At 41.3% G+C, this 144,179-nt stretch overlaps 7 protein-coding genes across 9 annotated transcripts in view; 4 read left to right on the forward strand and 3 right to left on the reverse strand.

Moving 5' to 3' along the window:
* The first annotated feature begins 5,560 nt into the window (after positions 1 to 5,560).
* Positions 5,561 to 21,256, forward strand: LOC120567599 (voltage-dependent calcium channel beta subunit-associated regulatory protein-like). Its single transcript, XM_039814505.1, has 11 exons — positions 5,561 to 5,687; positions 5,940 to 6,124; positions 9,080 to 9,151; positions 15,765 to 15,910; positions 16,121 to 16,182; positions 16,288 to 16,450; positions 16,533 to 16,713; positions 16,783 to 16,926; positions 17,668 to 17,866; positions 18,010 to 18,214; positions 18,291 to 21,256. Exons 3-11 carry the CDS (start codon positions 9,104 to 9,106, stop codon positions 20,149 to 20,151), a joined length of 3,009 nt encoding a protein of 1,002 aa, XP_039670439.1. The 5' UTR covers positions 5,561 to 5,687; positions 5,940 to 6,124; positions 9,080 to 9,103; the 3' UTR covers positions 20,152 to 21,256.
* A 461-nt stretch (positions 21,257 to 21,717) lies between these two features.
* stk11 (serine/threonine kinase 11) lies at positions 21,718 to 47,150 on the reverse strand. The gene is made up of 11 exons (XM_039814506.1): positions 46,980 to 47,150; positions 45,132 to 46,105; positions 33,294 to 33,377; positions 32,997 to 33,086; positions 32,545 to 32,677; positions 32,130 to 32,266; positions 31,123 to 31,250; positions 29,483 to 29,540; positions 29,131 to 29,324; positions 24,575 to 24,819; positions 21,718 to 23,777 (listed from the first exon to the last, which is right to left on the reverse strand). The coding sequence occupies exons 2-10, from the start codon at positions 45,413 to 45,415 to the stop codon at positions 24,611 to 24,613; spliced, it is 1,317 nt and encodes a 438-aa protein (XP_039670440.1). The 5' UTR covers positions 45,416 to 46,105; positions 46,980 to 47,150; the 3' UTR covers positions 21,718 to 23,777; positions 24,575 to 24,610.
* Positions 47,151 to 48,179: 1,029 nt separating this feature from the next.
* Positions 48,180 to 56,280, reverse strand: sugp1 (SURP and G patch domain containing 1). 2 transcript variants are annotated; one of them, XM_039814507.1, is made up of 14 exons: positions 56,130 to 56,280; positions 55,271 to 55,439; positions 55,014 to 55,117; positions 54,490 to 54,738; positions 54,221 to 54,344; positions 54,026 to 54,126; positions 53,561 to 53,684; positions 53,124 to 53,452; positions 52,627 to 52,733; positions 52,114 to 52,291; positions 51,862 to 51,968; positions 50,734 to 50,879; positions 48,875 to 49,004; positions 48,180 to 48,697 (listed from the first exon to the last, which is right to left on the reverse strand). In XM_039814507.1, exons 1-14 carry the CDS (start codon positions 56,146 to 56,148, stop codon positions 48,671 to 48,673), a joined length of 1,914 nt encoding a protein of 637 aa, XP_039670441.1. In that variant the 5' UTR covers positions 56,149 to 56,280; the 3' UTR covers positions 48,180 to 48,670. The 2 variants fall into 2 exon arrangements, with proteins under 2 accessions (XP_039670441.1, XP_039670442.1); XM_039814508.1 differs by lacking the exons at positions 48,180 to 48,697; positions 48,875 to 49,004; positions 50,734 to 50,879 and adding an exon at positions 50,900 to 51,471.
* A 1,037-nt stretch (positions 56,281 to 57,317) lies between these two features.
* On the forward strand, positions 57,318 to 66,148 carry LOC120567603 (E3 ubiquitin-protein ligase RNF126-like). Of its 2 annotated transcripts, none has more exons than XM_039814509.1 (9): positions 57,318 to 57,506; positions 61,555 to 61,613; positions 61,706 to 61,769; positions 61,858 to 62,096; positions 63,062 to 63,130; positions 63,216 to 63,285; positions 63,618 to 63,711; positions 64,339 to 64,454; positions 65,085 to 66,148. In XM_039814509.1, the coding sequence occupies exons 1-9, from the start codon at positions 57,348 to 57,350 to the stop codon at positions 65,235 to 65,237; spliced, it is 1,023 nt and encodes a 340-aa protein (XP_039670443.1). In that variant the 5' UTR covers positions 57,318 to 57,347; the 3' UTR covers positions 65,238 to 66,148. The 2 variants fall into 2 exon arrangements, with proteins under 2 accessions (XP_039670443.1, XP_039670444.1); XM_039814510.1 differs by having other exon boundaries at positions 61,709 to 61,769; positions 65,085 to 65,237.
* Positions 66,149 to 69,923: 3,775 nt separating this feature from the next.
* LOC120568791 (potassium/sodium hyperpolarization-activated cyclic nucleotide-gated channel 2-like) lies at positions 69,924 to 105,265 on the forward strand. Its single transcript, XM_039816497.1, has 8 exons — positions 69,924 to 71,125; positions 73,676 to 74,099; positions 76,419 to 76,580; positions 87,096 to 87,314; positions 97,778 to 97,924; positions 98,174 to 98,414; positions 98,505 to 98,669; positions 99,157 to 105,265. The coding sequence occupies exons 1-8, from the start codon at positions 69,924 to 69,926 to the stop codon at positions 100,104 to 100,106; spliced, it is 3,510 nt and encodes a 1,169-aa protein (XP_039672431.1). The 3' UTR covers positions 100,107 to 105,265.
* A 19,783-nt stretch (positions 105,266 to 125,048) lies between these two features.
* On the forward strand, positions 125,049 to 130,178 carry LOC120568413 (spindlin-Z-like). Its single transcript, XM_039815927.1, has 5 exons — positions 125,049 to 125,174; positions 125,846 to 125,887; positions 126,778 to 127,037; positions 127,859 to 128,092; positions 128,581 to 130,178. The coding sequence occupies exons 2-5, from the start codon at positions 125,868 to 125,870 to the stop codon at positions 128,784 to 128,786; spliced, it is 720 nt and encodes a 239-aa protein (XP_039671861.1). The 5' UTR covers positions 125,049 to 125,174; positions 125,846 to 125,867; the 3' UTR covers positions 128,787 to 130,178.
* A 13,220-nt stretch (positions 130,179 to 143,398) lies between these two features.
* The window catches only part of LOC120568414 (fizzy-related protein homolog), an 8,031-nt gene continuing 7,250 nt past the window's right edge, over positions 143,399 to 144,179 (reverse strand). The window contains exon 14 of the mRNA XM_039815928.1: positions 143,399 to 144,179. This exon is cut by the window's right edge and continues 462 nt beyond it. The gene's annotated coding sequence lies outside the window, so the exon portion shown is untranslated.

A 144,179-nucleotide genomic window follows, 5' to 3' on the forward strand; every position in this document is an offset into this window, starting at 1 on the left:
CCACCGAGCGTAAAACACCTCGACACTGTCAGTGCAAGCTCCGCCCATTCGGACACACAGCCAATCAGCGACAGCCCCGAGACCAGTCTGCCTGCACTGTCCAAACGAAAACGCCTGTTTCTCACATGGCTCCACCCTGTTTTGTGCCATACTCACCATTCATAAATGATGCAATCTGCAGAGCACTACAACATTTTGTGCACTACAGAATGTCATCATGTCAAGGTGTTTGTCTTATTTTTCAACCAAAAGAGACAGACTGTTTTGTAATGTAATGTAAAAGATTATTCATATAAGTCACTAAACTTTGCAATAACCTTCATCCTGGATTATATATATGTGCCCATTGCACATACACATATATATATATATATATATATATATATATATATATATATATATATATATATATATATTCTTTGCACATTCTGCACTCAACCCATTCAGCCTCTTTTTCATTTTCTTATGCAACAGTTTTTCTACGTATTTATTGTTTATTTCATATTTATACTTAATATGTTTGTTTATGTTCGCACCATTCACCAAGGCAAATTCCATTTAAGTGTGCTTATTGTGACAATAAACCATTTCTGATTTCTGATTAAAAGCTTCCCAGAGAAGTCACAATATTTCTGTGCTAGTCCTAAAATGACTCATAGTCTCCACCAACAACAAAGCTTTACTTCCTAATGATCACAATAGCCTTATTATTACACCAGGTTTTCCCAGGCTGTGGGACATTATAACATCAACCACTACTCATCTGTATTTGTGCGTCAAATACAGCGCCACTTATTTAAAGTGTGAAACCTGAACTGGATGATCATAAAAAATAGAATAAGCACCTGGAGCTGCTCATCATCCAGGATACAGACAATTGCTCTTTAGGTGAATCAGCTTAAAAAGCCAAAAAGTCTTCTTGATTTCAAGTTATTTTTTAGGTCTTAGGATGCTATATAAATATGCACATTTGTGTAGCTACAACTTATTTGTATAAACTACAATAGTAAAAATAATTCCTGCACATTTTGGGACGTTTTAACAGCTTACAATAAAGAAGAGCTGGTAGTTTTAGCAAATTCTAACTACACAAATAAGCCCAGGTGTGTAATGAAAAGTCAAGTCAAGCAAGTAGCCTACATTTTATTCAAATAGCTTAAAAATCACAAATTTGAATCATAAAAATATATTTTTAATTACAACAAGCTTTTCAAGGATACAGGGGTGCTGAAGCCCTTCCCAGCAGCACTGGGCTATGGGCTAAAGGCAGGGAAACACCCTGACCAGTTCATCACATGCACATCTATGGATGCGGTATAATCTCACTGTTCAGCCAGTGGCAGGAGCCGCTAGACAGCATCCACCCTTTGTCCTCTGCAGTCTTTTTCATCCTCGGCTGTTTAGTATTCTTGTCCCACCTCTGGTCCATAGCAGGGTCTCTGGGCTGCACCTGCCACATGACTCACAGAGAGACGACCGGTTTGGAGTAAAGTGACGTAGGAAGCCGGGATAGGGCAGGATATTGCAGCTAATATGTGTCTCTTCACAGTGGCTAAAAATAGCTACACCCACAACCCCACCCCCTTTATCCAGCCTGCGTCACTCCACCCCCATGCCCCATATCACCTACCTCCCTTCCTCACCCCACCCCCACACTCACTCCTCCTCTAAATGCAGACATGTTTGCTGCCTTTCTGTCTGAAAACCCATGCAGTAGGCCTAAGTGAGAAAAAACTCCAACTATCCATTGTCTCCTTTTCTATTCTGTTTTGCTTTGCATGGCTGTTTTCATCTCTATTTGTTTCTTTCTCTAATGCTTTATCGATTAATCCTGTAGAAACATGAGAGCTAGTGTAGATAGCCTACACATACACACAGTAAATTCACTGAAATTCAAAAGGAATCCTACACGGATCTCTTCTTCGTCTTTTCTCATTTTAAGTGTCTTGATGAACACAGTGTCCCAATGAGATTTTGATGGAGATCTTGTCCTCCCTCCCTGAGCCTACTCCACTCTGATTCCTCCCCAACGTTACTATGGCAGCATGCTATTCCAACGTTTTGCCCAGACGAGTGAGAAGGGAGAGGTTGCTGCTTTACATTCTTCGGGCCTCGCTGAGAACAATTCCACAGGATGTCCTGCTCTCCAGAGCATGCAGAGACGCAGCTCTGACGTCAACCATCCAGCAACACACACACACACACACACACTGCCTTTAACCTCTCCACATTCCTCTTACCCGTACACGGCCTCCCCTGGCATCATTTCCCAGATGTTTCAATCCTCTGGTATGTTACACCTTAGAATCGCTGGAATTTCAAAGATAAAAAAAACATTTGTATGTGAGGAGTCAGTTCTGAATATTTCAACAAGAATCTCATTGATGGACTCAAATTAAATGGCTGTCGTAAATAGAGAAACACAGATGCACTAATGGCTCTTCACTGATCTTAGAATGTATTACTTTATATCCTTATTTGGGATGAAAAATCTGAATGAATTGCTGTAAATTAATTTATAGTCATTGTCTTTAGCTCAGCTATCTGTTTACCCATTCACTGTACTACAAGTATAAAGTATAAACCCTGAGAGGTACCAACACGTTAGGATAGTCTGATTATTTAGCCATTTATGGATGAATTTAGAATTTGCAAATGTAATGAAATGATCAAACTTAACATCTAATTTAGTTTCTTAAGAATATAAAAATTGTGGGATTGCATCCAAAATGTTACCTTTCACGATTATATATCACCTTTAGGAGGCTTGCTTGGTGTAGAAACTGCTTGTGACTAATAACTTAAAGCAACATTATGTCATTTTTTTCAAGAATAAATAATACATCATTCTTACAAATTAAAAGGTGAGCTCATAAGTTATAAAACGCACCCTTTTTCGTCTCAATACACTCAGGGGTTTTGCTGCTACAGCTTTACTTACTCTGGTATGACCAGTAGCATGCTTAATGCTAAGCTTTTAAGTGCTGCAACAGCTGGGTAGAAGCTGATGAAATACTTTCACTGGATACATATATTACAGGATCATTCACATACATCTGAAAACCTGCTGCATGTATGAACTGAAGGGAAGAGGGCTGAGGACAGAACGCTAAAGTCCTGTTTTAGGAAAAATGATTCACGGTTACAAGGTAGGACTACGCACATGTACATGCATAGACATACTTATATGTATATATATATATATATATATATATATACATACTTATATATTTACTATGCTAGAAATTATTTGACCAAAGATATTCTTTTAGTTGAATAAGCGTAAATTTGAAAATGCAAAAATTGCAAAACAACAGCTCGATTACACATGTTGGGAGTGAGACTAACATCTGACAGTATGCTAAAAAAAAAAAGAACAAAGTCTGAAAAACACCTTAAAAGACTGAAATGTTTCTATTTTTGAAGCAATATTTTGTGTGAAGTTGTCATTGAATTGCTTTGAAAAGTACTGCCATCTTTTTAGATCCTGGACAATACTGTGTATTCAGTGGAGAAATCAATTCAAATCAATTTTTGTATATGTGTAGAGTATTACACCTGTAATACATATAATACATGTATTTATATAATTATATGTAGGGGCCTAAAGCTATATCTCAGAGACTGCACCCAATATGGCAATTTGTTTTGCCTGCTAAAGTGTATAAACAAGTCCCAAGTCCTTGAAAACCATATGCTGTGTTTACGTTTCAGATGTTTGAAGTGGCTTTCTGCCCGTAGAGTTAATGAAATCCTAAACGGAAAAGAGACTGAGGAGCTTTAAATGTCCCAAGAATGTACTAATAGAAGACACAGCCAATGAAGACACGAGAGGCCACTAAAGTTGACATGGCATGAGGATGTGTGGTCACATTCCTGAATAAACAACATCTCCTCTGTCCTCTGCATCTATCCAAAAATAGTGACACCTCACTGCTCCAACAGACTTCATTATTTCAGTTAACTCCAGTGAGTAAATACATGTAGGTAAATTTGTTGGCTCTGAACCTCAGTCGAATCAGTTTTCTCTAGTCATGTGTGCTGTTATTTCTGTCACTCAACCAGCTTTTTCAGTTTCAGGCCCATTTGCTAAAGTTTTTTAGTTTTTTACTTTGTGTAGAAATAGATTCTTCAGATGTCTGACCTTCTACCTACCGCTAGACTAGACTACCGCTTTCTGTTATCAAACAGGCGCAGATTAGACTTCCTGCCACTTTGCAGCTGCTGCAATTTCCATTCATGCTACTCCTCTATTTCTACAGCCCACAGGAACGTACACTACAGAGGTGATGATTGCAAGAAGCCTTTTGGGATCAGAGTGTGAGCGCAAAAAGAATAGGACACGTGTGATGCAAAAAACACAGGGGATAGAGGACAATAAAAGAAACACATAATGGGAATAACTTGACTTGAACCAAATAAACACTCTTCCAAAGGTGGGTTATCTTGGTCATATTGAATGCCTTTTAATCACATTTGTTATGAGTCAAATAACTAAGCTCAAATCATCAAATACGGGCCTGAACCCCACCACCAATCCTAAACACCAATCAATCAATCAATCAATCAATCAATCAATCAATCAATCAATCAATCAATCAACCAACCAAACAAACAACCAACCAACCAACCAACCAACAAACCAACCAATCTACCAACCAATCAATCAACCAATCAACCAATCAATCGATCAGTCAATCAATATGTTACATTATGTTATGATTATTCTATATATCAGGACATTGTGATAACATTGTCAAACTAGAGTTGGACTCAGGGTTTTACTTATAAATAGGTTGAAAGATGATGCAATGTGGCAAACAAATTGCAGCAGTTTTATGGCTATTTAACTTTAAGTAACAGAGTTTCCATTTCGCTGTGTGTATTAGTGTATGAGGACTTAATGACCTTATATTAAATAAAAAAAAACAAAATGAATGCATTACGTCATGGAGTGCAGGTTGATGGAACTCATCTGTACTAGCCTATATATAGATAGGGCTACATTTGCCATGAATAATATCCCTCAACAGTGTGCATTTGAGGAGATAACATTGCCGGATCAATGGTGTAAATTCTCTAATTTGGATTGCTTCTATTAACTTAGAATGAATTTAAACGATTCTCTATTTAGCTGTGAGTCTGGACTGGATCTGACCTTTTTTTTTTTTTAAAAGAAGGAAAAGCTGCACGAAGAACTTCCATTTTAGGTAGCCCATATTTAACCAGAAAACAACAGTACAACGCTGCCCCCAGGTGGTGAAACGTGAGATTACGAAAACCTCCACAACACCCATGTGTCTCCCCCTGCATTTTATCGCGCAACAAAGAAACAGTGGCAGACTCAAACACACCAAATGGGAAATATTAAAATATGATTTAGAATGTCTGGATCGGTAAAAAAAAAATTTAAATAAAAAAAAAATCTGTTAGCCAACCTATCAATCGCTCTGTCAGAGCCATTCATGAGCCAGTGCTGTGAATGAGGTTTTCTCCTCCATCATACATCATCACCACCACCATCATCATCAGAGGCGGTCACGCGGTGCGTAGGGAGCGGGCGGTGGGTGTGTCTAATCGCGTGTGGTTTCATTCATAACTACAGTCTTCATTTGAAGCCCAAATTAAAGTATGCAGACGGGGCAGGCTGCCTGTGGACCGTCGCTTCAAACGGAGTCTACAGCCGGGTGAGTCCGATCTTTGTCCCGCTCACATCAGCACCAGGCATTGGACCTACAGGCGTGCTCGCGGTGTAATGTGCTACTATTTCATTATGCAAGACGTGGGACAGGTGACAACAGCCGGCTCTAGATAATCGCAGTGATTTAGTGAGAGATGTTTGAAGCGCGGGGAGCACGGCGGAGCCCCCCACCCGCCCCCCCCGTGTCCGGCACATGAGGGCTCCTGTGTTACTAATCGTGATTTCCACCTCCCCGCAGGCTGAGAGCAGACGACGCAGAGATGTGGGACAGTCCTGATCGGCGGGTTTTCGAAGGAGAGAGGAAGATGCTGCTGATGCTGATGCTGAGGCTGCTGCTGCTGAGCGCCGCCGCCGGCTGCAGCGGCTCGCTGTAGTCAGTCTGCACAGCGGAGGGAAGCTGCTCCAACACCGCCTGCATAGACCGTAAGATAGCCTACAGCACATGGAGACCACCGTCATCCAGTCACACGTCAGGGTGATATGCAGTGACCCCGCTCCCCTCCTCCCTCCATACTGATGGTGCTTATAAGGGTGTAAACACCACAAGCATCATGCCACTAATGGAATGGAATGAAATGTGTGTGTGTGTGTGTGTGTGTGTGTGTGTGTGTGTGTGTGTGTGTGTGTGTGTGTGTGTGTGTCGGAGCCGCCTCGTCCATCTGTCTGCCTATGGTTAAAGCGAGAGATGATGTGAAGACATAACATGTCATGAGACCCTGGAAACACACACACACACACACACACACACACACACACACACACACACACACACACACACACACACACACACACACACACACACACACACACACACTCACTCACTCACAGTAGCCCCCCCCCCTAAAAAAAAAAAAATATATATATACATAGCCTATTTAATTATAATAGCCTATTCATAATAATGTAACAATCCTAGACAATTCTACATCGATGCAGTGAGAGACCATAATCGATTAATTGCCCACTGATGTTACTTGTTGATTTTCCGGTTTTCCGGTCGCTGCTTTTTTTTTTTTTTTGCCTTTTGTCTGTTGTCTGCTGTCAAACTCCGCTCTATTCAGGAAGTGTCTTTTTTTTAAAAAGCAGATAGAATAAAAAAGGGAGTTCTTAGAGGCTATATGTCTGACTGCTTGAATGTGTTGATGAAAACCATGTGTAGCAATATAAAATAATATTGAGGAGGTAACGCATAGTGATGCATTGGGGATATCAAATCGATTTGAATGATTTGAATTCGTGAGACCAGTTACGATTCACACCCCTACAACCCATAAGGGGATTTTGGAGCCATTATTTCAAAATTAGGCATAATGATGATTTAAAAAACCTTCCCTCCTTTTATTTCACCTTAGCTTTACATTTTCTTATCTTATTCCACACTGGTTGACAGCAAAACACATAGGCCTATATTGTGTACCTTTTGCAGTTATATGTTTACAATGACTGAAATATTCAAGACTATGTTTTAATGGCTACACCATCTAGATGTGTTGTCCCCAAAATTCAGACTAATATATAGTGTACGTATTCCTTGGAAACTTGAGGACCTCAACTAGAATTTCAAATAACGTTCTATGTGGGTTTAAAAACTGTTTGGCTTCACAGCAAAAGTTTGTCATGACTGAGACACCGTGGATCAACATGACAATCAACGTTTCTATATATTATACTACATATTTCATTACAGCATTGCATGCATGATATGCATAAAGGAAACTGCTATGGCTGAGTTTGAATTGGCAGTATTAATTAAAGGTTAATTGCTGTAACAGGTCAGTTAATGTGAAATTAGTTAAATGGGCTTCTGCTGAGACAAGCCTTTTAAAAGCGCCTTCTCCAAGTGTGAGTTTAGTGGTTTTATTAAGTTGTAATAAGAAAGAAAAGGAAAATGTGACTGCCAGCGAGGACATTTTTAAGACCTTGGACAATATAATTCATAAGACCATTTAATTATTCTGCAAGAGAGCTTTACACCATTTTAACTGTTTGTTATTCCAGGCAGCAAACTGTGATCATGTCAAAATAATAAAAAACATTTCGCAGAATCTTGTAAAGGCTGCGGCTGTCTGAAATCAGTGTTTTCTTTTCTTTCATTAAAATTCAGCCAACACTTAACTTTATGTTTATATACTGTTTAGACATGCTAAATAATGGGGGTTAAAATGTAACATAATCTGTGTGTGGTTCTCTAATGTTGGTGTGTTCCTGCTGTTCAGAGCTTCGTCCTCGTCATAGTTACCTTGAGCTGTTGGTATGTATGAGATATTACATAAAATACCACGGAGAGGGAATGTGCTGCAGATGGCAGTGTTACTAGTAGTCTATGTGTAAGGAATGCAATCATGGACTGTTACACAAGCTGTGCTCGGTGTAAATAATGACATACTGTCAGGTCTTCTCCATCTCTTACCACACCTCTCATTTTACAGACAGTGGACTGTGAGACCGAGATGAACGATTTTCTGAGACATTCTTGGTTATTGTGCCGTAATTGTCCATCTTCAGGAGATATCAGCAGATCTTTAGACACATTAGGGTTTAGTGCACAGCATTCAATCCAGACAAGTTAGGTTTGTGTCACTTGGGTATGTTAAAGGGCCATTACACCAATTATAAACAAGAGGATCCGTTTCCTTACCTGACGAGTACTGTTCAGTGTGTGAAAACAGTTGTGTGATGTTTGTGTTGCTATAGTGATGTCATCAGGGGTATCTTTGCTATTTTTTGGGATGACGTTAGAATTGTAACAGAAAGGCGTCATTACAAACTGGGATTGTAGAGTTTGAAAGACGTAGGTAGCCTACTTACCATGTACCATAAATTAAATGGATTTAGCAGCAGGGATGCCACCCATTGGTTTGCGGACTGCTGTTTTGAGGACTCGAGTTTCAATTTGGCCATCGCCATCTTGGTTTTTTGAAGCCAGAGGGGACAATTTTGAGACAAGAGGGTGGAGTGGTATAATTAAGGACATTCCGCTTTGAGTGACAGGTGGGCTGCTGTCACAGGGGGCGGTTTGACCACAAATATGTCTTCCTCTGGCAAAGGAGTTGTGTGGGCATACCTTTACTGTATATGAGATGTGATGGCTCGTTATCACACACTGTCCATGTCATTATTACACTAAAAGGAAAGCATTAAATCAATGCACATTTCAGTTTTTAAAACTGGTTGATTTCCCAAAACAGCTGGGCACTGTAGTTTTTAGCAAACGTTACTCACACAGGGAGAAATAGTGTGTTTATTGAGGTCCATTTCCAGCTGTGGATGTATACAATTATGGTGCTTATTTATGGCAGCATGAGAAACAGAAATTTTATTATTGTCTAGAAAGAAGCAGTTGTGTCTGACTCCACTTTCTCTACCTATCCTCTGCAGGGTTCACACACGCTGACCTGGACCATGAGCAATGATTTGCCTGTTCTGACAAGTCTGACTGAGAACTCCACTGTGAGTACCACTACGTCCGCCACCTCCTTCCACTCTGTCCGACACCATCAACCCATACTCTGCACACCTTCACATCAGCTGGTGTCTGGTGAACGACAACTCTTCCACTTTTAGGGATCACACTGGACCACAGCCAATAGGATAGCCTGATCTGTATACAAAGAGGATTTGAATCTAAAAAAACAGGACTGATTGTGCTGCTGGCTTTGTGTGCCACATACTGTAGCCTCTGGAGGCTGGGAGGGGGTGGTATATCGGAGCCAGCGACAGTGATTATCGGAGAGTTAAAGCTGTCTGTAGGGAAGGATAATTGACTGTTGTTTGCCTCGACAGTGTGTGTTAGAAACATGGTCTAAAGACTGGCAAGAGGCTTCGCTGCTCCCGCTGATTGATTACGTTGTTCTTCCTGTTTGGCTGAGCTTGTAAAAACAGCAGATTTCATTAAGCTACAGACACTCTGACTGACACACACACACACACACACACGTTGCTATCATGCTGTGATGGAGCTGTTATTTTTATATAGGCACACACAAATAATACATACAGTTAGTAACACAGTATAGGCTACAGTATCTCCCCGTAGGCTTCAGCTGAATGTAGGCCACTACAGCATCTAATGTAAAAATATACTGTGTGTGTGTGTGTGTGTTTTAACGTGACAGGACTTATTTTTATGTTCAGCCTTGAAGCAGGTTTAAGGTTGAATGAAAGGGGGGAAATAAATGACAGCTTCTTCCATTCAGCAGCACCTTCTCCTCCGTACAGCGACACACTTTCTGATGGATTGAGCTTGTGGTTGAGGTTGACACAGATGGATTGATGCATTAGCGTACAGAAGTTCTTTTTACAGTAAAAGCAGTCACCATAAAACCAGCTGATTTTGCTCTTTAACGTACACACACAAGCTGATTGACAGAAAATGTATCTTTTATTTCATTTTTCAACCAAAAATGTCAAATATTCTCTGTTTGCTGCTTCTCCAGTTGTGAGGATTCGCTGTTGTAAACTGCATATTTGGGGCAGACAAATTGTCAGACAAAACAATTTGGAGACTATATAACTTGAAAAACCTTTTTTATTATTTTACTATTTTCAGCTTCTCCGGGAACCATCACCTTATCGTGGTGGAGAGGTTTGTGTGTCTCTATGAACCTGAGGGCTGTGTTGTCTGGAGCTTTGTGCTCCTGGTAGGGTCTCCCAAGGCAAAGTGGTCTCAGGTGAGGGGCCAGACAAAGAATGGTTCAAAAACCCTATGAAACAACGAGGAAGAGGTGAAGTGACCCTGCCCGGAGGAATCCCGAGGCTCCTGTCTGGAGCCAGGCCCAGATGGCGGGCTCGTCAGCGAGCGTCTGGTGGCCGGGTTTGCCACGGAGCCCGGTCGGGCACAGCCCGAAAAAGCTACGTGGCCCACATCTCTCCAGCCCATGGGCCCACCACCTGTGGGAGGAACCACTGGGGTCGGGTGCGCTGCCACACGGGGGGCAGTGAAGGTCAGGGGCCTCGACGGACCAGACCCGGGCAGCAGACGCTGGCTCTCTGGGGCGAGGGAACGTCACCTCTCTGTGGGGGAAGGAGCCGGACCTGGTGCGGGAGGTGGAGCGCTACCGGTTAGATCTGGTGGGGCTTACCTCTACGCACAGTCTCGGTTCTGGAACCATACTCCTGGATAGGGGTTGGACTCTTTTCTTCTCTGGAGTTGCCCAGGGTGTGAGGCGCTGGGCGGGTGTGGGGATACTCACAAGCCCCAGGCTGAGCGCCGCTACGTTGGAGTTTACCCCGGTGGACAAGAGGGTCGCCTCCCTACGCCTGCGGGTGGTGGGGGGGAAAACTCTAACTGTTGTCTGTGCATATGCACCAAACAGGACTTCGGAGTATTCGGCCTTCTTGGAGACCTTGAGTGGAGTCCTGCATGGGGCTCCAGTGGGGGACTCCATTGTTCTGCTGGGGGACTTCAACGCGCACGTGGGCAATGATGGAGACACATGGAGAGGCGTGATTGGGAGGAACGGCCTCCCTGATCTAAACCAGATTGGTTGTTTGTTGTTGGACTTCTGTGCTAGTCATGGATTGTCTATAACAAACACCATGTTCAACAGACTTTCAACTCACACCTCCGGCGGAGCTTTTCGTGCATCCCTGTGGAAGCTGGGGGCATTGAACCCGATTGGACAATGTTCAAAGTTTCCATTGCTGAAGCTGCGGCGAGGAGCTGTGGTCTTAGGGTCTTAGGTGCCTCAAGGGGCGGTAACCCACGAACACCATAGTGGACACCGGTGGTCAGGGAAGCCGTCCAACTGAAGAAGGAGTCTTTCCGGGATATGTTATCCCAGAGGACACCAGAGGCAGTTGCAGGGTACCGAAGGGCTGCAGCCTCTGCCGTGAAAGAGGCAAAGCAGCGGGTGTGGGAGAAGTTTGGAGAAGACATGGAGAAGGACTTTCGGTCGGCACCAAAGTGCTTCTGGAAAACTGTTCGCCACCTCAGGAGGGGGAAGCGGGGAACCATCCAAGCTGTGTACAGTAAGGAGGGGACACTGTTGACCTCAACTGAGGAGGTAATAGGGCGGTGGAAGGAGCACTTTGAGGAACTCCTGAATCCGACTAATACGCCCTCTATGTTAGAGGCAGAGCTGGAGGATGATGGGGGATTGACGTCAATTTCCCAGGCGGAAGTCACTGATGTAGTCAAACAACTCCACAGTGGCAAAGCCCTGGGGATTGATGAGATCCGTCCAGAAATGCTCAAGGCTCTGGGTGTGGAGGGGCTGTCCTGGTTGACACGTCTCTTCAACATTGCGTGGAAGTCTGGGACAGTGCCAAAGGAGTGGCAGACTGGGGTGGTGGTTCCCCTTTTTAAAAAGGGGGACCAGAGGGTGTGTGCCAATTACAGGGGTATCACACTTCTCAGCCTCCCTGGTAAAGTCTACTCCAAGGTGCTGGAAAGGAGGGTTCGGCCGATAGTCAAACCTCAGATTGAAGAGGAACAATGCGGATTCCGTCCTGGTCATGGAACAACGGACCAGCTCTTTACTCTCGCAAGGATCCTGGAGGGAGCCTGGGAGTATGCCCAACCAGTCTACATGTGTTTTGTGGATCTGGAGAAGGTGTATGACCGGGTCCCCCGGGAGATACTGTGGGAGGTGCTGCGGGAGTATGGGGTGAGGGGGTCTCTTCTCAGGGCCATCCAATCTCTGTACGACCAAAGTGAGAGCAGTGTCCGGGTTCTCGGCAGTAAGTCAGACTCGTTTCAGGTGAGGGTTGGCCTCCGCCAGGGCTGCGCTTTGTCACCAATCCTGTTTGTAATATTTATGGACAGGATATCAAACCGTAGTCAGGGTGGGGAGGGGTTGCAGTTCGGTGGGCTGGGGATCTCTTCGCTGCTCTTTGCAGATGACGTGGTCCTGATGACATCATCGGCCTGTGACCTTCAGCACTCACTGGATCGGTTCGCAGCCGAGTGTGAAGCGGCTGGGATGAGGATCAGCACCTCTAAATCTGAGGCCATGGTTCTCAGCAGGAAACCGATGGAGTGCCTACTCCAGGTAGGGAATGAGTCCTTACCCCAAGTGGAGTTCAAGTACCTTGGGGTTTTGTTCGCGAGTGAGGGGACAATGGAGCGGGAGATTGGTCGGAGAATCGGCGCAGCGGGTGCGGTATTACATTCAATTCAATTTATCACACCGTTGTGACAAAAAGAGAGCTGAGCCAGAAGGCAAAGCTCTCGATCTACCGGTCAGTTTTCATTCCTACCCTCACCTATGGTCATGAAGGCTGGGTCATGACCGAAAGAACGAGATCCAGGGTACAAGCGGCCGAAATGGCTTTCCTCAGGAGGGTGGCTGGCGTCTCCCTTAGAGATAGGGTGAGAAGCTCAGTCATCTGTGAGGAGCTCGGAGTAGAGCCGCTGCTCCTTCGCGTCGAAAGGAGCCAGTTGAGGTGGTTAGGGTTAGGGTTAAGGATGGGCTTCTGGTAAGGATGCCCCCTGGGCGCCTCCCTAGGGAGGTTTTCCAGGAACGTCCAGCTGGGAGGAGGCCTCGGGGAAGACCCAGGACTAGGTGGAGGGATTATATCTCCAACCTGGCCTGGGAATGCCTCGGGATCCCCCAATCAGAGCTGGTTAATGTGGCTCGGGAAAGGGAAGTTTGGGGTCCCCTGCTGGAGCTGCTCCCCCCGCAACCCGACACCGGATAAGCGGAAGAAGATGGATGGATGGATGGATGGATGGATGGATATTTTCAGACATTTTATAGACAAAAATTGATTGAAAAAGTAATGGGCAGATCCAGTCAGCAGCAGGCTTTGGGTTGTTGCTGTAACATCCTTGCTGCTGCTCCTGTTAGGGCCATCATCATCTAAAGGTCGGTCTGTGCTCTGTGAGGATCTTCTCCACTCCACGGTTTCCTTTAGATCTGTTCACAATGACAGTCTTTGACATTTTCATATATTACGTAACGCTAAATGTTGCAATAGATGAATATTCCGTTTGTGACGGTGAAAAGAGCCCAGTTATTTTCACTCTCTTTTGTAACTGACATCGGAAGAAGAGCCAGGAAAGTCTGCTGTGGGGATTGCTCATGTGTTTCTGCATCCTCCTCCGATTTCCATTTTTAGCCTGCGCAGGCCTCATTTCCCCCTCATTTGGAAGAGCTGGGAGATTGAATTAAGGGTCTTGCTGATGTTTCAATTAGCATCCCAAAGCTCACTCAGCCAAGACTGAGTATTAATCAGTGAGAGAAAGCATTGTATCTGTGTGTGTGTGTGTGTACGCAGGCAGGATGTATATGAGTGTGTGTGTGTGGATAAGAATCACTGCAAGGAGGCAGGGACTTAAGAAAGTCTTTCAGTGTTAATTACACTCCTTATTCAATATTATGGCGCTTAGCTGGCAGCATAATGCGACAAAAAGATTCCTCATTGCTGGGAAGCTCAAAGGGAAAAAAATCAATGACTGTCCCAGCAGGACTAACACAGCCAGCGAGCTCACAACAACTAAACATGACAACAGAGATATGTAAGTTCTGCCGTTTCGTGCTATTAAATGAATGAGTTACGAGCTCCAGCAATTCAATCTGAATACAAGCAATGGGGATTAAATTGATGTTGTGCAACAGTGACAGAGTACAGAGAGTACCAGGTGTTGACCCATATTGCTTTTGAATGCTGATATTTTGAGTGACACATCAGATTTTATGTCAATATTTGATTTGGATTCCTGTCAGCAAGGAATTGTTGAGTTCTATTTTGAACTTTTAAGGTAAATTCTTTAGTCATCTTTCAGGATATACCGTTTCTTTGTTGAGCTAAGAGTTAGGATTGGAAAACTGGTATAAGGGGTGAAAGTAACAAAACTTATTTGATAAAAATAGAGATAAAAATGCATGTGAATTGAAAAACAGAGCGGGGAAAAAATGGGCATGAATAGTAAGAGTGATAAGTTATCAAGTGATTTGATTAATTTAAAGCTGATTTAGGCTAATTGAAACAGTCGTGATATGATAAAAACAGAGCTATAGTTCATCATGTTCCCGTCTTACATTCATCGTTCACAAATGTATTATTGAAGCATAGTGGCCTCAAGGGTAGAAACACAAATAATTGAAAAAGACTGAAGTGATCTGCATTTAAATTGTGGTTTTTGATTGACATTTTGGGCTGAAAGAATTGCTGATGAATGATAAATGTCAGGTGTTGTGAATGATGAATGGTACACAGCCCAGTTGATTATCAGATGAACACTTCCAAGTTTGTCAAATCACTTGATAATGTATCACTCCATTACTCTATTCACATACATTTTCATCACGTCAGGTTTTTTTTTTTTCTCCAATTATTTTTTGTTACTTCCACCCTTGAGGCCACTTTCCTTAAATGACAAATGGCAAATTTGTGTTGTGATTGATGAAAGTCAAAGACAGGGAAAATGATAAAACATGACTTTTTTTGTAATCATATCATGACTGTTTAATCAAATCAGCTATACATTAATCAAATCACTTGATCTTTCTTTTTCAATTCGCATGCATTTTCATCTACTCCATTTCTATCAATTCATTTCTGTTACTTCCACCCATCATAAACTGGTTGGTGTGTAGGTTTTTAATCTCATATATACACTGCAAATGTGCTGAGCAAAAGACATACATTGTCCAGTACATGACAGATAAACTGAACTCTGGGATCCAGTGGTGAAAGAAGTACTCAAAGTGAAAGTAACAATATACAAAGAAAATGCAAACAGAAGTCCATACAAGTAAAAGTCCTGTATTCAAAATGTTGCTTAAAGCTGCAATGATAAATATTTTTTATTTAATAATGAGTCAAATGACTGTGTCATGTGAAAAGGAGTCGCTCATTTTCACTGCTTTAGTTCATTCAGACATTACATAATGTAGGTTTTAATATGTGCATCTAATTGTCACTGATATATATTCCCACCATATTTTATGTAATTATATATTTGGTATGTAAAATGTACTGGAGTGAAAAGGGCAATATTTCCATCTGAAATGTAGAATGTGAAATGTAAATGTAAAACGGAAATACTAAATAGTAAAGTACAAGTGCCTCAAACCTGCATTGTTTTTGACCTCTTCTCTTGGCTGCTCCGGATCAGGATGTGCCTGTGTCGGCGGGCCAGGTGGACAACTATGTGCTGCTGTTGGTGCTGCTGAGTGTTTTTGCCGGGGGGACGCTGGTCCTGCTCTCCCTGCTGCTCCTCTTCTGCCACCGCTGCTGCATGGGTGGACGACGCTACTCCAGGTGGGTGCGCCCTGCCGACGGACACACTGTGGGACAAGCAGACCTGCTTCTTCTGCAAACACACAGGAGTTACAGGAGCCAACGTGATTGGGACAGCAGTGGATCAAAGCTGCGTTATGTGTCAAATTGAAAGCTGTGATGTGATAAGTTTTTGTGTTTTCTGTGAAAGAGCACAAAGAGTGAAACCATATATTTTCCCCCCCTTTTCAGAGCGAGCGATGACCCTGAGAAGACAAACACCACTTATGCTGAGGATTCTCAGCCCACCCAAGGTCCGAGCTCTGTATTTCCATACATCCATCACGTCTCCTGGGTCCACCGTCGTCGCTAACGCTATTTCTCTCCCTCGGTTCGTCCTTGTTCTCTTTGTCACTCAGAGATCACCATTCATCTGGATGAATCAGACGCTCTCTCAGCTGCGAGCTGTCACGATGGAGAGACAGAACGATTTGTCTCCACTGGGTCTACGGGCCGCAGAGTCTCCTTCAATGAATCTGCACTTTACGAACTGGAGAAGACGACCCAGGACAAAGGACGCAGGTACAGTTCGACAAGGTCATTTTGGCATTATTATTATTTTGGATGAGCTGGAACTAGGTTTGATGATTCGTCGTCTTCTCAGGTACACCCTGACTGAGGGGGACTTCCACCACCTGAAAAAGGCCCGGCTGACCCACCTTCACCTGCCTCCGGCCCCCTGTGACCTGAAGATCCTCACCATCATGGAGTGTGACTCAACAGAGAGCAGCACCGTCAACATCAATGAGACAACAGCTCCCAAACTGCCCCTCACCATCTACCAGGTAACTCTACACTGGGTGGGATTTATCTCACCAAATCAGATTTTAACCTGCATTTGATTTTCCCTCCAGCTCCCTGAGAGAAGAGTCCCCGACTGGGTGGGACAGAGCCTCAGTGGAGGTCTTCCTGGGGACCCGCACCACTCCACCATCCTGGACCAGGGCACCAGACAGACATCGTCAGCCATGAAAGTACAGCGCACACGGTCCCAGACAGTGAGTTTCCCCTTTTGTGTTAACGGTTATAAGATGGTCAATACATAACGCAGGTCAATACATGTTTTAGCCACGCTGGCAGCATGACTCTTTAGAGGGCAACGTTGGTCTGTCGGTTGGTCGGGTCGACCACTTTGGTCCGGACTCCAGACCAGCTCAAAGTGATGCTGTTCCTAAGTACAGCCCCGCGCTAGTGTAGCTGTAGAGTCTTGTTTTATCACTTCCTCAACGTGGGATGAGATGCGCAGTGGTTTCATTGAGATCTTTTGTTCTCAGGCAAAACCTCTGTTTTCATCCTGGGTTCTTGTCGCCAGTGCGCGTCAACATTTCAGGGTCTGACTCTCAGAAATGCCTGTGAGAAAAGTGTGAAATCAGAGATTACATTTTTAGCAGGTTTTTAAGTTCCTACTTGAAACATTTGTTTAGATTAAAAGAACCCTTTTTTTGTTTTTTTACAGCAAAATTGTGAGCCTTTTCATTGGCCAAAAATACATTTGCACAGTTAGACTCCTCAGTGAGGCTTGATCCGCTTGTATCATACACAAACAGAGTGTGAAAAGCAGCTGCTGCAGGCTCAAAGCTACTGATGCACTGTGACATCAGTCATCACTGCAGCTGAGTGACAATATGACAAACTGCTGTCCCCTGAGGGCTTTGCCTCTGCCCGTTGCAATTCGTCTCAGCTCGTCTGCCTCAACACCTCCTTAATGTCTCATCTCCTCCCTCCATCTCTTCTGTCAGATGGAGGCTATCGGGGACAGGGGAGAGGCTGAGAGCGAAAGGGGGATGAGAGGAGAGTTGACTCAAGCTCCGGGCCAGACTTTAGTTCTACATTTCTTCTCTAAACTGCGGCGCCATGCCAGTCTGGAGGGGGCAGGGCCTTACTTCAGAAGGTGGAAGTTTGACAGCAGTCACCGGGCTGCCAGCCTGGATGCCAAAGGTTTGGATAAATGTCATAAATGAATGAATAAGCTCCAATTTGTGGATGATGTCTAACTATGCAAAATAAGAGCAATTTGAAAGAAAAAAGAAAAGGTGAAAAACATTCAGTAGACCGCTATCTTGTATGTGAATTACTACCAGGGTCCCCCAAGAGAAGGCCCTTCCAGAGACAGAGAGCAGCAAGTGAAACCACTGATCACAGCGAAGACGACTCTTTGTCTCTCCGAGATGACGTCATTGACTCTTTCCCACAGTCCCCCATCCAGACCAGTGGCCTCCAGTCCCTCTCTGCAGAGTCTCTGTCCCACGCCGACACTGCACCCACGTCCTCAGTCTTCCTCAGCAGGTAAATCCCTTCCCGTTATCCCATGACTTGCACCATGACATTCCCAGAATGATTAAATATTCTCCATTCTGTGCAGGTTAAAAGTAGAGGCCACGGTGGAGGTAGGTGGTAGCAGCACCGATGCCAGAAAAGAGGATCTCTATTCGCCATCGAATGATTGTCGCTCCCAGAAACATGAGGAGGCCACAGCCAATGGGACGGGGGTAGAAAAACAAACAAAGTTTGATGCAGTTATAAGAACAAAAGCAGCGGGAGTCGAGCTGGAAGCGGTAGAAGATGACGACTTGTTTGGAGCGCAACAAAGAGATGCCGTACAGGAGAGGTCTAAAGACATGACAAGGACAACTAAAGACGCCAATACATCAGATGTGAGGAAAAAGAGCGAGGCAGAGGCAGATGACGGAGATGAGGGAGTGTTGGGGGCTGAGGCCAGACGAAGGGCCGACTCAGGCTCATCCCTTTCATCCATGAATCGCCAGGGGAGTTTGGAGGCTCCCCCCTCCCTGTACAGAGACATTTGGAGCTTGCGAGCCTCTCTGGAGCAATACGCCTCCTCAGACCAGAGCAGCACCGATCGGGAGTCCATCCGCAGCGACGCCGACAGCTCTTCATCTTTCGATGGTGCCGGAGCTCGCTCTGGCCTGGACAGCTGCTTCAGGTCCCAAGACCTGGACGATGAGCCGGAAGAAGGGGAGGGAGAGGTGTTGGAGGGAGGGACCAGAGGGGCTTCAGGTGGGGACGGTGAGATGGGAAGTGGAGCTGGAGGAGAGGGTGAGCCAGGCAACCGTAAGCTCCTCCAGATGGACAGCGGCTACGCCTCCATCGAAGCACCATCCAGGGCCCCGGAGGAAATGAGGCTTTTTGGGACTCCCGGAGCTCCTAGAGTGAAGACGGCGTCCGAGAGAAGGCTGTTCTTCACCAGCTCTGGGAGGAAAGGTTCGGTGTGCGAGAGCATCAAGGCCAGGCTGTTTCAGGAGGAGCTGGAGGATGAGATGGCGGACAGCACGGAGGAGAAACTTAGGGAGAGATCTCAAACTGGCAGCCAGTCTCTTACCCTTCAAGAACCACACGAGCCTCTGAAGTCCCTTCATCCTCAGAAACCTCCAGAATCACAATCCCAGCTGATGTCTCCGCTGATGAAGCCAATCCCACAGCCATCGAGTCCTCACAAAACCCGTCTCCGCCGCCGCGACTACAGCATCGACGAGAAGACGGACGCTCTTTTCAACGAGTTCCTCCGGCACGATCCCCGATTCGACCAGCAGGATTCTCCGCTGCGCTCCAGGCACCGATCCAGAGTTCACCTCCGGAAACAGTGGCAGAGACACAAGCAATACAGCGACCCAGGGTCAGGCGCCGGGGGTAGGTACTCCCCATCTTTGGAGAGGCAGAGGTTCACTCCGCTGCGGAGAGGCGACAGCGCCAGTTACCCTCTGGACACCAGGTATCACAGCACGCTCTCACGCATCGCGAGCGCTGCCGACGAAGAAGCCAGCGAGGTCGCGGCTTGTGAGGAAGCAACCAAAGAGAGCACAGAGGACAAAGACCCGTCAAGTGAAGGCGCCGCGAGGGACGCCACAGAAAGCAGGCCTACAGCCGACACAACCTCTGAAGGCACTGATGCAACGAAGAGTTGTGCAGAGTCGACCGATGAAGGTAATGGCTGCCAGGCCTCTGCGAAAAAGGACGCAGAAAGCACAACTAGCCAGTCTTTGACCACTGTGACTACGCAGATGATCCACATGGATCCGAGAGCCAACAACAGAAACAACAACAGCAGTCAAGCTATTCTAACAGAGAGCAGCCTGACAGACAAGCTGGTCGCGTCGGTGGAAGAGAGGCTCTACGGCGGCCTGCGCAGTGCAGAGAAGCTCGGCCAGGCAGGAACGGAGCACGTGGTTACTCACGCAGCCTCGCCTGGCTTCCACTCCATATAACCTGATAACAATCTGCAACTTTATTTCAGATCCATTATCTATAATCGACAGACAGAAACACTGGTTCATAGAACGTCAAACATCATCATGTGCTAGATACTTGGTCAATCTTTGTGTCCCTTACATTTATTTCAAAATAAACATAGCCTAACCGATGCATCAAAACACAAGATATATCCTAAAGGAAAGAAGTACCTTCTTTCTTGATGGCCAGTCTCATCCAACATTTCCATTTAGACCTTAATTTCCACTGTGACGCCATGTGACACGTGATGACCTTCCCCCCCCCCTTTTTTTTTTATTGGTAACCATTCTTAAAATCAAATGCATTCATTACATTGCTTTGAAAATATAGACCCATCTTTAGAAATGAAATATTTTCAGACTTAACTGTGAATTTTCAGCATGCTACTGTATGTCCAAACAATGTGTATGTGAATACTGTACAGTTTTAACTTTAAAACAAAAAGCACTTTGATGGGAAGAAAGATAATTGAGTTTCTGTCACCCATTTCTCTCATTTTAAAACTATATCCTCCTCAAGTGTCCTTGTCTCAATCACCACGAGTGTAAATCTCCATGAAAGCTTGTGGTTTCTGTATTTGGCAATAGGAAGAACACTGACCATGTAAAAAGAAGAAAAAAAAAAAAAGTTCTTCAGTGCTCGCAGCCCGCTCTCATTAACACCATAAAAGCAGATCTGGAGAATGCACACACTAGGCCTATTAAGTGAAAACAGATGGGATGCCCAGACTATACAGCCAACACAACGGTTGAAAATATGTGAATCAAGAATTCATTTAAACTCATATTTCATTTATTTTCAGAGGATTTTGTTAGTCATTTGTCCCAATTATTCATCATTATTAAGGAGGCGGTATCCAGGAGCTTCCGTGGGCTCGAGCAAAGGAGTTTTGTATCACTGCTGGGACTCTGCTGAGGGGCAGACTGACTGGGGATACTGAAGTGACTGACACAGGAGCCTCTCAGGCTTTTAAACAGATGGTCCAATGACAGAGTTGAGGCTGTGAAAGTTGAAACTAAAAAGCAGCGGCATGGGATATACTTACTCTGTATTACCAAATAAAAGATAAGTCTGATAATATTCTATGTGTTTCTTATTGTCAACAAATGCAATGAAAAGACCAAAACTAATAATTAATCCTCCTGTCAAGAATAACCTGTGTAGCCGAAGCCTGATATAGCATAGTCCTCGCCATTGTTATCCATAAAGTATATTAAAAAAACAAGCAAAAAACATGTTGCTAGGGTAACATTTTCATTGCTACAAACACAGCCACATTTATTTCAAATGAATCCCACATACATCATAAATATGCACAAAAATGTGTTAATCCACAGCTGAAAATATTACCCCAAAATTGCACTACTTACTCCCACTGGAGGAGTGTTTGCTAAAAACCACAGTACCCAGCTGTTTAAGGAAATCATTCAGGATTTAAAAGAATAAAAGCATACATTTGTCACCCACTTCTAAAGAATTGTCTTCAGTAGGAAAAGGATGGGCTTCGGGCTGGGGAAGTCAGAAAGTATTGAGAGTCAAACTAACACCTTATTGACTTTATTTGTTGACATTAAGAAAAATATAAAATATTGGCAGCCCTATCTGTTAAGTAACACTCTAAGAACATCCTCAGTCTTCACGTTAAAATCACAGGTTGACAAGCTGTCTTTTCACGCTCTGTCTGCAGGTATGGACGTGAAATGTAATTACTCGTTCGGCATTCATGTCAAATTGCATCTCAACATGAGAACGTTGCTGCATGTTAAAATGTATAAGGTCACCTGGGAAACTGCGAGGATAGGTACAGCTTGTCCCTTTTTCCGGTCACATAATTGGGTTTGAGCTACAGTACGTGTATGTATGTACGTATGTATGTATGTATGTATGTATGTATGTATGTATTATGTATGTATGTTATGAAACTCATGTATTTATTCTCATTCATGGTGAACCATCTGCTTTATTGTAAAACGAGTAGTGCAGAAAATTCAACGTCTTGGAGCCTTGACAAAAGGCTTGACCTCTTGGGACCAACTGAGGTGCATATTCATTTTGGATCAAACATTTTTTTCTGAATAAAAAAAAATAAAAAAAAGAAGTGAAAAACTAAAAGTGACTCCACAAGCTGGGATTTTATGCTGTTGTAATATTACTCATGTAAGCTAATGTAGTGTGAGGAACTGTCTTAACAGGAGAATCATTACCATGAGGAACAGAAAGCAAAATGGGTCCTGACATTACTAATCATACCGCTGAAATGCTCTTCGGCCTGTTAAGCGAGCCATCTCTTCATCCTTCCTTGTATGTCTTGCTGAACGGAGAATCTCTGCGTTGACATTGCTGACGTGGGAAGCGCTGTTCTCTCCCTCCCTCAGAGTTGTGACTCACCTGCTCTCTGATCTATTCCCAGCGAGGGGCTGACGATGGGCCTGGCTGCGTAAGAGGGGAGGGGTGGGGGGGGGCAGGGCTGCTGTGATCAGCCCAACAAAGAGCATCACTGGAAAACAGGTGACTGGGTGTTGGTGACGGCACACCGCCTGCAGCCGAGCCGCATCGGCCTCTTGATGTTCTGGGATCGGACTACAATCTAGTTGCAGACATCAGAGAAAGACGAGTGCAGTATTCCTATCAAAGCATAACATCAGAGAAAGACGAGTGCAGTATTCCTATCAAAGTATAACCTCGTTAAGGACAGGTCAAATAATAATAAAACGCTAAAAAAAAAAAAAAAAAAAAAAAAAAAACAGGACATAAACCACTGAGGAGTATTTCATAATAAAAAATATGCTCAACCCAAAATTAAACAAAAAGGATCATCCAACAAAATAGCCTGTTTGGGACATATTTTATATAAATAATAATTAAAAAATATTCATTGGAAAAAAGAAGAAAAAAAAAAAAAATAACTAAATGGAAATCAAAAATCCCCAACAGGTCAGCAGTGGATCTCAAAGCTTCAGTCTGTCAGTCTGTCCACAAACCACTTTCCCTTTCTTCCAGCTCTGTACAGCATGCAGTTTTTTTTTCATGTTGGTGGTAGTAGAGTACTATCATAATTATTCTCATTATAGATTTAAATATAGAATTATTCATAACTTGTGTTATCTGTTTTTTTCTCTTTAATTTTCCTTTAATTTTTTTTTTTTTTATTTAATTTTTTTTACACATCACAATGTGTCTTAAAACTGCCATCAGGGTTCTGTAAAAACAAAGGTAGTCAAAGGAACAGAAGGTGGGGTTGATGGCTGGGGGTACAGGGGTGATGGGGTTTGTAACGTCCGGTGCAACACTTGGCCCTCCGAAGAGGATGACAGGATGGTGAGGGGAAATGACTATTTGAAAGAACTGGATGACAAGAGTTGAAAGGAGCCAAAATATGGGAGAGAAAAAACAAAACAAAAAAACACCATCTTCACAGCCAGTGCCTCAGTCTCAGAGCAAAAAGAACATTTTCATGCTGTCCTCCTCCCCGTCACTCATACCACATCTTCAAAAGACTCTGCAGGCCAGTGGTCCAAGGAGGTATGGGGGCATTAACGTCAGCAGGTTTCTCTCACAACTGGGAGGAATCCAGACACAGAAGGACGGGGAAGAGATCAACCTAAGAGGGACAGAGATGGAGGACAGAGTATAACGGACGTTAGGCCAAGTTTAAGCTCATCAAATGTCATGTCCAAAAGCAAGTTTGCCTTAGTTAAAAGTATCAGAGAATTACAACACATAAGTACTAATTGGTGCCGTTAACACGGAAAGACTCATCCACAGGGTGAGAAAGAGAGAGAGATAAACATCCCATCCACAGCCCACTTTATCTTAACCAGGATGAGTCATTGCCTGAACAAATTAATGCACAGCATCTCCTCTGCACTGCACTCATGACAAACAGCCTCACACCGTGACTGGTTTGTGTGTGCAAGAGATTGAAAGAACAAAATGTGGGTGGTAACTGGAAAGAGAGGAGGACAACCTGTTATATTGGGTGTACACTTGCAGCATAAATCTGCCCCACTTCTTCGCCTGACTGAAGGCCACTGATTAACCCCTGGAAGGCTATAGTCTAGGTGAATCCTAACGGAGTAGAAAAGTGATGCTCCATGATCGGACGAGTCCAGATTTAGTTTTTGTGACTGTATAGAAAACCGCCCATGAGTCTGCCTGCGGAGTGGCGGTGAGTCAGAGCCCTGCTTTCTGAATATCAACACTCTCTCCTCCCTGATTTTCTCTTCCACTCTTCACTGATACTCATCTCCGTCGGTTCTAACACATTCTCATCCCTCCTATCTTTTCATCTGTTCTCCTTATCTGTTAATCTTTTTTCTCCATCTACTGTATGGAAGGTGTCTTCTTAGCACTTCTGAAGCACAATTCAGAACTTTTGTTAACAGTCTACACACTCACCACGTGAATTGTTGGTGAGCGAGGAAGGGGAGGGGGTCATTGCTGTTTGCAGGTGGAGAGCTTGCGGATCTTGCTGGCTGTGGAGACTCCTTTACGTGAGGGGTTGGATGAAGAGGAGGATCGGCGTTCGGCTTTGGCCTTGCTGTTCAGAGACCCACCCTCCGTCCCGTTCACACAAACTGGCTTGGCTACAGCTGGACTGTAGTCCGCATGCTCCTGACCCCAAGCTTCTTCGGCCACTTGTCCTAAAGACACGCACATTAGGCTCAAAACAAATCCATCATAGTTTCACACAAGTGTTGACTTGACCACTGCTTCATTGAGCAAGTGCAGTAAAAGCACAAGAGTGCACACCGAGCGATTACATGGATGGGAATTACCACAGACCTGCTGCTGTAAAAACTGTAAACACAGGTTTTCTTTAGAAGGGGACCTTTAAAAAGCTCATTTGTCAGCAGCACCAGCATAATGTCAGGTCAGAGAACCATGAGAAACAAGAGAAATAGTAACCTACAACACCAGGAAATAAACGGAGTAAAAAAATAGGCCCTAACCTTAATGAGACTTGTTCATTTCAAGTGCAGAGGGGTGTGGGTGTGTGTGTGTGTGTGTGTAGCTTGGGCTGTGATAACCTTTAAATGACTTCCCACACTGTAAAAACTGTAACAATATCAAAAGCGGTAAGATAGGGATGTTACGAGAACCGGTACTTTGGTACCAAAATTCTGAAAACGTGACGGTACTCATTTTTCTACAGTAGGTACCTGGGGACGCAACTCTTCCAGATCTGACGGGGGCAGTATAATTCAATTCAATTTATAGTATCAAATCATAACAAGAGTTATCTCGAGACACTTTACAGATAGAGTAGGTCTAGACCACACTCTATAATTTACAAAGCCCCAACAATTTACAGTAATTCCCTCAAGAGCAAGCATTAGCAGTAGCTATAGCGACAGTGGCGAGGAAAAACTCCCTTTTTGGAAGGAACCTCGGCAGACCCAGACTCTTGGTAGCTGGTGTATAAGCCTACAAGTGTTCTAGTCTGCCGCTAAATGCTGGAGAAGAAGAACGCCCACCAGCACAGAAAAACAGAGCACCTTATGTCCGTGCACTGCTTTACCGTACATCTACAGCAAAGGCTTTCACGACTTCACCTGGAGCTCCCAAACAGAAAGTAAGTCCGTTTCTCTCTGCCGTTGTCTGTCACAGCCCAACAATAACTACGATGGCTGACATTAGCCAACTTTAGCGCTCATTTTAGCGGACCACTAGAACGTCAGTTAAGTTAACTTTAACCAGACAGGTTCTATGTGAAAAACGACGGCAGAGAGAAATAGACCGAACTAAACATGCTTGCTCTCTGGGAGTTCCAGGTAAACAAATGAAAGACGTTACCGTACGCTGGCTGTGTTGGGATGCCAGGCTTCAGAGCAGCGGGCTGTGGCTCCATAACAGACGTTTTCTCCAGATTACATGTGAATCACGCTCTCCTTGCCCCCTCCACTCAAACCCCTCCACTCCACACCAAACAGTAACAGAAAGTTCAAACTAAAAAACAACTGACACTGAAAGAAGAGAAACATGTCCCTGGTATCATGACATCCATAGTTGTCACTATTGTTGTGTTTTTTATAACGTTCAAATGTTTAAATAAAAGGAATTAATGTATGTATTATAGTTCTTTTTTCTTCTTCTTCTTCTACACACCGTGGTATCGAGTATCGTGTACTTCTCGATACCGGCTACTAGATTTTTGGTACGGGTAGATGTAGTTACTGCTTAAGAGAAACATCAGGTCATACTGTTTAATTTACCATACTACATTTATATGAAGCATCCTATGAATCAGTGCTCAGCATGTGTGGGAGTGAACCCTTGAAAACCATTCATACTTGCATACCAAAACCATTTTAACTGGACTATTTTTAGATCACTTCATTCACATTCTGCAGCTCTATTTTGTTTTTATGTGGGGCACCACTTCTAGATACTCAACACCGACTACTGCATTCATTATCACCAGCTGTTGCCTAGCAACACAAAGGATCTGATTTCTGCAGGAAAAGATAAAAGAAGTCAAGAACAAACCAAATCAAATATAAATATGCTATTATCTATTCGTTGCAGTATGTTCTAAAACTAAATGAATTATTTTACAGTGTAGCCTGTTACTACTAGACCTTATGAATCTATGCACATCTAAGCATCGTTTACCATTTTCTTATAGGTAAACAGTCAACCAATCAGAGCTTAGTAGGTGGGTTTAAGATGTAGCCAGCTATGTACCTACATTCACGAAAAACACCGAAAGAAAAATTGCAAAAAAGTGTGGATGACATCGACACAGCTGTAGTTGTCATTGAGTCCATGTACAGAAATAATAAATACTTGAATTGACATAATTTCTATGATCTTGAATGTGGAACATGTTAAAGGAACACGCCGAATTTAGTTTATTCACCGTAACCCTCAGAGTAAGACAAGTCGATACATACCCTTCTCATCTCCGTGCGTGCTGTAACGCTGTCTGACGGCTCCAGCATTAGCTTAGCCCAGCACAGATCCTGCAGGTGACTGGTTCCAACTAGCCTACTGCTCCGAATTGTGACAAAATAACGCCAACATAGTTTTATTTACATGTTGATTGTGATCTGTTAGCGCAGCTGTAAAAACAACGTAACATGAGACACAGCCATCTTCTAACCGTAAAACAAACCGGGAAACTATATTCTCAGACAGGCTTGCTGCGGGATTATCAACTCCGCGCAACTACTATATTCTTCCTCCGAAACATAGTTCCCGGTTTGTTTACGGTTAGAAAATGGCTGTGTTTCATGTTACGTTGTTTTTTGTACACGCTGTGACTCTACAAATCACAACATGTAAATAGGCACACGTTGGCGTTATTTTGTCACTTATTCGGAGCAGTAGGATTACTGGAACCATTCACCTGCCTGTTCTGTTATGGGCTGATGCCGCTGCAGCCGTCAGACAGCTTTACAGCCCGCACGGAGATGAGAAGGGTATGGATCGACTTGTCTAACTCTGGGGGTTACGTTGAATAAGCTAAATTCCCAATAAGTCGGCGTGTTCCTTTAAGTCAAGTGATCCTGGAAACCGCTACTGCAGCTTATGCATCAACTGAAAAAGATATTGGCAGGATGAATGTCACAAAACAAAATAACTCCTTCCAAAAAAAATTGGCTAACATGAACATATGTCAGGCTGAATGAATTTAAGTGAAATGGTAATTCAGTTTGATTAACAGGATTAATATAGAAAGACATTTCTGGTAAGCCTTTATTTACCTCATTGCAGCTTCAGTAAGTCGTGGAAGTGACAATTTCATTTTGTGTGATGTGGAATGGAAAATTGTTAATATTCAGGTCCCATACAGTACAAAAACAGTGTCTAATAGTGTTCATTTTGGATATTGTAGTGTTGGATATTTTTAATGGTCAGTTTATGCCTGTAGAGTTGAAATTTACTTTTTTGTCCACCTGCAACTCAATAGATTTTAGACTTTTTTTTTAGCTGGTGAGTGAAGCAAATCTAGCAGCCACTTGCATATTTTACCAGCATTTGGCTGGTGCTAATTTCCAACCTTTGCCTTGAACTCTGATTACACAGACCCCAATGGTCCAAGTTTTTTTCAACCACTAAAACAAAAGAGCATGAGCATCAATGGGGGAAACTACCAAAATGAGAACGTACAAGCGGTGTTACCATAATGTTAATATAAACAGAAATAAGCAGTAATTCCTGTTAGTGCTTTTCACTTTCCAGTGAAATGCATAGAGTGTGGTTTTTATGGCTTTAAGTGAGAGGCCAAAGTTGAATGTGGGTTAGTTAGAAGTTGAAATTTTAAACGTTAATTTTAAACCACATTTTTGACACAAGGAAGAGGTTTGGTGCTATACAGCAATGTCTTTTTTTGTGACACATTTCTAAGAAGGACTATTCAGCGTTGTCACACAAGAGGAAATAGGTAACAATGAGACAACAGACAGTTCCTCGTCTTCTCAAAAGTCAAAACCGAAAGAATAAGGACAAACCAAAACAACACAAAATACAATTACTAAACACTGATTGCTCTCATACCACACAAAGTTGAAAAAAACAGTCTGGATCAATGGAATTACATTTCCAGGAAAATTGCCTGACAACCGGCGCACAAATTTAGAGCTAGTAAGCTACATGCTGAAAATTGCAAGTTTTGAAGAAATTTTGGATCAACAAGATTTACAAAGAAAATGTTTACGGCATTTACTATACAGTAGAACTGAAACGTTTAGGGGCCGATTGGTGGGCATTGCTGAAGTTCACACGGGGATACACTGGTAAGAGAAAATTATTTTTAACCATGTATCCAACAAGTTTAAATAGCTTACGTTACTGTATTGTGTGAACAGTTAACTTCTTTAATATTTTTATGTGGAGTTTTCAAAAGTGCGCTGTGGAAACAGGTCTGGCAATGAGAGACTAGAAAAAACAAAAAGATATTTAAATCCATCTCGAGTTCAACTTGAAGAATTGTCTGAGCCCACACATACCCGGCACTGTGAAGTCCTGAGTATATATGATCTCATCCTCTCCATCGTAGAGCTCGTCATCGTCCTCCTCTGTGTAGCCGTGCAGATCCTCCAGGTAGGGCACCACGGTCATACTCCGCCAAGGATCCCGGCTTTCTGCGTTGGCAGGGATGGGCACAGGGGGCTCAGACGGAGGGTGTTTCTTACGCACCCAGCTAGAAAGGACAGGCAGATGCAAATGCGTAAATGACAAATCAGACTTCAATTAGGTTTTCTAAGCACTTACTGTAGGCCAGGAGTTGCACACATTTCCATTTATTTTTAAAAGAGCTGTACGTAATTTTACATGGGATAAATGCGATAAATCACTCACTTGTGTTGCCTTATATTTTGTATGGAAAACCTCTTTGCAGGGTCGTACTCAAGCATTCCTGAAAAACATTATGAGATTATGTGATTATTCAATCACAACAAGACTAAATTTCTCCACTCACGTCATCTTTCTGTTAAGTATTTAACAAAAAGTGGTGGGAGGCTGCAGCAGTGAGGGGTGAGATAACCGCAGACAGATGATAAACTTATTCAAGGAACATTAATTAAAGCTCATAATAAACTCATTCATCACTGTGTGTCAAAGCATCCTGCAAAGCTTAAAGAGTCAATGAGGTACAGTAAGGAAACATCAATATGAGTAGCATAACAGCTGTACCAAGTAATGAAGATTTTGTCCCTCAATTATCATAATGTGAGCTGAATCTGTGGGAAAAGCAGAATGTCAGTGTGATAAGGCAGCAGTGATGCAGTGCCTATCCAGACCTAATAATGTAATTGTCTCCCAGCAGGCAGAGAGGGGCAGCATGCAGAGTTCCGATAGTAGTGCTGTGCCTTCTGAAGGACACCTTTTGTGGCACTGGGCTTATTTTAGACCATGTAATTATGGACTGACTATCTCCCAGGTGCTGCGTCATCACACACAGACGTCAAATGCTCACACAAAATGGGGGATGGAGAATCTGTGAGATATAACAGCACCAGAATGTGGCAGTTTTTTCCCCACCTATTCACGGTTAAGGCATTGTTCAAAATCCCTCCATGTGACAACAAGTACAGTAAAATAAGATGGATAACAAGCTACAATACTAGGCATTCAGCTTCATTATTTCATTAGTCTGTGCAAACATAATCTTCCCAACATTCCTTTGGATTTTACATCCATTCAGCCGATAATACGTTTAACTATAAAAGACTCTTGACTCTGTTTTTACAAGGGACAACAAGCAAACATTGCAGCATTCCAGTCAGGAAAAGCAACGCCTGACTATAATGTGTTTAGTATTCTGCTGCTGGCTCCAGATCAATGGGAACTACGTCAACAGCTAGAGGGACTTCTACAATTTGGAGGAAGCCTCCATGCTGAGAAGTCACAGTGACTTTTAGTGTCACAGCACCACCTACTGGATGCATGCAGAAAAGATCTGTGCGACTGGCTGGGACTTTATATTTTTTAGATTATTTTTTTGGGGGCATTTTAGGCCTTTAATTCCACAGGACAGATGAAGACATGAAAGAGGAGAGAGAAGGGGAATGACATGCAGTAAAGGGCCACAGGTCTGAGTCGATCCCGCGGCCGCTGCGTGGAGGAGTAAACCTCCACATATGTGTGCCTGCTCTACCAACTGAGCTAACCCGGCCACTGGCTGGGACTTTTTTTGCGATTTATTACTGCTCTCACTACATATCTGACCAATTCCATCTCAAAGTTTTACTCCCGATTGACAAACTTGCATTTTGTAATCATCAAAAACATACTAAGAGCAAACCACCATTGTTAAAATAAGTGCATGACTTTGCCTGATGATGCATGACAGTCCTCTACTGCTATGACAAAAATATGACACTCAATGGATTAATCCAATGCTGACCTATGAATCACCCATACGTTTGTAATCACAGCAACAAACCTTGATGAACAAACTATTTTATTAAAAACATTTAGCTCTATACCACACTCACCTTGCAGCAGGTCCGACAGGAGGGGTCCACACTCCTCGGGAACCGTGTAGTCTCCTTTTCCAATGTTCTCAAATAGCTTATAGATGTTGTCCCCCTCAAACGGATACAGACTTGTTGTAATGTTGTATCTGAATTGATGGAAGGAGTCAAAAAGTACTATAAGTGTATCATAATTTGATCATTTGATCAGATACTGGTAACTGGCGGTACCTTTGTCCGTACTTTCTCTCTGTAATAACATTTGTAACAATTTCAGTCGTAAAATAAGTCCAAACCTATTTATCCTTTATGTAGAACTCTGTTTTTGTGTTTTAGAGGAAGTGTAACCACACTGTGACCGCTTTCAGCATGCCATTATATTGCAGTACACGTCTGCGTGGAGTTTTGAAAGTGTAAACACACTTGCAACCGCTTTATCGGCGTTGCCCTAATTCACTGTGACTAGAACAAGCTGCAGAGGCGACGTAGTGGTGTCATCTTTGACTATTCTTTCAAATTTAATAGCACCATACAGGCACTTTACTACAGCTATTTCTATAGTATAACATGCCTACGTACACCTTACTTCTCAATCCTCTCTGTATCTTGTAGGCAGTGTGTCCCATATATTCCCCTAAATGAGACACTAATCTTTACACAGAATGACCAGTATGAGGATAGTAGGACTGGGCGATAGGGAGAAAATCAGATATCACGATATTCTTGACCAAATATCTCAAGATCGATATTGCGGCGATATTCTAGGGTTGGCAATTGGTGCTTTAACAAAATATCTTCACACTTGTAGATTTAACACAGAAGCATAAACCACGCTTACGAAGGAAGGACAAGCATTAACAGCATTTTTTCCATTACAATCAATGAAGTACCACAAGCAAACAATATCTAATTTTGTCAGATATTAAGACAACTTAGCAGATCTTCTGTCTATAATTGGGCCTTTAAAATGCTATAATATTTAAAGCATTCTATGAGAGCTTGAGCAACCTGATGCTCTGACTACTCACAGTGTTACTCCAGCAGACCAAATGTCCACTTTAAACCCTGAAAAGGTGTCCAGTCCATTGGCAATCTCTGGAGGCTGGAAGGCCGGAGAGCCTTGACTGGTGCGACATGTGTCATCCTCTGCAAATGGGTGAAGGGCCTGAAAAATATAGATTGAACTATATATTAGTGAGAATTTGAGTTAGTGTTTCTTTATATCTATAACCACAAATAATGAATAATTTCTTGCCATTTCCTTCTTATGCAACACCACTTTTACTTTGAAAGTTTCACTATCACTACCAATTAGCTGAAATGTGTGGAAAGGAAAAAATAGGAATTTGTTGTTTGATTAGCTGAAATCTGGCAGTGAAAATAAGAAAGAAAAAAAAATAAATTCCCCTGGATGGTAAACACTATGCTGCGGCCCGGGCTCACCTCTGCTACTCCCAGGTCCGAGATTTTAAGTGCCCCGTCTGTGGTCAGCAGCAGATTCCCTGGTTTAATGTCTTTGTGAACTATTCCCTGGCTGTGCAAATATTCAAGGCCATCTAAGAGCTGGCAAAAGTACCTGAAAAAAGAAACAGAGGGGTTGATGGACACAATTTAAAGAGGAGTGGAAGTGTTACATACTATAAGAATAATAAAAAAAGGCATATCAAACAATTTATCGCTGTGGTCACATGAACCTTTGTCATTTAGTACTTTAGCATCAGTGGCTTTCCAGCAGTGACCACATATTCACACAATCTATGGTCAGTTATTTTAACAGTAGAGGCCCTGCAGTCTGTATCTAAACTTAGGCCTGGACCAATGGCTGCAGAGAGGGTTAATCTAAATATAGCAGCGAGACTGAGAGAAAGAGGGAGAGGGGAGGGAAAGACACTTACCCGTGAGCTTGAAATACTGGAAACCTTTTCTCTGGGACGCTGTCCAGCATTTCTTGCATCCCACAAACGCAATACTCCATCACCATATACGTAAGTCAGGAGTCAAGGGGATTTACCAAACCAAACAAATAGATCCTTTAATAAAGTAAGCCCATTATATAGCTGATAAGTCACAAATGGAAATATGTAGGCATTTAGAAATAATCCTCCTGAACTGTAACATTAAAATCTAACATTTAAAACCATTAACTATCAAAAATCAACTCATATGTACACTCATTTAAAACGCAAGGATATATTTTCTGCTTCTCTTCATTGTAGAGCACATCCACCAACTGAATCACATTCTTGTGTTGGAGTCTTCTTAGCAGCTGAATCTCCCTATAAATGGCATTGGACACAAGAACAAAAACATGCAAAAGATGACTCAAGCAAACGTACAGGGAGTGTCATATATTCTAATACCAGCCCATATCTGCTGAGAACGTAGAATAAAGGCCAGTTGCCATACATCAGCACAACCGCACTAATATGGCTAGGTATAGTAAGAGAACAAGTATTTTATTGGTTTTATTACAGTACTGGCATTTCTATTAAGCTGTTGATTTGAGATCTGTTGAGCAGAATCCCATATCATTTCACGATACAGTAGGTGCCATTTTGTCTCTTTTTGTGATTTAGTAACCACCTACATTTGTATATCCATTAAATTAAGAGTACAAACACACGTGAGCCTTTTCTAAAAGGTGATTTAAAGAAAACAGAAGTGCAGGAATGATACTGTAAGACTTGATATTGTCGGAGTGTAGCTGCAGCAGTCATTTACACTAGTCTCAGAAAGACATAATCTGACAGTTCCCTTCGCTACCTGAAAAGAGGTTTAAATCACAAGCATGACAAAACACCCAGGAGACTCAACATTCATTAGAGAGCTGTGAGTGGGGACACCAATTAATTTGGATCTGGATAGGAAGAGCACAAAGTACAAACCACAGACTTCCCAAGACATACCACCCACATATGAAATACAGAAGTGCTGCTTAACAATCTGGGAAGAGAATTTTGTGATTAGATTTGGATCCAATTTGTCTCTCCGCTAGCAAATAATGTGAGTTAAATTAATTTCCCTCTTCCATAGTTAGAAGCACCACCCAAACTGTGTCTGACATCATGATGGACCTATGTGCTCGCAGCAGAGTTCTGTCATCATTGCATATGTAGTGTGGAGAAAAGATAATGTAACCAACACCACTGCCAAAAATTAAACAATACATTTTTGGTCTCTGTGAGCATATTAACCCTTGTGTACAACCCTTCCAAAAAACTAATTTTCTTTCGCCGTTTTTGACATTTGTTTTTGCTTTTTCCAACGTTTTAAATTGCTACATCCCATATTTTACTGATATAAAACTGAATGTGAAGATGTGAAGAATGTGACCCGAAGTCAACACAAGGGTTAACATTCTAAAAATCTTAATTCTTATACAAGTATATCGTCCCTACCCCTCCTCAAAGCACATCTGATGTGTCACGCAATGACGAGTCAAAGCGGATAAATAAAAGGGAGCGGGCCTCTGCCAAAAGACCATGAAGCCCCTACAGTGCTGAGGAGTCATCTGTCTCCTTTTTTTGTGTGTGTGACTTTGACACAATCTCACAACAACCACGTTTGAGCTTACTTGTCCCTTATCAGTCACCCTGCAGTTTATAAGCTGTGTCAGTCCTCTGCCTTATACACAATCTTACTACTGACAAATGGATATTCTGGGCCTAGTCAGCCTTGCGCTTGCACACAGACACACACAAGCAGTTACTGCTGCATCACTGCACTGGTTAAAAAACAAACAAAAAAACCCCACATAAAACCATAATTATGATTAAAATATGGTAAGGAATAATGAATATCATAATTTAAAGCTATACATCTCTGCTATGCAGCTGAATAGCAAGCGCAGATGAGATGTTTGAAATGTAGCAAACCAAGCTGCATCTGCATCACTGCTTGTTTCCATTAAACAAATCATAAAACAGAGGCGGGCTGTCACCAAGACTGCTGCAGTCCATCTGCAGTCTCCAAGTTCAAATGTGTGTCGATGGACCTGTGTGTTCAAGGCCTACAGGCTGCAGAGCGGAAAGGATTTCAGCACTCAGCGATATGGCAGCTACTCTGGCACAAAGCGGCAAAATTTAAAAAAACTGTGTCTACACTGTGCTGGTCCAGAGTCTGTGTCTAGTTTAGTGCACGGATGTGTGTCCGTGTGCGCTCCTGTCATTATGTCATTCCAAACTAGGGCATGGCATTCTTGGGGTTTTGCCGTAGAAACAGGAGTTGCATTGCTCAATCAATGCCGTTATGAGCATGCCCATTCCCATAGCAACCCTGTAAAAGCAGGAAGTGTTTGGCAGACAGGAATGCTAAACCAAGGCTGTTGGGGAGAGTGGGGGCTACAACAGCATCCACACACAGACAGGCCTTTACAGGCTCGAAACATCTAGCTTTCTCCGGCTGGAAAACATAAGGCTTCCACCAAGTAAGACAGATGAGGAACACTAGTGTGGTCTTTTTAACAGAGCGACAACTGCAGATTTGTCCTAAACATATAAATATAGCCAGGATTAAAAATAAAAAACACACCTAACAAGAAAAGCAAGATCATAGCTCCAGACTAACCACCGTGTCACCCAGGGGAAGTTAAAAAAAATATCTATGGTATTAGAAATATTTGGGACTTCAGGATGATACAACAAGGTATACGGTACCATTAGATGGCAACAGTAAGAAAATGTTGGAGTGGGATCAGTTTTCTTAATTGAAGTAGCTTCCATCCAAAGTACAATGCCCGATATTCACCCTCTTCAATTGTTTTTTAACATTTTGAATTACTAATCTCACTCATATAAACAGTGAACATTAGTTGTTTTTTTACCATTCCTCTTTGCAAAACTGCTCAACTTGGGAACTGTGACTTTCAGTATTTGACTGGGGCCTGGTCTTAGGGTTGGCCATTCCAGGACATTAATCTAATTGTTTTTAAGTAATTTCTATGTAGCTTTGGCTCTCCCCAGTCTCACTTCTCTTGCAAACAGCGCTAGGTTTTCCTCAAGGATTTCTCTCCATTTGTTTTTTGCCATTTTCATTTTACCCTCTAACTTTAATTACACTAACCAAGATGTCATGTGAGATTTTTTTCAGTTGTAGCATGCGAAAAAGAGGAAACCAAGACCGAAAACAGAAACACCGAAAGAAATTATGCCAATTATTAGTACCATTGCATTTATGGCTATGACTGTGTACTAACTTTACTAAAATCAAGGCATTGCAATTGTATAAATTAATATTAAAGTTTAATTAAAAAAAATCTAGCAGAAATATGGCTACAATCTGATAGTCACATACAGTATATAGTAGCCTAAGAACAGAATAGCTTACCTATTGTTGTTGTTATATTATTATTATTATTATTATTATTATTAGAGGCACTTTCTTGCAGGATTTCACTGAACATATCAGACAACGAGGGTGCATGCCCCTCATCTGGTGCAGAGAGACTTTTTTTTCTGCGCTCTGATCTCCTCCTGCGCTGGGCGCTGCTCCGTCTCCGTCTCCACGCGGGTTCTCCGCATCAATCGCGGCCTGGATCATTTCTCGTTTATTTCCGCATCCAAGTAATGGTCTTTATAACGCGGATCAAGTACAGTCGCGATAAAGTGCAGAGGATCCGAATAGATCTCACTGAAACGTGTGCTGACAGACTCTAAGAGCGTACTTTTCATTGTTTTCACTCCGTGGTCCGTCTCAACCTCTTTGCTTAGGAGACGCCTTGCAGGTGGAACGGATCGGGTACTGACACACGTGCAGGTCGCGGTTTCTGTTTGCGTCATCACAACATTTTGGCCGTATTGTTTCGGTGATAAAAGTATTTCGTCCGAAAACCGAAAATGCCCTTTTGGGCCATTTTCGGTGGCCGAATATTCGGTCCATCCCTACTTATCGCACTGTTCGTTGCAGTGTTCTCAAACACCAGAGGGCGTACAAACAAAAGAATCTGTGAATAAGCAAGGAGTAGTAGAGAAGAAGAGAGCAGACGTAAAGGAAAGCAGGCAAGGCAACAGTAGTAAACACATCCATGATAAACACCGACATACCGTGAAACATCTACTCCAATCATTAACGTGATTCATCCCCAAATCGAACCTACTGTCTGCCTGTAACACTGTTAAGGCCGGGACACACCAGCCAGACGGCCAACCGTCGACAGAAAAGCCAGTCAAGATGATCAGTCGGGTCCCCGATGTCCAATAAACTGCCTCGGGACACACTGAGGCAACACCACCTTGAGAAACGTAATACGTCTCCATAGCAGCAGGCGGCGCTACTCTGTATTGTTGCCCAAGAAATGAAAACCTTTCATGGTGGCTCGTTCAGAATACGATCTCATATTGTACTAAAATAGTTCACTGAAACATTTTAAGCGAGAAATAGGCCATGCAGTTGCTGAATCTGTCTTCATTTCAGCTCAACAAAAAGGTCAGTTTAAAAGATTTTCGTCAGATTTTGAGAGACTCTAGTCACGCTCATTCCGCTCGCCATTTCCGGGTGAGTCCCGACTGCCCTGCCGCCGACTGAACATGTCAGGTCGGCCAAAATGAAGGCCGACAGCCCCTCAGACGGACAACGGCACGGGACACACCGAACAGACTCGAGTCACTGACCTCGCCAGACTGTCCAACGGCCGATTATAGGCCTGGTGTGTCCCGGCCCTTAAGAGCACTCTTTCCATTAAGCTTTTTTAGCTTAGACAAAGTGATCTCTCATGTTTTTCCAGCAATGCTTCTTCTTTTCCCAGTCTCTCTTTGACCACATATTTAAGGCTGTTTGACTCCCTGTGGTCTGTACATGAAGAATCATACAGATGTTTGTAGAGGCAAACCTGCTCGGCCAGTCTTCCCAGCCCACCACGTTGAAAACTCAGTGGTGCACGACCACGCGCAGCGACAATTTGCGGAGCCTTCGCACTGGAAACAGCTGTTGTAACGTCATTTTATGGCTCGCGCACCTCATGCCGGGAACACAGTGGCTATCATAAACCTAGCTTTAAGCCTCCTAGTGGCCTTCTCACAAAGACTTTTTAATGTTTGACCTTACTAAGTGGGTCTTAAATGTTCTTGTATGCTTCTCCTTATTGGTACTTTCTCACATTACAGATACACTTGAAATATTCTTGTCTTCATATGTAGTTTTTACTAGGATATCGACACCAGCGACTGGACTTTGCATATACAAGTGTATTTAACCTAGAACTTCTAGTGACTTTGATAAAATGAATCTCTGGTCAATTTTTTACAAGCACTACCTTTTCATCCATCTCAAGAAAGATGAACACTTTAGTTATATGCAACACTTGGCATACACCCACATAACAGCTTGCATGTAACACACTTTAAATTAGTGTCATTTTAGGCTTCAAGTCTATTTTTTAACCCGACTTCAGCATGTTAACAAATGGTGGATAGAGCTGTTAGTGCTCTGAAAACACTTCTCAGTGAAAAACAATACTATGGCTGAAGGGATCCAGTGCAGACACTGATGGAAGAACTGCAGCTGCTACTGTTGAGCTGCTGACAGACTGCTTTAAGCCTCAACAAACTGGAGACTGAAGGGGAAAAAAAAAGAAGGTATTTCTTAACTTTAAGTTGCTAATCTAAGAATGGTTAACCTAATATTCTGGGATAGACTTCAGTAAAGTTACTCTGGATATCTGATTAATAGAAGCTACTACAATCCCGACAATTATTCTAACTGAGCAGTTACTGCCGTTGTGACTGCGACCTAAAAACACGCCATCTTGCAGCTCTTCTTTCTCTCTGTGTGAACTCATTTTGACAGTTTTCTAAAGCTGCCTCTAAAATTAGCACAGGCCCAAAGCAAAAGACTGGAGTAATATTTAATAAACTACTGTGTGATTAAAACTTCTGATACTAATCAGGAAATGGGGGATGCCGAAGTAAAGTTTGAATATGTAGACATGACAGACAAATCACAGAGGCATTAAGAAAGACTAGACAGACCGAGAGCCGGGAACAAATAGAACATTCTCTAAAACAAAAAAACTCCTTTAAAAATAACGCATTAATTTAAATGCACATTAATGCAAATAAACACTTTGAGGCCATTGCCTGCAAACAGCGTAGCTGAAGAGGAGGTAAATGGATGGGTGGGTGGGTGCAGCTCTCGCTAATATCTCCCTTTCTGAGCAGGACACCAGGAGGGTTTCAATCATGTGAATACAAGAAGGAGCAGGACCTGACGGTATCAGTGGGTGGGTACCCAAACTGTGTGCTGACCAACTAGCGCCGGTGTTCACAAGGATATTCAACCTATCACTGGCTTAGTCTGTCATACCCACGGGCTTAAAGAAGTCCACCATCATTTGTCTGCCAAAAAAAAAACAAGAGCAGCCTGCTCTTGTTTGCTCTTGGTTTCTCACCTCTGTAGTGATGAAATGCTTTGAATGACTGCTCGACGATTACATCTGCTTCTTACTACCCAGCACAGTGGACCCATTACAGTTTTTCTACCGTCCCAATCGATCAACAGAAGACACCATAGCACACATCCTCCACACCACCCTATCTTACCTGGAAAAAAAAAAGAAGCTACATGAGATTGCTGTTCTTTGACAACAGTTCAGCATTTAACACCATAGTTCCCTCTAGGCTTGTCACAAAGCTCAAGGACCTGGGATTAAACAACCTAATCATGAAGGTCAGTGAGATTAAAGAGATGATAGTGGACTTTGGGAAGAAGCAGGGGTGAAACTACGCCCCCCCCCTTAATATCAACAGGTCTTCAGTGGAGAGGGTGGACAACTTCATGTACCTTGGTGTTCACCAGGGCTGAATCGATTCCTCGAATAACTCGAATAATTTGATTACAAAAAATCCTCGATGCAAAATGACTTGCCTCGAAGCTTCGTTAAATCAATGTTACCAACGTTGTATGCTGACGGACGGTGTTTCCGCACGGATCATTATTACTGTCGCACACCAGACGCTGCTCAGTCTGCAGCTGGCGACACATGCTAGAGCGTAAATAGCGAGGGGCTAAGAGAGGCTGGAGAAAACGACAGAAAGTGTCCAAAGTTTGGAATCAGTTAAAATGTAATTAAAACGAAAATTCTGTACAGTATGTCTACCGAAAAATCAAACTAGCTTACCACAATAACAGCACGACGTCAGTGATTTAGCATCTCAACAGAAAACATGGAGCCTAACTTAATCCTCCATTCCACGAAGCGGACCCGACAAAAGTAAATCACAGAGTCGTATGGACGATGAAACTACACCAAACACAACTACTACCAAAAACAAAGACAAGAAAATACGTAGTGGTGACCACAACTTGATCTAAAGAGCTGACGCGTTGACTATCCCTTCAGAAAAACAGCTGATTGTTGCGCACCATTTTTTCTCTCTCTCTCTCCACGGAGAAACAGCTGATCAACAATCTACTAGCATAAGTGTAACAGAGCTGTGTAGCATTGTAATCAAATATATAAATGAAAATAGGTTTAGTATAACTAAAATTTACATATAGGCCTATATACAGATCAGTCTCAGGTTGAAACTGAAAGTTAAATTGCACAACTTAATGTAATGTTTATGTATGTTTAATGTAGGCCTATGCCTTAGTTTGAGGTTATCATTTGAAAAAAAAAAATCTTAAAAAAAAACAATGTAATTTGGCACTTGAATGCACTTAATGTTAATTTTTTTGAGATATGATATTATAAGCAATGTAGGCAATAAAAATGTTGCTTTTTCCAAAAATTTAACCAAACTTTTGTTAATTATTGCTCTTCAATAAAACAAAAGTATTTCTTATCCGATTACTCGATTAATCAATGGAATAATCGGTAGAATACTCTATTACTAAAATAATCTATAGCTGCAGCCCTAGTGCTCACATCACCAAGGGCCTGACCTTGCAGATACTTCCTTAGTAGCCTGAGGCAAACTGTCAGGTATCCCTAGCCTGGGTAAACCCTGACGAACTTCCGGCAAATTTGAGATTTGCTCTGCAAGTCAGTCTGGCGAAGAGCCCATTCAAACCCATTTCCAATGTCCTCAAAATTGAGGCACCAATCACAACCGCTGAGGCGGGCTCTACACCAATCACAACCGCTGAGGCGGGCTTTACGCGACGAGGATAGCGCAGCGACGGAGAGCAGCTTTTTGTTTACATTCAACTTGACGGCTACCGAAGCCGTGCTTCACGTGCTCGGCGACCCGCAGGTCAGTCTGACATATGCCGATTCCATGCAGGTCAATACTGCAATTATCTGACAACATAAGTTATACCAGTTACAGTTCCCTTCTCAAGGACGCACGCACACACGGACTCGGTCTCTTTTTCCTTTCTCTCAACTTCTCCGCCGTGTGTGTGTGCGTACCAGCTTGCGGTGTGAAGCGCGTGTCCGCGCTATTCTCGCACATGTAGGGACCCTCGTGAATTAACCTCCAACATGTCTGTTTGGAAATTCTTCAGCGTGTGTGCAGAAGATAACAAGTTTGCAATATGCAACACATGCAAGGAGAAAGTAGGGCGTGGAGGGACGACACCAAAAGCCAGAATCAAATTTTTTTTAGTTGGATATTCGATGTGAAAAGCGTCACCCGGATCGTTGGTCCGATTGGTTGAAGGACTATCCAATTGCGCCCAGAGGCATTTGAGTGGCATCCGTTGGTGACGCCCCTTTGGAAATGAACTGTCAATGAAGCTTTCCCAGACCCACTCTCAGTCACAACTGAGAAGGGTCTGGTGTCAGCCAGGCTAAGGTATCCCCTCAAATACTGAGGAATTTCTACTCCTGCATCATTGAGAGCGTCCTGACGGGGAACATCACTGCCTGATACGGAAACAGAATCGAACAGGACCGCAACGCCTGAAAAAGAGTGGTTTGATCGACTGAACATACAATAATACAATTAGGCCATGCCCTACCCTGCCTAAAGGATATTTACCTGGCTAAAAAGTCTAAGAGAATAATTACAGTTCCAAACCACCCAGGTAACAGCATTTTCTTCCAGTTGAGGTCAGGTATAATGTATACGTCAGAATACACCAGGCCAGCACTCAGAGACTCAGGAGGAGCTATTACCCTCAGGCCACGAATATTCCTAAACAAGGACAGAGGCTTAGACTTTTTGCAGTCCTGCCCTGTGTCAGATTATGAGTGTTGAATATTTAACCCTTGTGTTGTCTTCCCGTCAACCTTGACATTTTTTTTCTTCTACATATTTTCAGCGCTTTCTACGTCCCATATTTTCTGATATAAAAGAAAAATTGACAACGGGTCAATGTGACCCAAAGTCAGCACAAGGGTTAAAGGCAGGCACAGCTCTAGGTTTGTGTGTAAAGCTAAGACTTTGTGCATGTTGTCAAACTAGTTTCATACCTAGCTAGTCAGTACTTAACCATACAAATAATCTGTTTTGTATGAATAGGTACTGAACCGTAACACTTTTGAGTACTGACTAAATGGCAACTGCTGCGATGAGTGTTTAAAGCCAAGATATTTTCTGATTTACTGTATATCATCATTTTGTTAAACTGTTTTTAGGCACAGTTTTTAAAACAAAAAGGCTAAAAGGTCTTTTTGTTGGCCTCCAGTGACCGGAGTTCTTACACTGATGCAGAAGTGTATTTAGGGTGTGCCGAGTGCAACTTCACATCACTGTTTGGTGTGGTTACAGGTGAAACAGAGCGTTGCTTCTGACTAAACTACTTAACAGGGACCTAATCTTCAACCAGAAGAGATAAAGAAGAAATGGCACATAAAAGGGCTGTACCAATACCATAACGAATATATCCGAACTACGCAAGCACAGGCGGGGGTCAAAATTTTCGACTGCACGTGAAAGCAGCAGAGAAAAAGAAAAAGAAGAGATGAAGCGTGAGTTGAAGTTACTTTTGCTTTGTTGTTGCAGGACACAGTCACCTATTGTTTACACATAGCCTACTCCTTGGCAGTTCAGTGTTTGCGTTTCGTTTTTTTACCTTCAGTGTTTACAACTTTTTGTTGCAGCGGTAGAGGCAGTGATGTTTCCCGTTTACAGTAACGGGACTCTCACGCCACGATATGGACAGACGGGCCTGATCTCCGGTTACACGATTGTCTCTAAAAGTTGAATTGGTCTTTTTGCTGCAGGCAAATAAATGGCAAGACCTGCGTTTTTGCCTGTCTAACGAGTGACAACCGACGCAGTGTTTATGAATTAGCGTTATGAATGTTCGTACTATGTTTACATTTATCAAATCGCATGAAAACGACACCAGGCCGCTACAGTATAACCATACAGACCTCTACACACATCAGACTGCTTGCTCGTAAAGCAAAATTTCTCCATTCTTGGCTGAGATGGATGACATAGCTATGCATAAATTAGCCAGCAGCTAGCGGCTTAAAACTGACAAAACATCACAGTAAAAAAAACTGAATATTCAAATCCCAAAATTTTAAATCGAATACCTACCCATCAAACGAATATCCGGATCCAGCCATAATAAATTATTCTTTAAAAGTGTGTGAAATGATGATGCATATGACAAGTTTGGCTTATTTGTCTAGTTAAAGCTGCAGTAGGTAAGATTGTGAAGAGCCAGGACTTTGCCAACAAATTTGAACATCGACAACTTCTCAGTCCCTCCTCCCTTTCTGCTGCAGCCCAAACCGTCTCCTAAGCCCCTCCCACACAACGGAGTTTGACAGAACTGCCGGCATGTCAGACAACATGTTCAATAACTAAACACCAACACAACGTTAACTTTACTCACCAACAGTAAAACGATGCTAACTAGCAGGCTACCGTTAGCCAGTTCAGCATCATATCAGACTGTGCTAACGTTACTATCATCCTCACCAACGTAGCTTTGTGGACTTTTGACTACTAATAACCAAGTGAAAGATAAATCATTCATGGTAATTATGTTACCTGTTGAGAGGAAATGTGGCTACGTCTGCATCGTTCTTCAGATCTTTAAAATCCTGCAGCCACGCCACCTCTGAAAAGCCACTCCATTATTCACGGAGTTTTGGAAAACCTTTCTGCAGCTCATGTCCGGGGAGGGGGGAGGGGAGAACGCTATATGCGTGTGCCTGAGCAGTGATTGACAGGCAGATAGACCACCCCTGTGGCCCTGATTGGAGAAAATCGACCGGGAGCGGTGGAATTTTGCCAATGGCACTACAGGGTGTAGGAGGTGCCAGAGGAGCTGTCTTTTTTTTTTTTTTTACATAATTCATGTAGTTCTACTGGAACATAGGGTCAGTTTCAGCAAATACGACAGAAAGTTAGTTTTATAAGACTTACCTACTGCATCTTTAAATGAGAAAAAAAAAAAACACTTCTTGTAGAAAGTGAAGTAAATCATCAAAACAGTATTATCTGGGTATTTACACTAAAACTAAGGTAGTAGAAATTTCAAGTGAAATATTTGAATTTAATAAAGTGGGACAGGCATCAACGGCCTGTCATTGTGGCACAGTCATAAGAAACACAGTTGACTGTCTTCGTTAAATTTTCAGTGGGGATTATTAAAATGAATTAAAGAAATACGCCACCGTTTGTTGAAATTGGGCTTATCACGGTCTACCCTGGCTGTAGATAGGTGGGCCAACGCATTTTTTGTCTCAGTGCAAGTAATTAGGTTGTTTTTTTGTCTTTTGCTGGCTAACTTTTACTCACAACATACTAACAGGCAACATAGGATTCCATTCACTACGCTAAGCTAACTAGTGGCGGCACTGCCGGTGTTGCACCGGACTAAAACGATGCATGCACAAAAAATGCGTTGGCCCACCTATCTACAGCTAGGGGAGACTGTGATAAGCCCTATTTCAACAAATGGTGGTGTATCCCTTTAACTCATATTAAGAGCAAGCATTACAGTCAATGAAATGTTACTGTATCTCAGGATAACTGACTATCCATAACTGCAAAGACCCTTCACATTAGCATACATAAATCACATTACAGATGAGGAGTCAGTAACAATGTTGTTATGACACCGTCAGAGTGCAGAGAAAGGGTAAAAAATAAAAAAACAGGTTGACAAACCCGAAAAACACTCACTTTTTCACATTGGCTTCTCCATTGGGAATCCTCCTCAGCTTCTTCTTCTTCAGTATTTTGACAGCCCTGCGACAAAGTGTCTCTGAGTCCAGCATCTCTTTCACTTTGCCATAAGATCCCTCCCCTAGCAGATCCCCCATCAAGTACTTTCCGATCAGCTTTGCCCTCTTCCTTCGTGGCTGGTAGATCACCTCTGTAGAGTCAATGCGGTGAATGAAAGTATCCATCTCCATCAGTTCATTTTCATTTAGATAGTCAAGATGATGCAGCTCGCCAGTACTCATGACTGATAGTTCGGTAGCCACAACTTAAGCCTCTTGTGCAAAAATGTTCGCAAATAGCTATGATTGCTGCTGTAGAGTAATCCACTTGTAACCTTTCAGCACTGAGCCGAATGTTTTAATTCCACAAGATGGAATACAGATGAATTACAAAATACTGAACATGGGTGAGAGAATAATCAGGCCTGAGAGTTGAGGGAGGAGGTGGGGGATCAATCCCAATTTGTAAACATTAGGGCTCTTTTCTCTTAAGAGGTGCAAACAGAAGAGAAGAATCTGTTGGGTCCAGTGCCAAGTTAGTGCTGTATACGATGCATTTTGTACTACATGTGCAGTTGAACATAAATAAGAAAATTGTGATTCTAGAATGTTATTCTTTTCTGCTTTAGTCTAAATAACTTTTATATGAATTTAATACCATACAGCCTTAGGTAGATGCGACCAGTCCTTCTTCAAGGCCATGCAGCACAGCATTTCTGTCAAAGGCCCATGCTTCACAGCATAGGTTTCCTCAGGATAAACAAGTGTGTACAGCTGGACTAGATCCAAGCACAGTTCTACAGCCAAACGCATGCAGCAGTATCAGCCCAATCTCTGGTATATGCCCGGCTCATGGAGGTCGACTGAGCCATCCAATATGTCCAACCGTCTTCAGGTGTCCTCCATGCCACCACTGTTCCTACTGCATGGTGCCTGAAAACAAGGGTCATTTAAACATTATTGAAAATACAAGTATAGCTTTCGCTCGTTTCTAAACTAAGCTAGCCCTCTTTGGTAAACACTGTCCAGACATGACACTTGACCGGTTAACCTTACTGGGTTTCCATTCTGCTGTGAGGTTCACATCAGCCACGGAAATATTATTATTATTATTATTATTATTAAGTACATATTTAGCACCCCACTTTAATTCAAGTTGTATGTGAGTTACATTTGACACTTTTGTCGCTCAGTTGATAAAAAAAAAAAAAAAATAAATAAATAAATAAATAAAGTGTTAACTATTAGCTAGCTGTAAGCTAACCTAGCACGTTTGCTTGAATGAACTAGCTAGCCTGCCAACATACACTCTTACTTTGTGGCTCATTGATATAACATCACACACATTTGCTAGCATTGCCGATTTTAACGCATAAGTTTGCTTTAAAGCAACAGCAAGTAATGTAAGGTGGCTGAGGATTACCTGGGTAGGATAACCGAAACGTCGTCACACAACTGTAGCCAACGGTGGTTATGCAGCGCAAGCTAGCAATAGCCAACTTTGCCTGACGTTAAGATTAGCGTTAGCCAACTTCACTTCATTTGCCGGTGGAGAAGCGGCAATATAGCAGAAGGGAATTGTTTTCTGACTGTATTGTATTATGCTCACCTAATAGCAAAACGAACATCAGCTTCAGTATCCAAACCAGCCCCTACAACGGAGTACCAAACCAAACACAAACGCAAGCTAACCGGAGTGGCGATGCCTAGCAAACCGTTCAGATTACAATGTAAATTGCTAGCTAGCTAGCTATGTAGCTAGTTAACTAGCTAACAAGCTGGTGCCAATCCTGGTGCCGGGTCTCACCTTTATCCATATGAATCTTTCGGGTTTTATTTCGTCTGTGTCCTTCCTGAGTGAAGCGAATATTACACTTGGGTCTATCAGTTAAATTTTCGGACTCTTCGTGTTACTCTTGCTACTCAGGTTGTCGCCATCTTGTTTACCTCCGCCCCCGACTCGCACTGACAGTCCATACATGCGTCAAATCACGTTAATACGTCAAATCAAAGTTCGTTCCTCCCCTAAATTAAGGAAAAACGAGAATGTCAACCAGTGCTGACAAATAGTTTAACAAGTAAATTAATCATTCTTTTAGATTGAATCAAGTAGTCTAATCCCATTGATATTTCTGGGAATTTAAAATGGATATGTCCAGGCGGGTACACACCGTACCTCTTAACTGCAGTAATTCTTCAACAGGGTTATTTTAATTAACACTAATTATAATTAACACTAAAAGCATTTATTTGAGCTGGTTTGATACTTTCCTTCCCTTTACGACCCCCACCATACTTTCAACTGTACTGTCCAGTAGCTCCGGAGCTGCAACTCTTCCGTCAATTCATCAATTTACAGAAAATAATTAACAACCGTTTTGATAAATTATTTTCCAAGCAAAAAATGTCCACGGTTCTCAAATGTTAGGATTTGATGCGTTTCTTTATCTTATAAAATAGTACATTTATTGTATTTTGGATTAAGTTTCAGACAAAACAAACTTGGGCTCTAGGAACATGTTTCACAATGTTCTTACATTTTATAAACCAAACGAATAATGGATAGCCTAAAGAAAGTAATAGTTACCTGCACCCTTACATTCAACTTAAAACTTCACCATGCCACTAACCAACCAAAGGTGGTTTACTTTTTAATAAGGCTTAAGTTGCCTCTGATTGATGCTCTTGCTTAGCTGGGATTTCGGAGTTATATTTATCCTGTGTAAACCCCCCTTGGGAATGGCAATCTGAAGGTCTGATTTCACTGATCTGTTACCCTCCTCCTCACCACTGGCAGCTTGAGCCTGCATGGTCAACTCTACTCAATGGCTCAACACTGACCAGAGCCAGGCAGAAATGAATACAATGGCAGTTACCAACATGATTGGATAGATACCTGCACTCAGCACACGTACCATAAACTAAAAGTGAGTTGATCTTAGCTCCTACTTATTTCCTAATAAACAGATAAGTACGGTAGTTCTAAGACATCAGTTACAACTCCACATTTCAGTAAGTGGTGATTGTTTTTTTTTATTATTGTGAACACTGAAGAATATAATGACATGAATCAAAAATCAGTTATAGCGCAGTGAGGAAAATTACCCAATGCAAAAATGATATGGAAGATTGTGTACTAATACAGAACTGTATTATATAGTTGGGAATGCAGAGTTGAGTCAAGCTCTGAAAGAGAACTAAATGGTAACACAAACTGAAGAGTGAAATCATTCTGGAAGTCAGGCAATGTTCAGTCCATATATTTTAAGTTACAGTTACAGTATTAAATTGAAATGTAACAAAACATTACCCAAATGAAGCCTAAAATGTAATGGAGAATCTACTAATTTTTCTACTTTTCACACACTTCAAATTTTTTTTATTTCTACTGTGCAACAGTGTCTATTTCACAACTGAACAGAGCTGTGGCAGCTGCAGAAAACAGGTTTCAAGTTGTGATAAACAAGAACAAGTATAAAACAAAAACAGTCCTCTACATCAGTAATATGGTCTCCGTGGATTATTCTGTGGAAACAAAAAAGAAACTCTCAATTAAATTCAAATATTATAGCAAAGGACACTTGACCCTGATGAATGGATCAGCAGCACACTAAATGAAGAACTAAGAAGTGAATGCTATTACACTTCAAATTCAAAGAATATTGTTACAACAAACAGAAAACAACATGAAACAGAAGTTACCAGTGGGTTTGGCCTGAAGCGGTAAGCAAGCATCATCCTCTTTCTATAAGCATCGTACTCATCATCATTTTTTGAGAGCTCAGCTGGACGGTCAACTCCAAACCCTGCTCCGTTCATGGCGGTAGTTCCCCTTAGGTGGGACAGAGAGAGACACACTCAAAATTAGTTTCTCTTTTCATGTCTGTCTGGTAATTTGAGAGCCAACAAAATATAAGTGTTAAAGGACAAATCCGCCGCAAAATGAACCTAGGGGTTAATAACACATGTGTACCGAGTCGACCGTTATGATATATATATATATATATATATTAGATATGTTTTCATGCTAATCGAATGTGACCAGTTTTATCACAAAGCGCTAATTAGCTTATCACGCTAGTCGTCGGGGCAGAGGGTAAAGTAAAAAGAAAGCTATTCCTATACCAGTAACAAGGCTCAAAATAGCACCACACTTCTACGGTAGCATAATGAGGGTCCCTACATGTCAACCGAAGCATTGTGAACTTTGTAAGCGTACAGACAGTTTATTAAAAAGATAGTTTATAAAGACAGTACCGTTCACGTATACAGGCGGCCGCCATCTTGGGAAAACAGTCACGACCAGTCGAACGACGAACACCGTGCATACATTTTAATTTTAAACGGATATAATTCATGCATTTCCATGTAATTACATTTCACAAACGTAATTCCTATCGACCCATTGGGAAACCACGGACCATGGGAGATTTCAAGTGACAGTTCAGCTCAGGTTGCACGGCGTTCATCGTTCGACTGGTCGTGACTGTTTTCCCAAGATGGCGCCCGCATGTATACATGATACATTAATACACTGTCTGTAAACGTACAAAGTTCTCAATGCTTCGGTTGACATGTAGGGACCCTCATTATGCTACCGTGGAAGTGTGGTGCTATTTTGAGCCTTGTTAGTGGTATAGAAATAGCGATTTCTTTTTACTTTACCCTCTGCCCCGACGACTAGCGTTATAAGCTAATTAGCGGTTTGCGATGAAACTGGTCACAGTCGATTAGCATGAAAACAAATCTCAGAGAACGGTCAACTCGGTACACGTGTTATTAACCCCTAGGTTAATTTTGCGCCGGATTTCTCCTTTAAACTCAGTTCATCTGGATAAAGAAAAAACTATTCAAACATAGGCCTTTTTTTTTCCATAAGCTATTTTAACATGTCACAATAGGAAAATCACGTGAAAATAATAACTTTAATGAATGGTTGAATCCCATTTACATTAGCTGCTTCAGTTTCAGGGTCCTGGTATTGCACATGCCAGCTTACTGTCATGGCTTACAAGGACACTTGAAGAGAATGGAGCCGTTGTAAATGTTATTAGTAACACCTGTGCTTTTCATACGATGATAAGTCACAATGTCTGCTGTTAAAAAGGTCTGTTCAAGTGTAAATGCCAACAAAAAAAAGCACAATGATGACACACAGTTGCACAGCTAGACTTGTGAGATAGTAGACTAGAATGTTCACGTTGTGCAAAAAAAAAAAAGGATTTCATTCGACAATAAAAAAACAATTAGTCATATGTCAACACTCAAACAGTTTCTGTTGTGTACTCTACTTTGCACTTTGTCTTGTTGATTCTGTCATTATTTAAGAGAAATAGAAAATGAATTTTTCATGCTTTAAAATAACAGTAGTGTAGCTTCACTTAGATTTGCACATTCAAAGAATTTGATGTGGTGATGATTTGGTGCATTATTGTCCAGGGAATGTAGAAGTTCAGAGTGTAAGTAAAAGCATTGAAATAAAGATTTTAGTCATTGACAAGTGTACCCTGAATGATAAAGAAGTGCACTGAAAGGCAAATGTAATGAAGATGAATGCTCACTTGTTGACAGGAGCCTTGATGCCCTGTCCATCACTGCCCAGGCCTTCACCTTCCTTCCAGCCCATCTTCATAAGCATTCGGAAACCAAGATTTTCCACCGTCAACTTAAACTCTTTGTATTCTGAGTAGTCTGGGTCCCGGCCCTCCTGCAAGGCAAGAAGAATAAAGTTGGGAATTCATGCCATACACACTGAGATGTTGCACCATTTCACTGTCTCCAATACCATTTAGTCTCTTTCTAAAAAATAACGGAGGGTGGGAAGATTCTTGAATACTAATTTAGTGTGGGTTAGGGCAAGATCTTGTATTATTTAGTTGATTTGACTCATCTGAGGCGGTTTAGTATAGGAGGGTTGTAGTCTTTACTAAATACAACCTGTAAAAACCTGAGAACAAATGTTATTTTCCCCATTTCTGCCATTACACTCAAATGGTATGCTGTGTTTAACACTTACAGCCTTGGTCTCTAACATTCCATGACTCTGGAAGTACATTTGCATTAGATCAAAATCTCTATTGACATACTCTGCTGTTTTTTCAACTTTTAAAGGAATAAAAAAATAGTTTGGTTTTCCCAACAGTACCAAATCGAGTTAAACAGACTTTCAAATAAACAAGTGGCAATTACAGTCTCCTCCTGGGGATCCCTCAGGAGGAGCGAGAGGAATTTGCAGGGAAAAGGGACGTCTGGGTTGCTCTGCTGGCTGTTACCACAGTGCCCCTGACCTGGATAAGCAGCTTGAAAACAGAGGCATGGATGGATGATTACAATCCTGTTTACAGACATTTCCAATTGACCCTGGCCCTACTAAATTGTGTATGGCCGCTCTGTGGAGAAGCAGACTAAAAGACGCATGAAACACGCTTTACAGTACTCTAAAGAGATCCTGCAGAGAATAGATGAAATTGGTTTTCTTTCTTTGTAAACAAAACACTTCTTTAAATGACAAATTCAAAACTTTTAATGACCTCTTGGATGCCTGAAAAATAATTAATTACATTAGTGGGATAGTCTTCATTTACCTCTAAAACTGAAATTAATGGATTATGGGCAATCCTAGCAGTTGCACAACAGCAAAACCCTTCAATATTAGGCTAGAGAACAAGTATATTCAGAGGCAAACTAACCTTGAGTGCCTTGAAGGTTTCCATGAACTTATCCAGCTCCTCAGGGGGCAGGAAGTCACCAATAAAATGTTTCCCTTTACCCATTTCTGTCAGAGATTCTGCCCACTCTGGAAAAGAACAGACAAGAAGTGTTTTTTTTTTTGTTTTTTTTACAGCAATAGTTGATCACTTTACCTTAATAAGAACTGATTATCAAGCACTGGCAGCTGATAGTGTTGCAGACTAATGTTCCATACTGATGGTCAGCCTTACCACGGGTTTTCTCCATTTCCATCTGTCGGAGACGATGCTCCCAGGTTCCTGCCTGCTGGTCGACTTCTTCATCACTGTCGTATTCATGTTGGTGGTCTCTAATGGCCTTCTCCCACATCACCTGCATCTCTGCCATCGCACGCTTGTGCTTCATGATCATTTCATACATCTCTTGCATCTGCAGAGTGTGAGATATCACACACACACACACACACACACACACACACACACACACACACACACACACACACACACACACACACACACACACACACACACACACACACACACACACACACACAACAATTACAGGGCCTAATAATCCTGAATTTATAGTGAGATCAACCCGTGTCATCAATGTGCCTGTTGATTATTCTAAAAGACAGATTAAATAAATAAAAAATAGACAAAGAGTGAATAAAATATTTTCAGGGAGGGTAGAGTTTAGGTATAGTTTAAAATGCAGCGGTGTAATTTTCACTGATTAAATACATTTAGTCGGCACTTTCATACCTCTTGTTGTTCTTTGAGTTGTCTCTTCTGGTCCTCAGACAGTTCTGTCACTCCTACCAGACCAAGAGGCTTCCCTTTCTTATAACCAAGACCTCTCAGCTCCTGGGCTGAAACAGACGTTACCATAAACTTATATATTCATACATTCATTATTGGATGGGCTGATAGTGTAGCCAAAATAGCAAATTAAAATGCGATTACAAAAACGATTGTTGGTGCCATAACATCAATATGTATAATGATGGCAGTACCAATTTCTTGACAATAATTACATTATCTTTTATGACTCATCCAAAAAATGCATATTAATATGAAAATGTATGGGTTGGAAAATATTCGACAATGGTATCAGCTCCAAACACATATTGACACTGCCTTCTAAAAAGGTGGCACCAAGATCAGGTTTTATGTTAATTACTTCCAATCCCCACAAGAACAAAATGTGCATGCACATACAATATATTTATAGAAAATGTAAAAAAAAAAAGTTCATGTACCAGAGAGACATGGTGTGTTAGGGTCTGGAACATTAATCTCCTGAGGAACAATGATGGGAGGAATGGGCAACTCGACTTTGTCATCCTCCGACCCCCATCTGCTCTTTCTCTTCCGTTTGACGGGCGGAGTTTCTGCCTCCTGAATGTGGGGTAGAGAAGTGGGGTTCAGCTGTGGAGGGGTTCCTGATAATGGTGGAGCAGCTGGTCGTGGAAGGTCTGTTCTCAACTCTGCTGCTGGAGGTGAAAAGCTCTGGGAGGCTGCCGCACGATACTCCTCTATTTTCTCTTGGTAGAAGCGGTGGACTGGACTTTGGTGTTCATATAAAAAACTGAGGGAGGGACAGTAGATATTTTGTGTAAAACCAGGCTTTAAAATTATTTTTTTTTTTAAAACACAAAGTGTAAAGAAACACAGTGGCACATATGCAGCAACTGACCTGAAGGCAGGGTTGTCTCGGTTACGCACAGCAGCCATGGCTTCCACCTCGGGGCCACCCTCCGCCACAAACCTGGCCAGGTTCTCAACAACCTGCTGGGTTTCCGCGTCCACTGGGGGGGAGACTTTAAGCAGCCTATCAGTACTGGGACTCAATTCACACTCTACTACTGTACCGTACTCAACTGGCCCTCACACACCACCAGTCTAGAGCCAATAGAAGAGGAAGGAGGAGCAAGGGGGACAGGGGTGGTGAATGGGGAACTGTATGGATTGTGAGGCATTTACTGTAACAAATGAAGACCATGTAAAGCCTAAGGAGGCTCCACCACATACACTATGCCTACACTGTGAAACTTGTATCTGCAGGTATAATGTTGTGCACAATGTGGGACTATAAAAATGTACTTAAATAAAGATGAGACAAAGAAAATTGAGTCAAATGTGCAGGAAGAGGTAATCTTACCATTATCTTTCGTATTCTCAGGTCTTAGCAAATTCTTTCTCAAAACAGCAACTCTGTTTTTGAAGTAGAGATACTCCATGCTGCTCTTATCGTATAAAAATCTGAAAGGCAAGGATAACATTTGAAATCAGATGAGTTTGAAAACACTGTATGAGTAAATACATCTGGATGAGCTACACGGTCCTTCAAACTTACGAGAAAACAGGATTGTCCTTGTAGTCTTCCTTGGCCTTTCTCTCCAGTTCAGCTCCTCCCTCCGCCACAAAAGAGGCCATCTTGTCGATAATGAGCCTGGTGTCTGAGTCCTCTGGGGGAGAAACTTTAAGCAGGCTATAAGTACATTTACTCTATGGGCACCTATGACAAAATGCCAGTCACAAGGCACTGGAGTATGCAGAAGATGCATTGAATGTCCAAGCCATACACGTCCAGAGATACACTGAAAAACACAGGCCTTGAATTACCTTTCATCTCTAAGAATCCGGAGTAATCAGATTCTTCTTCCTCGTCTTCATCATCTGGAGAACAAAACACACTTGGCCTCTGGCTGAGAACAGGATTCTTCTTGGAGTGGGAGTAATTCTTGAACTGACTAAGCATGCTACTGACTCCAAGGCCAGGCCGCTTGCCAACAAGAATGCTCTTTTTCTGCAGTGTGTTTCCTCCTGGTGATGAAGTAGAGGTTGTGGGAGTTTTGGTTTCACTGGTGGAACCTAGAAAGAGTATGAAACAGGACACATAGAAATCTAGTACAAGCCTTCATTTAAAGGGTATTATTCTTTCTGCTATAAATGATAAGGATTGTTCTTCAACCAGAACATTTGGCAGGTAACAAACACAAGTAAGTAATATAAGGTAATGTCATGGATGCCCTCTTTAAAAGTTCTAGCTCCCACAAACTGTAGTGCTGTCAAGGACTTATAGTAGACAGCCTGAAGAATCTTTATACGTCTTTTACATAAGCCAAAACTACAAGTAAAGTACTGACCAGACACATTGTTGGATTTCTCCTTCTGCAACCTCATGAACTGCTGTAAGAAGCTTCCATCATTTACAAACTTGTTTGATGTACCTCCTTGAAGACTGGGATAACTATTGGGATCAGAATGGATGAAATATGTTTAAATATACTTGTTTTATAATTTGGCAGAACCAGACATATACACTGTACTTAAAAAAATAGTTTCCATATGTTGACTTTTACATGTCTGTGCCATATTTGCAGGTCCATAAGTTTATTGTTACCTTGGAGGCAGGGGTTTGCTCGGGGTTTGCATATTCAGTTTTGCTTGCTCTGCCATTCTGGCCTCAATCTCTTTCTTCTTCTGAGCTATCAGCTTCTCTTGACGTAGAATATTCATGTTCATCTTGTTTTTCTGTGGCTGGATAGGCTTGGACTTCCATCCTCCTCGCCCTAAAAAAGTAAAAATGCAATATATCACAACAATAAGCATGTTATACAGCTGTAGAGCTGGCAGTTAAGGTAGCAAATGTAACAGGTGACATTTTCTGATATTCATCCTACGAAATTTGCCCCAGTTAGGGTTTAAGGGTCATTTATTGTCATTCAGTCCCTTTATGATACACAAGAAAATGGTGTATATTTCAGTTCATTGTATATTTTGTTACTGGATATTACTAGGGTTAAACGTATTTAAGGCAGATACATATGGGAACTTACATGCAATATTATAACTTTGCATTGCAGACTAGCATACAAGAACAGTTCTCTAAATCGCACCAAAAGACTACTTCTAAAAGCTGCTAAGAAATGGGAGAAAATGCGACATTCATGTATATTAACGTTACATGTTGCAGAACTAAGGAAACGGGTATTTGTGAAGTTATGTAAATATAATGCAAATTGTCATGTATGATAACTAACTTCTATTATTATCTTACCGACAGCTAGCTAGCTAACGTTGTAGCTACATTGATTACGCCAGCAAGCGAGCTCTCCTACAGCTAACGTTACACAAAGCTAACCTATACCGTAGTTTACGTTAACAGCTAACGACTACCCTGGCTTCCTTACGCGTTTACTAAGGGAAGCTGCTACATATTTAGCGTTAGCATCAACGTCAAATTCACAATAAATATGTACCTGCATCGCTAGGTTCCATGGTAGTAGCAGAAGTAAAAAAAAATATTTCGAAAACGACACTAACGCACTACAATAAGGCCTTTGGCTGCTACCGTAATAGCTGATTAGTAAGCTAAATCCACTGGCGTACACAGGAACGAGACTTCCGGTCGTAGTTTGTCCAGAATAAAAGCATTATCTCTACCGACTATGATCTCTCCAAATCTATCTATCTATCTATCTATCTAGGACCCCGGACTATAAACTACAAACTACTTTGAAACCATTGCATCATCACACCATAGTGTTTTCTATTATGACATCCCCAAAGGAACATTTTGAGAAAACATTTTTTTGTTTCCCCTCAATACTGCCCCTGTCGAAATAAGTCATAGGTCTGGCAATACACTATACCATAGGCTACTGGGTTAGGCACACTTGCACAATGCAATGCAATCTACAATAGCTAATAAACTTAGCCTTTGTGAAGGTTATTGTGTTCAGTTTTTGTTAACATTGTTAGTGTAGTGGTGTTGTATTGAATTGAATTGTTTAGACGTTTCTAATATTCTGTCCCCAGCACATGTGTAAATGACACCTAACGCAGTTTCAAAACTTGAACTTTAAACTTCACAAAAAAATGTAATTTATTGCAGGGGTATTATAGCTTTGCAACAGATTGTAGGCCTACATGTGTACCTAATAAAACCCATATGCGAATTGTACTTTTGTACCATACTAATATTTGGAGCACGGTCTGCAGAAACTGCTGTGTGCACTGTTCTCAAGCATGAAGGTCTGAAAATGAGGGCATAGCTGCCATGTTTGACAAAGACTGTGGTCTATATTCACATCACATGGAAGAGAAATGACAGAAAGTCTGTACAGTGTCCAACTGTATTCTTACTTTTGCTTAGCATAATGTAGCCTCTACAGTTCAAACATGCAGTGCACATACATAATAAAAAAGTGATTTTATATAATCATTTTAAATGCCATTTTTAAATACCACAAATGTGGCGATTGAATAGAAAATCATTATGTTTTGTCAAATTTTATATATGTGTTATGTCTTTGAAGGAGCTACAACGTATGTAACATTTATTTCATTGTGCAATAGTGTTGTAAAAAAAAAATACAAATACATTTCTCGCGTTATATATTTAACCGGAAGTCTTCTTTTTGGTAATTTTTCTAGCTGACATAGCGCTCCTTTGTTTCCGTTTCCACCGTACATCCATGGTCTTTCCCGTTGCAAAAGTCAAGTTTTGTTGTGTCCCTTGTTGCTACCCGTCGGTTTCTTACGAATCCTCCTGCTTAGAAATGGCTGAAGCTCCGCCACGGCCCTACCGGTTTTTTTGTCACCGGTGTTCAGCAGAGATTAGTCCGCGTTTACCGGTAAGGACCCAAGAGACATATTTGCCTACTTGAAGATTGAGTAATTGTGTTTGTGCTTGTGTGGTTTATGTATGTGTATGTGTGTGTGGTTGTGGTGCACAACCAGTCACGTCGACCTGCTGCTGTTTAGCTAGCTATGCTAGTTAGCTAGCCCCATAGGCAACAACGGTCCAGAGTGACAGTCAAGTGTGGCGGGTGGATTCACGTTATGCTTTTGGGTTTTAGACATAATTTCAGCTATATTATGTTATACTAAATAGCAGCTAAAGTTAAATAGCGCCCATCTTAACAGCTTGGCAGGTCTCATAAGGGTGGCGTTTAACGTCAGCAAGCAAGCTAACAGAAGACAGGTTCACTTTCTGAATCAGATTTCGATTCGGTCAGGGGCGTATGGCACGTTTGATGTACATTTCTTTCCCATAGCTAAGGCTTGCTGTTAGCTTATTGTTATGGAAGCCCTTTCTGCCAATGTGATGGGAGAAAAAGATCCTGTAAGTCATTATGATGAGGTAGTATCTCACAATAATTAGGAACTTTCTTAAAATAACGAGTTAGTATCTCTAATGAATGAATGATTTTTTTACAGTAACAGTCCGCTTGCCTACCACAGCAGTCTGTTGTCAAGGCATTCATGGGAAGCTTCTTGAATGTTACAGTAACCGTTACTTTATTGACAGCCATCCTGCTTACCTGTGTGACAGCGTACTATCCTATTGTATTTTGGAAGTGCTCACAATGTGTTATTTACAGCATGTAACATTTGTTAAACTTAAGAGACACGTGTTTTTAGGAAAGTGTATATTTTCCATTATTAGACATAATATACTCAGTTGCCAGTTTATTAGGTACAAGCACACCTAGCTAAAACCAATGCAGTCTACTGTAATACAAGAGCCCTGCAATAAATTCTACTCTTATGAAGGTTATAATATTCAGTTTTTGTTGAAACTAAGATAAGATAACAGTTTGTCCTTAGGGACGGATATTTGTCTTGCAATACAAGATCCAAGTTGTTTTATGTTATGGGTATTTTGGAGGCAACAGTTTTTGGTGCTGCTAAATTGTATTGCATTATAAGTATACTAATAATAAAACAATACTAATACTATTTAGTCCACCCCATTTAGATCAGTGATGGTAGACTAAATATTAGAAACACCTCTCAGTATAACACAATACAATTAAACCGCAGCACACAGCCTCCCAAATGACTATAAAGTTGAATCATCACCAACACTAAAAACCTTTATTACTTGAGCCTGACCGATATATCAGCGGGCCGATATTACCGCCAATATTAGGCATTTTCCAAACTATCGGTATCTGCATTTATAGGGGTGGTACGGTTCATGAAAAAACACCCGAACCGCTCGGTTTGCTAGTCTCGGTTCGGTGCATGTGTGTACCGCACGGTTCGTCAGTACACTGTTAATGTGCACTAACCTCTTACTGCCGTAGTGCCCACTTTCGACACCTATGTTAAAACACTTATTGGAAATGACGAGCGGGATGGGCGTGACAAACGCAACCCATGGCAGCTGATTGGACGATTGCGTCACATGGGTCTGGCTGGTCCCTAATTTCAAAACACACTGTCATGGCGGCTCGTTCAGAATACGATCTCATATTGTACTAAAATAGTTCAACGAAACGTGTTTCTGAAAACATTTTAAGCGAGAAATAGGCCATGCAGTTGCTGAATCTGTCTTCATTTCAGATCGACAAAGGTCAGTTTAAAAGATTTTCGTCAGATTTTGAGAGACACCGAGCCGACCGCTCCTCAAGTGGAGTGGGGTGCCGCTGCAGGTCACGTCACGTCACCTGCAGAAATGTCAAAGTGGGAGAGAGGCTGCCCAGAGCTGGAGGATGCGCCAGCGTCGTTTATAGTCTGGTGTGTGGGAACATTTTGGATTTCACGTTACCTATGATGAAATAAAACAATATAGAACTGCCACTGTGTGCACGTTTTGTGCAACATGCATTCAATATGGTAATTTTAGCTATATGCTGAAGTATATTCTGGAGTGTTAAAGATAAAATAATAACCGTACTGAACCGAAAACCGTGACCCTAAAACCGTGATACGAACCGAACCGTGGGTTTTGTGAACCGTACCACCCCTATGCATTTATAATGGCTGATAAATGAATATTTAAAAAATAAAATAAAAACGAACGAAACACCCTTCAACAATGTTGGCGTTGCATAGTTTGTCCACCAGAGGGCACTCTACAATAGGGTTGCATAGTGCCCTTTATTTAGAGAGTGTGGCCAACTAGGGAATCAAATGTTCTGAGCTATCCCGTTATGCGATTGGTTCCGAGGTAGTCATGTGTTTCGTGGACTCTTGAATTAAATTTTTTTTAAAAATGACATAAATCACTGAAAAAATGCCCAACTGTTGTGTGTTTGGCTGCAATGAAAGACAGGGAAGCGGCAAAAGATTTCACAAGTCCCCTCGTGAAGCAAAAAGGCAAAATGTATGGTAGCTGTTCATTATTGTGTGAGGTAAATGTCAATTTCTCTCTTCGATATGATAACAAATTACATAGGACAAATATAGTAATCCCATTGTTAATATGTACATTACTATCAAAAAAGTTATAACACTGCTTTAGAAATGAATTGAGTTTGAAGTCAGCCTTATGCTAGCGTTAGCTTTTTCGCTAGCACTCCATGTACCTAAATGCTTGTGATCTTGCCATAGTCATATGGCTTTTGGTCTCGACCAAGTCCAGGTGTCTTTATTATCTTCATAATAATATTGGAGGGAAAGTGAAACACAGCTTGAACGGGGATGTTGTTCGGCTTTTCACAAGTTTAGACCGCTACGCTGATGTTTGCTAACGTTAGCGCAACAGCGTTAGCCTAGCCTGCTAGGTAAATATTACAACTCCCTTCGGAGTTTCCTATATCTGCGTCCACGTTGTCAACATAAGACCTGTGGCGTTACCATCATTTTATTGAATGAAATATTAAGCTTCACTCCTCCTGAGATGGGTGGGTTTTTGTTACGTTACACACAAAGCTAGCTATAGTTAGCCTGTACGTATGCTAACTGGCTATAGTTAGCCTGTATGCTACCGGACATTAGAAAGGTAAACACTGCTCAGAGAGTATTAGGCGACGTGGTCACTCACTACAGTGGGCATTTTTTTTAGGCCCATTTACAATATTGAATATACACTGGAATATTTCTGTAAGGGCCTTTCACATATTGACAAATGTTGATAATAACATGTATATGCCTGTTGAAGGTGAAAATAAGCGATTTTATTTCAAGATAGCATATTCGCCCCATAGGGTTACACTGTAGAGTCATCTGACGTTGGTATCCAATATGGCGCCCATGATTTGAGTTATCCACACTCTCTAAATAAAGGGCACTAGGGTTGCAAAGGGGTGGAAATTTTCTGGTAAATTTCCAGAAACTTTCCATGGAAAGTTTAGCTGGGGAATTTTAGAAACATTCCAATTTGGAAACTTTCATGGGAATTAACGGGAATTAATGGGAATAAACTGGATATTTTTAACATTGCTTTCCATTGAAAGTTTAGCTGGGGAATTTTAGAAACATTCCAATTTTGATTTACTATAGTTAGTGGGCTATACAATTAACACACAGGTTAATAATAGCAATGGTTTATGTATTTTTATACATTTTATTTATCAGAACTTTAATATATTTTTTGTTGTTCTGTTGTGACAATAAAACAAACAAGTTTATTTTTAAACTGCATTATCATATTATTTTAGTGAGGACTCATAAATAACTACAAATAACAAATGTTGGGGAAATCTGTTTATCTTTGGTTACGCGTTTCTGGATAAAAAAAAATATATATATATATATTTTTTTTTTTAATCACCAAATATTTGTATCGATATCCGCCTTAAAATCCTTTATCGGTCTGGCTCTATTCATTACCCTCATGAGGGTAGCATTTGCAGAGCTGTTGAGTGCATAATTTTAGCTAGGTGTACCTAATAAACAAACAACTGTGTCTGTTAGTCACATTAGATATTCACATTTATATTTTCACTGTAGGACTACACCTGTCCACGCTGTGAATCTGGTTTCATTGAGGAACTGCCTGAGGAAAGAAGGTATGGAATATTATTTTGTGAATTTGATAACTTAGATGTTTAAGTGGATTTCTGAGTCTTAGTTTTTCACATTCTTCACCACTGTGTTCAAGTAGTACTGAAAATGGGTCCGCATCCACGTCCTCCTTCAGTGATCAGAACCGCCCAGCCTTTGAGGTCAGTGTGACTTATTAATTCAGCTTGTCCATGATACATTTTTCCCCCTGCACCATAATTGTGACATTGCCTCTGTCTTTTCTACTAGAGCATGGATCACCAACACTTGTTCACATTTCCCTCCGGGTATGGTCCGTTTGCCCTTGGGATTTTTGATGAGAACTTTGACCTTCGAACGCAGCTACCCACAGAGGACAACCGAGAGACAGAAAATAGGAGAGAAAGGGAAATGGCATCAAGGCAAAGATACAGTGCGCGGCAACCGCGCGGTCGACATGTTCCTCGACGACAGGGTACGCGCCATGAAGGAGTGCCCACATTAGAAGGGTGAGATATTTCAGCAGTAGTGAGTTGGAGGTTGTAGGACACGGGTAAAAAATTTGCTTCTTTTGTGTGAGCAATATGTGCTTCACATGGTAGAAAACACTTAAACAATATTATTTCCAGTTTTAGAATATGTGATATCATGTAGAACTTTGCTTAACTAAAGTGATCTGCTATGCCTCTTGCATAAGCATATTACCTCATACAAAAAGGATAAAACACAAAATATCTAGTATTACTAATTTAACAAAGATTATTATTCCTATAAATGCCAAACAGCAGATATCTAGCATTACCATTTGTATTGAGTATTAATATATTTCTATGACCATAAAACTATTACTATGTACTAGGGGTGTCACCATTTTGATTTTAAATCGAAAAGCAGGATCGGCGATTCCCCCAGTATTTTTTTTCTCTATCCACCCCCCCACCTATTTGCACATGTCCAAAGAAAAAAACAACAACAGATACAGCGTACTAGCTCACCAGCTGGTAGCATGCAGCTAAAGACACAGGGTAACGTTAGCTTACCGGTAGCCTAAAGCTACCATTTAACAGACACGATGGCCACTCCCGGACTGAGAAACACCAGAACTGGAAAATCCTCCTGCTTCCCTAAAGTCACCGGGGTGGCAACGTTGCCGCATTTGGGCAGAAGGGACTTCGTGGTGTGTTCATGTGCGTCTCGGTAAACTAATGGTGCTTTCAATTGTGCCTCGGTAATTTTGCAAAACTTAAACTGTTGTTGTAAACTACCCTTCTGCCATCTAGTGGCTCTTATTGTGGCATTGCTGTCACTGCTGAAAAGAAAATGTTTAAATCGAATAGAATCGTGACACCCCTAATATGTACAGATATTTTCCATTTGTGTAATTTAGATAAGAATTGTTGAATTCACTGTTGAATTTCTCAGTTTGATTCAAATATTGAAAGTAAATTTTTTTTAATGTTTTTTCCGGATACAGAATTATCCAGCAGCTAGTAAATGGAATCATAGCACCTACAGCCATGCCAAATATGGGGATGGGACCATGGTAAGTATAAGAAACTGTGATGCATGTTTGTTTACTTTTTTCAGTACAATTATCATTTTTTTTTGACTACCTTCTTGTCTTGCAGGGGTATGCTACATTCCAATCCAATGGACTACGCCTGGGGTGCCAATGGTCTTGATGCTATCATTACACAGGTATAAAAAGTTTTTTTTTTTTTTTTTTTACATTTACAGACAGTGGAGATACAACTGCATATCAATTAGGTGGCTACAGTGTCCTAAGAACCTTTTCAATAAAGCCCCAAGCATATTGCTATTTATAATGTCATAATTAATAATTCATAGTATATTTGTATAGTATAAATTATTTTATAGCAACATAATGATACAAGGATCCAAAGTCCTAAGTGTTTTCTACATTAAGATTTTTTTTTATTTTTTTTATTTGAGAATATACAGAACCCCCTTGTTGTCATGCAGATGATCTCACAGCCGTTCATTGGGATTCTGCTCTTTTTCACTTGTAGTTACTGAACCAGTTTGAAAACACGGGTCCCCCTCCTGCAGACAGAGAAAGGATAAAGAGTTTACCCACCATTACCATTACAGAGGAACATGTGGGTAAGTCCAGGTCTCTCTTACTCTCACTCACTCGCTGTCTTTCATCACCTCAACCTTTGTTTATTCAGGGAAGGTTCCCAGAGAGTAAGCCTCTCTTTTGCAGGAAAACCCTGATCACATTCACACAGTTATACATTCATACCTGGAAGCGGCCCAGTACAACCACATCTGCTCGCCACTGCAGCTTGTTGAGGGACAAGCTGCTCATTACCTTTCCATACCTAGATTTTATCCTGCCAGTCTGGGGATTGAACCGACGACCTCCCGGTCACAAGCTCGCTTCTCTAACCTTTAGGCCACATAAAAAAAGAAAACTGTTTGTATAGAGGCCTGTAAGCCAATTCAATGCATTATTTTCTCTATTGCCACAAGACAACTGACAATAGTCACCCCTTGAAAAAATGTTCTATCATCACAGACTAATGTGGGGAGATTCCTGTGTATATATACGTATGCATATACACGTCTTTGTCTGCGGTAGTGAAGTGCTGTAATATAATCTTGCAGTGCACTGCCTAAACTCAAATAAACGGAACAGGTGTGGCTGCTATTTTCCATGTAGCTGAAGCATGTGGACGTGGGTCTCTCACACACAGACAGACAGTATGTCATTTTCTGTTTGTGCAGGTGCTGGTTTAGAGTGTCCTGTGTGCAAAGAAGACTACAGCGTTCAGGAGAATGTTAGACAACTGCCATGCAATCATTTGTTTCACAATGACTGTATAGTACCGTGGCTGGAACAGGTACGTCTATCTATCACAGATGTCCCAAATAGATCTGCAAGATTGATATCAGACATTGATCATGGTTTTTGATTGGTACCAGCTACACCAAGCTGTTTGGCTATTTAAAGCCCGATTGGCTATTTAAAGCCCGATTTGTCTCTAATAATGTGTTTATTATAACCCATTGTGTTTTGTGAAAACCTTTTTGAAGCTAGTCTTAACGCGCTGCAGTGTGAGCAAGTGAACTGCAAAACGACACAAATAAATAAACAGCAGCCGGCAGTTTCAGTTAACTGTTTTGATAGGGACAGTGTGCCAGTGAGCAAAAAGAAAAGCAGCGATGCTTTGGGTCAAGCAAACTGCAGCTTCGCCTCCGTTTTTGAGACATACCTCTGGTGCTCCCCCCAAGTGCTGTTGTAGGTCGACAAAGTACATTTGAAAAGCTTATAAACATTTGACTGTTTAACTATAAGACCCTATTAAGACACTATAATAACTTGTATGATGGATGTTTTTTCCTCTTGTTGTGTTACATCTGTAGCATAATTTGATACAATTTGATTCTATCCAAAGCAATCATGTGAATTTTTAAATGCATTGAAAATACTCAATGTTTACACAAGTCCCGTTTGTCCTCGTTTCCCACAGCACGATACGTGTCCTGTGTGCAGGAAGAGTCTTAGTGGTCAGAACACCGCCACAGACCCACCAGGGTTATCGGGAATGAACTTCTCTCCTTCGTCCTCATCCTCTTCCTCCCCCAGCTCACCTAGCAATGAGAACGCTGCCAGAAACTCCTAGGTTTTCACCGTCACCTCACAGCTGAAAACCTCACATACGTGCGTCAAACCCAACGGCTCCGAGCTGAAACCAGTCAAACTGTCTCAATTCTAGGGGGGGGCGATATGAGTCGAGCTGAACTCTGAATCTGTTGCAGACTTGAAGTCATCATTCCTCCCCCTGTACTGAATGGACACTGGGGTCCAGCTCCTGCTGCTATTGTTGCCGAGTATTTGAGGAGGTGAGACTGGGCAGTGTTGGAGGATCCAGAAAGGCTGTGAATAATGGTAAAAATGGTTTTGTGACCAGAACTGGAGCAGAGTTTAAGCCAGAGTGGACTGCTTTTTGATGGAGAAATGTCTTTGCCACGAGGCTGAGGCACATTTTATATTGAAAACACAGAATGCTCTTTTTTTAAACATAGCCTGTGGAGGTGCAGAGTCCATAGATGTGTAGATAGAGAATTCATTTTCAACGGTCGGCCACTGTACAGCTAGGGGATCAAACTGAAACCTTGTGGGAAGGAAACTGGGTGTATGCATCTGATTTTTATTTATTTGCACTTTTTTTATTTTGCACAAAATTATGTATGATGTTGAGAATGTGAATTTAGGTAAACTACTGAACAAAACAAAGATTTTGTTTTATGACTTGTTTTTATTAGATTCTCTCTTCATCAGAGCGTGGTCCAGTGTATTTGGTGCATCTTGACAAGGTAAAGATCCTCACAGCTCAACAGTGGACACATTCTCTACTTATTTATTGAACCCTTGCCCAAGACAGAAATTGAGCAATGCAAAGAAAAAAAAGACATAAAAAGGCATGGGAACATCTTACCTCTATAAAACTGGCCAAATGTGTTGCACAAAACAAGTGTTTTATTATTTTATTTACTGTTTTTTCGTACAGTCACAATAAAGTGCTAAAACAAACAAATGTGTAGTTTCTGCTGATAATAGTTTCGAAAAAATGTTATCCTACTTGTGCTGTTTCACAGGAGATGTAATTTTACACATTTAATGATTCAATGTCAATGAAACGGCAATTGTTTTTATTGGATAAAAGACCACAGTCTTGCAGTTTACTTGCCAAGGAAAGAGGAAGGAAGTAAACCAAATATTCTCCTCGCCTGCTTTTCTCTCGATGAGACTATCTTTGCTCCAACTTCAGTAGATTGTGAACACGTGTTTACCATGTATTTACAAATTGACCCTGTGATATGTCAAACGTTCTTGAAGCCTTTTACTAATCACAGTAAAGTGATTTAAAAATGATGATAATAATAATAATAATAATAATAATCACAATGCAGCCTCTTACAGCAGTGGCACTTATTTCCTGCCAGGTCCCAAATTTGACCTTATTCCCAATAACAAAAGGTTTTCATGTTTAACTGCCTTACAACATTGAATCAAAGTAGATTTAATGTGGCGTTTTTGACATTGATAAACAGAAAAATACCCTTTTAAAGTCAAAGGAGATGTCTACAATGTTATCTAAATTAACTAAACTGTATTCACCTCCTTTTTAAAGGACACACCTAAATCACCACTGGTGCAGCCAATAGACCCATTTCACAGCAGACATTTTGAAGAACAACGTTTATAACGTTAATGATGGCTGCATTACATTTAGGTGAGCCAGTTCCAGAGCTCTACTGGGACGCTTCTTGGAATGGAAGCATCGTTATTATTAGTTACACCTGTACTTTGACAAAATGTCGGCTGTGAAAAGGGTCTATTGGTTATAAAAGTCACATCATTTGATTAATGGAGACCACCTGTGTCAAGTCATTGTAGTAGAAGTACATAAATACATGTGTCTGGAAGGTCTAACTTTTGTGGATCAGCAAAACCTTCACCATGAAGACAAAGGAGCACGCCAAGTAACGGTGAAAAGCACAAAGTCGGAATGGATATAAGAACATTTCCAAGTCACTGAAAAAAAACGCACCATGAATACTTCCACAGGGGGTTAATCCTTTTTATAGACACAAAGTCTCAAGCTGAAAAGTCTTTAAGTGCCTCAATAGAACTAGGCAGCATGCCAATCAGATTTGTCAGACATTAACAGCAAGCCCAGGACAATTTATGCATCAATTGACACCAGAGGTTTTCATATTCAAATAAATATGAGTAACAAATTCAATTCATATTCCTCATAGTCCCTAAGCAACCAACTGCATAAAATAAAAAAGCTGTAAGGTTGGTTTTAATGGCTTATTTTACCGAACCTTGAGAGAACAGACGATCTGGTTGAGAACTGCTTACTTAATTGGTTGTAATACTTTGGGAAGGAGATGCCTAATTTACTCTCATTGGTTTTTTACTGGCTCAGGACATTTGTTTGTATTTTGCTCCACACCGAAAAGATCATCACTTAATCTTCCCTATATGGGTTAACACTCTTTATTTTGATAAATGGATAAACCCTGTTTTAACTTCTGTGTTGTAGTGTAAAATGTTTCTGGGGCGTTCATACCAACACCGCTTATCTACTTGTCTGGATTTGAATAATTCTTTTAATGTTATTACCATTTTAGGGAATCTCTGCATCTTCTTGGTCCCTGTCATTTGTCATAGACGCTTTGAGAGTTTCACACTACTGCATCACCTCACCAGGATTAGAGTGAACCTTGGTGCAGCTGCAGTCTAATAAAGTGGTGGGAGGATGGCAGAGAGAGGGAGACAAAGTGAAAGAAGAGGGGAGGGGGAGAGAGTGATGACGCTTATGGCTTCCCAGCACTGATGTCAAAAGGTAAGAAATGTGTAGGAAGAAAATTCTACACTAACTTAAAAGTTTATTTAATTTTTTTTTTTTTTTTTAAACAGGGATGATGGGTAAATGTAGTGATTGGCACCAGTTATAGTGCTATTATTGAGCAAACCTGCGTGAGCATTTGCGTGTAAAACCAAGCGATCCTTTTCATACTGCATGTGACTAAAATTAGACTAAAGAAAATATAGGCTAACTACTTCTCAAGTGACAAAGCACTCGATGATCATGGCCCGTATCCTGAATGTGTTGGGGTAATGTTCTGTAGCTTTGGCCATTGGCAACATGCCTATTCTATATACTAACGACGTATTACTTTGTTACATTACAACACTGTACTAGTGTGATTCCTTCCAACGGAGATGCTAATGAAAATGTAATTACTGCACTAGACATTTGGAACCAGACGCTTTTATATGCTCCTACCATGCAGTTTAAACCAGAGCACCAAATAGTCCCATCAGTGATGCTGAACCTGTATCTCACTACAACAGCATCCTTCTGTCCCTGTGTGCACATGAATACCTCTGCTGTATTTGTTGACCCTTGTTACAGGTACCTGCACGGATTATGTAGCTGACTGAGCTGACATGAATACCTGATTGAATACTCCTCAGTGCTCCCTTTGGTGTTTTTCCTCACTCACACTTTTAGAAAAATAACCCTAAGGGGTAAAAACACACAGTATCAAACCACCAGTACAAATGGTTGCACATAAACCTTTGGACTGTGATCTGATCCTCTAAACTAGAGATGTACCGATACAAGTATCGGTATCGGTTCCAATATTGCCTAAAACGCTCATATCGGTATCGGGAAGTACTGGAGTTTATGCACCAATCCGATACCCCGAAATTACGCCCTAAAGAAAATCTACATTAAAGTAGTTTATTTATGTTCTTTTTCCGTTATAACTGACTGTCAAACTGGATAAAAAAAGAAAGTTCTGTGGCATTCATTGTTTGTGTTTGTTCATGTTTCACAAAGAATTTAACCTGAGCCAGACCGACAACAAAGATAGAAATAATATCACATCCATACAGGGTAGCCTAGTATACAGTTGTTAAAACACAATAAAATATATGACACACTGGTATCGGATCGGTACTCGGTATCGGCCGATACGCAAGTTCAGGTATCAGAATCGGTATCGGGAAGCAAAAAATGGTATCGGGCCATCTCTACTCTAAACTAACAAGACCAGACTTCAAGGTAAAGCAAAAATGTACCTTGTAAGAAGTAGAAGGGTACATTGTGTTCCCTCAGGGGCTTGAACCCAGCCACAAGCACCCAAAGGATCAGACATCTTTGAGACGACATGTTCTGTTACTTTCTGACCACAAAGTTTGACATTTCTGTTGTGTCAGTCACATAACGTTAAACTTTTGGCTTCTACCTACCGCGCTACCCGTGTGTGGCCGCTAGGCCGCACTAAACACCAACTATGGGCAATATCAGTTCAGGGAGGTTGTCATTGAAAGCACCTTCTAAAACATATGACATCATTTCAGATTTCATTAACACGTGGTGATTCAACTTTTGATGTTAGATACCGCGATTGGCAACATATTAAGCATATATTTCAAGTGATAATTTGCAAAGAGCTACTTGAGGCAATTCAAGCTTTAGGTCATGACTGCGAGGCCTCAGCTGCAAGCAGCTTGAGTTGAATTAGCAGCGGCATAAGCCCATTCAGTGTAATGATATTTGACACACAGTCAAAGGGCTCAATTAGGTTGATGCTTGAGCGTCTTTGACACAATGACTAGTCAAAGTAAAAGCGCAGTTTGCAAAGAAGTCACGTCCACCCCTCCCTCTGTCCCTCCGTCCCTCCGTCACTCTTTTCTTTCTCTCTCCCTCTCTCTTCTTCGCTCCATCTCCCCTCTGTCTCTGATTGGTTTTCTCCAAAGATAATTGGAGACAACATTTGATATGCTCAATGTCATGGACAGGAATGAGGTACCACCGGCGTCTGCTGCCACCATGAAAAAGAAGGCGGTGGACGGCAGTGGATGCAGCCATATCAGCGCACCAAAGGCTGCCGCGTCCAAATGCACAAGAAGCAACAGCGCCCAGAACTGTCTGGAGTCCGGTTCTTCCGGCGCACCGAGCGGTAAGCAGCCCGGTGCGGCCAGCAACGTCGTGATGGACGAGACGGAGGACGGAGAAGAGGAGTCCAAGTTTCAGCATCCGCGGTTGCGCCGAGCCGGGGGGAGCGGCAGCGGCGGAGGTGGAGGAGGAGGAGGAGGAGGAGGCGGCAGTATCAGGATGAAGAACTTTACGCCAGGAGGGGGAGCCGCGTCCTCGGGTTCCAGGAGAAACTCAAACAAGGAGCCCTGCCACACGCACACAGAGGACGCTCCTGCCGCTCCACGGCCCACTGCTGCCTCCAGACCTACCGAGACCCAGACACCCTGTCCGGGCGATGCTGCCCATCGCGGCGAGACCAGCAGAGCATCTGGGGCGGAGGCGTCAGCGTCAGCGGTCGCGGTAGAGGTTTTAAACGCGACAGCGGGTGATGGTCGCAAAAGCGTCGCTCCAATTTCCAGCATGAAATGCAACAAAAACGGAGAATGCAGGAGGGACTCGGGTACCGGGAGCCTGCGCTCAATCATCTCCAAGCAGGAGAAGCAGACAGGAGGGTCGGGGAGGGCCGAGGACGGAGGGAGCGCCAAGCGAGGAGCACGTAACTCGACCACCGCCAGCATGGACGGCTCGATCACACCAGGCGGGTCCATGTCCGGGGGGCACGGAGGAGAGAGCGCAAACCCCGGCACTACCCCCGTGTCAAGCGGTGTCCCCGAGAAAAAGGACTCCAGGGTGTCCTTCTCTAACGCACCAAGCCGGAAAGCCTCGTCCTCGCTGCACGGCCCGACTCAGACTCAGACCCAGCAGCCCAGGAACTCTGTCACTTTCCTGAAGTCGGAGGATGGACCGCCAATTGTGCCGGCCGAGGATGCGGAGCCTCGGGGCAGCCAAACCACCTTCATGCAGCGGCAGTTTAGTAATATGCTGCAGCCCGGAGTTAACAAATTCTCCTTACGCATGTATGGTAGTCAAAAAGCAGTTGAGAGAGAGCAGGAGAGGGTAAAATCAGCTGGAAATTGGATTATCCACCCTTACAGCGATTTCAGGTAAGAGCCGGGGCTGCCATTGGTTACACGTTGAAAGTCATGGGGGGCCCATATGGGTCCACATTGTCATCTACAACTTACTCTATAGTGAGTAACCACTGTGACTCCATGGGACACATGCATGGGTATTGCTCAAGTCTAGGCTGCTGATTTATCGTTTCATCCCTTATGATTTGAATCTGTAGAGATTGGAATCGATGCATTGAAACGTGCTGCCATTAATCCCCCCAAACAACCTGTTGTCAGGCAAATGGAGTTAAGGAAAGAGTGTCCTTTCAAGGTTGTAAACAAATCCTATTCCAGTCTGCATGTACAGTAGCATGTCTGGGATGCTCAACAAGCTCGGCCTGCTAAGACATCTCGACTTTTCGTTGCAGCACGCTCACATTTAACAAAGAGGACAGCTCTCTGACGCTTATTCGGGTTTATCTAAAATGCCATTATTTTTCAAAGATCTGGTTAATATTGGTTGTAAGCTATGCTCTGCGACAACAGCCGTGCTGACAGGATGTAGGCTATGCCTGTGTGTGTGTATGTGTGTATGCGATGCACTCAGTAATGGAATGTCACCTTGAGCCAAGTGTGCGAAAAGCTCAAGCATGCTCACTGGAGACATATCGGCCTGTACAACTCCCCGGATCCTGCATTTCAATGACGGATGCGCTCTGTTTATCACAGCTGAAACACCTATAACCCAAGTGGACATTTAAGCAGCTATTTTGTCACACAAATATTTAGAGAAATCTACGACCCAATAAGGCTCTTAGTTACTCTGGCTTGATGAATTAGCCTGTAAGCCTTTTTCTCTCTCGACATGTATCAGTCGCTGAATTGCATTTGGGTCAGACAATCAGCAGGGTTTTCTCTCGGCTGGGCTGCTTGGTTTCAGCACCACAAGGAGTGGACAGCTCCCGTCTAATTTGGAGTCGTCTCGCGCGTTTGAGCGCTACCTTCAAACACCCCCTTCACAGCGCCATTCATATTTGGCCCATTTGTAGCCTATCACATAACGCCGAGTCAGTAGACTACTAAACTTGAGACATGTTTTCAACAGCAGGGATGTTATTTGACTACAGGCCACTTTGCATACATTTTTTTTTACCATGCAAGCTCCCACGATGTGAATCTGTAGCTGCCCCCTTCGTAATTCTTATGCTAATGAATGCATAGTTAAAGCAGCAAAGTTGCTTTAAACATTCTCATCGGGGCGGTTATTGTTATTAGCCTACCGTGAAGTGGAGGAGTCAGAGCTTGTTGCATAAGTCGCAGTGTAATGACTCAGCGCTGCACCTGTCCTGCAGAGCTTCCTCTGACGGGCTCAAACATCACTACTTTTACTCGCTGTCCCATTCAATAAACTGACACATCACCGCTGGCAGTAAATAGCATGACACACGCCTTATTGGTATCCATGTGTACTACAAGGTCGAAAAGAGTTACAAATGCAGCGTGATAAATGAAACCGATAGGGTCCTGGAGACCCTGGCTCCCTTTGCCAGCTCAAGAAACATAGGCTACTCAACATGTTTTATCAACTTAATATTATAGGGCTTTTCCCAATTGTATGAGACTTGAGTATGAACCTAATTCTGCTACAGAGAATGTAAGAAACTTACTTTTGTTTGGGGTCTCAGAGACCCTGGCTGTAAAACAATGCATATGCTCAATATCTATGATTTGTGTTGACAGTACTTTTTATGCATCTTCTTGGATCTTATTGGAGTTTTTTTCATAATAGTTTGTTTACCTCAAACATAAGTAACATCACTATGAAGGATACTGTGTAATATATTCTAGAAAACATCAAATAGTTAAATGTTTTATTGTTTAATTTCCGTATTTTGTCACCTTCATAAAATGTGCAAGCTCAGTCCGTGGCAATGGAAAAAAATATCACTTTGATACCTTGGTACATAATAAGTTTTGACATGATCAGAAGAAATGAAAAAAGGACAATAAATTGGTAAATATTTTGCAATTATCATATATTTTACACATACAATAGTGGGGTAGTGACAAGCTATTGTCAACAAAACAGAAGGGTTGAAAGTTGCTTCCATCATTTAAACCTTGAAAATGCAGCCTGAAGAGCACCTTCACTTCAGTCAGTCATAGATTAGAAAACCTACCATAGTTCAGAAAATGAACCATGAATCATCAGCCAGTAGCAGAGACAACCATACGTTTCATTTTGTTGCATTATACGAATATAGAATGCATGGAGAAATTGCTCATGACTAAATAATACAGCATGTGAACCTTGGAAAAAGAAAGCATCTAATTACTTTCTGCATGTTCAGGCAGACAAAGGGTAGCTCCTGCACTTCGTTTACACTTTGCCAACTTGAGTTAAGAAGTCTCTTGTGCCTATCAGCTTTCCACTGCAACTCCCTTTGGACTGACTCTATCTTTGTCTTTTCTTCCTACACACACACACACACACACACACACACACACACACACACACACACACACACACACACACACACACACACACACACACACACACACACACACACACACACACACACACACACCCACACCTGCTAGGTTCTACTGGGATTTCACAATGCTACTGTTTATGGTGGGCAACCTGATCATCATCCCCGTGGGCATCACCTTCTTTAAGGAGGAGACCACTACGCCCTGGATCATCTTCAACGTGGTCTCTGACACCTTCTTCCTCATGGACCTGGTGCTCAACTTTCGCACTGGAATCATCATTGAGGACAACTCAGACATCATTTTGGACCCTAAAACCATTAAGAAAAAGTACTTAAAAACTTGGTTCATTGTGGACTTTGTCTCCTCCATCCCAGTGGATTACATATTCCTCATAGTGGAGAAAGGGATCGATTCGGAGGTGTACAAGACTGCTCGGGCCCTGCGGATTGTCCGCTTTACCAAGATCCTAAGTCTTCTGAGGCTGTTGAGGCTCTCCAGATTAATACGCTACATTCACCAATGGGAAGAGGTAAGAGCATACGTTTCATGACTGTTCCCTCAGTAAATATTATATTAACTCTAATCACACAACTCTGAGCCACAGAGGAAGAAACACCCAATCTAGTCTGTGATGAAAGGTCATTGCTTTGCCTCCAATATGCTGATGTTGGCTCGTGACCAAACCAACAATCTGCCTCTAGGTTTGCTCCGAGCGGCCTGCTTTCTTCCGCCTGGAGGCTAGATATTAATGTTCTCACCTGCCACCTGGTGAGAAATGTTTAATGTCAGCAGGATGTTTGAGTTTGCATTCTAATTACTGTTATTGTCCCCCCCCCCCACACACACACACCTCTGTCTCCCTGTCTGACCTGGTAGTCCCACAGGCGGCATCAGGTGGTCTAATAAGCAGCCTATTACCAGGGAAAACACAGTTAATCAATTAAGGTGCCAGAGGAAGAGCAGGTGGGGTAGAGGGTGATGATAATATTCAGCACTAGGGGGCTGTTGACTGTGATTATATATGTCACTAATTGTTCATTTAAAGGGATCGGAGAGGTTAGGTAAGCTGGAATTTCCTCCGAGGCTTGACTGGCTTTGGATGTGAAGATGGGTGCTGTTGCTAGGTAGTCCCGCTAGGGCTGCTCGATTATGGAAAAATTCATAATCACAATTAGTCAATTACTCATTGACTTTTGTAAAGATGTTGCATTTATTGAACTTAAAAGACAGTGAAACAGTTAAACAAATCAACAATGAAAACACCTGGAACTGTGATATTTCCTTTAATACTTTTCCCTGTTGAACTGTTTTTTCTCCATTCAGAACACAAGGCAAAATAAGAATTTACTTGCAAAACGTAATGTGTGAAATAATTGTTCTTCTCGATTACCGAAATCGAGCTGAAATCGAGATCAAAGTTTGATTAATTGCACAGCCCTAGTCTAGTGGACTGAACTTAATGGCCCAGTCCTGCCCTTCCTGGCCACTCAGCTTTTATTTGCTCTGTGAGGGATGCACTTTGTCGGGGCCCTGCTCCAACCTCTCTATCGGACTTCATTCTCAAATGAAGTAAAGCAGCCTGGGAGACAAGAGGTCCAACAATGTTACGAGATCACTCGACTTTTCTCTTATGCTAGAATGGGCAGCCTGGTGTTGGCATTTTGCAGTGGTGAGCAGTGCAGTGGGGCTCGGCTGCTAACTTGACCTTTGGATAATTGGATTTATGAAGATATGATGTGATGCGCACACACACACACACAGACACAGTGGTGCATGATGGGAAGTGATACTTGGCATGCATGGAGAATGAGAGCAGAGATGTGGTGGAGAGTGAGACACTGACACAGGAAATACCCAGTATCAACAGCCCAGTCTGTTTGACATTATCTGTCATAATTTATTTTGAAAATCCAAGAAGCTTCTTTTAGTTCCTGTAACTTTCTTGGAGCTGCCAGCCAGCACAACACGACTGTGTACGTTATAGTTTCTCTCATCCATCCTCAGTGATGACAAATTACTATATTTGTCAGTTGCTGATTGATAAAAACTGACAGTGAAAACCCTGTAAAGGTTAAAGCGTTATTTAGAAAGATCAGCCCATGTGATTCATGTCCAGTCCATTCCTCATCACTCCCATCACAGAGTATCACTTCTCCCTCAGCTGCACTGAGTAAGAAGTGACCCATTTATCAGACCTTTCTACATGTTTTACTATGACAAATTTAGCAATTTCTACATATTTAAACTGTATAAAGGTTATTGTGGTATTAAATTCAGCTACTAAGCACCAACAAAGGGTGGTTTCTTGAAGTCAGTCGGGTGATAGATGATTGGCTTAAGTGACTGTCCGGTGACTCAGAATGATTGATGTGTGAGACAACAGACTATCAGTTGTTAAGGATCATGATGGTCCCTGTCCATCACTGTGTGTTTGAATGTGTGTATGTGTACGTGTTGGCATGTCTGTCGGTGTTGTTAGTGTGTCAGTGTGCCTGCAGGCTTGCGTGAGTGTTTTGTGTTTGTGACTGGACTCTGTGTGCATGTTTGAGCCTCTGATTGATGTCATGTGTCTCTGTGTAACAAATGTCTTGCCTGCTCCTGCTGTGTTTGATGTGCAACTGATGGGAACCTGTCCCCCCTACTCATTAATCAAACTTGGTATGATCCACGGGAGACCGTGGAGCAGAGTGAGAAGTCAGTCCTGCCACTGAGAAGTGAATTTGAGTGTTTGACAAAGTTATGAAAGCCATATTCCCTGAGTTCATATCCCAAAATCCAACATATTCTCTATCTCTGCATGTCTCAGCCCAGTTTAAACTCCCCTCCCTGTCTTATTGTCTTGCTCCAGATCTTCCATATGACCTATGACCTGGCTAGTGCGGTGATGCGGATCTTTAACCTGATTGGTATGATGCTGCTGCTGTGTCACTGGGACGGCTGCCTACAGTTCCTGGTCCCCATGCTGCAGGACTTCCCCTCAGACTGCTGGGTGTCCCTCAACAAGATGGAGGTATGTGACAGGGAATCATGTCTGCGCATACCAAGTTGCACATATCCCCCCAGCCAGAACTGGATTTGCATTTTGTATTCTGAGTTGATTGGGAAGGAGCTAACGGTTGTTACAGAATATTGATTGAAATTTGTGACCGCCATAAATTTTTTTGGGCAGAATGTCAATCAATATTTTGTGGCCATGATAAACTCTTTCTTGTCTTTACTAAAACAGGAACCATAGTGCTTCAAGTCTTCCTTTACAGTGTATGCAGTAATAAATATAGGTTCTGGTCATTGGAACAAGAGTCTACAGACACACCAGCAGCTCTGTAAAGCTAACTAGCTCACAATGTTAATGCTAACATGCTGACGTTTAGCATGTATAATGTCTACCACGTTCACTATCTTAGTTTGGTGTGTTGGCATTCAATTTCTTATTTAACATTAAACATCACTAGTCATTAGTTTTACAGGTACTTACCAAACATATTGGAAAAATTAAAGTGTGACCTGGCACTAGTCAGTTTGCTTCATCCTCTGAAGACCATGAATCCAACATTTCATAGCAATGAATCCAAACGACATTTGTTAATATATTCATTCATTTATGTATTCAGTCTGAACCAAAATGGTGGACCCACATTTTCATCCCCCAAGCTATGCTGCTAGCGTGGCTAAAAATGGGTCCTCTACATTAGCGGCGATAGTTAGGCCTATATATACACTGTCATTTGGATGGTCCATTTTAAAAACAGTGCAGTGCACTATTCAGGGAACCATTATTATCCTAAGTCATGTTTGCTGCAATTATGCTATTACTGAATCAGGAGGAAAAGTCAGTATTTCTCTTCAACATATTAGGAAAATTACTCCTATCACTGCCCTCTGCAGTAGCATTTAGCCGGTGTGCCAGACAAAACAACTGTAGGATACCAATGAAGAAGCTGTGAAAAAGAAGAGATTTAAGCACACCTCTATATCCCCTCGTGCCTCCTCTTCATCATGGTGGGGTGATGACAGGAAAGATAAAAGGGGAAAACAGAGGGATGGGAGGGATATGGCCTGGCAGCTGGGCTCTTTGTTACCATGTCTCTCTCAGAGAGATAAAAGCTGGTTGTTTATAGGTCCTGTCTGTGAGCATTTTACTGAGTGAAGGAAGACCACACTAACCCAGACATGAGGCACAGGTCCAAATGGGGTTTTAAACAGATTGGGTCCCCCTCCCAGACATCATCAGGGTCTGCCACAACTACTTGTAAGTTTCAGATTTGAGGTATTTCCACGATGACAGCAGTGGCACTTGTGTTTATTGCTGTACAAAAGTAATTTGGGTTTAAACAAGTTAATGAGGTGATGAGAATGGATGTCCTCTCTTTCATGTTGGTGAAAGGGAAGCAGTTTGTCTTTGTTTAATGTGTCAGAATCGGACATACTGCAGTTTTAGGCTCTCAGTATTAATAAGGTGGGGATATTTTGGGTTTGATAAATGGTGCTTTCATGTGATATTTAATCAAAATTAGCTGATGGTGACATGATCTCTGTCAGGCATCTACTATTTATATCACTCATCTTTTAAATCCAGTACAGAAAGTAGATTTACATTACTGCAGTGTAATATCTAATATAATTAAAAAAAAAAGGACAACATTTAAGATACCTAGACGCCTGGGTAGCTCACCTGGTAGAGCGCCCTATTTTCCTCCACGGAAATACACCCACACACACAACTCTGGGCCTAATTTACTAACACTAGCGCAGTTTGCGCTGCGTCTGTTTATGCGAGTTCGGTAATAGCGCACGCTATGCTTCCACATTTTGCGTAGTATTTATCAACCCTGACACCCATCAGGCAATCAGCGTCTTTCTCCGCCCACTAGACCGTAAATTGCGCTGTAGCAAAGCGGTACTTGTGCTATGATATGGCTGAGTGCAGACTGCGATATTCCCACTGCTGATGCTATGACTGTTTGAAATGATCCTGATGCCAATATTTGTAATGTAGCGAGGAGTTTAACAACTGATGGAATGGGATGTGAACGCTGTGTGGGAGATTCAATTTCATCTTTCATTTCTTCCAGGAACTCTAATATTGCATGGCTGCTTGATCTGTAACGCTAAATGATGTTGTGTTCACTGACAAAGTGTGATTCTTGTGTTAAAAATATTTTCAGCCTCGCCTATGTCTTCGTCTTGCTCAAATTGCTGTTGCCATTTCACCAGCGGCATAAAGGTCTACGAGGAAACTCGATTGCGGCTGGTTTAGACCTGCTTTAAAGAGGCGGAGAATTTCCCCCGCAGAATAGAGGCGCGCTCTTACTGACAGTCTTTGTAAATACCACGGAATATATAATTAGGTGCACTTTGCGCTTATCCTCCCACCTTTTTGGGTGGAACTCCCGCTTTCCCCACGACCCTCCCACGAACGCATATTGAAAGCGCAACTTGTCTCTTCTCGCTCATGTGGCAGACAATCTGCGATTTTACCTTTGCGACCAATTAGCGCCTGGAAACAGGCGCAAACGGCTTGATAAATCTAGCCCTCTGAATGTAACAAAGCAAAGCAAATACTGAGTCCTGGTATCCATGTATTTTCTTTAGAAATAGTAAAGCTAAAAGATATGTTGATGTAATTAGAGCTGAAATGGTTAGTCGATTAATCATTAAGTTGACTGACAGAAAATTAATCAGCAACTAATTTGATAATCGATTCATCGCTTCAGCCAACAGTCACATGTTCCTGCTCTTCCATTGATGATGATTTGATGCTTTTCTCAGTTCTAACTTATTGTGAAGTGAAAATTTTGGGGTTTGGGACTTTTGGTCAGACAAACTAAGCAAGTTGAAGACATCATCTTGGGCACTGAAGATTTTTTAAATATTTGTTTAATAAATCGATAATTTATTAAATGTATTTATTTACAGACTCAAGGTCCAGATAGAAACGTACACATAACATATTAAAAGAGGGGTACACACAAACATAAATACATACAGACATACTGACTACCACATATTACATAAAGGGAACATACAAAACATACATACACTCACCTAAAGGATTATTAGGAACACCCTACTAATACCGTGTTTTACCCCCTTTCGCCTTCAGAACTGCCTTAATTCTTTGTGGCATTGATTCAACAGGGTGCTGGAAGCATTCTTTAGAAATGTTGGCCCATATTGAGAGGATAGCATCTTGCAGTTGATGGAGATTTGTGGGATGCACATCCAGGGCACGAAGCTCCCGTTCCACCACATCCCAAAGATGTTCTATTGGGTTGACTGTGGGGGCCATTTTAGTACAGTGAACTCATTGTCATGTTCAAGAAACCAATTTGAAATGATTCGAGCTTTGTGACATGGTGCATTATCCTGCTGGATGTAGCCATCAGAGGATGGGTACATGGTGGTCATAAAGGGATGGACATGGTCAGAAACAATGCTTAGGTAGGCTGTGGCATTTAAATGATGCCCAATTGGTACTAAGGGGCCTAAAGTGTGCCAAGAAAACATCCCCCACACCATTACACCACCAGCCTGCCCAGTGGTAACAAGGCATGACGGATCCATGTTCTCATTCTGTTTACGCCAAATTCTGACTCTACCATCTGAATGTCTCAACAGAAATCGAGACTCCTCAGACCAGGCAACATTTTTACAGTCTTCAACTGTCCAATTTTGCTGAGCTTGTGCAAATTGTAGCCTCATTTTCCTATTTTTAGTGGAGATGAGTGGTACCCGGTGGGGTCTTCTGCTGGTGTAGCCCATCCGCCTCAAGGTTGTTCATGTTGTGGTTTCACAAATGCTTTACTGCATACCTCGGTTTTAACGAGTGGTTATTTGAGTCAAAGTTGATCTTCTATCAGCTGGAATCAGTCGGCCCATTCTCCTCTGACCTCTAGCATCAACAAGGCATTTTCACCCAGAGGACTGTCGCATACTGGATGTTTTTCCTGTTTCAGACCATTCTTTGTAATCCCTAGAAATGGTTGTGTGTGAAAATCCCAGTAACTGAGCAGATTGTGAAATACTCAGACCAGCCCGTCTGGCACCAACAACCATGCCACGCTCAAAGTTGCTTAGATCACCTTTCTTTCCCATTCTGACATTCAGTTTGGAGTTCAGGAGATTGTCTAGACCTGGACCACACCCCTAAATGCATTGAAGCAGCTGCCATGTGATTGGTTGATTAGATAATTGCATTATTGAGAAATCTTACAGGTGTTCCTAATAATCCTTTAGGTGAGTGTACATACAAATAGCTATGCACAATAATTAAAACAGGTACAGATGCGTGTTCCAGTGTTTCCAGAGTTGGGAGGTATATCTGGTATCACTAAGTGCAGCGTTGGTTAAGGCAGTTAAAATTGTATTCTTTGACTCTGTTAATCGGCACATGAATCTGTACATAAAATTCCTCAGCACAGCATGAAAGGTGGGAACATTATTCGTCACAAACAAATGGCTAGCACTGGTTCATCTTGGACACTTCAACAGGATTCTAAGTGCATAGTTGCATCATCATATTATAAATACCAATATGCTCATATGCAGCTATACCCTCAACTATTAATATGGTCTTTCTTATATTTCATGTGTGGAGTGTAAAAATTATATAAACCGTGCTGACCTTCCCTATAAAGCACTGCAAGCACAACAACCTTAGCTAAGACATCTTGAATAGTTCTGCTTTTATAAACTTACATGACTCTCAAGAGGACAACCTTGTGCTGTGTGCAGTGCCGAGTTTGAAGTCCAGGATGATGAAGTTTGGGGCTGACAGGCCACTGACTCCTCCATTTCTCTTTATCTCTGTAAAATCAAAGACAGTCAGTCTCCAGAGAGCCGCCACTCTCAAACTAAAGGGCTGCTCTGGCATTATACAGGCAGCATCCAGCCACCTGAGACCGCCCCCCTATTGAGTGGCTGACAACTTGTAACATTAGCCATTGTGTTGCAGCCAGGCCATCCATCATGCCTTGCACCCTACAGTGGCACTGGTGGTGTGGGGGCCAGAGGCAGGAACCATGGAGGGCGTTAACCCTAACACATCTAAAACAACTCTGGATGACATCCACCAACCGGTAATTAGAGTCAGTCAAACTTGTTAATACCTCAGGGAACATATTGGTTGTTTTTGCAGTGCACCCCAAATACCATCCATCATTTGGTTAAGTTTATATTTAGCATTAGCTTTATGAAGCCTAGTCAGTTACATAGTTAATCTCCATGGTAGATTGCGGTTCGGTGGCAGAGCCTTGCTGCATCAGTGGAGGCGACTGGGTAATAATAGTGACAGCAGCGCTAACTGACAAACACAGGGTGAATAGTTTCAACTCTGTGTAATTACATCTGTGAGTGTACCCATCCCTTACTGTAGCCACATCACAGAGACACTCTCCCCATGCAGTGGTCTGCTCCCTCGGAGAAGATAAGCTGGTAATTACTACGTATGGTGTTAAATCACTTAATTTACTAACCGCACCTAGTTTGACCAAACATGATTACATTGCTGCTGCGGACATTGCTACTCGCTAGGCCTGTAACAGCATATCAACATGAAAAGTGAAAGCTGCTGTCTCACCTCTATAAATGGACTGGAAATTAGGTGGTGTATGTTTCCTGGGCGAGGAGCGAACGGATGTGATTATCTCAGTCCCAGAGGAACTCATGTGTTTTGGTTCTGAAGGATTTCATTGGGCTGAAGGCAGGCAGTGCTACAATATCCTACTCAAGCAAGAAGTTAGGTTACTGCACTTAACCATTACTTAAGCAGCAGTATGCTTAATGTGTTGAAAACTACTCAAGCAGAAGTGCAAATGTTGCTGTTTTTAAAGACAGTTGCTTTGTTACATATGGTCGCCATGAAATTGGCCTCAAAATGAATACATCCTTCCAAGCAAGCCCATACCAGTTAGGTGATCCTTTAGTAGTCACCATGACATCTTAATAAGAATTTTCTTCAAAGATGATAATAATAATAATAATAATAATAATAATAATAATAATAATAATAATAATAATAATAATAATAATAATAATAACTTTATTTATATAGCACCTTAAAAACAAAGTGTACAAAGTGCTTTGACAGACAAGCAAGGCGAAAGAGGTCAACAAAATAACAGTTATACAGTGGGGCCAAACATTTGCAAGACAAAACTGGGTAAATAAAACCAAAAGCAAAAGATGCAAAACAAGGTAATGAGAAGACAAAATAAGCATATAAATAAAGAATAGAGATCAATAGCAATAACAGATACAGATCAATTAAAACAATAAAATGAGACAATAAGAAGAGAATAAAAAGAGAGTAAAAAGAGACATCACATAAAAGCAAGTCTATAAAAATGAGTTTTGAGAAGTGATTTGATAGAGTGCCTGATATGAAAGAGAAGATGTTCAATGCAAACTCCGTGGTTCATATTTCAGACACAACAATAGAACTGGAGGCTCAATAGTTATTATAGCCTTTCCAAATGCAGGCCAATTCATCAGAAATATTCACAGAGTAAATATGTTAACGGAGGAAATATGTAACAACATCAACAAACAAATATCAGTTGGCCTTCACAGATTTTACACATATAGGTCCGTTTACTAGTCATGGTCATTACTACTCAGCTTGTGAAAACAATCGTATAGTGTTTTCTATCGCTCTGGAGGAGCTTTGTCAAGTCTACAAAAACACCCCGTCACAATGTCACTGGGGTTATCTCGGTTTGGGTTGGAGACTACATATTTATAACTAAAAGACTGTGTAGAAAGCTCAATAGTGTTTAAAGCCCCCAACTTCTCCTTCCAGGCAGCGCTGCGACCGTTGACTTCAAGGCACCTAACCCTAACCTTAACCCTAACCATAACCATAACCATAACCATAACCATTGCTTAATCCTAGTGCCCTGAAACACTGATAAACTTGTAGAAACTGGGGTCATGGAGTTTGTAAGACTGTAAGTCAAAAGGTGAAGTTTGAAAAACTATTAAGTTGCATTGTGGGAAAAGTAGGATCCTACGTTTTTGGATCTTGATACTAGAGGCTTAAAGTCTGTCTCTGATGCATCATGCAAATGATTTTGACCATTCTTTTTTTTTTTTTTTTACCGAAATGTCTGGAGTGGCTTCTTTAGAAGTAGAATTATCAATTAAAATTCCTCATAGTCAAATCATAGTGATGCTTGGAAGTAGTTTGTTATACTTAGGAATGCTGAATAGTGTTATATGCACATGCATATGTTAAAGGAGTACTTTGACATTTTGGAAAATATGCTTTTTTGTTAATAGTTACATGAGAATATCAATACCACTCTCATGTAGCCTATGTTAGGTACAGTGTTAGAACCGGAGGATGGTTAGCTTAGCTTAAAGACTGGAAGCAGGGGGGAAACAGTGAGCCTAGGTCTGTCCAGAGCCTAAAAGAAAACCACCAACCAGCACCTCTAAAGCTCACAAATTAACAAGCTACATCTTGTTTGTTTAATCCGTGCACAAACACAAATGTAAAAATGACAAGATGTGATTTTACGTGCTGGAGAAAGCTGGCTAACTCTAGCTCCATAATTATCACACAGACATGAGGTATCAATTCTCTCATGTTGGCAAAAAGCTAATATGTGTACTTCCCAAAATGTATGAACCATAAGCAGCAGTTTAAATGAATAAACCAACAACATCTCCACCAGTCTGGGCAGCAATCACACAGTGTTCATGTTGATGGAAGAAATACTGAGTGCCACAAAGGAAGAAAGAGACAGAGAGACAGAGAGAGAGGAAGCAGGAGACAGAGCTGACTGTACAATAAACTCAGAGAAGCCATTGTAAACTAAACCTGCTGGGTGTGTGTGACAGGGCCAGGGCAGAGGCTTTGTTACATGGGTGTCGATTATCTTTTGATATTTGTCCAGCTTATCGGCCGTTGGACACACATAGCGATTGGTCGTCCAATCTGATTTAACTCGATTTTCCATTATCTGCATCTTCCCTGATGAGACTGGTAACAGGGAAAAAGACTTTGTTTGCGTAGGTCTTTGGGTGCGCCTTTTGTAATTTTTTGCTCTAGGAATGGCAATGTGGGTGGGTTGGTTCACCACTTTGGGCTGGACTGAAATATCTCGACAACTGTCGGATGGATTTGCACAAACATTCATTGTTCCCCAGAGGATTAATCCTAATGAGTAGCGCCACCATGATATAGACATTTGTTGGTTTGTTGGAGTGAAATGTCTTGACAACCATTGGATGGATTACCATACAATTTGGACCAGATGTTCCCAGGCAGACACTCTCATCAGTTGTCCTTTATGCTCCGTAGCAAATGTTAGCATGCTAACACGCTAAACTAAGGTGGTAACACTGGAAAAAATGGACAAAAACACTGATGATTTTTATATATGACCTATATATAATTGTTGAGGAAACATAAGTACTGTATTTCTTACATGTCTTTGCCTCACCCAACACTAGCTATGATGTCATAAAATCTCACCTTTTTGCTTACACTATTCTCACTTTGTGAACTTTGCCATACCACACACATATCTTAACACTTTAATTCTCATGACAAACCTTTGATGAACCTTTCTGATGTATGTTACCAAAGACATTCATTCGAACATCACCCTCTGTCCAATTATTAAATTGCTTCATTACGACTGCTAAAGATTAAGAATTTTTTTTTTTCTAGCATTTTTTTTTTCCTTTCCAATGAGCATTACAGGCAGCGTGGCTATAAACTCATAGTCTTCTTTCTTGAAATTAGCACACACCCTCAGCCGAATGCTGGTACATTTGGTCACACGTGACTGACATCTGGTCATTCTGTGTAGCAGGTGGAAATTTAAGGTTCAGTACTATACAGTTTATGTGAGTTATATCAGGCAGCGGATTCAATGAGGCATTTTAGGACACTGGAAGATATATTTAAAGCCCTTTGCATTATCAGCCAACTTCAAACAGACTATCTGCAGCTAATGGAGACAGTGATTACCAACAAAGCAACGGATAGTTCCCAAACCAAAATCTCCGGGGAGGGCTGTTGAGACTTCTGAGGCTATGGAGTCTCCCTCGCTCTCTCTCACTTGTGCTATTTCAGAACCAAAGTGCTCATCATTCATCTATTATTTAATCTGTTTCATTCCAGTGTTTCTCTTTCTGTTTTCACATACACCATGTAGCCTCAGCCCACTTGGTGGAGCTGTATTTATTTTTGGGTGTCTTCATTTTCTCTCTGCTTGTGATGGAGAAGTCCTTGTATCACTGTGTGGCCCTTTAATGTTGTGTCTCTTAGATGAGAACAGATCTTTGCACATAAGACACGTGCTGTTGTATTGTATATATGTATGTATAAATGTCCATTAGCTCTATAGCTCACTTCTTTAGGGTTGCAACTAATGATTCATGAAATTATTGACCAATCAATTTTTGGTCTTTTTTTATTGATGTATTCATAATTTAATCATGATATCATCAAAAAGTAGATAAAGAAATAATAAAAACTGCCGGTTGCTTTTTTCCAGAGCCCAAGTTGTAAAATATCCTCATAATTAACTGTTTCAAAATGATATAGCAACTTTTGTTAGATCATGAAAACCTGACATTTTGTAGATACGTGGATTTACCGGGACGGTGGCAGGGGTAGTTTAGTTATTTGAAAAAAGCCACGGAAAAGAAAGAGTGTTTTATAATGTGATGAGGAAGGAATGCATAGAAAGGAATGTTTTTTTGCACTTCGAAGCTGCCAGGCTCTAAGAGGTTTTCAGGAGGCTGTTTTAACTTCATTTTTAGGACAGGAGCTATGCTTCAATAATACAGTTTCATTACACAGGATTCTAGTTCCCCTGGAAATTAAACCACCAGCAGTCTGTTCATGTCGAGGTCACTGCTGTCACAGACATAATGAAAGAAAAAAGGGAAACAAAGGAAGCTGGTGGACAAAAGTAGGCCTATCAGATCAGCGGAGCTTGTTCGTATTGCTCATTCACCCCTCTCTTTTTTTGGCATAACACTATAGTGCAATAACACAGAGCCACATTTTTACATTTAGCAAATTATACTGAGAATCAGATGTTCTCAAAGTGACCGGACGACATGACTAACGCCCCTTGATGCTTTTGTATCTTACGACCTGAGGTTTTTCCCCTGTCATGAATCTCAACACAAGCAGCCTGGTGACCGCTGGCTGTCTCCGCCTGCAGTAGATTCCTACTCACACAGCTCTGAAAGGGCATATTTAATGACCCCTCATTATCATTTCTCTCCGAGGAAATAATTTCCAAACCGTCTCTACTTTACTTTACTGATTAGGTCTCGAAGGATTCCCCAGATGTCGTTTCCACTTCTCTCTCTTTCCTTTAAATGCATCTCCATCCCTGGAGTTCTCATTTGTAAAAAGTGCTATTCCATGACCCCGCTGTCCCCAAAGCTTTTCTTCTGGTTCCCTATTCTCTGCCACCACTCTCCCTCACAACATGCCTTTTTTTGATGTAACATTGATGTATTTAACTGCTTATTTCCCTTTTCTCTCTCTCCACAGAATGATACTTGGTCAGAGCTGTACTCCTTTGCCGTATTCAAAGCAATGAGCCACATGCTGTGCATAGGTTATGGCCGGCAGGCCCCGGAGAGTCTCTCAGATATCTGGCTCACCATGCTGAGTATGATTGTAGGAGCCACTTGCTATGCTGTCTTTATTGGCCATGCAACAGCTCTTATCCAGTCCCTGGACTCCTCCAGACGGCAGTATCAGGAAAAGGTGAGAAGCTTCATTAAATCCCCTCTGTCCCATGTTCTCAACACTTTTTCTGTTTCCTGTTAATAGCTAAACATCCATTTTTCCACTTTTGTTTCCCCTTAAAGGAACATTTTGACATTTTGGGAAATATTCGCTTTCTTGCTGAAACCTAGATAAGAAAATCAGTACAACTACCATGTCTGTAGTAAATATAAAGCTGCAATCACCAGCCGGCTAACTTAGCTTAGCATGAGACACAGGGACATCTGCCTACCAGCACCTCTGAAGCTCTTTGATTGACACGTTATATCTTTGTTGGTTAAATCCGTACAAAAACCGAAGATATGTGCAGAAGTGTGCTGAACTATAAGGCCATAGTAAGTGTTGACTTTGACACGCATGGTTAGTGAATGTTACCAAAGATGAACTCCTTAGAGTTTTAGATTGAGGTCATTTTTAAAGGTTGCAAGAATTAAATGGATTTTATTACATGTTTAACAAAACTTGATAAAGGAGAGAGGCTCAGAAAAAGAAGCCTGAAGCTATAATTGATTAACGATGACTTGCACATCTGTAGATACAGCCTCACGTTACCTTACATATAGAAACATAATACATATTTGAAATTAGCAAGAAGAAGATCACTGGTATCGGGTCGGTACTCACTCAGCATCTGCTGAACCTTTAGTTTGGGTGTCTGTATCGGGGGAGAGAAAGTTGGATCAGAATCAACTATGTGTGGCTGCACAGCATGAGTCTTGTACTGACTGGGTCCACTGGTGGGTCACTGTGATTAAAGAGCTTTCTGAGTGGTCAATACATTTTTTTTTTCATCTTAGTTGATTAAAACAATGGAACCGCTCGTTTTTTCTCTTTCCTCGTGTGTCTTTGTTAGTCTTTGGCTGCAGCTGATTTTACATGATTAAATATTTGCTGCTGATTAAATGGAAACGTATCATGTTGAAGCCTCATCCATTAATTGATTTAAAATGCAGGATGCGATAACCGCAAACATGAGTGGAAAAACCGTGTACACAACTAGGTGTACCTTAATCACACATTATCGGATGCTGTTCAACCACTCATACCTATTGTCATCAGCTAGTATTTTTCTTTGCCTATCAGACATCTTTTGAAAAAGGATGCGGCTCAGAGCAGTGCTGAGCAGTGCTGCAGCAGTGGCCTGTGGTGGTAACGGCGCAGCCTCTCTGTTTCCAAGCAGAGTCTCGCTGGCTGGGGAGCAGGGGGAGCGTTGCTGGCATTCAGCAGCCAATCAGAGGCTGCGGGTGTGTTCGGCCAGGTAGAGCCACGTCGCCAGGGGCTGGGCAGGATGGGTGTGTGTGTGTGTGTGTGTGTGTGTGTGTGTGTGTGTGTGTGTGTGGGAGGGCTGATGTGGGAGAGAGAGAGAGAGAGAGAGAGAAAGCAAGACATAAAGATTTTTTTTGTGTGTGTGTGTGTGTGTGTGTGTGTGTGTGTGTGTGTGTGTGTGGGGTTTTTTGTGTGTGTGTGTGTGTGTGTGTGTGCTATGATGTCCCCTTGGGCAGTAGTAGAATTGATGAGGCAGCAGACCTGTGTGTCCTGCCAATGTCATCCTGAAGGTGACGTAGGCAACCATGGCTCCCTCCTCCCCCTCTCTCTTTCCCCCCTCTTCCCCCCGCCACTCTCTCCCTCTCTCTCCCTATCTCTCTCCCCTATCTCTCTCTCTCTCTCTCTCTCTTCCTGATCACTCACTCACTGGCTCTAACTCTACCTTCACTCTTTATCATCTGTTACGCGTCTTTAACTTTCCCACTTTACATTACTTCAATCGTCCCCTTCTCTTTTCTGCCCCTCCACCTTTTAAATATCTACCTACTATATACCTGATTTTTGCTCTGTCTCCCATCTCCCTCATATCTTTATCCCTCTCTCTGTCCTCTCCTCTCGATTTGTATTTCTCTTTCTTTCTTCCTCCTCTCCGCCCTCCCTATCCTCTCTGGTGGTGGTGTCCTTGAGAGGTGCAGTGCTACTGCTAACTGTCTGCTACAGGGAGCAAAGTGAGGGGGGGAGGGGAAACCTGTGGGAGACGCTAGGGCCTTGTTGTCCTGGTGCATTGCGAGATATAACACTGCCTGTTTTAACATCGTATTACAGTGTGTTTGGCTGCGTTCTTTTAGCCATGTGGCTGGACGCTTGGGTATAAATCATTTCCCAGAAATGCTTTTGAAGACAACGATTAAGCAAGTTGAGTGCTTACTGTTGTGTCCTGCGTGATGGGAGTTAAAAGGTTAGAGAGGGATCCATTTGGTTTTATCTGTGAGGAATGGTTACTTCCACAGTGGGGGTCAGATAAATGAGCAACCTGTCCAAGAAAAAGACCATAACTCTGTCCCTTTTTACTGTTGCTGATTGTTGAAAATTAAAATTTCATCAAACAGCCTATAATTTTATTCGGTTTAAGGACATTTTTAAGGACAATTGAGAAGTAAGAAACATACATGCTTTTACGTCAGAAATGTGTTCATAGTGCGCTCTTTGCATATTCACTCATATTTAGACATTTTCTAATGCATCTTCACCCCGTTTCAGAATGTTTTTTTGTGCTAAGTGCAGGAAAGTGCATTTTCCCAGAACCCTTTTTTTTGACCAGTTGTCAGATTGCCTTTTTCTTGCTGCATTTTTTTTCCTGCTGCTCTGTGAGGATTAGTATTTGAGCCGAAGACATGTTTATTTGAAGAAAAATAACACGTAAAGTGCCAGCCATGCCAGTAAGGCTGATGCCGATGCTGCTGGGTGAATTCGCCACGCCTCCAGATAGGACTGTGAGTGACATTTCTATCATTTGGAGAGTGTTAGCAAAGCAACTCTGCTGGCAGTCTGTTACAGCCCCACTGAGGCTCCAGCTAACATTGTGTGGAGGTTTCCATTTCAGCCCAGCAGTAATGTCAGACTCACAATGCATGCTGCTTAAATTTAGGAAGAATTTGGCTTGGTGGCTTTTTGATGCAGACAAGTATATGAGATATTTATAAGTCCTGAACACTGACACGCAGCAGAGGGGCGCATAGACCTACAATAAAACAAAACAGCCTCACTTGTGCCACCTTTGATTCACCTTTAAAAAAATGACAAATTGGGGCATGTGTTTCTGGTTATCACACTTCTTGGAAATTTGCATGTCAGAATTCTTGCATATCTGGCCAGTAAAAACACTTCTACTGGTGCATTATATTCTCTGATTTGGTTTTTGGGATTCTGACATTACCCTGTTTTATGTAATCCGGTGTGTCACTAGAAATTGCAGCATTAAAAGCCCTTCACACTCCATGGTGCACCCACACAGGCGTTTCCATGTAGCTTTGCTTGATTATACTTTGTCTGATGCTGCATAATAAGAAGAACATGAAAACCTCCTGTTTTTCTGACCTGAGTGTTCACACAGTATTCCTAGTATACTTTTCTGATGTTCTGTATTTAATAAGTGAAACCAGATACAAAGTAACTGTGAATAGCTCCTTTTAAATCAGCTGAATTAATTATATTAGTGTTAATGTGGGATTTTATTTAGATGCAACACCCAGGGAGGGTGGTTTTGCAGGCAGCTATTTTGCCAGCAGTCTGTTGACACTTTTGTCGTTCTTTTCACTAAGTGGGAAATATAGTCACTGTCAGAAATTCACAAAATATCTTAAAATTTGGAGGCTGGCGTTCGTGGTTTTTCACACTCAGCTACTTGTAATTATGCTCTAACAGTATGATTGTGAATGTGGCATGTAGCACTGTGCTTAACTGCTAATGTCTGACCCTTGTATTCGTTTTGTTGCACCTGCTTGGGTGGGAGAGGATCATGAAGTTTGGTCTACTTCGGTCTAATCTAGCGTGGACCAATCAAGAACAAGTGTAAACACCTGTGTAGGTGGGCAGGACCTTTAATAGTCACATGCTATGGTGCGGTCAGACCAGACTTTGCTCCCCATTCATTTCTTTGTGGTGTGGAGTGAGACACATTCGCTTCTGTTTGTGAGTTGACCCGCCTCCTTCACTTCGCCCAGAGTTCAGTCGGATTGAATCATGAGGCTCTCTGTCCAACTTTCTCTAATCTTCCTTCAATGAGCTATCATCAGACTGTCATCTCTCTCTGTGGCTCAGTCGATGTGTCGTATCTTCTGCTGCGCAGAGGATTGTGGGTCAGAATAACCAGAAAAGCATTATGGCTTGCATACTGCAATGCGACCGGATGCAGTAGGATATGCTGGTATATTTGGCATACTGCGTTTGACATATTATATATTGGGACATACCAAATCTTTTTCTGGCAAACTAAATAGTATGGTAGTATGGGTATTGTTTGTTTATATTCTTGTTTTATGCTAACTGCACAGCAGAATAATGCAAGCAGCAGAGAAGGAAGGATGCTGCTTGGCTGCAGTAAGCGCAATTAAAGTGACAGAGGTCAATGACATTAAAATGTTGATAAATATAATTTACAACTTTTGTATAATTTACAACTTTGTAAACGTCTGTTGTTAGCCTGCTGTAATGCTAGCTCCAGCACTTTATGTTCATAGCCCTACCCACGCTATTTTCTGTCACCTCTGCTATTGGCCACACTTCAAAAAAAGAAACTTTTGGCAGGCAAATTCCGGTGTGACTGCAGCTCATGGTATGGATAATCTTGTTTGATTAACGTGATAACAACGTGCGCCTAAAATCACTCAGCTGCTGCTTTAGAAAATGTGACATCATTTCCGGTTCCGGTGTGAATAACATTTATTGGGAAGAGTTCACGTATGACAGGCGTTTTTCACAGCAGACATTTTCACCTGTCATAGCAGGAAAAGCACAGGTGTTATGAATAACATTAATGACCCTGCATGCACAATACCAGCACCCTAAATTCGGCCATCATTAAATGTATTATTTACACCCGTGCATTTCATATTGTGACACCTCAAAATGTCTTCTGTGGACAAATGCCTAATTGGCATAATGTTTTTAAAAAACAATATACAGAGATAATTGGGCTTTCCTTTACATCACAGATTATGCCTTTAAGACATGCAGTAGAGTGGTCATATAACTCTACAGAGATACACCTTTTTCAGCTTTACGTTATGGCCTCACGGGTTTTTTATTTATTTATTTATTTACATTGAATCAGCTGTCCTCTCCTGTAGTCGTAGAGACTAATCTCAGTCTGAGCTCTCTACCACAGTGTGGCACAAGACAGGATACAAGATTGTTTTCTACCTTCTCCCCCTCCTCCCCCGCTTCGTCTTCGTGCGGCTGCCACCATCAACAACAGTGATCTGTCTTCTCTTAGCCAGACTGCTTGTCACTGATCGCTACAATTATCCAGAACCAGGCTGACTATGCAAAGATGGCCAAAGAAATACCTACGCCAACATTTACAACAAACACAGCGTCCCTTTAGTCGTGGCAAATGATAGCCACTACTCTAGTAGAAAGTGTGTCTGATGAACAGACCCTTATCAGCCATTTGTGTGGTCTCTTTTGGTCGTCCCTCCCTTTGACTGAACTGTAGAATTTTCAGTGTTTCCTTAGATGCCTCATTTCATCTAATGAGACTTTGTACTGTGTGAGACCCCACAGCGTGTTGTTCCTCCCTGTGTACACATCTCCGAACTGAAGAAAGACAAGACAAGCTCTGACTTACCACTATCTGATTTGCTTTCTTTGGTGAATGTGCTGCATACTATAATGAGGCGATTTAGCTGGGAAATAAGTGAATGAATTATATAGTCAAATGGCCGTTGGGATGAACCCGAATTAGAATTTCCAGTAGAGAGAGGTTGTGGCATGAATGAGAGGAGAGGAGAGGAGAGGAGAGGAGAGGAGAGGAGAGGAGAGGAGAAGATGGAAAAGAAAAGGAAACTAAACACAAGAAGAGAAAGGAAAGAAAAGAGAAGTAGGAGGAAGAAAAAGTAGAGGGAAATGATAAAAAGCTGATAGCAATATTGGGTCAGTAGTTAATGGGAGCTTAAAAGTGGAAAAATATAATCAAAATCAAAACTCTCCATAAATCTTCATCTAAATGACAATTCACAAAATGTTCCCAAAAGCAGCTGTTTAGATGACAAAATGAAGTGGAGCGTTTTTGCTGCCGCATACACGGTCATCAAAGTGACACAGAAAATGGATGCCATTTTCACTCTCATTTGGGTGTTTGTCAGTCCCCTGTGGGTGCTGTGGCGAACCGGCCAAACGCTTGCTCCCTCTCCTCTGTGACACTGGAGAGATTTCAGGTTGGCCTGGTCGATCGATACGCCGCGCTGTGACATGGATCTTAAAGTCAAGTCATTAAATGCCACCATCTAAGTTCAATCAGATTCATTCAGACTTAGCCGAGTCACAATCTAACCACAGCTGCATGGTCGCGGCGTCTCTGCGGGGAGTGTGAGGTTTTCCTTCACTGCCCGACCGCCCCGCACCTACACTTTGTTCACAATCAGCGCTCTTGTTCTATGAAAGGCTCACCAGCTGCAGCGTTAGCTTTTGACACGTGGGGAAAAGTGTTGTGACAAAGGGTCATTTCTTCAGGCCACTCTCCATCTGCAGATGCCAGGAAGCAGAGTCACTCATGCAGGTGAGACTTTGAAATGTGTGACTCCATCGGAGGAGCTGTGTGTGTGTACTTTACCTAGATGCTGAATTATTCAAATCTTGCATATTGGTTGAATTATGTTTATGTTATATGGCAGAAGGTAGCAGCGTGGGTGAAGGTATCAGTCAGAAAAACGCATTGGTTTTTCTGGGCAGAGTGACAATACTTCTCTTGCGTTTGGATTTTGTGGGGGTATGGTATACCAACATCCCCTCTGCAGAAGCAGTATGTGGTAGCATTAAACCTACATACAGTTCAGAAAGTATTCATTTTCACTATTTGGGCTCTGTAATCCAGCACATTGGATTTGAAAAAGAGTAGAGACACTGAGGCTTTAAGATTTTACCACCTACTCTCATTTGAGATGCTAGCATTACAACTCGTAATATGAAAACTTTTTGTGGTGTAGACTCTTGGGCCCTATACTTGGTCAGGAGGTGAATCAGGAGATAATGCAAAGTTATCACAATGTCATTTAAAATGGAAAATGTCTAAAAACCTTAATAAACAACAACTTAAAAACAAAGCATTCCACACTCAATATCAAATCATAAATTCGGCAGTTCAACAGAAATATGAAATCCTTGAAAATGTTTTTACAAATTCATCGCAAGGGTCTAACAAAAATAGTCAATTTGTTTTTTAATTCTAATTAAAGATTTTTTGTAGGTGTTAATATCCATAGTAGGCAGAGATGGGAAGTAACTGGGAAGTACTGTACTCAAGTAGATTTTTCAGATATTTTTACTTACTTTTGCTCCTTACATTTTTAACATGAATATCGGTACTTTCTACTCTACTTACATTTTACAAAATTGGCTCGTTACTTTAGTTTCAAATAATTTCAGTGGAGTTAGTGCTATTATTTTTTGCATCATCAATACCGAATTCAATCTAATTGAATGGGAATATACGTTGCCGCGAATGAAATCTGTCAAGTCGTCTTGTAGTGGTGCGTCAAGACCACTACAAGATGACTCGACAGATCTGGCGGCATTCATTCGCGGCAAATCATTGCGGCTTGATGGCGGTAACGTTAGCACATAGTAGAATGGACGGCAACATGATTGAAAATGAAGAAAACGGAGATCCCAGAGATTCTGCATATTTTATCCTTTACTTTCTTTCCAGAAGCCATATCTGATGACACACACATACATGTAGATTCCTTTAAATGTTAAGGGGAAGATTACAAAAGAGAAACTGGATCTGTGAATTCTCACAGAATCACAATTGAATTCATATCTCGCTACTCAGTCAGAATCTTATTAACCTGGAGTCCCAGTCTCTGTCACAATAATCATATATGTGATGTTTTAGGCCTATTGGCAGACATCCATTTAAAATGTAGACAATGGCATATAAAGAGCCTTTTTTCCATGTCCACTGAAGTTTCTCAGCTTGCACTCTAGTAACATTTGTGTGGTCCAGGTAGCTTTGCATAAAAAAATGGTTGTCATTCGCAAGGCTACTTTTACTTTTATACTTTAAGTAAATTTCCAAGCCTGTACTTTGTTACTTTTACTTGAGTAAAGAAGTTAAATCAGTACTTCTACTTTTACCAGAATATGTTTTAACACAAGTATCTGTACTTCTACTTGAGTACGGGAAGTGAGTACTTTTGCCATCTCTGATAGTAGGTGAGCAATGTTGGACTTGCAGCCCTATATGAAAATGCACCAAGATAATATACCCTAACATACCTCAATCCAAACTGAGCATGTGTTTCTTTGGCTCAGTACCAGACTGAACTTTAAAAGTGCCTGAAATAAGCAAGAACTGAAGAGTACAAACCTGGCAGAGCATCACCGGAGAGGATGCCAAGTGTCTGCTGATGTCTTTGGGTCATAGAGTCCAGCCAGCCATTGATAGCAAATGATTTTAACCCAAATATGAAATATAAAGAGCTTATTCTAGTTTATGTGAACTTGTTACTTTCTGTCTCCTATCTTCCTACTGTCTTCCTGTGGATGAAATCACACTCAATTTAAAGCACTTTAACCCCAGAGGTAACGTTTCATATAAATTCAAACAATGCAACAAAATGTACAACTTTCTGACTGCACTGTAAATACTGTTAGTCAGTTCTGCAGTTATAATATAATATATAATAATATAGATAATTGAGTTGCTATTGCTAATGTGAACCTAGTCATATGAAATGGTACTCACAGGGTCAGGTCTGTTTAGTTTGGTGTGTCAGGTGCAAAGACAATATCAGCTGGAATTACAATATAGTGGGGGGCTTTTTAGCTGTGTACTGCTGTCAGAAAGGTGGGGTTGTATTGCAGGATTCATCCTGTGTACACAAGTTTTCAGTTATGTACAAATAGAAAGCTTTGTTTGCCAAATATGTCTCTCTTTCTCAGAGTACAAACAATTTCCAGTTGAAGCATTTATCTGATGCTGTTGAGGATCCAGAGCTTTTAGTGTATGAGTAGGTGGATGTCATTGTTTTAGCCTCTACTCTGAAGCTAACCTGCTGAAGACAATGCCAGGAGATGTTTCTTGATGCCAGCTGACAGTTCTTTGTGGCGTTCATCCTCTGCACCTTCGACCGAAGGGGATAGAGGCGGTTTGGACCATGACTTTCAGTCCCTGAAAGTTGTGGGCACGCAGCATGTGAGCTGAGCTTTCACTGCCACTCAAAATTGTGATTGGGAGAGCTTTATAGGTGCAGAATTGAGCTGTGAGTCTTATTAGGCTTTCCGTTTGAGCTGAAGTGCACACAGTCTGACAGCAAAGTACAAGGAGAAATCTTTTTCTCTCAACAGTTTACGGTCTGTTCTGTTCACCGCCACATCCATCACTCCCCTCCTCTGCAGGCCGGCCACGTAGTTTTTGGTTTGTCAGTGGTCACTTTGGATGGATTGTGATTAGCATACCTCAACAATAGGAGCTGATTGTTTGTGTTGTTGCTGTGTTGGACCCTTCACTTTGTATTGATCTGGCATTGATAAACTTGCAGGTAGCATTGCTCAAAGGGCGAGTGTGTTCATTTCAGTTGACAGTTGAAGGGCATGTGCTTGCACTGTTTTGTGCAGTTTGTATTGTGTTTGTTGACTCACCGGAGGCAAGATGGGTAAAGCGCTGCTGCATCATCCTCAGAAATAAACCTTGTTTATTTTCATTGATATGCTGCATCCCTTTTGGAGGCTGTAGTTTATGGTGCTTTTGAATTATGTTGTGTTATACTGAGATGTGTTTGTACTGAAATGTTTTGTCAATAGCAAAAATAAAATGCTAGAAAAACCTCTGAGGATTATGCAATACAATTCAGTAAAAGCACCATGAACTACAGCCTCCGAAATGGCCATAAATTTGAATCGGGCAATTCAATAGAAACTGAACATTATACCCTTCATGAAGGTAAGATTTACTGCCAGGCTGCTGCATTGGACTGCCAGCTGAGTGTCGGTATCAGTGTAGCTAAAAAAAACAACAACGTGTAATCACTTACTTAACATATGAAACAATATATTTTGCAATGCTTTTGGCTTTCATACAAACATATTCAAAGATCTCTGCATACTGGCTGTGTGTGAATTGTAATTCCTGCTGTATGTATAAACAGAAGCATTGATCTCTAGTGTCACCCAGAGCAACAGTGTGGCTCATTGATGTGTTGTGAATATTTTTTTGGACAACAATGGATGTTTTTGGCACAGACGATTAAGCTATATCAGGCTTCGTCTACACAGACAGGACTCGTTGGTGGGATCAATGCATTGTTGGTTTTGGAGCCTCTTCGTGGGATTTTTCTGACAATAAGAAAAATACAGAATACCACCAGACAATACAATCAAACAAGATGCTGTCAGAATGATCACGTGCACTGCATTAACAGAACATTATCTCTGTTTGTCCCGCTCCCTCTCAGTACAAACAAGTGGAGCAGTATATGTCCTTCCACAAGCTGCCGTCTGACTTCCGACAGAAAATCCATGACTACTATGAGCACAGATACCAAGGCAAGATGTTTGATGAGGAGAGCATTTTGGGAGAACTCAGCGAGCCCCTCCGAGAGGTGAGACATAAACCCACTATAAGACACATTTTGAGATGCTTAAGATATTTGAGGTGCATAAAATGATTCACTGTGTTCACTGTGATCTTGACATGTTTTCTGCCTTTATTTTGTAGTTTGTCTTCACATATACTCACAAGATTTTTTCTTCTGAAAATTTGTATACTCAAACTCACCATTAATGCGTGCAGAAAGAAACACTTGACTGGAAGTGTGGTGAGTGTGTCCAATCAATGTGTCTTTTCTTAGGAAATTGTAAACTTCAACTGTCGCAAGCTGGTGGCATCCATGCCGCTGTTTGCCAACGCAGAGCCAAACTTTGTGACGGCCATGTTGACCAAGCTGCGTTTTGAGGTATTCCAGCCACATGATTACATTATAAGGGAAGGCACCATTGGTAAGAAAATGTACTTCATTCAGCACGGAGTCTGCAGCGTCATCACTAAGGGCACTCTGGCAATGAAGCTTTCTGACGGCTCTTATTTTGGAGGTAGGACACAGTTTGTGGCTAACAAATAGTTTTTCTGGTGGTGCCATTTTCTTTTTCGAAGCTGATGCACTGTCTCCTTCCTCGTTTCAGAGATCTGTTTATTGACGAGGGGTCGGCGAACAGCCAGCGTTCGAGCAGAGACTTACTGTCGACTCTATTCTCTGTCTGTTGACCACTTCAATGAGGTGCTGGAAGAATATCCCATGATGAGACGCGCCTTCGAGACTGTTGCCATCGACCGTCTAGACCGTATTGGTAAAAAGTTCCTCCAATGCATGCACACAGTACATAGGCTTAGAGGCTGACATCTGGGTACACTGATGCAGTCTGACATATGACTAGCAGTACAAAAGCATGTAACACATGCATTGCAGTATTTTAAGTCATTGCATACAGCTTTAAATGAACCCAAATGCACAGAGAACAATATAATATTGTGCTTAGGAAATCCAGAAAATGTACGTTGAAATAGGAAGTAAAATGAACCATGCTGTTCCCTCAGAATGACAGGGGAAACTGTAACAGTAGATGAGAGTACAGGGTGACACATCCATTTCCCTCAGGGCTTGTTCTGCTAAAGGATGTACCTGATGTGAAGGACATAATATCTAACTCATATAACTCTCTCTTTCCAAATCCTCTCGTTTCCACATATTGTTCTGCTTTTTGCCCCTTCTGCCTCATTCTTTCTCCTCTCCGTTGGTAGCTCTTTGATAATCAATCCATGTATTTATTTCTGCAGGTAAAAAGAACTCCATCCTGTTGCACAAGGTTCAGCATGATCTGAACTCTGGTGTCTTCAACAACCAGGAGAACGAGATGATCCAAGAGATTGTCAAGTACGACCGTGAGATGGTGAAGCTGGTGGACCTGCAGCGGCCGCGGGCCATGTCTATGACCCCTTCCATCGGCGGTATCTTTGCTCCCCCCGGCCAGCCGCAGTCAGGCTCTGCTATCGCCACTCTTCAGCAGGCTGTGGCCATGAGCTTTTGTCCTCAAATGGCGAGTCCCCTGGTGGGTCCAGGGACTCTGCAGTCTCCTCGTATGGTGCGAAGGTTCCATGTGATGCAGAGCCTGGCCAGCCCAGTCTCCATGTCTCCTCTTCAGTCTCAACCCCCTCAGGCGTTCGGAGGGGCGTTTGGATCTGCAATCTCCAGCCCGCCTGTCCAAAGCCCGCTTGCAGCTTCAGGACGGACTTTCCAATACATGGCAAACGCAGGACCCTCTGGTTCCCAGTTGTCCCTAGTACAGCACCATGCACCCAGCCCCACACAGACCCAGCAGAGGCCTGCCTCACACAAGAGCACCCACTCCCTTCATACAGGTAGCTTGAGCCAGGATACCCGGGCCCTGTCTGCCTCTCAGCTTTCACTCCCCCAGGAGGGAACACCACAAGCTGCCTCTGCAGCCCCCAGCCCCCCACCATCCACCCGCACATCCAACAACTCCATCGGCCCCCCTCAGCCCTCTCACCCCAGCCTGCCAGGGCCCTCGGGGGTTGGGAGATCGGTAGGAGCTCAACAAAGGGTGGCCTTTGCCTCCACACCCCCTCCCGGCGGACCTGCTGGAATGGGGGCAGTAGCAGCAGCTGCTGGATCAGGACCTCCAGACTCTGGAGTTCCCAAGAAAGATTCAATTGTCAGCCTTCCAGAGCTAGACTCTGCCAGATCCCGGCTGTCTTCCAATTTGTGACCCTGGTAGAGTTCAGGAAAGAGGCCTTTTTTGTAGGAGAATCTGTTTGTTTTGGGTCAGTAAAGCTGATCTGTCAGCCTGCAAAATGACCAATCAGCTACCGCCAGGGCCACCAGTCATTCGACCTGGATGCACTGTGTGCTGGTGTCAGCAGAAGTAAAAGAGCAACTCAAAATCTTGAGACATTTGGCTAGGAGGAGTCTATACAATTAAACTAGTATAACTTAAGGTTGAACTGGTCTACTGTGCCAGCACCTTTAGTCTTAGTATCACCCCTTACACTCTGCTTCCAAACACCTACTGTATATCGCTGTCTTTACTGTAAGATCTGAAGAAAAGAATGATTAATGTAACTATTGCATACTGTGTAGAATCCATGCAATGCAATCTAGCAGGAGCTGGATTTAAAAATGAAAATCAGGGACTTGAGGTCAAATGACAATGACATTTTAAGCGTTCAAAAAGTGTTTTGAGTGTAATTTTTTCCGTATAAGCTGTCGTAGCAAAAGAACACATTGCTCTTCATATTGTTTAAAATAGTAGTAAAAATAGTGTTTTAGACCGCTGGTCGATCTTACATCGATGTGTAAATAGTTGATGAAAAAAGTACGGAGGGATATTATATTCATTGTATCTACCCAAACCAAAGTTGAGCTTGAACACAAAGTGTGGTTGTGTCTGTATCAACTAAAAAAGAAACATAGAAGAAAATGCCATTTATTTAACTGCCTTGATTCAACGTTAGAAGCCATATATTTGGTTTGTGTGTATGTATATATGTGGGTGTAAGTTTGTGTGCGTGAGTTTGTTGGTACGTTTTGGTTTATTTTCAGAGAATGGACTCACACACACTCAACACTTGCTTTGTCAAGCGCGATTTGTTTGACATGCTGACAGTGGCACTGACCTGTTTTCATGAAACATCTGGGAGGCGGTCAGCTGTTTGGTCAGCGCACTGATTGTAACGCTGAAGGCAAAGGTGGTTAAATAGTCTGAGCTTTATTGAAAGGAAACATTTGTGAACAACCCATACTGTATACTTGCTTGTTTTTGTCTAGGTTTATTGATTAACACATGCAATATAATTCTGCAATACTCTACCCCGCCTATATATAAATATATATGAATATAAATATCTATACATATGCTGTACAGGAAAGTTTTCCTTTTGTTTTCTTTTTAATGTGAAATCTTAAAGAATCCAGCAGCTATTGTGGCTTCACTTGAAGTATTGTAATCCAGTGACCATGTTGTTACCTTAACCAAAAATGTTGGGAGGGAATGAGAGGACGTGCAGTGTCATTTTCGTAAAAACAGACAGGACAAACTGCTTAAAACTGGTTTGGAGTCCCAGGAGGAATCCACGCTTTGAGTTCAGCAAATCAGATCCTCCAAAACGTCACTTTACAGCCCATTTGAAGATATTAAATTGTAAGATCAGTGGTGATGGGAAATATGGGGCACGGATGCCTCACGTCAAAAAAAAAAAAAAAAAACTCTTTGCTCCATATCAGTCTTTATGTGCCCCATATTACCCAAAACTCCCACAAATCTCTCAACATTTGGATCCAGAACAAACCTATTGTTCAAATTTTGGGATTGGGTTTAGGCTTTGGTTATATTTGTTCTAAATATTCTGATCCTGTTGAAGCTAAAAGCCTTCTCTTGCTGAATGTATGCCATAGGAGAAGGAAGACAGCTAATCAGATATAAACTGCCATGTAAATAAAGGGACAGAGATTCAAAGAGGCTTTTATGATGCAAGGGGGTTGTGGGCATTGCTGTATGTGTTGCTGAGTGTCTGTGTGATCTTTTTAGGTTTGATGATCCTTCTTTGAGTAGAACGTTGCTGTATTTAACCTGTATGTTACCCCCCCCCCACAGCACACACACCCTATCCCCAGATTTATCCCCAGAGAGCCCATTCTTTCAGTTAATTTATTGAGATCGACGAGAGCGAGTCGTAACCACTTTTAACTCCTCTGTCCAAAGCGGGCACTAAAGACATTTAGTTAAGCACCTTGTGTTGCACTTCAATCTTGTAATCAAAATGAAAATCAATGCTCCATTCTTATAAAAAAAACAACAACAACCCATGCAGTACTTCTCCTGGATCCATTAACTGGTTAAACTGTAAAGGACGAAGAGTGAATCCAATTGGGAAAGAAAATAGGCAGCTGATTCAATGTGTTAAACAAACACTGCATTCAAATTTTTCCAGCTCTGACCATCGATCTGGAGCCAAACTGTAAAATCGATGCAGTGGACATTTCACTCAGGTTTGCTACCTTTCCAGAGAGATGTATTGCTTGCCACAACAGGCATGTGGACAATTGATTTACAGTATGTAGACTTGTCTGTCCTCCCATAATCAACTTGATTTAACCGTGCTGAAAGATTCCCCTTGAATTTTGATTGGCGTAGAAAAACAAGCATCTATCGAGTGGAGTTATAACCCTCATATTGTTATTAACAAAACTGGCTGCCGTTTTGTTTTGATCACTTTGAGCTGTTTAAATCTTAAAACAAGGTGTAAGTGATTGTTTTTATCCAAGGGCTTCATTATACGGCTTATAAACCCCTGGCCCATTGTCACTTTTCATTCGATCAGTAACATGCAATAAACCTTGTTCTTTGTCCTACCTGGGTCACAGTGCTACCCGCAACCCGCTCCATCAGCAACACGGGAACTTTGTATTGCTTTTTTCCTATGGGAAGGTACATGCCAAAATGCCAATACGAATGTGAATGAAATGAGTCCATTTGAGTCAATAGCTGTTGTGTGCTTCAATACTGTTCCAGTGCAATCAAATGGTCCTCTTCCCTATTCCTTTGTGCTAATACCAGAGTTTGCCCTATTAAGCTGCTATCAGGACTGTGCTGATATTATTTGAATGAGTCCACAGTCAGTGAGAGCAAGATGGAAGGAGAGTTAAAGAGCTAATGTTTCAGGCAATATCAGGCACCGTCTCTGTTTCATTGCATCCATCCAGTAAGATACTGTAGTGTGTAATTCACTCCCACTCAAAGGATGGCATCCCAGACACTTTGAACAGTACCACTCTGTTTCAACCCTCAGCCATGAGGCTGATACAGCCCTGGCCAAGCACATACTTCTGTCAGTTATCTGTTTTGTGTCTGTGTCACAAGTGTGTTCAGTTAGTTGGCTTCCAGCCCCCGACTAACTGTGTGTGTGATATAGCGCTGTATTTGCCTGATGACGGGGGGTTCAAATTGCGATTGTTTAATGGTTCTTCTTCTGGACCGTGCTGTGAAGTGGGATTGAAATCCCTCAAACATAGACACTGACTGACAATTATTGAGAACATCTAAGTTTCAAACCTCTCATTCTTGCTGTACCAGATATTAAGGGTACTGAATGCCTTGGTGTTGATATGTTAGCAAATCAGGGTATTCTTTTTGTTTGTAAAAGTGTCTTTGATTTATCTGTATATTTTGTTTAGTTATTGTTTTTGCAATGTGCCCCATGCACATGGACTGTATATACCTTGTGCCTAGTATCTAGTTTCCACATAGTCTATTTTTGTGGTATGTATGTGCCTGTAAAAATGCAAATATGTGTTTTTATTTTCAACTTGCAATATATGTAAAAAAAAAAAAAAGAAAAAAAAAGAAAACATTACATAAAGACTAGTATTGCTGAATTAAAATGACAATGTCAGTATATATAATTTTCCCTGATTTGGGAAACACAAAATTGCACATTTTTGTTGGTGTGAGCCTTCCAACACCATGCGCGCTGTACTCTGTACTTTCATGGTATACACAGAAATGTGGGGCACATTGTTGTGTTTTACCACAACCTGCTGTAAAAGAAACATTTTCTACAGTGAGAGGGTGAGCTCTGACAGGCTTCTGGTGGATATCGGCAGTCTAGACGTTAGCTTAGATGATCTGCTTGCTGCACGGAGCCAAAAATGACAAAGAAAAATTATATATAAAATTCCAGCACAACATAAATACAGGAACAAAACTAAACTGTGCACATTCTGGTAAAATCTTTCTCAAACGATATTGCTGCACAGGTCTTCAAACTCTGATGCTGGTTGCACAATAATCTGGTTTGCGATAAAAAAAATAAAAAAAAGATTTCTCCAAGGCTGAATTTGGCTCACGATTCACAGCAGTCACAGTCTCGGCTCCCGGGTTGAGTTACCTTGACAGATAACAGCAGAGTGCATGCTTGTATTTTTCTTATCTAAGCAGAGTTCTGTGTACGATTCTTAGTGGGACCTTCAAATCTAGACATTGTCGTGTACCAACTACTCTACAATGATTTTGTTTCGTCTTAACCTTTGTGTCGTAGCTACTGTAGCCTGCTTAGCTTACCTAAGCCTTCTCTCTGCTTCAGGACTGTGTATTGTGTGCTTGAGTTTGTGTGTGTGTGTGTGTGTGTTCCTGTGCCTTTCCTTCTATAATGTTGGTCCCACTTGAGAATATGATGCCATTTAGGGGTTTGAAACCCATGTGAGGCTGAGCGAGAAGCCAGCACAAGCTGGAAAGTGTTACATGGTCACAACTCCACTTCTAAAAAAGCAACACTGTAATGCGCCTAGAAAAAGACTCCAGCACATCCCTAGAATAAGTAGCATTCCACAGCCTGCATGAGCAGCTCGGTGTGGGCATCCAGACACACTTTACCAGCACCATGTAGACAACAGCACAGATATCTGACACAGCATGTGTCCTCTCTCTCGTTCTCTCTGGAGGCCAATCTGCAACCATCTCAGGCTGTGCTCTGCTTCTGCTCTTAACAAAAAGGTTCAAGTATTTCAGAACTCCAGCTCTGTCTAAGTTGATGTCTACAATCCAGGGACAAATCAGCTCCCAGCCCGATCCGCAGCACTTCCAAATCGATCTCAAAGCATCAGGGGGATACTTGGGATGCTGGCGATATTTGTCGCCGTCCAGTCCTTTCAGACTGAGATGCACAGCTGGCAGCAACGGGCGCGGGGGCTGATTTGAGCCTGTGTCCAAAAGGCTGTCTTGTCCACCACCTCTGCTGGCTGAGAACACAAAGCCACACCTTGGTCTCTCTCAATAAGCTGGTCTGTCAGTCAGTGGCAATGTCGTTTAAGCGTTCGTAAAAAGACGATACATTGTTGTGCAATAAAAAGATGAGCGCATTGGCATACTTACCTCTGTGTGTGGACTTTTATTCATTGGTGTGTGTCTTTGTTGGCCGGCATGCAGTGTTGGATGCAGTGCATGTGAACATTTAACCTATGATTGGTAGCTGCGATACACATCCACCTCAACCTTGTAAACCAGCCAGCAACCCCTCCACCCTCGTTCTACCCCACATCAGATCAGATCTCTCTCTCTCTCTCTCTGCAGACAGGGGCTCTGCTGCATCCCTGATGAGATGTCTGAGCTAAGTCTAAGAGCTTCCCACTGTGTGTGTGTGTGTGTGTGTGATGTAAAAGCACATTAATTCCTGTACCTAAGAGCGTGTGTGTGCACATGTAAGCCCTAGTTTTGTATTTGTCTGATATGGAGAGAGAGTAAATGAACCAGTGGCAGGAGTGTGTATGTGTGTGAGAAAGGGTGGGTGGGTGTGTGCGTCAGAGATGAGGACAGTCCAAGGACACACTACTCTGGCAGCCTGGGAGCAGCCCCCACCCATTCCCTCTCTGTCTATTCCCCCCCCCTGCCACACTGCTGTCTGGATCCTCAGCTATGCTGAGATAGAAAGATAAAAATGACATGCAAGTTGAGGTTTGGACACAGGGCTTTACACCATTCATGTTGCCTCCTCAGGTCTACATGCAGCTGGTACAAATGTGGGTGAGGCCATCCGCAGTGCGTGGAGGTAGTTTTACCTTGATGTGACATAATGTCCTCTCTCTCTTAGACTCTATTGACACACACACACACACACACACACACACACACACACACACACACACACACACACACACACACACACACACACACACACACACACACACACACACACACACTCTCTCTCTCCGTCTCTCTATCTATTTCATTGTAATTCAATGAGGAAGCAATGTACTGATAGTGGCTGCAGGTAGATTCTACACCAAGTTGTGAAGCTATGTGTGGTCTGAGTATATACTTTCATCCTGTATATGGCAGAGGATTGTCCTCTACCTGGTTTTCTCTGCAGTGCTGGTCCTCTACTGTGTCCCTGGCTGTCCTACTTCAATTAATCATCAACATCTCCCGCACTACCCCCCCAGGCTGTTTACCTCCAGAGGGCAATTTGCTTATTTAGCTGCTTACTGGTAACCCCGTCCCCCTCCCATCCATCTCCTTCCCAGTTCCCTCGCATTGCTCCTTGACTGGACGCAAACTCCCTAATTTGCCCGTTTTTAGAAGCTAAAACATTTGTGTCCCCTGGGTTTTTGACCAGCGAAATCAGCATTTTCAGCAACTGCGATTCATAAGGACATGTGCAGTTTGTTATTGTTGTAACATTTGCAAGTGTGGATGTGCACAGGGAACTTTATGTGTGTGTGTGTGTGTGTGTGTAAAGAAGACAGAGGCAGCTTTGGCCGGGGAGCATCTAGAGAACACACCTTAAATCTGAATGCCAGGATTAGCATTTGGTCCAAGCTCTGAGTCCATGAATGAGTCAGTGAGAGAGAGATTCAGCACATCATCTTACAGCCGCAGGCAACAGCTCAGTTGCTGGACAGTGGGCTGGATGTGAGAAGTGCGTCAAGCTGAAATGATCAAGAGAACAACACACATAAGAGACAGGAGGGAGGACAAGCTGTCATCTTATCTGAATTTAACTTGTTGGTCCTCTCTAATCTTTGGCCCCTGAGGTTTTTTGATTTATTTCCCGTTTAGACAAAACAAGAGAGTTTCCTCCAACTGTTCAATGCAGCCCTTATCCAAAAAACACATGGTCTATAAATCACGTGACCCTAACCCAACTGTAATACAGTCCGCCATTCAGTGGCACACTTACTGCACGCATACATCAAAAGACAGGAAATGGCAAAAAGTCCAGTAATCCAATAATTTATGATTAGCAGACGTGCCAATATACACTCACTGGTCAAAAATGGATTACACAATATTTTTTAAGCACTATACATATAAATCCAACTGTATTATAATTGTTTTGTAGGCTATAGTATTACACACTACACACATGTATATTTCAGTGAATGACTCTAAAAAGGTTTCAAATGCATACACACTGATTTAATCAATCCATTACATGTAATGTTCCCAAAATATGAGACGTGGATTCAGACTTGTGATGCAAAACTTTACAGTGCAATTGGCAGCTAAAGATGAGAACACTAACAACACTTTTACTTATAACACTATTTCTAATACAGTACTGTTTATTTGCTTACATCAACAAATTATGTAATGAGCAATGTGTCTCTTGGGGGAGAGGAGGAGGAAGAAGAGAGCAACTGCAGTAACAAGAGCACATCCTGCATAGAGTATGCAGCTCATACATACAATGTTTTATGTCAAATATGAACCGTTCAAATGTGGCTTCCTAAGAAAGTCCCCGAATAAGGTAAAAACATAATTCAGCGACAATTTCTTTCTGAACTGAACATTGTTACGGTTTTTGTCGTTCAAAGTTTCTTCTCTTGAAAATGAAATGAGAAAAGCAGCAGAGGAGAGAGGAGGAGCTGAAAGGTTGCTGGGCTCTTTGTGAGCAGCTGGCCTGAGCAGCACTCCATTCGCCTGCTCTGCTAAACACTTCCCATTACAGACGACCCAGAAACGGCCATGAACCCTCTGGCCAAAAGAAAAAGGAGAGAAAAGAGAGCAGTGCAGTGATATGCCAGCAATATGGAAAACAGGAAATATGATTCATGAAACATGAAATATGATTCATGGAAAGAAGAATCTCCAGGCAGATATTATTCCCTTTTTTCTCTCATTTATTTGTTTCGTTTGCAAAACATTTAATCTCCTCCAGGTCTTTAGGCTGTTTCAGCTATGATTGTTTTGTGACAGGAAACTAAGGCCCACACTCATTCATTTTATTCCATCATCCACTTCCACCAATAATATTTGCCCTGTGCTGTCAACTGTAGTTAAAAGAGCCAGGACAATGTTTTGGCTTCTGAATCATCTCATCTGCTCTGCTCTGTCAAGGTCTGTACTCAGTGACACTTTGGCTATTCATCAGAGCAGACACACTCACACATTCACCCACTGTGTGTCACACACACACACACACACACACACACACACACACACACACACACACACACACACACACACACACACACACACACACACTTTATTAACTGATCAGTGCACAGCACACATTCAAGTAAAAGACTCTTTACGTGTGTGATTAAGGGTGTTATTATGTCATTACATATGCTATATCTATTCAATTTAAAAGGCACCCTGTGGAGTTTTTGACCACTTATAGGGCTATGGAGCAATGTTTTTATGAGTGGGCCCTTGATTTGTTTGTATCATGCACATGCACAAGGATGCGGGTGAAACGATACACGTTCCTGCAAAAGTTTAGCGTTATTTTAGTGATCTGCAGGTGGCAGCCGAAGAAGACTGCTATCAAGTACACATGGATGTAAACAATGCATGATTTGAAATGATCCAAGTATCAGCTTTGCAAATGTTTTATTAGGAAGGTAATACATTTGAAAGCGTTGTTAGGCCTCAAGGATACACACAATTTGGGTGAGAAACACTGCATGTAAATAACAATTCCAAAGGGCATCTTTAATTAAGAAGACATTATATAGGCTTATGTTTAAAGGAAAATTCCAGTATTTTTCAACATGGATCTTATTCCCATAATTGGGTCCATTCTGGCTATTGGTCATTCAGTTTTTCTGGATTGCTTTTGACCTGCTTAAAGAAACTGGTATCCACTTGGTTTTCATCATCACTGTCTCAGCAGAGGAGAAGACACCTCTTGCAAATGTGTTAACCCTTTCTCATTGGGTTGACACATTTTCCCCTACCCTGTTTACCCTTACCCTTACCCTTTTGCAGAACAGTTAACACGGATTGAAAAAAACTCTTATTCAATGATGGTGAACATCTGATGTGGTGTGCACATTTACAGTTTTTTAAAATTGCTAACACACTAAAATGACATGCATAGCACAATTATTTAAACTGACACACAGAGAGCAAAACCTCTTCTCAAGTCTCCAAAAGTCTAAACACATTTTCTGCTTTACACACATTTTGCAATTCAAAGTGGCACTTTTTAAATGCAGTGAACACGGTTCTCTGCATAAGACACAACAATCTGACATAAAGTCACATATTTGCCATTTCAAAACACTGCCAATCAAAATTACACTACATGAGCTAATTGGTCAATATATGTGCCACCTGGCCAAAAACCTCAATGGTTAATTGTTACCACTTTAATCAGGAAGTAAGCACTATGATGCCTCTTTTTTTCTATATATTTTTTCTGCACATTTTTTCTGCAATTTTCTTTTTCAGTTTACTGTTTTTTGTGAGCATATTTTTGTTGAGTCCGATGTAAATATATCTGCTGTGCATATGTTGCACTGACTTGTTTCAATGTTCAATGTTCAATGTTTCAACAGCATGTGTGTGTATCTGCAAATATTTCTGTGCAGGTGAACAATCTGAAGAATTTTCTACAATTTGAACTATTTTAGTATTATGACAAAGCACACTAAAGATGAGAGTGCTTTTCATTATGCCCAACAGTGTGTAGTTGGTTAGACAAAAATCTGGTAACATGAATGAAGTGTGTGCCATGTGGTGCAAAGTTTGATTTTGATAATGCTATATGTAGTTTTGTTCGCAGAGCTTCATTTTGAAGGATATGTGAAGCATTTTGCAGTTTGCGTGTGTGGTTTTGTGAATTGTGTTAAGTATTTTGATAAAACCAGCCTAGTTTGCAAAATTGTGTTTTAGCAATTGGAAAAAACTGTAAACACAGGATCCAGTGCCGTTCCAAGGTTTTATTGTTGTTAAGGCAGGGTGTCATTCAAGCAGCCCAAACACCATTGTTTTAGCTATGGTAACCAAACAGAAAGCATCTGTTCCTAACTATTATAAACTACCTACATCAGTAGGAAATCACTGATGCACCTGTTTGACACTCCTTCACACAAATCTTCAATTAGCAATCAGTCTGCAGGGTTAGGCCATGTGGCCCCATAGATCAGTGTGCAGGGTCAGACCATGTGGCCCCATAGATCAGTGTGCAGGGTTAGGCCATGTGGCCCCATAGATCAGTGTGCAGGGTTAGGCCATGTGGCCCCATCGTCAAGACAGAAGAGACTGAGTGTCAATAGTGGCTATTTCTTATACTCTACAGTAATAGATGTTTATATTTTACTGTAATATATTTTATTTTTATTTTCTTAATTTCTTATACTCTAATAGATTTTATTTTGGTTTACATGTATTTTGTGTAATATTTACAGTATTTCAGTTTTCAGCCACAGTTTGAAAATAAGAATCAATGGAATAAATACAATTTGCTTCATAGCATTTCTGATTCTGGATCCAATTCTTTGCAAGAAGGCAAATTTGACAATTTTCAATGGCATGAAAACTATGTACAGTAATAGGTTACAATGACAAGCAATGGTGCACTGATTCTCACTGAGTGCTGTATTTTGTATTTTGCTGTCCACTGTGTAATGGTTGATTGGAAGAGCTCATACACTTGTTTGCAAGTTGTGTTGTTTGAAGGCAAAATTTGCTTTTGTTGCATATTTTAAATGTTTTGGCACGGTTAGAGCCTTTTGCAAACAAAATGTGTCATTTTGACCATGAGTGCCACTGTTTCGGCCTGTGTGTTAACTGTTTTGAAAATGTGGAGTTTGAGTTGACTGCTGCGTCAAAGCAATCAAGAAAAACTGTAACTTAGCACTAGGCATCTCCACAAGCAGCGCCAGCACTTTGCAAATAAACTTAAATAAATCATTTCAAACACTTTTGCCTTTAAGGTTACATCCACACTACTTTTCATTTTAAACCTGCCTTTAAAACCAAAACAATCTTTGTCCTCACATTTCAGAACTAATCCCTGTCCATACACGCCTGAAAATGCATACTGCAGACCATTTACATACACTGGGCATGCGACGGTGTTGTGCCGAGTTTTACGTCCCTGCCGAGAATTGCATTCACCTCGCCAGCATTTACAATCAGGCAGCAACAATAATTTCTGCTGAATAATGCATGCACCCCTTAACACTCATCTTGACAGCCTCCTGACAATTTGGAAAGAAAATCATCATTTCAAATGCTTGTCTCTGAGTGTGATTGAAAGTAAACAGAAACCAGCCCCCTGGATTAGCTGTTGTAGCTAACTGCATAGGGATCAACTAGCTGCCTGAATGATTTATGTAAAGTTGAAGTTTATGTGGAAATTGTGTTCGGAGGATATACATTGCCTGCATCTCCCAAATCTCTAGAATAGATGAAGATCAAGGTTAAAAAATACCAGACTTTTTCTTTAATGCAAAATGTGAAAAATACTTCTATACTTATAATTATTTTCAAAGACACTCAAACTCAAATCTGAGTAACTGATTTTTCTCATTTTGAAATTACTTTAAAATAAACGGCATTACAAAATTAGCTTTGCACAAATCACAAGGTAATATTTCCTATTTCTAAGCAGATGTATTGTGCATGAAAACTATGACTGTAACTAACAGCTCAGATGAAGTGAGGGGAGGCAGAGAGGAAGTCACAGAAAACAGAGAAAAACGATTTGTTGCTTTGACCCTTTAACAGAGCTATTTAATTCTGGCAGTGTCAAGCTTTTAGTTGTTGTTGTTGAGCATTAGCCCAGGGGCCAGACTCTTCTGCTCCGTCATTGTGTTTGGCTATGTGACCATAATCACTAATATACGGCTGTGGGAGCTTGCATTTTCTAGTGGAATCCTGCACTCTGTGCAGAAACATAATCTCTAGTAGTGATTTTAAGTGGCCTTAGTAAAGATTGATGAGTGTGTGCTGAGGCATCTCAAGCAGGCCACTGTATGTGGGGGGGGGGACAGCAGTGACGGTCTAATTGTCGGGAAGATAGAGAAACCCCACAGCATCCATCACATTCACACAGAGCACCCCTGGGTCCAACCCACCCTCGTCTCTCTCTCTCTCTCTCTCTCTATCTCTCAATCTCTCTCTCTCTATATATATATCTCTATCTATCTCTCTCTCTCTCAGTCTCTCTTAATCTCTCTCTCTCAATCTCTCATAATCTCTCTCTATCTCTCTCTCAGTCTCTCACCTGGGAACAAACAGACCTCAGGTAAGTCCTGCAAAGACAAACACTAGGCTATAGAAATGTACTGAAAGTTCTCAGCATAGTGTCTAATGAGAATGCGCTGTATGGCATATGGTCTTAAAGGACAAATCCGGCGCAAAATGAACCGTTCATGCCATTTTGGGAAAACAGTCACATCAGTCGAACGACGAATGCCGTGCAACCAGTAACATTCGTTCGTTGTTCGACTGGCTGTGACTGTTTTCCCAAGATGGCGCCCGCATGTATACATGAACGGTACTGTCTTTCTAAACTATCTTTTTAATAAACTGTCACAAAGTTCTCAATGCTTCGGTTGCAAAAGGGACCCTCATTATGCTACCGTGGAAGTGTGGTGCTATTTTGAGCCTTGTTAGTGGTATAGAAATAGCGATTTCTTTTTACTTTATCCGTGCCCCGATGACTAGCGTTATAAGCTAATAAGTGTTTTAAAGATGAAACTGGTCACATTCAATTAGCATGAAAACAAATCTCAGAGAACGGTCGACTCGGTACACGTGTTATTAACCCCTAGGTTAATTTTGCGCTGGATTTGTCCTTTAATATTGGTTTGTTTCTCACCATGACATATTTATCTTTATTTGTTTAAATAAAGCTTTTTTCTTTTTTAAATGCCTAACTTACAGCCACACAAAGTTAGATCTAGGAGCTTCTACAATCTACCACAGTTTTGGGGAATCAAGTGTTTTGCTAAAAGCATGCGTGGACTAGAACTAGCATGTGAGGTCAGTGGAGGGGGACTTTAATTACACTTAAATTACAGATGAACGTGGACTTTTTTGCACACTTCCACCTGCAATGACATTCAAATATTGATTTACAGAGATAATAAATACTATATAATATACTTCGACTGGTTACCAATCTCCCCTATTTAAACTATTTTATTTTATGAATCTTGAAATGCATTGCTTGTCTCATCTTTATGTACATGTTTGATCAATTATTGACCGGTTATTGTCCCAGGTATTTGATTCCGTTTTGGTTGTTGCAGTCTGTGGCGTAAGTGTATTATGTTGGTGTTTAATGCCTGACGAATGTCTAATCCTTTTCAGAGAACTTAAAGTCCTAAGGAGTTCACCACCTTCATTCTTTGCATGGCCTAATTCTACACACCTTTCTATCAGCTGTTCATTAGACAATATTCACAATATTCAAAAAAAACATGTGTTCAATAATCACATGTGCTTTGAATCCATGAGTGAGTTTTTACATTGTGTGTTTTATCCAGAGATTCTTTTCCATGCTAAATTTGTAACTATCATAATAATATTCATGTTTATCTGAGAAACAGTGGCATTGTGACCTGATCATTAAATATAATAATAATAGGTGCACAGAATTACTTGCAACTGAAAAACAAAATATGATCCCAGCTAATTATATACAGTGTCAGAGAGAAAAAAAGAGAGGGGGGGACCTTTAAATGCCCCCACTGATCAGAATAGTTGGCTAAAAATTCTGGGACAAAGTTGAATGAAGAATGTATTTTAGTAGGGAAATGTGAAACAGTGTTCCCATTAGACCACTCAGCCAATGACAGAGCCTGTCAAACTATCAATCATCATTAAGCAATTCACTGCAAACAAGATGTTGCAGTGGCTACTAGGAGAAAATCAAAATGCATTGTAAAAAGAGGATGTGCAAGCAGAAATGAAAGGCACATTATTTTGCTCAAGTATAAACACTAAGTCTGGTCTGATCTAGTTAACATGTTAAATTGTTTGATTACCTTTCAAAAAGCAAGTGATGATTCTCTCTTGCCTTCATGCTAAGCAGATATTTGCAGCCATGATAAAAAATAAGATAGACATGAAAAAACTGTAAATTAAAGCTTATTTTCTGCTTTATTCATCATGTTCTGTAACCCATGTCATCCTGACAAAACCAAATGAGGCATACATAATGAACTACATCATAGCTGGCCTTTATATGATAAGTCAAACAGTATAAATAAGTGGTGAGTAATGGGAATGAGTAGGAGTGAGGTCTGGGCACAGTGAGCTATGAGAAAAAGCCAAACCAGTCATGGTGACCCATTGTTCAATCTGACATGGCTAATATGAGGAACCCAGTGAATTTGCACTGAAATGGAGAGAGGCATCGTTTCCAATATGAGGACGCTGGGTGGGCCTGAGACCCCGGCTCAGTGGTGTTGTCATGACAAGGCAAGGGCTGTAGTCAAGACCAACTTAATCGAGTCCAAGTTAAGTTCAAGACCAGGTCTATTCGAGACCAAGTCAAGACCGAGTTCAAAGGAAGGTGAGACCAAGTCGAGACCGTGTCCAAAGCTAATCGAGTCCTGGTCAAGACCATAATAGGCAATAGTGTCTTTTCAATGTTAATATAGTGATTAAAGAGTTCTGATCTGTAAAAAAGAATGATCTATTTTATAACATCAAACTAATTAATGCACAGAATTTATAGGCTTTGTTCTGTACAACTGATCCCAAATCAGCAGCCAGAAACAACTTGACCTGTCCCAATAGCCGATTCCATGAGAATTCCGAGTCCAACAAGGCTCGAGACCAAGACAAGTGCAAGGCTTAAAAAACTGCACTTGAGTCCGGAGTCAAGTACTAGAGTCAAAACATTAGCCTCAAACAAGGCTATCAAACTTTTGTAAAATGGATTACTGTAAGAATGGGGATGTCATCTTTCTGAGCCAGAGCCAGGAAAACAATGGCAGAAAAATGGCCACAAAAATGGCCACAAGTGTGAATGAGATCGACACAGCTTAGGTGGTTAGCCATGCTAGCGTTGTCATTACGTCGACGACTTTGGTCCAGACTGAAATATCTCAATAACTACTGGATGGATTTCAATGAATGTTTGTACAGACATTCTTGGTTCTTAAAAAAATGCATCTTTATAATTAGGGTGATCCCCTAACTTTTCCTCTAGCGCCATCATTAGGTCCAAAGTTTGTCAAGTACTTTTAGTGTTAATTAGTAAATGTTAGCATGCTTAAACACTGGTAAACATCACAAAATCCTACTAGACATCAGGATGTTAGCATTGTCATTGTGAGTGTGTTAGCATGCTGACGTTTTTTAGCATTTAAATAAAAGCACCAATATACTTATAAATACAGCCTCACAGAGCTGCCACCATGGCTGTAGACTCTTAGTCTTACAGAAATAACAACTCTTATATTGGCATATTTATTCAGCTGACGTGAAAAACGTTATGGTAAATGTCTCTAGAAACTGGGGCGCCCCGGTAGCTAACCGGTTAGAGTGCGTATTTGGTAGAGCAGCTGCTGGGGTTCAAGTCTGGCTTAGGGGCCTTTGCTACAGGTTGTTCTCCTCTCTCCCCCACTTTCCTCTCTGTAACTATCTCATTAAAGCATTAAATGCCTAAAAAAATATATGTGAATATATCTGTGATGAGTGAACGTAAGTGGGCACATGCATCAGTCGGTGAATTATGATGTAAAACTAAACAGCAGTCCGATTATCAGGCTAACATAAAGTCAGTCCTCAAACCAAAATGTGCTGCTAATTGATACAAATGAAGGAAATGATCAATATCTTGTGCGGAGTTTCCATTTTACATCCATGACACATGTGCTCTCTTGCAAATGTTCTCCACTGGTTGTTGTATTCTCTAGTCCTGTCTCTTCCTAATCTAATAGGAAGCTCATTTACTTTCCCTTCCTCTCTCTGTCTTCTATCAGACCACCACTGCCGCGGCCACCTCATTGCTCTCTCTCTCACACATTCACACACACACACACACACACACACACACACACACAGTTCAGTGCATGACCCAGTGCACGCTCATGCTCCTTATTGTCTCTGTTGGCTCTAATTCTCCACCCCACCCTGCCGGAGAGTCGGTGTAATCTAGGATGGCAGAATACCCAGGGCCTCTCCTTTCTCCTCTTCTCCTCAGATATCCCAGTATGGTCTATTTCTGTCCCTGCGTCTCTCTGTTTTCAGCAAAGTGCCACTGACGTCTCTCTCTGCACTAAACAGATGAGGGCTGTCAGTGATGGGTGTTCAGCTGAAGATCCTACCGCAAACCAACAGAATTTAAATAATGACTCTCCCTTTCTACCCCACCGGATTATGTTTTCCACCTCAATCGCTGTTCTAGAAAAGGAGAAATTGGAAGACAATGGATGTGTGATGATGAGTTTTCAAATGTGCTGTCCCTCTTCTCTAATTGAGAGTCATTACGGTGATGAGATGTTATTTTTATGTACAAAAGCAATTAGGTAATGAGACATAAATGGTTATTGGGAGCGAAATAGGGAAGAGGCAGTGATGTGAGTGTGAAAAGGGCAAAGGGGATAAGGAGTGAAGGGAGCAGAAATGAGAAGAGGGGATTATTTACGGAAAAAATCATCTCTGAAATTGCTGAGTCACTGGAAGGTTAAAGCTGCAGACCAGCTCTCTTCCTCCTCCTGTCTCTTACTCACCCACAAGCCCCACACCAAGACTCACAGCTTTTCTCCACCCCACTGCCACCATCACCACCTAACACACACTTACGCACACTCACAACCCAAGAGAGCGATGGGCGCAGGAAGGTGGATGAGGCATATTGTTACTCCACGGCTATCCTGCGGTATCGTTACCGGCTGAGCTTTCGTCATATGGACTCATTAAAACAAACCAGATCACACAAAAACAGCAAAAAAAACAACAATTATTTAAAACTAAAGCAGTAGATTGGAGGCCTTGCACTCATATGCCGTGTATTTAACATCAGATCCTGATATGTTTTTCATATAACACATGGGCTTCACATTGTTGCAGGTTTCCGTATTCAACAGAAAAAAAAGTAGGTTGAAGATTTAATGTCATTTTTTATAGTCACAGCCTCTGGTCACAGCTGGCATTTTGTGGATCTGACAACATTGCTGTTGCATGTATCTTTATTTTGTATCTGCAATATATCTTTCCCATATGTCGTGCTGTGGCTATAAAACATCTGACTTGGTATAAAAATGAAACTCACAGGCTTCACTTACTGGAAAGCAGAAATTAGTGTGTGCAAATCGGTGATTGGCAAAGATTGATAATGCTATCTATTACACTGCTCAGTGGGCAGTGTAATAGATAATGAATAAATAGCAACAGCAGCATGTTGGGAAGAAAAGATACTATTGAAGTTCAAATGACTGACAACAAACTATGACTTATATGACTTACTTAAGAATGATGATAACAAATCTTGGCTTTATTTTGGTGCAATTATGACACTTTTTAATGGGAAGTTATGGTTTTACAATCGTGGAATGCAACTAAGTACATTTACTCAAGTACTGTACTTACATTAAGTACAAATTTACTTACTTGAGTATTAAAACGTTATGCTACTTTATCTATGTCACTACAACTAAAAGGGAATGTATTTTTACTACATTATTTGACAGCTGTAGTTACTTTGCAGATTCAGGTTTAACATACAAAGCGTGGGTTTAAGATATGTGATGCATTGTCAGAGATTCAACTACCGAACAGTATATACAGTAGTTAAATGTAGCTGCACCTTCACCAGCTAAAACAGTGAAATGCTGCTTACACACTGATTCATAAATTATAATAATCCAATAATAAATTACATATTTATATACTTAATATACATTTTGTTGTTAATACTTTCACACATTTACTTAATTCATTTGGATTTTGAATGCAGGACTTTAACTTATTTTACCATTTCAGTAAAAAGATTTTTTCTGATCATTCTCTGTAAACCCTAGAGATAGTTGTGCATGTAAATGCCAGTAGATCAGCAGTTTCTAAAATACTCACACCAGCCCGTCTGGCACCAACAACCATGCCTAAATGCATTGAGATGCTGCTACGTAATTGGCTGATTAGATATGTGTGTAAACAAGCAGTTACAGTAAACAGGTGTACCTAAGTGTGTTTACAGTAATACATATATGCAGCCATCAAATTTGCTCCTATGGAATTAGCAGGCGGCATCAGCAATCGACAGAGCAGTACACCCTGGAGAGCAGAGGGTAGGAGAGGAGAGGACAGGGGAGAGGAGTGGAGAGAGGAGAGGAGAGGAGAGGAGAGGAGAGGAGAGGAGAGGAGAGGAGAGGAGAGGAGAGAGAGGAGAGGAGAGGAGAGGAGAGGAGAGGAGAGGAGACAGTATGACTCAGGGCTATGAAGTCAGAGAGGGTTTATGCAGAGATTAAAGGATTGAAGAACAAGGGAGAGAAAGCGTGGGCAGACAGATAGAGAGTCCACTAAGTCCAGTAGCCCGCTGGAGAGACTACAGTTACTCATCCAAATAAACTATGATCAACATTAGATGCAATAACACCTCTGCAGGGTGAAGTGATCAATACATTGAGCACTGTTTATTATCTCAGCAGGCTCAAATCATTTCGTGTGTGAGGAGTAAAAGGATAGACGTCTGTGTCCTCTGACTGGCTGCCTCGGGGTGAATGAGGCTGTCCCGTAAGCAGCCAGTGTCAGATTACATCTCCACCACAACTACAATCAATAACATGCCCATCAATAACACTGTCCTGACAAATCGTCCTTGAGCAAGACGCTAAACCCCGTCCCGTTTACTTCAGTCACCTGGGATAGGAACGGAAAGTTAACCTTCAAATTTCAAAAAGCACAATTTCTCCAGAAACACTAAACATACTAATAAGCTGATACATTTGGAACAGTTTCATTTTAATTTCATTTTTCAGCATGACTCTTTTGACTCACTGTTTTGGTTTGAGTTAAGACCAAAAATAATGAAGTTTAAATTATTTTAAACTTTACTGTTTTGGTTCACTCTCACCACTTTCATCTGCATTGTTTTGGGTGCAACGGTTTCTGTGCTAGTTAAAGTATTTTTTAATAATATTCTGTTAATGTTTTGGGTGTGCGTTTATGTTATCTGGGTCTTAGTTTTGTATGGTTGATTTAGTGTTCATGTTTATCTCCATTTATTGTTGCACCATGACCGAGACCCGGGGGACTGATGGCCTCTGGGCAGTGAAGAAGAGTTCAAGGACAATTACACAGGTTGGAAATCAGAAACTCTGTCTCTGGAGTGAAACTTTCCACACAGTACATTGTAAATTACAATGTTTTATGTGTATTGTCTTATTTATGTTTTTTTTGGAACAAATGTATTGAATACATTGTTCTTAAAACTATACTGTCATAAAGGAAAAACAATATTTATATAAGCCAATTATTTTTTCAGTATGATATGTAGCTTAATGTTTATATTTCAATATTTCCTTGCATGTTTAAAGCTATAGTGTGTAGTTTCTGTCTCCCGCATGAGGAAAACGAGATGCTTCATCTTAAGAGGTTATCCTCTTAAATAAACAATTTCAATTTCAATTTCAATTTCTCGTGCGAAAGTTGCCGGCCCACACCAGTTTCTGAACATAGTCATACTGAGAAATACACATAGTTGTGCGGAGCTGATAGTCTGAATTAGCAACTCATTTGGCAATGGCTTGAATGTAACATTAATATAAAAAAGTTACGCACTAAAGCTTTAACTTAACAAGCTTATTTTAGACAACATGACTCCAGAATTTTTTTGTTTACAATAATTTTTAGTAATGACTACTAATGTAAACTTAATTTGTCTACTGCATCAACATACTGCTCTGTGTTAATACAACTTGACCTGTTCAGTTTCACCTTGTGTAAAAACTTTTCCCGTGCAAATTTCTAGTAAAGTCAATTAATTTGGGATAACAGTGTATGCTACCTGCTCAGCACCAAACTGCAGACAGATACAGGTAGCACCTAGCTGGTGAACATAATGGAGCATTTAGCAGCTGAAGAGACAAATATTTCTCTCAGGAGTTAGTGACCAAAACAGAGTTCAGTTTATTGCTGAATGTGCAAATAGACAACCATTTGTTCGCAAGTTCACAATATCAACTTAAAAGGAGATTGTCAGTGTTGTGTTTATGGCTTTGTTTCCACTGCCCCTATAGAAGCCAAAAAAATCAGCTATTGCAGGTTTGCAGCTGACTGCTCAGGACAGGCCTCCTGACTCAACCTGAATCAACTGTAACAATTTAACACCAAATAATGCAATTGAGAATACTTGAAAACTAGTTAGCAAGATTAGAATACGTCTAAATGTTTTTGTTAAAAGTAATGAATAAATGGCTGATATGTCTGACTTCTGCTACTTGAAGTGATAGAACAAATGCTAACAACTGGGAAAAGAGAGACCATGTCTTGATGACATATAGAGCATATAGCCCCTACATATGTGGTACTAAACCAGCATATACTTCTCTCTCCATATGGTCTGGCTCTGTTGATTGGGGTCAAGAGATCCCATGTCAAACACGCACGCGCACGCACGCATGCACGCACGCACACACACACACACACACACACACACACACACACATACACACAAATGTGTCCCTTTCTGGTTCTGGTATGGTGTTAATTAGAGGTGTGCAGATGAAGGCAGATGTACTCCACCTCATTCTTGGGGTCAATTAGCTGTGACAGCACACACTACACAATCCTAAGACCCGATTAATGAGAGGATTTACTTATTATCATACAGACTGGATAATTATATTGAAACATTTAGTGTCATGGTTAAGTGCTGGATGGCAGATGCTCCGGCTACCTTCAGCTCTCAGTCGTTTTTCATGGAGTTATTTCTGTGGCACTTTATTCTTTGTGGCTTTAGCTATTGTTTTTTTAAGACAGCCTATACAGGGTTTTGAGTTTTTGAAATACTCTCCATACCAGATATATAGACAGATATACTTTTGCTTCAGTATTTTACAGATGTCGACTCCCTACAGGAAATCCCAAACTGCTGACAAGAACCTTACCACCAACTGGCAATCGGACCAGATAAATCACCAGCATGTGTAATCAGAAAAACACTACACTGACCCTGAGGTACAATGCCCAGTAAATCCTATAGACTCGCATGTTCACACATTAGCTGTGGACGAGTTGATGAGTAGACGAGCAACACACCTCAGGGAGACCCAGAGAACTGTCAGCCTGACGACACAGCACTTCATCATCACATACAGTACAGGCCAAAAGTTTGGACACACCTTCTCATTCAATGTGTTTCTTTATTTTCATGACTATTTACATTCTAGATTCTCACTGAAGGCATCAAAACTATGAATGAACACATATGGAATTATGTACCTAACAAAAAAGTGTGAAATAACTGAAAACATATATCGTCTTATATTTTAGATTCCTCAAAGTAGCCACCCTTTGCTTTTTTGATAGCGCTGCAAACCCTTGGTGTTCTCTCAATGAGCTTCATGAGCTAGTCACCTGAAATGGTTTTCACTTCACAGGTGTGCTTTGTCAGGGTTAATTAGTGAAATTTTTTCCCTTATTAATAAAAAAGCAAAGCGTGGCTACTTTGAAGAAACTAGAATATAAGACATGTTTTTAGTTATTTCACACTTTTTTGTTAAGTACATAATTCCATATGTGTTCATTCATAGTTTTGATGCCTTCAGTGAGAATCTACAATGTAAATAGTCATGAAAATAAAAAGGAAACGCATTGAATGAGAAGGTGTGTCCAAACTTTTGGCCTGTACTGTACATATGTACCAAGAGATTACATTACACACATGCAATCCTAAAGTGATTCATTCTCTCACCAGAATTGGTGAATTTGGACTTTTGGGATTTTGAATTTATTTGACTGAATCCTTGAGATTGGCTATCAAAAGCCGAAGGCAGGTGTGAACCTCTTGAAAAGTCTATAAAAATATATTTCCACACTTCTGTATGGATAACATTTCTCCAGGGATAAATAGATCTGTTTGAAAACTAATCCTCAGTACAAAGGGGAATTAGTTTCCATCTAAACACAGGAATAGCCAGCAGCCAGCCGAATACACATGCTCTTCATGTGTTGTTCTGCATATACTGTCCTCAGGGTCTCTGGAAATCCAAATCACAATACTCAAGATATTGTTTCTTCATGTTTGGTCTTGATTTGGCTCACAGAGTGTTGTCGAATGTGTTCATATTTGCAAGTTTGTCTTCAGAGAGTGAAAGGTGAGCTTTGATCCAGACAGAAACAGAACCCTGCTAATTAATGTTGCTGAAAACAGTCCTCAGCAGCTGACTTCTCCTTTAGCTCCAAACACCCTGCTTCACACATGCTTACACACACACACACACACACACACACACACACACACACACACACACACACACACACACACACACACACACACAGAGACACAGACACACACATCACATGATATGCCATCCCTTTAAAGCTACCATAGTTCAGGTTGCATAGTGATGTTGCTAATAACAGAGATATCTAATCAATCCACGCACACACACACACACACACACGCACACGCACACGCACACGCACACGCACACACACACACACACACACACACACACACATACACACACACATAAACACACACCAACCTTGTGTTGACTTTACAAGTGTGCTATGCAATCTCCTGGCAATATTTGACAAAAACAATCAACAGTATTTCTCAGCAGGGTGGAAATAATTTCTGTGCAGAAGTGTGTGGATGATCTGTGAGTGAGTGTGTCCTCTAATGCAAACAGAAGCGACACATACCTGGAAGAGCAGCAGAGTTGGAAGGAGAGAAGGAGACCTCTATTTTTGGAGACGGTACTCTCATGGTTTCCCAGGGGAGAGGGCTGCTGTGGGCTCCCTTCTTCAGATGGCAGCACTGCAAGAGACGAGCTGCTGAAGATGTCAGTCACAGACGAGTAAACATAAGGATTTATATTTTGGGGCCTTGCAACTGCAATACAGTCGGTATAAATTAACAAATGCAGAGATGTAACAACTGGTTTTGGGAATGTGTTCCTTTTGCCGTGAAAACTGAGTCACCTCACTGATTTGCTGGATGCCTGCTCTAGAGCATCACAGGACTAAATGTAACAAAACAAAAACAACAAAAAAGAAGCCAGCCCATTTCTCCAACATCCAAGCCTTATCTGTTGCTGTGACAACAACAATGACAAGAGAAGGCAACCTTGGACGCCGGACAGCTTTGTGTCGATACAACACTGGCTTTCTCCCAAAGGCTGTCAGCTTTACAGAGCACCGACACTCATTCACACCTCACAGCAATTCCATCTGTAGGGAACAAATCCAACATATCTGTGGTCAAACTGTTTTAAATCAAGAATTTCATTATCAGAGAGAGTAAACTCCAGCTGTAACCACTCCGACCGCCATGGCTGCTAATGGCTGCTAAATGGCATGTGGGTAAAATGTTCTAATTAATTGATCTAGTTGAGAGCAAACATTTTCTGATATGCCACATATCAGAAAATGACCCAGAGTGGTTGATGATGATGAGTTCAAGTGTAGGTGAGTGTCACAGCAGAGAGGTTCAGCCAACTTTTAAAGCAGACACACTGTACGTACATCATGATCAGGGTCGTAGCCACGATCCCTCCCACCCCTATCACAAAATTTGGACCTGACACTAATGAGGTCAAATTATTTGGATTTACAATTATTTATTCACTCTGTTAACTGTTCAGTTTTTGTACATTTCACTCCCCAACATGAAGGTTTAAATGCTGTTGGAAAGCTTTCACACTGCCAGATATTAAGATACTGAATAATTGATTTCCTTTTTTCAGTCCAACGGTTTTCCAATTGAAATATGATGAGTCTAAAAATACGGAATTGGCCTTTAAAACACCACAAACTCCCAAATTGTCAGGGACACAAGAAAATGACCTCAGTGTTCTCAAGTTACTCGGTGGTCTTTTATTTTTATTGTATGTTTAGTCATACAATATGTATAATGTATGGTAAATCTCTATTTGTGTGTCAAAATACTGGGATTTTACGCCAAAATGAGTGAATTAAACATAAATAGGTGAATAAATGAATGAATTACCTTTTTTATTTTTTTTTAAGAAATGGAGCCACAATCATTCATTCTTGTATGATTGCTTTGTGATTGGCAGTAGATATGCCACACACACACACACACACACACACACACACACACACACACACACACACACACACACACACACACACACACACACACACACACACACACACACACAGTTTGGTACAAGATAAAACTAAAAGCTTCCACTATCAGACAGACACCCAAAGGTACTGCATCATTCACTCTCCACACTGGTCATTCCATAGTATGATGTCTGCTAGAAGCGCCTGTGGCAGAGATTTTGTGTTTAGTATGACATCTTGTGGTGGAAATAAGCATTTCCGCTACAAGAAAGACCACATTTCCCTCTTTCATGACAGCCTCAAGCATTAAAATCCTTCTTGTGGTGTATTTTATGTGAGATGTTTGGGCATTGGCTTAGTTAGCTGCCTTTCACAAATTTTATGATTGATTAATAGACAATCAAATAACACACTTTGATTCATAAATTGTTTCACTGTCCCCGCCACTGATGCCTTTGGAATGTGCAGTACTCAACTGAAGGAAAATGGGCTTTATCTGTGGTGAATGTTGGGACATGTAGTTTCGGGACTTTCTACTAGCTACCCCATGTCCCGAACATCGAAAAGAGAACAAAGTGTTAATGATGTAAATATCCAACTTGTCAAAAATACATTAAACACTGGGCTGTGTAATGATTATTATTAGCGGTGGCACCAAATCAAAAAAGTACATAAAACTGACTTAAATTCCCAGAGTGCTTTGAGAGTTGCGAGTTCCTTCTGGTATTTGTAGTCCACAATCAGAGTTGTTTCCGTGTATCTAGCCTACGTGAGTTAGGTGGTGGAATCTGCTCTGTGAAGACAAACACATGTGAAATCATTGAACAGGTAAGACAAACAGCTTATTCTGCCGGCTCCCGCCTATTGAATTTGTCGTTTGGATTAAAAATGCCAGTTCATTTCTTATGGTCAGTCCTTATTTGTCCGTTATTCTAGAAGCTAAAATCAGTGTGCAAAGCCAGCGCTTACATGGCGATGCATTTCCTTTTGTTCAGCTAGCTTATGTGTAGAAATGTTAAAGCCAAATTCTTAGAAATGTAAGTCATTTAAAATAAACAGTGACTGAAAGGATTCATTAACGTTGGCTACCTAGCTGTTTCCTATTTTAGACACACTGTAGCTACACATTTCCCACGACACGTCGACATTAACGTCAATTTAGCTAGTTTCGGGGAAGTTACACATTTATTAGCCATATGGTTAGCTGTATTATATACTAACCTGTGGTCTTTATTAGCATTGAGCTACGTTAGTTAGCATTAGGCTTGTCGCAGCTAACGTTACGTTGTTTACATCGCGCTAATGCGGGTCTATTGGCTTATTTGCATGGCTGTGGTTGACTGAGCTCAGGGCAGCAGACCTGCTGGGTAACATAACTGTTAATTGCTAAAATAAAATATATGTATATATTTAAATTTATATGAATTAATGTTAGATAACAATGTAAGCGTCAGCTGGTCCTGTGATATTCACTTCTTGAACTGTATTGTGTCTTACAGGGTTGTGTGAATTTATGGAAACATGTCAAAGAAACGGGGCAGGTAGGATCACACAGCACGTCTGATTAAACCCCTTTACCCTGATGTATTTCACTGTATGACAGTACACTTCTCTATGTACATAGAATGACACAGCAGGAAGTACTCTTCAAACCTAATACCTTTTTTATTAACAACTTTTTAATCTCAGTGTTTCTAGTATTCCCCTTACATTAGACTGCAGCCTAGTTGCTTTAAACTTGGATAAAAACATTATTCCAAAACAGTTTGACATCTTTTTTTTTTTTTTTTTTACTTGTTTCCACTCTTCATTTAACCTGTAGCAAAGTTCATTGAATAAGTTTTTGTAAAACATCATTTTATTTTGTGATCAGTTCTTTGTAATTCAGTCTGGCATACTTGGCCTTTTGTATTTAGATTGTAATCATAATGTAATGTGGGATTGGCTTGTGTTAGTAAGCACAACATGAGCCTGTAATGTTGAACCTGCCAAACATCTTTGGGGTTTAAGGCGTTGCCATATCATAAGCACTACAGATACCATTAATAAGATAGATAAGACTGACTAGTCCAACTAATGGATTTACAAACATATTTTTGCTGCCATTTTACAGTACTATTGTTTACAGTGTGTTTGTTTGCTACCGACACTTGGTGAAGTTACGCTGCCATTAGTAATGGCATGTTTAGAGGCACTAAAGCAAGTTTTCCTCAGTGGGAAGATGACTAAACATGACAGAAATTGGTTAAGCTGACAGCATGACACTTGTTAATATTAATACATGACAGATTGATACCCTTGTGTGCATAATACATTTCACTGTTTGGGGGAATATTACCCATTTAGCACCCTGGATGTTTGGAAAAGGCATTTTAGATCTACAACTACTACATTAATATTAACATGGACCTAATTCCCTTCATGTTCACAGGAAGCGTAGCAGTGGAGAGCTGAGCGAGAGCTCGGCGTCGACCCTGAGCCCAGACCCTGACAACCTGCTGGGCCGTAGGATTCAGCACACATGGAGGGAGAAGGGTAACGTGACCAAGTGGAAAGGCACCGTTCTGGAGCGCCTAACTATGAACAGCTCCCTCTACATGGTCAAATATGACGGCTTTGACTGCGTTTATGGCATCGAGCTCTTCAAAGACAATCGGGTGTCCAACCTGCAGGTCTTGTCAGAGAAAGTCGGTAAGTATGTCAAGGTCTATCTCTAAACGTTGACATATTTTTGCTTTGCTTTGGGTGTGCATATGTAAGCACTTCAGTATTTAGAAGTTGTATTTTTTAGCTTTTTTTTATTTTGGTAACTGCTCTGGTCACACTTGGTCATATATAATGTGTTTCTCAATACAGTTTCTCAGGAATCACTTTGCCTATTTCTTAGAATTTTCTGTTTCATGCTTTGAGTTTGTGTTTTCTGCATTCTCTTCTAGTGTGGTAATTATTGTTGCTAATGTTAACTACCCAGTTGTTGTGTTCATTCTAATCACACCACTGTTTTGGCTTACTGAATTGTGAAATGTATCACTTATTTTGTACCTGATTATGAATTAATGAGTTGTAGAAAACAACCAAAAGGAAAGAATGTTATACACTGGAAATGATAACACATTTTTTTAGTGAGAAGAATAAGTTGTATCTGATACATTTGCCAAAAATGTTTGTTCTAGTCAGTTTAAAACATTTCTTTTTGGCAGCATCATAGGATAATATAATAATATTGTTATTAGGGCTGCACAATATATAATTTTTTTATTGTCATCGCAATATCAATTGCGATATATCAATGTTTGTTTTAAATTCGACAAGCAAGTTGTATTTTAAAAGAATACTGAAAGCAACAGAAAGGCAGAACTGAGTACACTCTAATATCTGTTAATTTATCGCAAGTAATATCGTTTCGCATATTTTCATCATATCGTGCAGCCCTAATTGTAATGCCTTACTATACTGAGATCTATAAAGTTTTCCATTTCACAAAGGCTTATCAAAGTGTCTTCTTCCCGCAGTGAACAATAAGATTAAGGTGCCTCCCGGGGCGGAGGAGCTGGTGGGCCGGGCTGTGGAGCATCTGTTTGAGAAGGAGGACGGTGAGAAAAACGAGTGGCGAGGCATGGTGCTGTCCCGAGCCCCCATCATGACCCACTGGTACTACATCACCTACGAGAAGGACCCGGTGCTCTACATGTACCAGCTCTGGGACGACTATAAGGACGGAGATCTACGTGTCCTGCCTGAATCGGGTATATTAACAAGCGCTTTATTGTTTGTGTGCATAAAACTGTAAACGTTTTGTATTTTAGATGCTCCTGGGAGGGTGGGAGGAAGAGAGCAGGACAAATTTACATAGTCAGCATTACAAAACACTCCAATCTCTATTCCGCCGCCTTCTTTTTTTCCTGAACATTTTGTGCAGAGTTTCTGCTTGTGTGAGAGAGTATGTTCTGTTATGGGCACTTGTGTCTTATCGTGAAGAGACAATGCTATCTACAAGGAATCAGAGGAGACAAGGAGAGGTGAATACATGAACTAGTAGACAATGTTCAGCTTCCAATTGTAGATTATTTAATATCTTAACCTTGCAGTTTTTTGTTGTTTTTTTTTGTTTTTTTTTCAGCAAATGTTTAAGCTTTGGCTGCTTAAAAATAATAAAACAAGAAGTTGCTTGCTCTCGTTCTTATTTAGTCTTTCTCTGACTTATCTGGCTGTTGTTTATCTGTCCGTCACCCAGAGAACAAACACCTGCTGCCAGCCGACAGGAAGCCAGGTGAGGAGCCAGAGAGCCTCGTGGGTAAACAGGTGGAGTATGTCACAGATAACGGTCTGAAGAGGACGGGCTTGGTCATCTACCAGGTCCCAGCTAAGCCCACAGTATATTACATCAAATATGACGATGACGTCCACATCCACGTCTACGATCTGGTGAAGACCACCTAGAACTGACTGTCTGATTCATCTTCAGCTGACGGCTCATCTCTGACCCTACCAGTCGTTACCTGTGAAAGTGTTACACATTTCAGTTTTCCTCCATCGGGAGGCGATGTGCCGAAGATCAAAAGCAACGCCTTGTTTTTCTTTCCTTTTTTTTTGGCGGGGGGGGGCCTCCAGAGGCTTCTTTCATTCTCACATCACCAGATATCGCGGTTTTTGATTCTCGATTTAAAGTTGACCTTATTGTATAACTGTGGGGTCCTCATCAATGTAAATAAAGCAGGTCTGAGACCGGTTGTATAGCCCAGCAGATGAAATGGAGCTAGAAGTATGTTTTGGTTAAATCACACTTGTATAGTGCAACTTTCAAAATCCAAATTCATACTTTTTGTAAGCAACACATCAAACAAATAATTCAGCTTTCTTACCTATATACCTCTGTGTTTCACTGTTATTTCATTTCACTTTTATATACGCCTGTGCTATTTATTTCTTCTGGAACACCTGGCTGTGCTGCTGGTGACATTTTGACAAGACTTCAGCTGTGCTTTATGTGTGTCACTGGGTAGGCCTCAAGTTTGTTGACTATAGAATTAATATTCATTTGACCTGTGTGCTTATCTTACCATCACAGTGAACCACAATTTCAGTTGAAGTGTTTCAGGTTTGATGAGACTTGACAGTCTCACATCATGGATATAAAACATGATGAAACTATATATATATATATATATATATATATATATATATATATATATATATATATTTACACACGTCATTAATCTGTTCTGTTTCATCATGTAATCTGCAAGTTTTCTACATTATGATAATATATGACAAAATACTGATGTTGATGTCAAGTTGTTTCAACGGTGTGTGCTACACACTATTTATGTAGTTCAAATTGGCTCCCAACATTGTTTAGTGTTTTGGACTAAAGTCTTTATTATTTGCCAAAAAATGAATGATGTGATATTATATATTCACAACTCAAACTATTGTTCATTGTGACCCTAAATATGTTTTTTTTTTTTTTCTTCTGTAAATATAATCGGACATTTTTATGAACGTAAAACTAAGCTGCTTGTAAATTATTTCCGCGTCAAGTTCTTGTTAAAGGCTGTTTGTGTTGCGGTGGCTGTCTTGTTCATTTGTGTGAATGAGTTCCACCATGGTTGAAAGTACAATACATTAATAGGATTGTACTGTCGGAGGTGATCAGGTATAGTGCTTCTCTTAATTAATAGCATGCTACACTTTACACTTTAATTCATAATCCAAGGCTCTCACCATGTGAACTCCGTATTGTCTATATGTTGCTGATTATAGTGGCACAATTGACCCATTCAGAATGTGAATATTATTAGAATTAAATGTAGGCTCTATGTGCGTATCTAACTGAATGTTAAATTCTTCTTTTTATACATTTTCTGGTTCTGAAGCCTCCTTGGCCCTCGCTGAATACAGTCAATGGATACTCTACATTACGCTGTTTTTCCCAAAGCACCCATCTTCACCTTTCAAATGCAACTAGTCATAGTAAGTAAAATATACATTTTTGCCTCCAACTTACTAAAACACAGTTTTATATTATGAACAATTAGGGCTGGGCAATATATGTCTATATTTTGGATATCAGAATATGACACGAGTTGTCCTGGTTTTACAGGCTGCATTACAGTAAAGTTATGTAATTTTCAGAACTTACCAGGCTGTTCTGGCTGTTATATTATTTGCCTTTACACACTTAGTCATTATATCCACATTATTGATGATTATCTATCTAAAATCTCATTGTGGAAATATTTTGTTAAAGCACCAATTGTCAACTCTACAGTATCGCCATCAATGTATTTGGTAAAAAATATATTTGATTTACATGATATTTGATAGTGGTGATGGTGCAGTGGATATGATACATGCCTATGGTGTGGCAGATCTGCAATACAGCAGCCGATGTGTCTGAGCAAGACACTTAACCCCTAGTTGCTCCAGAGGCGTGCGACCTCTGACATACATAACAAGTGTATGTCGCTAGAGCTGGGCATTATACCGATATCGTCTTAGATTTTGGATATCGTAATATCGTGAAGTTACATAAGTGTTGTCTTTTCCTGGTTTTACAAGCTGCATTACAGTAAAGTGATGTAATTTTCTGAACTTACCAGGCTATTCTAGCTGTTATATTATTTGCCTTTACCCACTTAGTCATTATATCCACATTACTGATGATTATTTATCAAAAATCTCATTGTGTAAATATTTTGTGAAAGCACCAATAGTCAACACTACAATATCATTTCGATATCGAGGTATTTGATTTTCTCCATATCGCCCAGCCCTATATGTCGTTTTGGATAAAAGCGTCAGCTAAATGACATGTAATGTAATATAATTATCTCCATATTGCCCAGCTCTATGAGCAATACACATTATAGTACAGAAAAATTATTATAGCACAGTATGAGACAGATTTAACAGCCTACTTTGGTCATTGCAAGAAAAAAACACCACTTTAATTGCTTAAGAACAGCTCAATCAACCTCCCTGCATAAACAAATGTAAAAAAAAAAAAAAAAAAGTTGTACAATTACGTTGGAATTTGCAGGATGCATGCCAGTTTCCAGCATGCAGTGCAGCTTGATATTTGCACCTGCAAGAAAAAAGAACGAAAACAGGACTAGAGCTTATTTAATGTGTGAGAGCGGTGTTTTTCGTTTCTGTTTTCATGCCATTGGCCTGGTTGCGGTGGACGGATTGCTTTGACCAGGTCAGAAACAGTATCCTGTCTTCCTTATTTAGCTTCTTAAACAGATAGATTCTGACATTGACATGAAGCCTTCCATGTTTAACAGTGAGGCAAAAGCTGTTACGAGGGGATTAACAACAAAATAACCAAGATAATATTGGTCAAAAACAGGCAGTAACACATTAAATAAAAAGTGTAACAATAAGAAATAACAACAATCAGTGATGTGTGTCATGCTTTAAAAAGTTCGTAACAGTATAAAGTTTGCCTCGAAACTTATTTTAATCAGATTCCTGATAAGCTTCTGTATTTAAAGGCCAATGAAATCAGGGGAACACAAACTATTAACTTACACAGTTGATAATTTGGCATCAGCAGTAGACACTCTGTATAAGCTAAACATTGTCATAATCCTTATTGATTGCATAATTCTTAGTTGTGCTCCATAAAGTGGGCTGTTAAAATTGTGCACACATTGGCCGTGCAAAAGGCCTCTATTTTCTAGTGAATAGCTTTCCCTTATTTTCTGTAAGCAGCCGTTATTTGTCCTACAGTATTGCAAATGATTCATCATCAACAAAAAGATATGAGCGATGACCCGGCTTTGATATTTGTAATTATTTAATGCCAAGCACAACCTGCCATGAGGTGGAGCTTATGTCTGGTAACAGGGTTGATCAGTGTCTGCTCATCAAATGTCAGCCCCGCTTTGATGACGGGCACCCATGTTCTCTCCTGATTCCCGCGTCTCCTGACCACACATGTAGCCACATGCTGACTGCCTCTCCCTCCCCCAGAGTCCCACCAGGGTGCCAGGGTGCTGGTGACGGGTGCCAGTACAGACAGCGGGGGAACAGTTGGCATACCATCACGCCAGGCTGGGTGCCCAGATAGTAATAACGACGAGGAGGGAGTACATGCATTACAGAAGGTCTGTGCTCTTGAGAATGTGTCTGATGCAATTTGTCAACTGTTGTGCACTTCCTTTTACACATCCATCATTATTTTCTAGCATTTTCTTTCTTCGTGAAACCATCTGCCTGGACTCTTGGCAACTGCTTTCATTGTTCAGACAGAGTAATTATAAACTCAAGTGTCTTTGACTGTGAATCCATCTCTTCTCACAAGGTTATGCTAGCTTTGTTAATTCAGGCGAAACGAGATAAATAAAGCACAATGTGTGTTCTTGGGGCCCAGAAGGCTATGGGGGCTTGCTTTGTTCCTTAGATCTTTATTAATAACAATAGGCCAGAATGTAGCCAGAGAGTGTTATAAAATGGTCAGGTTCACTGCTGACCACCTCAGTAGATTTTAAATTTATAGAGCCTCTTTCAAGAGAAAAAGGTTTAGCGATCATTTTTATGTTCTGTACGGAGCTACAACCAACAATAAATCCACCACCTTTACCAAACAGGCTGAGAGCTGTTTATGAGCTCTGTGAAGGACGCGAGGCAGAAAGATCTTTATACACAACACTATTTATACACTCCTATGAAAGGTTCTTCTCACAGAATCCTCAGCTCTGCTTTTTTTTCTGTGAGTTACATTAGTATAGGACCTTCCTTGAAAACCTTGAAACTTTGTCTGCATTCTTATTGGCCAATAAACAAATGCACTTCACTCTTTTGTGTTGCTTAGCAACGTAAGCCAGTCCCTGGTTTTTATATATGAAAAAACTGCACGTCGCCAATCTGGAGACTTACAGGGTGCAGTGTGAATGAGACCAGCCACAATGCATATTTAATTAAAGCGTTGCGAGCTTTTCTGAATTTTTAAGTTTAGTGTCGGTGGAGATAAAGATGATTCGTCTTTCAAATGCATCATCGGTTTCATGTCAGCTTTGGGTTTCAACGATGCTAAATCAAGCAATCTTTACTTTGCATTTATCTGAAACATTTAACATAATTATAATTTTTTTCGTCTTTTTTTTTTTAAAGAATGTTCTTTTTTCTTTTGATATGAGCTTGCCTTTGTGTTCTAAGCACCGTGTTTGCCATGCACAATAAAAATAAGGATCCTGTCAGGTCACTCATGCAGGTATCCTGGGGGAGGGAGAGGCATGTGGTGTGTTTGTGAATGTTTAGTGTCTGAAGCGTCAAGCCTTTTCCATCATTTTCATCCAATCCTTTTACAATTTCCCATTTCTAAAAAATAATTGTGCTCACATCCACTTCTTTTTAAAAAAATATATATATATTTCAGCACCTCTGGTAGATTCTGACGTGATGTTGAAGCATCGTGATTTGAAGTCTTTTAATTGTGCATCTGTGTCTGTTACTATATTTATTCTTCAGTTAAATTTGCTCATCTCTGTGAATACAGCATCAGCCGTTACACCCGCACTGGAGCAGTGAGCAGGATCTATCGGACTTGTGTTCTCTTTAATGTGTGAGCTTGCCTCTCAGTCTTCTTGGTTGACACTAGTCATGTACATGTTACACGCTCAGGTCTGTTTACTGATATTAATCAAAGCTCAGAAAAGGCCTGGCTCTGCATTCAGAGACTCATTCCCTAATTATTTCTGACCTAATGGGCTCCTAGCCAGGGGTGTCGGACTGGGAGGGGGGGAAGGGGACTGAGTACCCAGGGCCCTCATGTGAGGAGGGCCCAAAAAGATGCTAGAATGAATAGCTGTGGATGCGGGAGAGGGCTCATAGAAAATGTCTTTCTACAGGGCCCAGAATTTTGTGCTACGCCCCTGCTCCTAGCACTGCTGCTAAGTTTACACTGAATGCTTTCTTCATAGCAATGTGTCAGTCAACATGCACCCAGTCAGATCAGCCTCCATACACTTCTTTTAATTTAATAATTAGCATGATTTCCTGCGTAGTTGGTTGTTGTGATGTCTTTACCATTTGGTGTGCGTTAGAATCTAGTTGCATGCATTCATGTGTTTACACAGCAGCATAACCTGACCACGACCATCACCTGGTTACTCAAAACTCACACACACATTCTGAAGAAAACTACTGAAGCACAGTGGGAAGCAAGTGCTCTCCACTGTCCATTACAGTGACTGAGGCAGCCACTGAAGAGGGATTGAGACCCCTCTTATTGATGGTTGACGTGTATTTCATCCTCTGAGTACTCAAAGTGTTGCACATAGTACAGTGTTAAGTAAAGCTTTCTGGCAGCAAGCCATCTCATCTAAGAGAGGTTAGGTTGGAGTGGGGAATGGAGTGTATTTGGTAGGATACGAAAACAGCATAGACCAGTTTTAATTTATTTGTTGTTGTTTTTTTTTCCTTTTGGAGCACCTGGTGTGTGTTGTATAGTGATATTGTGACATGTAAATTCAACGCTGTCACGTTGGTGCCAATGTGAGGAAATGCAGAAATACACATACAAGCTTTACATCCGTCTTTTATTTCACCAATATAAAAAGCTAGAAATAAGGTCCAATGCAGATTAATTAAGGAGCAATTAACATGTACATGAACAATTACATTCATGTAGCACAATTGTAAAGAAGTGAAGAGCGCAGAATAACCTATTGGAAAGGGAAAGGGAAGTGAGTAACGCTGGGTTATTGGGTCTGTTTTGTATGGAGTGTGCTGCTGTATGTCATTATTTCAGTATTTTCCCTGAGGTTTTGGAGCAGTTTTCATTGTGCGTGATTCAGTTCAGAGTATCGCTGATTAAACAGTGCTTTCGCAATTTTACACATGATGTATCAGAACATTTACACATTTACATTCACTTTTTTTTTAAGGACAGGTTACATATTGTCAAAGCTGAATTAAACCTGAAAACTCAGTTACAATGCCAACACGGAAATGTGAACGCATTCTCAATTAAAGAGCCGTGCACGTTAAAGCTGACGTGGACTGAAGAGCACTGCTTGTGCTGAGAGGCAGACTGGGACTTGTTGTTCTTTGATCAGCGTCACAACAAAATCACTAGTCTTCCACTCAGCACTACCAACACTTTGCCAAAGCATCCTCTCATTTGTGTTTGGAGCTCCACATCCTCTGCTTCAATCTGTAATGAAAGAAAAACTGTTGTAACACCACGGGGCCTTGAAATACCTTCCGCTGTTAAACATGATACATCAATCTTGCATTGTCACCCAGAGTTACAGAGCATTTCAGGATATGCATGTGTCACAGGTGTTGCCGAGCACCCGACCACCGGCTAGGGGTGTGTTGACAGGTTGTGAACTTCAGATGTCGGAGATGGAAACACTAATGCAATTCCCATATCCATGTTTCCCTCAACCCATTTCTCTCTGAAGCCTGTTGACATTCCATCCTTCCTTTGTTGTTGTAATGTCAACCTTTCAGTTTCTCTCAAAAGAGGGAGACGGGGAGGAGGAGGAGGGGAGGAACAGAGAGGATCACAGCACAGCACTAAACGCTGTTCACTATATGCAATGAACAGAAAACCCCAAGCTGTGCACAGTTTGCAATTACACCCCATTTAGATTGAGAAAATAGAAAATCAACTCAATGATATGTGATTTCTTTCCAAAAAAAGTCACATTTGGACTGAAAGAGAAAGCGGGAGAGAAAAGAGACAGACAGATTGTCCTGCATCTCCAGTATGTTTCTGAGCTGGTAGCTATGCAACAAGACTGGGAGCCAGTGGAAGAGGGGGATGGGAAGGTGGGGACAGTTAAGTGAGAGGAAGGAAGCAAGGAAGAAAGGAAGGAAGGAGGGAAAGGGGGGTCCTTGAGTGTAGAGTAGAGAAAGATCTGCTGAGCAGAGACAAAACTCTATTTAGACCAAATGGAGAGCCCCAAAAGAGATAATCAATAATGTTCACCAGAGTCATTGTATCCTACTATTGATTAAACACAAATGACTTAATTTGCTGTTGCTCTTGCAGGCACACATTCAAGCATCTGCAGCTCAAAAAATCGTCCATTTAGTTTCCAAGCAGCAGGGACATTTGAATGCTCACCATTAGGTTGTGTTAATATTCGCTAGACATGTCAACAGGATTTAAAATATAAGCTATAAAAGCGAAAAATAAACCTGTCATTACATCCAGATCGCAGCTATAGAGAAATGAGTAACCCTCGACGTGGGAGCTGTCCAGCGTATTGGTGCTGAAATGACGCCCTACTTTCCTCCGCGTCCATCTCCTCTTCAGCATCTCGCCTCGATTCCGGCCCGGGAAAAAAAAAAAAAACATGCCACCTGTTGCTGCACCGAAGTTTTCTCTCAGGAGGTTATAGAGCCAAAAGACCTCTGATATCTGACACATATAATGTGCAGGGACCTTGCTCCTGGTCTAAAATAAGGTCAGTTATCGTTCTCTCTCTCTCTCTCTCTCTCTCAAATCACGACAACATGACGACATGATAAACATTTTCCCCTGCCAGGCGAGGCAGGAAGAGGAGGTAAGGGTTGCCATTTAATTTCCCGTAAACGCTGTCGGGGATTTCAACAGCTATTCGTGTTTTCTTTTTTATGGCTCGGAGGGTTTTTTTTGCTTCATCATATTTGTTTTCAATCCTGAAGTGCAACAAAAAAAAAGAGAAAAGGTTGTGGAGCGATAAACAATGCAAACATATGAATATCCTGCAGCCTAATAAAAATAATAATAAAAAGGAGCAAAGGCTGTAAGTGCTGGACTCACCGTGTTATCGACCTAAACAACAGGTGATGCCGACATAACGCGATGCAGCGTGTGCTGGATGGGCAGCCAAGGCTGAGTCTCTTTCACTGTTGGCTTTTCTGTTGAAATCAGCCACGATCTGAGGCTGTTGCGCCCTCCCATCTGAGCTCCACGTAACGGTTATCGTGATGTTACTGGGTAGGCTGGAGGAAGATGGATCAGCGTGTTTATATACGTTGCTGCCCGGAGAAGACAAGGCGGAGGCGGGACGAGGTGGAGTGACGAGTGCGAGGGGAGGCCAATTGACGTGGATTTTTTTTCCTCCAGACCTCGTTAAGGGTGCGGCCCAAACCAGCATCCACATTACATTATATGGTTATAAGGTTACGGTGCTTATGAATAAAACATATGAGGGGGATACAATGTATGTCGTTGGAAAATATCCCTTGGATTTCTATTTAAAGATTGATTCCTGTAGGGTTAAATCAACGCGGTTTTCTGACCTCATGTCAGCGCGTAATTTTAATCTGATCAAGAAAACACCTTTACCTCTCTCTCTCTCTCTCTCTCTCTCTCTCTCTCTCTCTCTCTCTCACACACACACACACACACACACACACACACACACATACACACACACACACACACACACACACACACACACACACACACACAACGTAAATTGAAATCTTGTGCCCCAAGAGTGAAAGACTGAGCACCTGTGTATAGTGAGGAGCTGAGATGTAATTTAATTAAATCTGAATTGTGCAGATCAAGACTATGCATCAAATGAATTGGTGAGGGAAACAACAAGAGTGGAACGTTACACACCTAAAGGGCTGTGGAAATTGTAAATGGTAAAATTAATTGCTTTGGAAAAAAAACAATTGAGCTTAACACAGTTTAATTTATCCTCCTGATTGGAGACAGTTACACACTTAGTCTTAGCCTATTGGTTATTTTTGTTAAAACTAAAAGCCCAGTGGATCTGAGAGATTCAATACTTTGTCATTTATTTTCAACGTAGTTGATTGCTTTTAGCACACATAAAAACATCACACACAGTAATGCATACAGGTTTTATTGTTGACTATGGTTATTTTAAGTTTTTACCAATTGCTTTACGTATCAGTGTGGTTAAAGAATATTAAAACAATAAATAGATAAAACACACGCGTTCCCATGTGGATACTGTCAATGCCACAACCCAACTATGATGTATACCATTGTGTAGATACCATTACGGTGTCTTGTGGCCAGCAACACACTTGGGTTGGTTTTGATACTTTTTTTAAGAAGGGGGGAAGCTAAAAAAAAGATGTTTAGCAGGGTGAGAGGAGTCCTGAATAGTATAACTTTATATAATTTCAATTAAAATGACATAATAGTCAAATTATACTCATTGTTTTTGACCTCCTTGACCGTTTAGTTGTAGTTGTAGGCTTGCAGGGGGAAGGAGAGTGATTTAAATGTGCAGTTGTTGTACCTTTAAGAGTTTGGGTTTAGTATTATTGGTATAACATTATTGGATTTTTCTTCCATTACAACAACTGTAAAACTGAGCAGCATTATCACAGTCAGCAGAGGTGCCTGCGGTTCTTTCATGCTTCATGACTGCCCGCTCCTCACTCATCCTATCTGAACCAGAGGAAAACTGCCAAGCAATGACCTGTCAGAAGTGTGTTAAACAAAGAATTACAAACCAAATTTGAAAATGTTTGGTTTATGTAAGGATTGGATTGTACCTCCTTGTGAATTAGAATTCACAATTATAAAACAGTATTGTCAGCGAGCCACGGGGCATTAAAAAGCTTTGTCAGCAATTAGACACTTAGGTGGCATCTCCCTTATGAAGAAATAGTCTTTGATGAATCTATCTTTGGCATATAATCTGTTACAAGCAAATGAAAAATAACAGTTTGAAAGCAATTCATATAAAACATATTTAAAACATACGAATCCTGTTGATAATTCCATGAGAGTGTTATGCTTTACATGTTGACAAGTCTTCATATTAGGGCTCCTGTTTTTACTTCATCTAGAAAATGTCAAAAATGATTCTCAAATTCTCTTCACAAGCTACCAGTCCTCTGGGATGTAGTAAAATGCTGTTGTCCGTGTTCAATTTACAGTGACATGCAGAGAAAAGGAAGCAACTCTTTATATTTGTAAAGCTGTACTGAGCATTTTTATTTATATTCATCAATAATTGGGAAGTCATCACAGCAGGGCTCGATTTAAGGACGGAATAACTTCATTTTCCGAAAATAACAAGGACACCTTGACTTTCTTGCTGCTTTCAGGACATTTTAACGTTTTCAAAAGCCTCAAGAAAATCAGGCACAACTGAACCTTTATGCTGCTCTGACCTTGTTTCAGCTGTTTACATCATTGCATCTTCTCTGACTCCTGCTGTTTGACGGCTCGTCACAGTCCACAGGCGGTGGAAGAACACATGAATGCAAAGGTGCTGCTGGGGTGAGTGACTAGAGTCTATTTGTGAAATAGGCACATGGGTGACCCCCTTTGTGCTCTGAAAGAAATTACCCAAAAGAAGCCTGGGTGGCTGCGGCCATTAGTTCTCACAAAAGCCTTGTTCCTTTGATACAGCTGTAGTTCGGTTATCAATACATCTCAAGAGTCGGGCTTAGGGAGGAACCTGGGGGAAGATCCTGCTCTCTGTGTTGTGAGGCTTTAGTTGTATAACGAACATCCCACTCTGTGCCTCTTGATAAAAACATCAGGAGGTAGGATTATGCATATTAACAAACCCCAACTTTTTTTTTTTCTTTTTTTTTTTCTTTTTTTTTTTTAAAATTTTCCAAAAAAAAAAAAAAAAAAAAAAAAAATATAAAAATTTTTTTTTTTTTTTTTTTTTTTTTATTTTTTTTTATAATTATAATAAATTTTTTTTTTTTTTTTTTAAAAAATATTAAAAAAGAATAAAAAAAAAAAAAACAATCCTTTTTTTTTTGTTTAATTTATTTTTTAAAAACAAAAACATTTATTTTATAAAAAAAAAAAATTATTAATTATTTTTTTTTTTTTTTTTTTTTTTTTTTATTTTTATTAAAAAAAAAAAAAAAAAAAAATTATTTAATTTTTTTTTTTTTTTTTTTTTTTTTTTTTTTTTTTTTTTTTTTTTTTTAAAAAAAAAAATTTTTTTTTTTTTTTTTTTTTTTATAGTGAGTTTGGATAGGCCACAGGGCACAAGCAGAGGTGTAGGAGCACTGGGAGGTGGAGAACATTCATTGTTTTTCATGCTCTGGGTAAAACACTATGCTTGTGTGGGCTGGACTGATAATATGATGAACATTTGCTGACTTTCAGGGAGCAAGGTGAGGCCACAGGATGTTTTGCCGCCGTTAAAAACTCTCGCTCTTACATTGTGATGCATAACCGAGGACAAAATGAAACCAGATACAATCTCTGTTGGGAGGTTTGACCTTCCTCAAAGACGGTTATAAAGCCAGTCAACATTACTGGCAGGATTTTTCTTTTACTGAGTGTGTGTAGTGAGGAATTTCTACTCCTGCACCATCGAGAGCGTCCTGACGGGGAACATCACTGCCTGATACGGAAACAGCTCCAAACAGAATCTCAAGGCCATGCAAAGAGCAGTTTGACCGGCTGAACATAAAATAGGTGGTGCTTTACTCTGCCTAACGGATATTTACACCAGACGCTGCAATAATAAGGCGAGAAAAATCATTAAGGATCCCAACCACCCGGATAGCAGCCTTTTTTTCCCTGTTGAGGTCAGGAAGAAGGTTCCGATACCCCAGGCCAGCACTGAGAGGCTCAGGAGGAGCTTCTACTCTCAGGACACTAGGAGTACGTGCCAGGTCCTTAAATTGCATCCATGTTTCCTCCACTTGTTTCCTTTTGAGGAGAGGAAACGAGGAAATGTGTTTTTAGAGGGATGAGACATCCTTTCCTCTGAAGCGTCACGTGAATTCGTCGGCTGTGCGGGTTAGCAACGGCTTTCAGCTGCGCGGCTCCCGGGAAGGCTGCTCTCGTGTATCCTCGCTCATAGATCCTCAGAGATCCATCCTCACTCCTCACTCCTCGGGGCAGGAGTAAGAGCTTTGAGACAGCCTTCACAAAGGCGGACCAGAACGACGGGATTACAAATCACTGGAATCATATTTTATATGATTTCATCCATCCATCCATCCATCCATCTTCAACCGCCTTTCTGGGGGTGGGTCGCAGGGGCAGCACCTCCATCAGTGGACCCCAAACTTCCCTTTCCCGAGCCACATTAACCAGCTCTGACTGGGGGGTCCCGAGGCGTTTCCAGGGCGGATATATAACCTCTCCATCCAGCCCTGGGTCTTCCCCCAAAGCCTCCTCCCAGCTGGACCTGCCTGGAACACCTCCCTAGGGAGGCACCCAGGGGGCATCCTCACCAGATGACCGAACCACCTCAGCTGGCTCCTTTCCACGCAAAGAAGCAGCGGCTGTACTCCGAGTTCCTTACTGATGACTGAGCTTCTCACCCTATCTCTAAGGGAGACGCCAGCCACCCTCCTGAGAAAACCCATGTTGACTGCTTGTACCCGCGATCTAGTTCTTTTGGATTGATTGATTGATTGATTGGATTCTCACTGTTAAGGTAACATGGTTAAGGTTGATTGTGTGTGGTAGCAACAGCAAAGCACTGACTCTGGAGCTGCTCGTAGCATGGCTCCCTCTGGTGTTAACTTTGAATTTGGACAACACAGGAAGCCACATCTTCTGACAGGTGACAAATTAAAGGAATTATAATAACAATTCAGTTGAACTGCTTTTGGGATCTTTTGAAATCAAGAAGAAAGATAAAGGACCAGTGTGTGTGTGTGTGTGTGTGTGTGTGAGCAGACTGCAACCTTTCCAAATGTGGCCTCCAAACCTAGCGTTGCCTTCAGATAACGTAAAAACGTTGAAGGCCCTCTCTTCGTTCTGGGCGACTGTAGAAACATGGCGGACTCCAAGGAAGAGGACCTGCTCCCTATGTGAAGGGCTCATCCTAAACTAATGAAAACGACTCTTAGTTTCAGGTGATTATATACTTATATGAACATTATTATGAATATTTTATACCAATCCTGCCAATAGATCCCCATAAATCCTAGAAACTGCTCCTTTAAAGCACTAGTGTAGGCAATATTCTGTTTATGTTTTAATTCTTATTTACTTTTTTGTACATTCCTACCCTGTGTGGCACTCTTTCTCCTTCTGAAGAAGTAAATCATTAAAAACGGGTCACAAATGTGTAGTTTCCTTTCTTAAACAAAAAAACTAAAACCGGCTGGGCCCTGTATCTTTTAGCTAACATTTACAACCGTTACTATTTCCACCTGTGGAGAAATACACATTTATGTTTCAGAGCTCTATGAATCAGTCATAAGCTATATGAGGCTTTGCCTACACATGTTTGTATAGATCAGTTCATTGAGCTGATCTTGCCTGAACTAGAAAGCATCATATTACAATGATTTCACGCCTTTTACGTCACAGCGGCAGACTGATTTTATAGATGTGTACTATCGAGTTATGGGACAGTGAAACAGCGACGACGTGACGTACAAGATATGATCATTTATTTGTTGATTATCGCTCAGTACAGAAATATTTTCTTTTTAACATTCTTTTTGTAATTCAAGTTGGCAGCATTGTCTTGATTTTGAAGTGGCATTAAAAGAAATAAAGTCTAGCAACGAAACTGCCAATCGACCTCCCTCAGATAACATTAGTAAACAAACAAGCCATTTCTGTACAAGACCTTTTCTTCACAACACAAATAAATAGCATTCGTTTAAATGTGGCGCGCTAGTTGACTCAAACATTCAAACAGGGGGGAAAATAATCAAAACTGGGAGAAAACAAATTGCAGATGATATGAAATCCTTTTTTCCCCCCAGATAAAAACAAAAGTATAACTGAATGACTGCTCAACACAAAAATGGTCTGAAGTAGCAAAAGACAAAGTGCCCTGAGCTTGAATATCTTAAGACACAGCACAAAGCAGGAGCTCTGCACAGAACAGCATTTCCCTCTCATTTAAAGGAACACGCCACCTTATTGGGACTTTAGCTTATTCACCGTAACCCCCAGAGTTAGACAAGTCCATACATACCCTTCTCATCTCTGTGCGTGCTGTAACGCTGTCTGACGGCTCCAGCATTAGCTTAGCCTACAGATCCTGCAGGTAACTGGTTCCAACTAGCCTACTGCTCCGAATAAGTGAAAAAATAACGCCAACATGTTCCTATTTACATGTTGTGATTTGTAGAGTCACAGCGTGTACAAAAAACAATCTAACTGTCACTTTTGTCACAATTCGGAGCAGTAGGATTACTGGAACCATTCACCTGCCTGTTCGGTGCTGGCCTGATGCCGGTGGCGGCGTCAGACAGCCTGCAAGGAGATGAGAAGGGTATGTATCGACTTGTCTAACTCTGGGGGTTACGGTGAATAAGCTAAATTCCCAATAAGTCGGCGTGTTCCTTTAACCCCACGTTTTACCGCGTGCTTTCGTTGCTGTTACAAACTACACTGATTAGCCAAAGTGTGTTCATTTGAACCTTCCTTGCCTGATCTTCCATTTAGGAAAGTCGGAAAACAAGATGAGCGAAAAGCATCTACACAAGTCACAGTGAATGTTCTTGCTTTCATGTGAACTACTTTTGTAAGCGACCGTTCTACAGGGCTAGATGTGCCGTATGCCATGACGAGAGATTGCGAAACAATGAGCCAATACTGCTTAATATCAATAGACTAAAATTAACTTAATGCAAGATTTAAAAACAAAACAAAAAAGGAGATCAGGTCCATTCGTCCGATCCTTGTTAACCATTAACAGTTCTCGAAATGGCGTGGAATTATGTAATCGGTTATCAGTGTAAATGAAACATTATTTCTCAGTAAAATACAAAAAGACAAGCTTGGATTTTTCTGCAAACCTGAACAAAGCCAAACCTACTCCACAGATCGGACCAGAAACTGCTGTTCCACACATAAAAGAGGAAAACTCCACCAGCATTTGAAACAAACACACTGGTAGGAATATATGTTAAAAATGATTTTGTTTTTTAAAACAAAAG

This window comes from Perca fluviatilis, chromosome 11, assembly GCF_010015445.1.
Source record: "Perca fluviatilis chromosome 11, GENO_Pfluv_1.0, whole genome shotgun sequence".
Classification (NCBI taxonomy): Eukaryota; Metazoa; Chordata; class Actinopteri; order Perciformes; family Percidae; genus Perca; species Perca fluviatilis.

Bases quoted from the DNA above. Each gene is read 5' to 3' on its own strand.
- sugp1 (XM_039814507.1), bottom strand. The intron at 54,345-54,489 runs GTAATTCAAGGC...GCCTGCTTAAAG, and splicing joins CGGATTCTTAGAGATGAAAG to TTTCTCCCCCAGAGGACTCA. The intron at 49,005-50,733 runs GTGAGCATTCAT...GTCCCACCTAAG, and splicing joins ATCAAGGCTCCTGTCAACAA to GGGAACTACCGCCATGAACG.
- LOC120567603 (XM_039814509.1), top strand. From the start codon at position 57,348: ATGGTCTTTCCCGTTGCAAAAGTCAAGTTTTGTTGTGTCCCTTGTTGC. The intron at 61,614-61,705 runs GTATGGAATATT...ACTGTGTTCAAG, and splicing joins GAACTGCCTGAGGAAAGAAG to TAGTACTGAAAATGGGTCCG. The intron at 63,131-63,215 runs GTAAGTATAAGA...CTTGTCTTGCAG, and splicing joins AATATGGGGATGGGACCATG to GGGTATGCTACATTCCAATC.
- stk11 (XM_039814506.1), bottom strand. From the start codon at position 45,415: ATGAGTACTGGCGAGCTGCATCATCTTGACTATCTAAATGAAAATGAA. The intron at 32,678-32,996 runs GTAAGTGTCTTT...TTCTTTTTTCAG, and splicing joins CCAGTATTTCAAGCTCACGG to GTACTTTTGCCAGCTCTTAG. The intron at 31,251-32,129 runs GTGAGTAGTCAG...CCATCAATTCAG, and splicing joins TGGTCTGCTGGAGTAACACT to ATACAACATTACAACAAGTC.
- LOC120567599 (XM_039814505.1), top strand. From the start codon at position 9,104: ATGAGCAATGATTTGCCTGTTCTGACAAGTCTGACTGAGAACTCCACT. The intron at 16,927-17,667 runs GTGAGTTTCCCC...CTCTTCTGTCAG, and splicing joins AGCGCACACGGTCCCAGACA to ATGGAGGCTATCGGGGACAG. The intron at 17,867-18,009 runs GTTTGGATAAAT...AATTACTACCAG, and splicing joins TGCCAGCCTGGATGCCAAAG to GGTCCCCCAAGAGAAGGCCC.
- LOC120568413 (XM_039815927.1), top strand. From the start codon at position 125,868: ATGTCAAAGAAACGGGGCAG. The intron at 125,888-126,777 runs GTAGGATCACAC...TCATGTTCACAG, and splicing joins ATGTCAAAGAAACGGGGCAG to GAAGCGTAGCAGTGGAGAGC. The intron at 128,093-128,580 runs GTATATTAACAA...TCCGTCACCCAG, and splicing joins ACGTGTCCTGCCTGAATCGG to AGAACAAACACCTGCTGCCA.
- LOC120568791 (XM_039816497.1), top strand. From the start codon at position 69,924: ATGCTCAATGTCATGGACAGGAATGAGGTACCACCGGCGTCTGCTGCC. The intron at 76,581-87,095 runs GTATGTGACAGG...CTCTCTCCACAG, and splicing joins TGTCCCTCAACAAGATGGAG to AATGATACTTGGTCAGAGCT. The intron at 98,670-99,156 runs GTAAAAAGTTCC...TTATTTCTGCAG, and splicing joins CGACCGTCTAGACCGTATTG to GTAAAAAGAACTCCATCCTG.